This window comes from Salmo salar, chromosome 16 (genome assembly GCF_965601325.2).
Source record: "Salmo salar chromosome 16, fSalSal1, whole genome shotgun sequence".
Taxonomy (NCBI): Eukaryota; Metazoa; Chordata; class Actinopteri; order Salmoniformes; family Salmonidae; genus Salmo; species Salmo salar.
This window is the reverse complement of record NC_138306.1, coordinates 61,077,077-61,221,255: the sequence shown is the minus strand read 5'-3', so window position 1 is coordinate 61,221,255 and position 144,179 is coordinate 61,077,077. Positions and strand designations below refer to the sequence as shown.

The window sequence follows — 144,179 nt, the reverse complement described above, 5'->3', positions numbered from 1 at the left end:
TAACCCATCTACATGGCTGGTTGGAACTAACCCATCTACATGGCTGGTTGGAACTAATCCTAACCCATCTACATGGCTGGTTGGTACTAACCCATCTACATGGCTGGTTGGTACTAACCCATCTACATGGCTGGTTGGTACTAACCCTAACCCATCTACATGGCTGGTTGGTACTAACCCATCTACATGGCTGGTTGGAACTAGCCCATCTACATGGCTGGTTGGAACTAACCCATCTACATGGCTGGTTGGTACTAACCCATCTACATGGCTGGTTGGTACTAACCCATCTACATGGCTGGTTGGTACTAACCCTAACCCATCTACATGGCTGGTTGTAACTAACCCTAACCCATCTACATGGCTGGTTGTAACTACCCCTAACCCATCTACATGGCTGGTTGGAACTAACCCATCTACATGGCTGGTTGGAACTAACCCTAACCCATCTACATGGCTGGTTGGAACTAACCCATCTACATGGCTGGTTGGTACTAACCCATCTACATGGCTGGTTGGTACTAACCCATCTACATGGCTGGTTGGCTAACTAACCCATCTACATGGCTGGTTGGTACTAACCCTAACCCATCTACATGGCTGGTTGGTACTAACCCATCTACATGGCTGGTTGGTACTAACCCATCTACATGGCTGGTTGGTACTAACCCATCTACATGGCTGGTTGGTACTAACCCTAACCCATCTACATGGCTGGTTGGTACTAACCCATCTACATGGCTGGTTGGAACTAGCCCATCTACATGGCTGGTTGGAACTAACCCATCTACATGGCTGGTTGGTACTCACCCATCTACATGGCTGGTTGGTACTAACCCATCTACATGGCTGGTTGGTACTAACCCTAACCCATCTACATGGCTGGTTGGAACTAACCCTAACCCATCTACATGGCTGGTTGTAACTACCCCTAACCCATCTACATGGCTGGTTGGAACTAACCCATCTACATGGCTGGTTGGAACTAACCCTAACCCATCTACATGGCTGGTTGGAACTAACCCATCTACATGGCTGGTTGGAACTAACCCTAACCCATCTACATGGCTGGTTGGAACTAATCCTAACCCATCTACATGGCTGGTTGGAACTAACCCATCTACATGGCTGGTTGGAACTAACCCTAACCCATCTACATGGCTGGTTGGAACTAATCCTAACCCATCTACATGGCTGGTTGGAACTAACCCTAACCCATCTACATGGCTGGTTGGAACTAATCCTAACCCATCTACATGGCTGGTTGGAACTAACCCTAACCCATCTACATGGCTGGTTGGAACTAATCCTAACCCATCTACATGGCTGGTTGGTACTAACCCATCTACATGGCTGGTTGGTACTAACCCATCTACATGGCTGGTTGGTACTAACCCTAACCCATCTACATGGCTGGTTGGTACTAACCCATCTACATGGCTGGTTGGAACTAGCCCATCTACATGGCTGGTTGGAACTAACCCATCTACATGGCTGGTTGGTACTAACCCATCTACATGGCTGGTTGGTACTAACCCATCTACATGGCTGGTTGGTACTAACCCTAACCCATCTACATGGCTGGTTGGTACTAACCCATCTACATGGCTGGTTGGAACTACCCCTAACCCATCTACATGGCTGGTTGGAACTAACCCATCTACATGGCTGGTTGGTACTAACCCATCTACATGGCTGGTTGGTAACTAACCCATCTACATGGCTGGTTGGAACTAACCCTAACCCATCTACATGGCTGGTTGGAACTACCCTAACCCATCTACATGGCTGGTTGGAACTTAACCCATCTACATGGCTGGTTGTACTACCCTAACCCATCTACATGGCTGGTTGGAACTAACCCATCTACATGGCTGGTTGGAACTAACCCTAACCCATCTACATGGCTGGTTGGAACTAACCCATCTACATGGCTGGTTGGTACTAACCCATCTACATGGCTGGTTGGTACTAACCCATCTACATGGCTGGTTGGTACTAACCCTAACCCATCTACATGGCTGGTTGGTACTAACCCATCTACATGGCTGGTTGGAACTAACCCATCTACATGGCTGGTTGGAACTAATCCTAACCCATCTACATGGCTGGTTGGTACTTAACCCATCTACATGGCTGGTTGGAACTAACCTAACCCATCTACATGGCTGGTTGGATACTAACCCATCTACATGGCTGGTTGGAACTAACCCATCTACATGGCTGGTTGGACTAACCTAACCCATCTACATGGCTGGTTGGTACTAACCCTGGTTGGTACTAACCCTAACCCATCTACATGGCTGGTTGTAACTAACCCTAACCCATCTAAATGGCTGGTTGTAACTACCCCTAACCCATCTACATGGCTGGTTGGAACTAACCCATCTACATGGCTGGTTGGAACTAACCCTAACCCATCTACATGGCTGGTTGGTACTAACCCATCTACATGGCTGGTTGGTACTAACCCATCTACATGGCTGGTTGGAACTAACCCTAACCCATCTACATGGCTGGTTGGAACTAACCCATCTACATGGCTGGTTGGAACTAACCCATCTACATGGCTGGTTGGTACTAACCCATCTACATGGCTGGTTGGAACTAACCCATCTACATGGCTGGTTGGAACTAACCCATCTACATGGCTGGTTGGAAATAACCCATCTACATGGCAGGTTGGAACTAACCCATCTACATGGCTGGTTGGTACTAACCCATCTACATGGCTGGTTGGAACTAACCCATCTACATGGCTGGTTGGAACTAACCCTAACCCATCTACATGGCTGGTTGGTACTAACCCATCTACATGGCTGGTTGGAACTAATCCTAACCCATCTACATGGCTGGTTGGAACTAACCCTAACCCATCTACATGGCTGGTTGGAACTAACCCATCTACATGGCTGGTTGGAACTAACCCTAACCCATCTACATGGCTGGTTGGAACTAACCCATCTACATGGCTGGTTGGAACTAACCCTAACCCATCTACATGGCTGGTTGGAACTAATCCTAACCCATCTACATGGCTGGTTGGAACTAACCCTAACCCATCTACATGGCTGGTTGGTACTAACCCATCTACATGGCTGGTTGGAACTAATCCTAACCCATCTACATGGCTGGTTGGAACTAACCCTAACCCATCTACATGGCTGGTTGGAACTAACCCATCTACATGGCTGGTTGGAACTAACCCTAACCCATCTAAATGGCTGGTTGGAACTAACCCATCTACATGGCTGGTTGGAACTAACCCTAACCCATCTACATGGCTGGTTGGAACTAATCCTAACCCATCTACATGGCTGGTTGGAACTAACCCATCTACATGGCTGGTTGGAACTAACCCTAACCCATCTACATGGCTGGTTGGAACTAATCCTAACCCATCTACATGGCTGGTTGGAACTAACCCTAACCCATCTACATGGCTGGTTGGAAATAATCCTAACCCATCTACATGGCTGGTTGGAACTAACCCTAACCCATTTACATGGCTGGTTGGAACTAACCCATCTACATGGCTGGTTGGAACTAATCCTAACCCATCTACATGGCTGGTTGGTACTAACCCATCTACATGGCTGGTTGGTACTAACCCATCTACATGGCTGGTTGGTACTAACCCATCTACATGGCTGGTTGGTACTAACCCTAACCCATCTACATGGCTGGTTGGTACTAACCCATCTACATGGCTGGTTGGTAACTAGCCCATCTACATGGCTGGTTGGAACTAACCCATCTACATGGCTGGTTGGAACTAACCCTAACCCATCTACATGGCTGGTTGGTACTAACCCATCTACATGGCTGGTTGGAACTAATCCTAACCCATCTACATGGCTGGTTGGAACTAACCCTAACCCATCTACATGGCTGGTTGGAACTAACCCATCTACATGGCTGGTTGGAACTAACCCTAACCCATCTACATGGCTGGTTGGAACTAACCCATCTACATGGCTGGTTGGAACTAACCCTAACCCATCTACATGGCTGGTTGGAACTAATCCTAACCCATCTACATGGCTGGTTGGAACTAACCCATCTACATGGCTGGTTGGAACTAACCCTAACCCATCTACATGGCTGGTTGGAACTAATCCTAACCCATCTACATGGCTGGTTGGAACTAACCCTAACCCATCTACATGGCTGGTTGGAACTAATCCTAACCCATCTACATGGCTGGTTGGAACTAACCCTAACCCATTTACATGGCTGGTTGGAACTAACCCATCTACATGGCTGGTTGGAACTAATCCTAACCCATCTACATGGCTGGTTGGTACTAACCCATCTACATGGCTGGTTGGTACTAACCCATCTACATGGCTGGTTGGTACTAACCCATCTACATGGCTGGTTGGTACTAACCCTAACCCATCTACATGGCTGGTTGGTACTAACCCATCTACATGGCTGGTTGGAACTAGCCCATCTACATGGCTGGTTGGAACTAACCCATCTACATGGCTGGTTGGTACTAACCCATCTACATGGCTGGTTGGTACTAACCCATCTACATGGCTGGTTGGTACTAACCCTAACCCATCTACATGGCTGGTTGTAACTAACCCTAACCCATCTACATGGCTGGTTGTAACTACCCCTAACCCATCTACATGGCTGGTTGGAACTAACCCATCTACATGGCTGGTTGGAACTAACCCTAACCCATCTACATGGCTGGTTGGTACTAACCCATCTACATGGCTGGTTGGTACTAACCCATCTACATGGCAGGTTGGAACTAACCCTAACCCATCTACATGGCTGGTTGGAACTAACCCATCTACATGGCTGGTTGGAACTAACCCATCTACATGGCTGGTTGGTACTAACCCATCTACATGGCTGGTTGGTACTAACCCATCTACATGGCTGGTTGGTACTAACCCTAACCCATCTACATGGCTGGTTGGTACTAACCCATCTACATGGCTGGTTGGTACTAACCCATCTACATGGCTGGTTGGTACTAACCCTAACCCATCTACATGGCTGGTTGGTACTAACCCATCTACATGGCTGGTTGGAACTAGCCCATCTACATGGCTGGTTGGAACTAACCCATCTACATGGCTGGTTGGTACTCACCCATCTACATGGCTGGTTGGTACTAACCCATCTACATGGCTGGTTGGTACTAACCCTAACCCATCTACATGGCTGGTTGTAACTAACCCTAACCCATCTAAATGGCTGGTTGTAACTACCCCTAACCCATCTACATGGCTGGTTGGAACTAACCCATCTACATGGCTGGTTGGAACTAACCCTAACCCATCTACATGGCTGGTTGGTACTAACCCATCTACATGGCTGGTTGGTACTAACCCATCTACATGGCAGGTTTGAACTATCCCTAACCCATCTACATGGCTGGTTGGAACTAACCCATCTACATGGCTGGTTGGAACTAACCCATCTACATGGCTGGTTGGTACTAACCCTAACCCATCTACATGGCTGGTTGGAACTAACCCATCTACATGGCTGGTTGCAACTAACCCTAACCCATCTACATGGCTGGTTGGAACTAACCCATCTACATGGCTGGTTGGTACTAACCCATCTACATGGCTGGTTGGAACTAACCCATCTACATGGCTGGTTGGTACTAACCCATCTACATGGCTCGTTGGAACTAACCCATCTACATGGCTGGTTGGTACTAACCCATCTACATGGCTGGTTGGTACTAACCCATCTACATGGCTGGTTGGTACTAACCCATCTACATGGCTGGTTGGAACTAACCCATCTACATGGCTGGTTGGTACTAACCCTAACCCATCTACATGGCTGGTTGGGACTAACCCTAACCCATCTACATGGCTGGTTGTAACTAACCCTAACCCATCTACATGGCTGGTTGGTACTAACCCATCTAAATGGCTGGTTGGAACTAACCCATCTACATGGCTGGTTGGTACTAACCCATCTACATGGCTGGTTGGTACTAACCCATCTACATGGCTGATTGGAACTGACCCTAACCCATCTACATGGCTGGTTGGAACTAACCCATCTACATGGCTGGTTGGTACTAACCCATCTACATGGCTGGTTGGTACTAACCCATCTACATGGCTGGTTGGAACTAACCCTAACCCATCTACATGGCTGGTTGGAACTAATCCTAACCCATCTACATGGCTGGTTGGAACTAACCCTAACCCATCTACATGGCTGGTTGGAACTAACCCATCTACATGGCTGGTTGGAACTAACCCTAACCCATCTACATGGCTGGTTGGAACTAACCCATCTACATGGCTGGTTGGAACTAACCCTAACCCATCTACATGGCTGGTTGGAACTAATCCTAACCCATCTACATGGCTGGTTGGAACTAACCCATCTACATGGCTGGTTGGAACTAACCCTAACCCATCTACATGGCTGGTTGGAACTAATCCTAACCCATCTACATGGCTGGTTGGAACTAACCCTAACCCATCTACATGGCTGGTTGGAATAATCCTAACCCATCTACATGGCTGGTTGGAACTAACCCTAACCCATCTACATGGCTGGTTGGAACTAACCCATCTACATGGCTGGTTGGAACTAACCCTAACCCATCTACATGGCTGGTTGGTACTAACCCATCTACATGGCTGGTTGGTACTAACCCATCTACATGGCGGTTGTCTACATGGCTGGTTGGTACTAACCCTAACCCATCTACATGGCTGGTTGGTACTAACCCATCTACATGGCTGGTTGGAACTAGCCCATCTACATGGCTGGTTGGAACTAACCCATCTACATGGCTGGTTGGTACTCACCCATCTACATGGCTGGTTGGTACTAACCCATCTACATGGCTGGTTGGTACTAACCCTAACCCATCTACATGGCTGGTTGTAACTAACCCTAACCCATCTACATGGCTGGTTGTAACTACCCCTAACCCATCTACATGGCTGGTTGGAACTAACCCATCTACATGGCTGGTTGGAACTAACCCTAACCCATCTACATGGCTGGTTGGAACTAACCCTAACCCATCTACATGGCTGGTTGGAACTAACCCATCTACATGGCTGGTTGGAACTAACCCTAACCCATCTACATGGCTGGTTGGAACTAATCCTAACCCATCTACATGGCTGGTTGGAACTAACCCATCTACATGGCTGGTTGGAACTAACCCTAACCCATCTACATGGCTGGTTGGAACTAATCCTAACCCATCTACATGGCTGGTTGGAACTAACCCTAACCCATCTACATGGCTGGTTGGAACTAATCCTAACCCATCTACATGGCTGGTTGGAACTAACCCTAACCCATCTACATGGCTGGTTGGAACTAACCCATCTACATGGCTGGTTGGAACTAATCCTAACCCATCTACATGGCTGGTTGGTACTAACCCATCTACATGGCTGGTTGGTACTAACCCATCTACATGGCTGGTTGGTACTAACCCATCTACATGGCTGGTTGGTACTAACCCTAACCCATCTACATGGCTGGTTGGTACTAACCCATCTACATGGCTGGTTGGAACTAACCCATCTACATGGCTGGTTGGAACTAACCCATCTACATGGCTGGTTGGTACTAACCCATCTACATGGCTGGTTGGTACTAACCCATCTACATGGCTGGTTGGTACTAACCCTAACCCATCTACATGGCTGGTTGTAACTAACCCTAACCCATCTACATGGCTGGTTGGAACTAACCCATCTACATGGCTGGTTGGAACTAACCCTAACCCATCTACATGGCTTAACCCATCTACATGGCTGGTTGGTACTAACCCATCTAAATGGCTGGTTGGAACTAACCCATCTACATGGCTGGTTGGTACTAACCCATCTACATGGCTGGTTGGTACTAACCCATCTACATGGCTGATTGGAACTGACCCTAACCCATCTACATGGCTGGTTGGAACTAACCCATCTACATGGCTGGTTGGTACTAACCCATCTACATGGCTGGTTGGTACTAACCCATCTACATGGCTGGTTGGAACTAACCCTAACCCATCTACATGGCTGGTTGGAACTAATCCTAACCCATCTACATGGCTGGTTGGAACTAACCCTAACCCATCTACATGGCTGGTTGGAACTAACCCATCTACATGGCTGGTTGGAACTAACCCTAACCCATCTACATGGCTGGTTGGAACTAACCCATCTACATGGCTGGTTGGAACTAACCCTAACCCATCTACATGGCTGGTTGGAACTAATCCTAACCCATCTACATGGCTGGTTGGAACTAACCCATCTACATGGCTGGTTGGAACTAACCCTAACCCATCTACATGGCTGGTTGGAACTAATCCTAACCCATCTACATGGCTGGTTGGAACTAACCCTAACCCATCTACATGGCTGGTTGGAACTAATCCTAACCCATCTACATGGCTGGTTGGAACTAACCCTAACCCATTTACATGGCTGGTTGGAACTAACCCATCTACATGGCTGGTTGGAACTAATCCTAACCCATCTACATGGCTGGTTGGTACTAACCCATCTACATGGCTGGTTGGTACTAACCCATCTACATGGCTGGTTGGTACTAACCCATCTACATGGCTGGTTGGTACTAACCCTAACCCATCTACATGGCTGGTTGGTACTAACCCATCTACATGGCTGGTTGGAACTAGCCCATCTACATGGCTGGTTGGAACTAACCCATCTACATGGCTGGTTGGTACTAACCCATCTACATGGCTGGTTGGTACTAACCCATCTACATGGCTGGTTGGTACTAACCCTAACCCATCTACATGGCTGGTTGTAACTAACCCTAACCCATCTACATGGCTGGTTGTAACTACCCCTAACCCATCTACATGGCTGGTTGGAACTAACCCATCTACATGGCTGGTTGGAACTAACCCTAACCCATCTACATGGCTGGTTGGTACTAACCCATCTACATGGCTGGTTGGTACTAACCCATCTACATGGCTGGTTGGAACTAATCCTAACCCATCTACATGGCTGGTTGGAACTAACCCTAACCCATCTACATGGCTGGTTGGAACTAACCCATCTACATGGCTGGTTGGAACTAACCCTAACCCATCTACATGGCTGGTTGGTACTAACCCATCTACATGGCTGGTTGGAACTAATCCTAACCCATCTACATGGCTGGTTGGAACTAACCCTAACCCATCTACATGGCTGGTTGGAACTAACCCATCTACATGGCTGGTTGGAACTAACCCTAACCCATCTACATGGCTGGTTGGAACTAACCCATCTACATGGCTGGTTGGAACTAACCCTAACCCATCTACATGGCTGGTTGGAACTAATCCTAACCCATCTACATGGCTGGTTGGAACTAACCCATCTACATGGCTGGTTGGAACTAATCCTAACCCATCTACATGGCTGGTTGGAACTAATCCTAACCCATCTACATGGCTGGTTGGAACTAATCCTAACCCATCTACATGGCTGGTTGGAACTAACCCTAACCCATTTACATGGCTGGTTGGAACTAACCCATCTACATGGCTGGTTGGAACTAATCCTAACCCATCTACATGGCTGGTTGGTACTAACCCATCTACATGGCTGGTTGGTACTAACCCATCTACATGGCTGGTTGGTACTAACCCATCTACATGGCTGGTTGGTACTAACCCTAACCCATCTACATGGCTGGTTGGTACTAACCCATCTACATGGCTGGTTGGAACTAGCCCATCTACATGGCTGGTTGGAACTAACCCATCTACATGGCTGGTTGGTACTAACCCATCTACATGGCTGGTTGGTACTAACCCATCTACATGGCTGGTTGGTACTAACCCTAACCCATCTACATGGCTGGTTGTAACTAACCCTAACCCATCTACATGGCTGGTTGTAACTACCTCTAACCCATCTACATGGCTGGTTGGAACTAACCCATCTACATGGCTGGTTGGAACTAACCCTAACCCATCTACATGGCTGGTTGGTACTAACCCATCTACATGGCTGGTTGGTACTAACCCATCTACATGGCAGGTTGGAACTAACCCTAACCCATCTACATGGCTGGTTGGAACTAACCCATCTACATGGCTGGTTGGAACTAACCCATCTACATGGCTGGTTGGTACTAACCCATCTACATGGCTGGTTGGTACTAACCCATCTACATGGCTGGTTGGTACTAACCCTAACCCATCTACATGGCTGGTTGGTACTAACCCATCTACATGGCTGGTTGGTACTAACCCATCTACATGGCTGGTTGGTACTAACCCTAACCCATCTACATGGCTGGTTGGTACTAACCCATCTACATGGCTGGTTGGAACTAGCCCATCTACATGGCTGGTTGGAACTAACCCATCTACATGGCTGGTTGGTACTCACCCATCTACATGGCTGGTTGGTACTAACCCATCTACATGGCTGGTTGGTACTAACCCTAACCCATCTACATGGCTGGTTGTAACTAACCCTAACCCATCTAAATGGCTGGTTGTAACTACCCCTAACCCATCTACATGGCTGGTTGGAACTAACCCATCTACATGGCTGGTTGGAACTAACCCTAACCCATCTACATGGCTGGTTGGTACTAACCCATCTACATGGCTGGTTGGTACTAACCCATCTACATGGCAGGTTTGAACTATCCCTAACCCATCTACATGGCTGGTTGGAACTAACCCATCTACATGGCTGGTTGGAACTAACCCATCTACATGGCTGGTTGGTACTAACCCTAACCCATCTACATGGCTGGTTGGAACTAACCCATCTACATGGCTGGTTGCAACTAACCCTAACCCATCTAAATGGCTGGTTGGAACTAACCCATCTACATGGCTGGTTGGTACTAACCCATCTACATGGCTGGTTGGAACTAACCCATCTACATGGCTGGTTGGTACTAACCCATCTACATGGCTCGTTGGAACTAACCCATCTACATGGCTGGTTGGTACTAACCCATCTACATGGCTGGTTGGTACTAACCCATCTACATGGCTGGTTGGTACTAACCCATCTACATGGCTGGTTGGAACTAACCCATCTACATGGCTGGTTGGTACTAACCCTAACCCATCTACATGGCTGGTTGGGACTAACCCTAACCCATCTACATGGCTGGTTGTAACTAACCCTAACCCATCTACATGGCTGGTTGGTACTAACCCATCTAAATGGCTGGTTGGAACTAACCCATCTACATGGCTGGTTGGTACTAACCCATCTACATGGCTGGTTGGTACTAACCCATCTACATGGCTGATTGGAACTGACCCTAACCCATCTACATGGCTGGTTGGAACTAACCCATCTACATGGCTGGTTGGTACTAACCCATCTACATGGCTGGTTGGTACTAACCCATCTACATGGCTGGTTGGAACTAACCCTAACCCATCTACATGGCTGGTTGGAACTAACCCATCTACATGGCTGGTTGGAACTAACCCTAACCCATCTACATGGCTGGTTGGTACTAACCCTAACCCATCTACATGGCTGGTTGGAACTAACCCTAACCCATCTACATGGCTGGTTGGAACTAACCCATCTACATGGCTGGTTGGAACTAACCCTAACCCATCTACATGGCTGGTTGGAACTAATCCTAACCCATCTACATGGCTGGTTGGAACTAACCCTAACCCATCTACATGGCTGGTTGGTACTAACCCATCTACATGGCTGGTTGGAACTAATCCTAACCCATCTACATGGCTGGTTGGAACTAACCCTAACCCATCTACATGGCTGGTTGGAACTAACCCATCTACATGGCTGGTTGGAACTAACCCTAACCCATCTACATGGCTGGTTGGAACTAACCCATCTACATGGCTGGTTGGAACTAACCCTAACCCATCTACATGGCTGGTTGGAACTAATCCTAACCCATCTACATGGCTGGTTGGAACTAACCCATCTACATGGCTGGTTGGAACTAATCCTAACCCATCTACATGGCTGGTTGGAACTAATCCTAACCCATCTACATGGCTGGTTGGAACTAACCCTAACCCATCTACATGGCTGGTTGGAACTAACCCTAACCCATCTACATGGCTGGTTGGAACTAATCCTAACCCATCTACATGGCTGGTTGGAACTAACCCATCTACATGGCTGGTTGGAACTAACCCATCTACATGGCTGGTTGGAACTAATCCTAACCCATCTACATGGATGGTTGGTACTAACAAATCTACATGGCTGGTTGGTACTAACCCATCTACATGGCTGGTTGGTACTAACCCATCTACATGGCTGGTTGGTACTAACCCTAACCCATCTACATGGCTGGTTGGTACTAACCCATCTACATGGCTGGTTGGAACTAGCCCATCTACATGGCTGGTTGGAACTAACCCATCTACATGGCTGGTTGGTACTAACCCATCTACATGGCTGGTTGGTACTAACCCATCTACATGGCTGGTTGGTACTAACCCTAACCCATCTACATGGCTGGTTGTAACTAACCCTAACCCATCTACATGGCTGGTTGTAACTACCCCTAACCCATCTACATGGCTGGTTGGAACTAACCCATCTACATGGCTGGTTGGAACTAACCCTAACCCATCTACATGGCTGGTTGGTACTAACCCATCTACATGGCTGGTTGGTACTAACCCATCTACATGGCAGGTTGGAACTAACCCTAACCCATCTACATGGCTGGTTGGAACTAACCCATCTACATGGCTGGTTGGAACTAACCCATCTACATGGCTGGTTGGTACTAACCCATCTACATGGCTGGTTGGTACTAACCCATCTACATGGCTGGTTGGTACTAACCCATCTACATGGCTGGTTGGTACTAACCCTAACCCATCTACATGGCTGGTTGGTACTAACCCATCTACATGGCTGGTTGGTACTAACCCATCTACATGGCTGGTTGGTACTAACCCTAACCCATCTACATGGCTGGTTGGTACTAACCCATCTACATGGCTGGTTGGAACTAGCCCATCTACATGGCTGGTTGGAACTAACCCTTCTACATGGCTAGTTGGTACTCACCCATCTACATGGCTGGTTGGTACTAACCCATCTACATGGCTGGTTGGTACTAACCCTAACCCATCTACATGGCTGGTTGTAACTAACCCTAACCCATCTAAATGGCTGGTTGTAACTACCCCTAACCCATCTACATGGCTGGTTGGAACTAACCCATCTACATGGCTGGTTGGAACTAACCCTAACCCATCTACATGGCTGGTTGGTACTAACCCATCTACATGGCTGGTTGGTACTAACCCATCTACATGGCAGGTTTGAACTATCCCTAACCCATCTACATGGCTGGTTGGAACTAACCCATCTACATGGCTGGTTGGAACTAACCCATCTACATGGCTGGTTGGTACTAACCCTAACCCATCTACATGGCTGGTTGGAACTAACCCATCTACATGGCTGGTTGCAACTAACCCTAACCCATCTACATGGCTGGTTGGAACTAACCCATCTACATGGCTGGTTGGTACTAACCCATCTACATGGCTGGTTGGAACTAACCCATCTACATGGCTGGTTGGTACTAACCCATCTACATGGCTCGTTGGAACTAACCCATCTACATGGCTGGTTGGTACTAACCCATCTACATGGCTGGTTGGTACTAACCCATCTACATGGCTGGTTGGTACTAACCCATCTACATGGCTGGTTGGAACTAACCCATCTACATGGCTGGTTGGTACTAACCCTAACCCATCTACATGGCTGGTTGGGACTAACCCTAACCCATCTACATGGCTGGTTGGTACTAACCCTAACCCATCTACATGGCTGGTTGGTACTAACCCATCTACATGGCTGGTTGGTACTAACCCATCTACATGGCTGGTTGGTACTAACCCTAACCCATCTACTTGGCTGGTTGGTACTAACCCATCTACATGGCTGGTTGGAACTAGCCCATCTACATGGCTGGTTGGAACTAACCCTTCTACATGGCTGGTTGGTACTCACCCATCTACATGGCTGGTTGGTACTAACCCATCTACATGGCTGGTTGGTACTAACCCTAACCCATCTACATGGCTGGTTGTAACTAACCCTAACCCATCTAAATGGCTGGTTGTAACTACCCCTAACCCATCTACATGGCTGGTTGGAACTAACCCATCTACATGGCTGGTTGGAACTAACCCTAACCCATCTACATGGCTGGTTGGTACTAACCCATCTACATGGCTGGTTGGTACTAACCCATCTACATGGCAGGTTTGAACTATCCCTAACCCATCTACATGGCTGGTTGGAACTAACCCATCTACATGGCTGGTTGGAACTAACCCATCTACATGGCTGGTTGGTACTAACCCTAACCCATCTACATGGCTGGTTGGAACTAACCCATCTACATGGCTGGTTGCAACTAACCCTAACCCATCTACATGGCTGGTTGGAACTAACCCATCTACATGGCTGGTTGGTACTAACCCATCTACATGGCTGGTTGGAACTAACCCATCTACATGGCTGGTTGGTACTAACCCATCTACATGGCTCGTTGGAACTAACCCATCTACATGGCTGGTTGGTACTAACCCATCTACATGGCTGGTTGGTACTAACCCATCTACATGGCTGGTTGGTACTAACCCATCTACATGGCTGGTTGGAACTAACCCATCTACATGGCTGGTTGGTACTAACCCTAACCCATCTACATGGCTGGTTTGGACTAACCCTAACCCATCTACATGGCTGGTTGTAACTAACCCTAACCCATCTACATGGCTGGTTGGTACTAACCCATCTAAATGGCTGGTTGGAACTAACCCATCTACATGGCTGGTTGGTACTAACCCATCTACATGGCTGGTTGGTACTAACCCATCTACATGGCTGGTTGTAACTAACCCTAACCCATCTAAATGGCTGGTTGTAACTACCCCTAACCCATCTACATGGCTGGTTGGAACTAACCCATCTACATGGCTGGTTGGAACTAACCCTAACCCATCTACATGGCTGGTTGGTACTAACCCATCTACATGGCTGGTTGGTACTAACCCATCTACATGGCAGGTTTGAACTATCCCTAACCCATCTACATGGCTGGTTGGAACTAACCCATCTACATGGCTGGTTGGAACTAACCCATCTACATGGCTGGTTGGTACTAACCCTAACCCATCTACATGGCTGGTTGGAACTAACCCATCTACATGGCTGGTTGCAACTAACCCTAACCCATCTACATGGCTGGTTGGAACTAACCCATCTACATGGCTGGTTGGTACTAACCCATCTACATGGCTGGTTGGAACTAACCCATCTACATGGCTGGTTGGTACTAACCCATCTACATGGCTCGTTGGAACTAACCCATCTACATGGCTGGTTGGTACTAACCCATCTACATGGCTGGTTGGTACTAACCCATCTACATGGCTGGTTGGTACTAACCCATCTACATGGCTGGTTGGAACTAACCCATCTACATGGCTGGTTGGTACTAACCCTAACCCATCTACATGGCTGGTTGGGACTAACCCTAACCCATCTACATGGCTGGTTGTAACTAACCCTAACCCATCTACATGGCTGGTTGGTACTAACCCATCTAAATGGCTGGTTGGAACTAACCCATCTACATGGCTGGTTGGTACTAACCCATCTACATGGCTGGTTGGTACTAACCCATCTACATGGCTGATTGGAACTGACCCTAACCCATCTACATGGCTGGTTGGAACTAACCCATCTACATGGCTGGTTGGTACTAACCCATCTACATGGCTGGTTGGTACTAACCCATCTACATGGCTGGTTGGAACTAACCCTAACCCATCTACATGGCTGGTTGGAACTAACCCATCTACATGGCTGGTTAGAACTAACCCTAACCCATCTACATGGCTGGTTGGTACTAACCCTAACCCATCTACATGGCTGGTTGGAACTAACCCTAACCCATCTACATGGCTGGTTGGAACTAACCCATCTACATGGCTGGTTGGAACTAACCCATCTACATGGCTGGTTGGTACTAACCCATCTACATGGCTGGTTGGAACTAACCCTAACCCATCTACATGGCTGGTTGGAACTAACCCATCTACATGGCTGGTTGGAACTAACCCATCTACATGGCTGGTTGGAACTAACCCATCTACATGGCTGGTTGGAATTAACCCTAACCCATCTACATGGCTGGTTGGAACTCACCCATCTACATGGCTGGTTGGAACTAACCCATCTACATGGCTGGTTGGTACTAACCCATCTACATGGCTGGTTGGAACTAACCCATCTACATGGCTGGTTGGAACTAACCCTAACCCATCTACATGGCTGGTTGGAACTAACCCTAACCCATCTACATGGCTGGTTGGTACTAACCCATCTACATGGCTGGTTGGTACTAACCCATCTACATGGCTGGTTGGTACTAACCCATCTACATGGCTGGTTGGTACTAACCCATCTACATGGCTGGTTGTAACTAACCCATCTACATGGCTGGTTGGAACTAACCCATCTACATGGCTGGTTGGTACTAACCCTAACCCATCTACATGGCTGGTTGGGACTAACCCTACCCCATCTACATGGCTGGTTGTAACTAACCCTAACCCATCTACATGGCTGGTTGGAACTAACCCATCTACATGGCTGGTTGGTACTAACCCTAACCCATCTACATGGCTGGTTGGTACTAACCCATCTACATGGCTGGTTGGAACTGACCCTAACCCATCTACATGGCTGGTTGGAACTAACCCATCTACATGGCTGGTTGGAACTAACCCATCTACATGGCTGGTTGGAACTAACCCATCTACATGGCTGGTTGGAACTAACCCATCTACATGGCTGGTTGGAACTAACCCATCTACATGGCTGGTTGGTACTAACCCATCTACATGGCTGGTTGGTACTAACCCATCTACATGGCTGGTTGGATCTAACCCATCTACATGGCTGGTTGGAACTAACCCATCTACATGGCTGGTTGAAACTCGTCGAGAGAAGATGAAGAAAACAGTACCATTGTAGTCTGGATGTCAACCTCAGCATGTTGGAGGGAAACCAATTTTATTCAGATGAATTCATTACATTAGATTATTGATTTATGATTGATATAATTGTCAACTATTATTTACAAAAACATCTTAAATTCAGTGAACATATACTTATATATAACACTAAACTATTATTTATTGCAATTACTGTATATCAAGTGTTTAATTTCTACATTAAATTGACATTATTAAAAAAAAGATTTGTCTGAAAGAGTTAACGGCATACAGGCTTTATAGCGTCAGGGGGGATGGAGTGAGGCTGGGGCAGGTTTTATAGAGGCAGGGAGGATGGGGTGAGGATGGGGTGAGGCTGGAGCAGGCTTTAAAGAGTCAGGGAGGATGGGGTGAGGCTGGAGCAGGCTTTATAGAGTCAGGGAGGATGGGGTGGGGCTGGGGCAGGCTTTATAGAGTCAGGGAGGATGGGATGAGGCTGGGGCAGGCTTTAAAGATTCAGGGAGGATGGGGTGAGGCTGGAGCAGGCTTTATAGAGTCAGGGAGGATGGGGTGAGGCTGGAGCAGGCTTTATAGAGTCAGGGGGGATGGGGTGAGGATGGGGCAGGCTTTATAGAGTCAGGGAGGATGGGGTGAGGCTGGAGCAGGCTTTATAGAGTCAGGGGGATGGGGTGAGGATTGGGCAGGCTTTATAGAGTCAGGGAGGATGGGGTGAGGCTGGAGCAGGCTTTATAAAGTCAGGGAGGATGGGGTGAGGCTGGAGCAGGCTTTATAGAGTCAGGGAGGATGGGGTGAGGCTGGAGCAAGCTTTTTTGAGTCAGGGAGGATGGGGTGAGGCTGGAGCAGGTTTACATCCCAACAATTTCCTCTGAATCTGACATTAAAAAAGATTGTGTTGTGAATGTTGCTCCAGGTATTCCCTGTGGGTTTGACATAGAAGCATGTAGTTGCTTTATAAACAGCCTGTCAAAAAGCAGTCAGACAGAATTCCAAGGCTGGTTCACTATTTTCAAGAGAGGCAGAACCATCCATAAACCTTCCAGAATACCTCTCCCCTCCCCTCCCCTCCCCTCCCCTCCCCTCCCCTCCCCTCTCCTTCCTTCCACCTCCCCTCGCCTCAGAGAGAGGAGAGGAGATACGAGGTCCGGAGTACGGATTATTCTTCCAGGAAACCTCCCCTCCCCTCGCCTCAGACGTACTCTGGAGGTTTCCTGGAGGAATGATCCGTACTCCGGACCTCATATCTCTTCGGCGATTGTGCCTGGGGTGCTCCGTAATAGTCTGCCTGGGGTCCCCTGGAATGGTCTGCCTGGAGGCCCCTGGAATGGTCTGCCTGGTGTGCTCCGTAATAGTCTTCCTGGGGTCCTCTGGAATGGTCTGCTTGGGGGGCTCCGTAATAGTCTCCCTGGGGTCCCCTGGAATGGTCTGCCAGAGGCCCCAGACAGGATGCAAACAGGAGTAATCCAGCCACCAGCAGGAGGAACCCCCCCACCCAGCCGCAGAACAGGGCATCACCAAACTCCCAACGCGGCACCACCTCTGGCACCGACTCATCAAAGTAACGCATTACCGTCAAGTGGGCGACGTAGGAAACAGGGACCAGAGATAGCACCCCAGCTACCATCCCCAGCACCCCTCCTGCCACCTTCATGATCCTCTTGGCCCTGCAGCCCTCCATCCCCTGGCTGAAGCTGTTGACCAGGTAAAGACCAGGGATAGTCAGCAGCAGGCCCAGCAGGCCCACAGCCAGGGAGATACACATGAAGACACGGGCCACCTTGATGTCCTGAGGCAGGCCCAGCAGGCTGTCGTAGGGTCGACACTCCATCCCCCCCATGTCCTGGACCACACAGGTCTCCCAGAGACCCAGCTCATAGCTCTCTGTGAGCAAGAGGTCTGTGGACAGGGTCAGCCACTGTGGCATCAGGGTGGTGGCCAGAGCACACAGCCAGGCTGCCATGTACACTACCATCCCCAGCAGCTCCAGAGTGGAGGCACACAGGTCCATGGTTCACCCGCCCCTCTCTGGCCTCGCTCCGTTGACCCTCAAGAGCTCTTCTCTGGCTGCTGGAGAGGTTCTGGAGAGGTCTGGCAGCTCCTGATGTCCAGTAGGAACAGAGAGGCTTCTTACAGCACCTGCTAATTACTGCTGACTACTGTTCTGTTCACAGGCAGGCGGAGAGCTCCTTCACTAACAGTCCCACTCCACAGAAACACACATCATCTGGCTGGAGGCTGGGAGGAAAGGGGCTCTCTGGCACATGGCCCTCCTCTTCCCTCCCCTACCTCCTGCTGAGGCTGCTGGTCTGCCAATGGACCAGGGGAGGGAGGGTACATGGCCAGCCTCCCTGAGAATCCTGCCCTGCCCGTCTCCCAGCCCTCCCAGCCACATGGGATGGTATTAAAGAGAGACAGGAAGTTATTAAAATGCAGATTGTTGACAATTCACGACAGAGAGCCAAGTCTGGGCTCAGCCCTCCTGGTTATTGTGCACCTATCCCAAATGGCACCCTATTCCCTATTTATTGCAGTACTTTAGGAAATTATGCCTTTCTTATGCACTTCTCAGTAGTTGGTATTCAGACTTCCCTCATGAAAGTAACAGGGAGAATAGTGTACAATAGTAGGCTATACCCTCGTCTATATTCTGCACTAACCATGGAACTGTGTGATGACACAGCCAAGTATGCAACATGGGTCGGCTTCAAACTGTTATGGCATGGAATGATAATGTAGGCTAATAATAATAATGATAATGTAGGCTATACCAACTGAAGGGAACGAACATTGAATTGGCAGTTGAATGTGTTGTCATTAGACCAACTGACGGTCGATACTGATAGTGACTAATATTTAACATGACAGAAATAGGAAACAGAGAAAGCCGGAGTAGCCTATAATTAAGACATTCGAGAGTGCCCATTCTGCAAGTTAAAAGGTCGTACAATTTAAATTCTGCATAATGGCGAAGAATTTCATCAACTTTACTGTGAGAAAGTTGGTATGTTGATATGCTTCAGTTTGCTGCCATATAACTGGTTTCACGTTTGTCTCCAGCGATTAGAAGGTAAAATAGATCTTAAACAAATGTAATTTATAATTCCCTCATCCAAACGGATTACTCATTTACCTGCTCTTATCAATAGTTCTTATCAAGTTGTAAATTACAGTGCATGGAGAATGGTGTTATTTATATAAACAAAATAAGTAGATTATTTTTCGACTTGGAACCGGCAGGTTCACTAGACCTTATTCAATCAAATTTCAATCAAATGTATTTATAAAGCCCTTTTAACATCAGCCGATCAAAGTGCTGTACTGAAACCCAGCCTAAAACCCCAAACAGCAAGCAACGCAGATGTAGAAGCACGGTGGCTAGGAAAAACTCCCTAGAAAGGCCAAAACCTAGGAAGAAACCTAGAGAGGAACCAGGCTCTGAGGTGTGGCCAGTCCTCTTCTGGCTGTGCCGGGTGGAGATTATAACAGAACATGGCCAAGATGTTCAAATGTTCATAGATGACCAGCAGGGTCAAATAATAATAATCACAGTGGTTGTAGAGGGTGCAACAGGTCAGCACCTCAGGAGTAAATATCAGTTGGCCTTTCATAGCCGATCATTCAGAGTATCTCTACCGCTCCTGCTGTCTCTAGAGAGTTGAAAACAGCAGGTCTGGGACAGGTAGCACGTCCAATGAACAGGTCAGTGTTCCATAGCCGCAGGCAGAACAGTTAAAACTGGAGCAGCAGCACGACCAGGTGAACTGGGGACAGCAAGGAGTCATCAGGCCAGGTAGTCCTAAAATCTATGCAGGCCACTGTAGTCCTGAGGCATGGTCGATGCCTAAAATCTATGCAGCCTACTCAGTCACTTTTTATAGTGGGCCGTATACAGTGATCCTCACTGAGTTCCCTGAACCCGGATCTCTCTTTTGACAAACATATCAAGACTATTTGAAGGACAGATTTTCTCCATCTTCGTAACATTGCATGGATATGCCCAACCTAGATCGGGGCACAGACACAGTCTCAATGGGGATAGCTGAGCTGACTACACTGACCGTGCTAGTGGCAGACTCCACTAAGCTGGCAGGCTGGCTAACAGTCTGCTGCCTGGCCTGCACCTTATTTCATTGTGGAGCTAGGGGAGTTAGAGCCCTGTCTATGTTCGTAGATAAGATGAGAGCACCCCTCCAGCTAGGATAGAGTCCGTCACTTCTCAACAGGCCAGGCTTGGTCCTGTTTGTGGGTGAGTCCCAGAAAGAGGGCCAATTATCTACAAATTATATATTTTGGGAGGGGCAGAAAACAGTTTTCAACCAGCGATTTAAAAAAAACTACATTTTTTTATTATACCAGGTAAGTTGACTGAGAACACATTCTCATTTACAGCAACGACCTGGGGAATAGTTACAGGGGAAAGGAGAGGGGATGAATGAGCCAATTGGAAGCTGGGGATGATTAGGTGACCGTGATGGTATGAGGGCCAGATTGGGAATTTAGCCAGGACACCGGGGTTAACACCCTGACTCTTACGATAAGTACCATGGGATCTTTAATGACCTCAGAGAGTCAGGACACTCGTTTAACGTCCCATCCAAAAGACGGCACCCTACACAGGGTGGCATCCCCAATCACTGTCTGGAGTATTGGGATATTTAAAAGAAATTTATACCTGAGGAAAGAGTGCCTCCTACTGGCACTCCAACAGCACTTCCAGGAGCACCTGGTCTCCCATCTAGGGACCAACCAGGACCAACCCTGCTTAGCTTCAGAAGCAACCCAGCAGCGGGATGCAGGGTGGTATTCTGCTGGCTGTAAGACTCTGCTGTAGACCTTATCACTCCCCCTAACTGAGAGGGGGCCAGAGACAATTAGTCGATGCCGACATCTTTATAGCTGATTTATACGCTGAAGCTATGTTGCGCTTGGTGACCTTTGACTGTTTCATCCTAACATCGTTGGTGCTGATGAGGATAACAATATCCCTATACTCTCTACACTCGCAAGTTTTAGCCAGCACCATCTTCAGATTTGCCTTTACGTCGCTAGCCCTGCCCCCTGGTAAACCAGAGAAGGCTCAGCCTCTGAAACACAGCAGCACATAAACAAGTCCACAAGTTGTGACCGGAAGTCACATTGTAAAGGTGGAGTAATTAAGTCAAGGTCAAAATATGGTGTATCTGTAGCCACACCTGCAACACACATTTATTTGATCTCCACCCAAAACGAATAGCGGGTGAATGGCACACTATGCTTAAGTCCATGGTCAGAATAAGCATTGAGAGAAAAGCTCATAAAAAGGGAATTACGTTAATTTATGCGAGCTTAACTCGGGTCGGAATCGGGCCCATAGGGAACAGTAGTGTAAAGTAAAATCCCTTCTAGTACTACTGCAGTCGTATCTGTAGTTGACTTTACTATTTAGATTTTTGACAACTTTACTTCACTACATTCCTAAAGAAAGTAATGTACTTTTTTACTCCATACATTTTCCCTTACACCCAAAAGTACTCGTTACATTTTTAATTCTTAGCAGGACAGGAAAATGGTCCCAATTCACTTACATGAGAGAACATCCCTGGTCATCCCTACTGCTTCTGATCTGGAGGACTCACTAAACAGAGAACATCCCTGGTCATCCCTGCTGCCTCTGATCTGGAGGACTCACTAAACAGAGAACATCCCTGGTCATCCCTACTGCCTCTGATCTGGAGGACTCACTAAACAGAGAACATCCCTGGTCATCCCTACTGCCTCTGATCGGGAGGACTCACTAAACAGAGAACATCCCTGGTCGTCCCTACTGCCTCTGATCGGGAGGACTCACTAAACAGAGAACATCCCTGGTCATCCCTGCTGCCTCTGATCTGGAGGACTCACTAAACAGAGAACATCCCTGGTCGTCCCTACTGCCTCTGATCTGGAGGACTCACTAAACAGAGAACATCCCTGGTCGTCCCTACTGCCTCTGATCTGGAGGACTCACTAAACAGAGAACATCCCTGGTCATCCCTACTGCCTCTGATCTGGAGGACTCACTAAACAGAGAACATCCCTGGTCATCCCTACTGCTTCTGATCTGGCTCACAAATCATTTTTGTTGTAAATGACTGTGTTGGAGTGCAGATAAATGAAAAATACAAGAAAATCGTGCCGTTTGCTTTGTTTAGTATAAAAATATTTATACTTTTACTTTTTAGTATATTTTAGCAATTACATTTACTTTTGATACTTTAGTATATTTAAAAACAAATACTTTTAGACTTTTACTCAAGCAGTTTTTTAATGGGTTACTTTCACTTCTACTTAGGTTATTGACATTTTGACTTCAAAGAGGTCCAGCCAACCTTTTCAAAATGTGCAGGGTCGACTACAGTATCCCTCTCTGTGGAACCGCTCCTCTTCTTCGTCAGAGGGTCAGAATGTGTAAGGTAGACCTGTGTTGAGGATCAATGTGGCGGATATGTTGTTACCAACCCTTACCACCAGTGGGCAGCCCGTCAGTAAGTCTAGGATCCAGTTGCAGAGGGAGTTGTTTAGTCCCAGGGTCCTTAGCTTAGTGATGAGCTTTGAGGGCACTATGGTGTTGAACCTTTAGCTGTAGTCAATAAACAGCATTCTCACATTGGTGTTCCTTTTGTCCAGGTGGGAAAGGGCAGTGTGGAGTGCAATAGAGATTGCATCATCTGTGGATCTGTTGATGCAGTATGCAAATTGGAGTGGGTCTAGGGTTTCTGGGATGGTGGTGTTGATGTGAGCCATAACCAGCCTTTCAAAGCTCTTCATGGCTATGGACGTGAGTGCTACGGGTCGGTAGTCATTTAGACAGGTTACCTTTGTGTTCTTGGGCACAGGGACTATGGTGGTCTGCTTGAAAAATTTTGGTATTACAGACTCAGACAGGGAGAGGTTGAAAATGTCTGTGAACACACTTGCTAGTTGGTCAGCGCATGCTCGGAGTATATGTCCTGGTAATCCGTCTGGCCCAGCGGCCTTGTGAATGTTGACCTGTTTAGAGGTCTTACTCACATCGGCTGCGGAGAGTGTGATCACACAGTCATCCGGAACAGTTGGTGCTCTCATGCCTGTTTCAGTGTTACTTGTCTCGAAGCGAGCATAGAAATTATTTAGCTCATCTGGTAGGCAAGTGTCACTGGGCAGCTCTCAGCTGTGCTTCCCTTTGTTGTCTGTAATAGTTTGCAAGCCCTGAGTCGGAGCCAGTGTAGTACGATTCGATCTTAGTCCTGTATTGATGCTTTGCCTGTTTCTCAAACATTAACTCCACGTTTTCTCCCAAACACAATACACATACTAGTAAGCCCAATGAAACTAGTATTAGGCCCACTGCCATACTCTACCAGGCAACACACTTGTTTAATGACGTCACCGGACAACCAGTCACTGATATGCATGTAAGGCACTATACCAAACACGTATAAGAATGTGCCGTGAATACCAACCATAGCGCATTCCAATAAGCATTAACCCATGATAATGCAACAAAATACTATTACAAAAATGTCTAAGAACCAACCTTATGATTCCAGGTGACTCACGCCACAAAGCGAGGATCATACCTTTCAGATCCCGGATGAGCCCCCACTTGTCACGAACCGGCTCGAAGTCCATAACAAAAAAGGAGACAATGTGGAGATAAGGAATAACAAAAATATATTTATTAACTGAAGTAACCTAAATACAATTAACAATGCTGTGTAGTCAGTAATCAGTAGTGTAAGTGAGTGGTTGCCTGCATAGATCAAATGAAATCTCATGTTATTGGTCACATACACATGGTTAGCAGATGTTAATACGAGTGTAGCGAAATGCTTGTGCTTCTAGTTCCGACCGTGCAGTAAAATCTAACAAGTAATCTAACAATTTCACAACAACTACTTTATACACACAAGTGTAAAGGAATGAATAAGAATATGAACATATAAATATATGGATGAGCGATGGCCGAACGGCATAGGCAAGATGCAGTAGATGGTATAGAGTACAGTATATACATATTAGAGGAGTAATATAGGGTATGTAAACATTATATAAAGTGGCATTGTTTAAAGTGACTAGTGATACATTTATTACATCAAATTTTTAATTATTAAGTGGCTAGAGATTTGAGTCAGTATGTTGGCAGCAGGCGCTCAATGTTAGTGATGGCTGTTTAACAGTCTGATGGCCTTGAGATAGAAGCTGTTTTTCAGCTTTGATGCACCTGTACTGACCTCACCTTCTGGATGATAGCGGCGTGAACAGGCAGTGGCTCGGGTGGTTACTGTCCTTGATTATCTTTTTGGCCTTCCTGTGACATCGGGTGGTGTAAGTGTCCTGGAGGGCAGGTAGTTTTCCCCGGTGATGCATTGTGCAGACCTCACTACACTCTGGAGAGCCTTACGGTTGTGGGTGGAGCAGTTGCCGTACCAGGCGGTGATACAGCCCGACAGGATGCTCTCGATTGTGCATCTGTAAAAGTTTGTGAGTGTTTTCGGTGACAAGCCAAATTTCTTCAGCCTCATGAGGTTTAAGAGGCGCTGTTGCGCCTTCTTCACCACACTGTCTGTGTGGGTGGACCATTTCAGTTTGTCTGTGATGTGTATGCCGAGGAACTTAAAACTTTCCACCTTCTCCACTACTGTCCCTTCGATGTGGATAGGGGGGTGCTCCCTCTAATGTTTCCTGAAGTCCACGATAATCTCTTTTGTTTTGTTGATGTTGAGTGTGAGGTTATTTTCCTGACACCACATTCTGAGGGCCCTCACCTCCTCCTTGTAGGCCGTCTCGTCGTTGTTGGTAATCAAGCCTACCACTGTAGTGTCGTCTGCAAACTTGATGATTGAGTTGGAGGCGTGCATGGCCACACAGTCATGGGTGAACAGGGAGTACAGGAGATGGCTGAGAACACACCCTTGTGGGCCCCAGTGTTGAGGATCAGCGGGGTGGGGATGTTGTTTCCTACCTTCACCACCTGGGGGTGGTCTGTCAGAAAGTCCAGGACCCAGTTGCACAGGGCGGGGTCGAGACCCAGGGTCTCGAGCGTAATGATGAGTTTGGAGGGTACTATGGTGTTAAATGCTGAGCTGTAATCGATGAACAGCATTCTTACATAGGTATTCCTCTTGTCCAGATGGGTTAGGGCAGTGTGCAGTGTGATTGCGATTGCGTCGTTTGTGGACCTATTGGGGCGGTAAGTAAATTGGAGTGGGTCTAGGGTGTCAGGTAGGGTGGAGGTAATATGGTCCTTGACTAGTCTCTCAAAGCACTTCATTATGACGGAAGTGAGTGCTACGGGGCGATAGTCGTTTAGCTCAGTTACCTTTGCTTTCTTGGGAACAGGAACAATGGTGGCCCTCTTGAAGCATGTGGGAACAACAGACTGGGATAGGGATTGATTGAATATGTCCGTAACCACACAAGCCAGCTGGTCCGCGCATGCTCTGAGGATGCGGCTAGGGATGCCGTCTGGGCCGGCAGCCTTGCGAGGGTTAACACGTTTAAATGTTTTACTCACGTTGGCTGCAGTGAAGGAGAGCCCACAGGTTTTTGGTAGCGAGCCGTGTCAGTGGCACTGTATTGTCCTCAAAGCGAGCAAAGAAGTTGTTTAGTTTGTTTGGGAGCAAGACGTCGGTGTCTGTGACAGGGCTAGTTTTCATTTTGTAATCCGTGATTGACTGTAGACCCTGCCACATACGTCTGGTGTCTGAGCCGTTGAATTGCGACTCTACTTTGTCTCTATACTGACGCTTAGCTTGTTTGATTGCCTTGCGGAGGGAGTAGCTACACTGTTTGTATTCGGTCATGTTTCCGGTCGCCTTGCCATGATTAAAAGCAGTGGTTCGCACTTTCAGTTTCGTGCCAATGCTGCCATCAATCCACGGTTTCTGGTTGGGGAAGGTTTTAATAGTCACCGTGGGCACAACATCACCGATGCACTTGCTAATAAACTCGCTCACCAAGTCAGCGTATACATCAATGTTGTTGTTCGACGCCATCCGGGAACATATCCCTGTCCACGTGATCGAAGCAATCTTGAAGCGTGGAATCAGATTGGCCGGACCAGCGTTGAACAGATGTGATAATGAGGGGTGTTGAAAGGTGCCAAAGCAAACAAACAAAACGGCCACAAAAATGCCACAACCAAAATCCAACAGTGTGTCTGCATGGAGAGAGTCTCCTCAATTAATGGGGAAATATGTATTTATTTCAGGACACACCAGAACCCAGGTGTGTCCCATTTCGCTGACGATCCTCCCGGCTCCGCCCACCAACATCCTATTAAGGGAAAAAAAGAGCACAGAGAAAGAATTCGGCAGACAGAGTGGGAGGGTCGTCACAGAGTGGGAGGGTCGTCACAGAGTGGGAGGGTCGTCACAGAGTGGGAGGGTCGTCACAGAGTGGGAGGGTCGTCACACTATCTCAAGGCCATCACACTGTTAAATAGCCATCACACTGTTAAATAGCCATCACACTGTTAAATAGCCATCACACTGTTAAATAGCCATCACACTGTTAAATAGCCATCACTCTGTTAAATAGCCATCACTTCCCGGCTACTCAACCTTGCACCTTAGAGGCTGCAGCCCTTTTATTAAATGTTTTATTTCACCTTTATTTAACCAGGTATTTATATATATAACCCTTTATTTAACCAGGTATTTATATATTATATATATAACCCTTTATTTAACCAGGTATTTATATATTATATATATAACCCTTTATTTAACTAGGTATTTATATATTATATATATAACCCTTTATTTAACCAGGTATTTATATATATAACCCTTTATTTAACCAGGTAGGCCAGTTGAGAACAAGTTCTCATTTACAACTGCGACCTTGCCAAGAATAAGCAAAGCAGAGCGACAAAAACAACAACAGAGTTACACATGGAATAAACAAACATACAGTCAATAACACAATAGAACATCTGTATACAGTGTGTGCAAAAGAAGTAAGGAGGTAAGGCAATAAATAGGCCATAGTGGCAAAATAATTATCATTTAGCAATTAACACTGGAGTCATAGATGTGCAGATGAGGATGTGCAAGTAGAAATACTGGTGTGCAAAAGAGCAGAAAAACTTTAAACAAATATGGGGATGAGGAAGGAAGTTGGTTGGTTGGATGGGCTATTTACAGATTGGCTGTGTACAGCTGCAGCGATCGGTAAGCTGCTCTGACAGCTGACGCTTAAAGTTAGTGAGGGAGATATAAGTCTCCAACAGCAGACAACTGGAAGGAAAGGCGGCCAAAGGAGGTGTTGGCTTTGGGGATGACCAGTGAAATATACCTGCTTGAGCGTGTGCTACGGGTGGGTGTTGCTATGGTGACCAGTGAGCTGAGATAAGGCGGCGCTTTACCTAGCAAAGACTTATAAATGACCTGGAGCCAGTGGGTTTGGCAACGAATATGTAGCGAGGACCAGCCAACGAGAGCATACAGGTCGCAATGGTGGGTAGTATATGGGGCTTTGGTGACAAAACGGATGGCACTGTGATAGACTGCATCCAATTTGCTGAGTAGAGTGTTGGAGGCTAAATTGTAAATGACATCGCCGAAGCCAAGGATAGGCAGGATGGTCATTTTTACGAGGGTATGTTTGGCAGCATGAGTGAAGGAGGCTTTGTTGTGAAATAGGAAGCCGATTCTAGATTTAATTGTGGATTGGAGATGCTTAATATGAGTCTGGAAGGAGAGTTTACAGTCTAGCCAGAAACCTAGGTATTTATAGTTGTCCACATATTCTAAGTCAGAACCGTCCAGAGTAGTGATGCTAGGCTGGCGGGTGGGAGCAGCGATTGGTTGAAGAGCATGCATTTAGTTTTACTAGCGTTTAACAGCAGTTGGAGGCCACGGAAGGATGGAGGCCACGGTGTTGTATGGCATTGAAGCTTGTTTGGAGGTTTATTAACACAGTGTCCAAAGAAGGGCCAGGTGTATACAGAATGGTGTCGTCTGCGTAGAGGTGCATCAGAGAATCATCAGCAGCAAGAGCGACATCATTGATAAATACAGAAAAAAGAGTTGGCCAAAGAATTGAACCCTTTGGCACCCCCATAGAGACTGCCAGAGGATCCGGACAACAGGCCCTCCGATTTGACACACTGAACTCTATCTCAGAAGTAGTTAGGCGAGGCAGTCATTAGAGAAACCAAGGCTGTTGAGTCTGCCGATAAGAATACGGTGATTGACAGAGTCGAAAGCCTTGGCCAGGTCGATGAAGACGGCTGCACAGTACTGTCTTTTATCGATGGTGATTATGATATCGTTTAGGACCTTGAGCGTGGCTGAGGTGCACCCGTGACCAGCTCGGAAAGCAGATCGCATAGCGGAGAAGGTACGGTGGGATTCGAAATGGTCAGTGATCTGTTTATTCACTTGGCTTTTGAAGACTTTAGAAAGGCAGGGCAGGATGGATACAGGTCTGTAACAGTTTTGATCTAGAGTGTCACCCCCTTTGAAGAGGGGGATGATTGCGGCCGCTTTCCAATCTTTAGGAATCTCAGACGATATAAAAGAGAGGTCGAACAGACTAGTAATAGGGGTTGCGACAATGGCGGCAGGTAATTTCAGGAAGAGAGGGTACAGATTGTCTAGCCCAGCTGATTTTTAGGGATCCAGATTTTGCAGCTCTTTCAGGACATCAGCTGTCTGGATTTGGGTGAAGGAGAAGCGGGGGGGCTTGGACCAGTTGCTGCGGGGGGTGCAGAGCTGTTGGCCGGGGTTTGGGAAGTCAGGTGAATAGCGTGGCCAGCCGTAGAGAAATGCTTATTGAAATTCTCGATTATTGTGGATTTATCGGTGGTGACAGTGTTTCCTAGCCTCAGTGCAGTGGGCAGCTGAGAGGAGGTGCTCTTATTCTCCATGGAGTTTAGTGTCCCAAACTTTTTGGAATTAGTGCTGCAGGATGCACATTTCTATTTGAAAAAGCTTGTCTTTGCTTTCCTAACTGACTGTGTATATTGGTTCCTGACTTCCCTGAAAAGTAGCATATCGCGGGGACTATTCGAAGCTAGTGCAGTACACCACAGGATGTTTTTGTGCTGGTCAAGGGCAGTCAAGTCTGGAGTGAACCAAGGGCTATATCTGTTCTTAGTTCTACATTTTTTGAAAGGGGCATGCTTATTTAAGATGGTGAGGAAGGCACTTTTGAAGAACAACCAGGCATCCTCGACTGACGGGTTGAGGTCAATATCCTTCCAGGATACACGGGCCAGGTCGATTAGAAAGGCCAGCTCGCAGAAGTGTTTTAGGGAGCGTTTGACAGTGATGAGGGGTGGTCGTTTGACCGCGGACCCATAACGGACGCAGGCAATGAGGCAGTGGTCGCTGAGATCCTGGTTGAAGACAGCAGAGGTGTATTGAGGGGGCAAGTTGGTCAGGATAATATCTATGAGGGTGCCCATGGTTACGGATTTGGGGTTGTACCTGGTAGGTTCCTTGATAATTTGTGTAATATTGAGGGAATCTAGCTTAGATTGGAGGACGGCCGGGGTGTTAAGCATGTCCCAGTTTAGGTCACCTAACAGTATGAACTCTGATGATAGATTGGGGGCAATTAATTCACATATGGTGTCCAGGGCACAGCTGGGAGCTGAGGGGGTTCTATAACAAGCGGCAACAGTGAGAGACTTATTTCTGGAGATATGGATTTTAAAAGTAGTAGCTCGAACTGTTTGGGCATAGACCTGGATAGTAGGACAGAACTCTGCAGGCTATCTCTACAGTAGATTGCAACTCCACCCCCTTTGGCAGTTCTATCTTGACGGATAATGTTGTAATTGGGGATGGACATTTCTGAATTTTTGGTGCCCTTCCTAAGCCAGGATTCGGACACGGCTAGGACATCAGGGTTGGCGGAGTGTGCTAAAGCAGTAAATAAAACAAACTTAGGGAGGAGGCTTCTAATGTTAACATGCATGAACCCAAGGCTTTTCCGGTTACAGAAGTTAACAAATGAGAGTGCCTGGGGACACACAGGTCCTGGGTTAACCTCTACAACACCAGAGGAACAGAGGAGGAGTAGGATAAGGGTACGGCTAAAGGCTATAAGAACTGGTCGTCTATATACATAGATATTGTCGTGTCTTTGGCATCATTAAAGTGAAGACTGTTATTTTATCAAATAATTTCTTTGTTATTATTATGTGATTAAACTAATCATGTAAATGTAATTAACTAGAAAGTCGGGGCACCAAGGAAAATCATCAGATTACAAAGTTATAATTTTCCTGCTATGACTTTTCTGATATTTTAATATCTGATCAATTAGTCTTCTAATTAACGAATCATTCTTTACCTCACGTTAGTCTCATTCCAAACATCGTAAATTGTTGCTTATCTGCACGAACCCAGCCTTCACTATGAATCATCCATACATCAATTGTCTTAATAATTTATTTATTTACTAACTAACTAAATAATCACAGAAGCGCATAAACAAACAACAATATATATGGTTACAAGGAAATGATAGGGGAGGTTCCCTAGTGGGCTAAACCGATATGACAGCTTGGTGGACAAAGGGAAGTGGGTGTGGACTGAGAAGGGCGCGAAAGACAAAAGACACTACACAGTTGATAATTATAATAATTGAAATGCTAATCCTTTGCACATGAACGCTCACTCATTCGGGAATAATTGCAATCAATATATGTTGGAATTGTCCGTCTTTCTGTTGGAAAGTTCATCTGAACTTCTCTTTGCGTCCCTGGAGTCTTTCAGGGTTAGAATGGACACTTCAGAGTCCCATTCAGAAATGTTCTTATAGAATAGATGTTTCGGCGGTTGTCGGTCTTCGCATTCAGTCGACATAAACTCTAGCTGCAGACTAGTAATTAGTATCGAAGATTTGCTCTTATTCGGTCAGTATCGATAGTCTCAGAGTTGAACCATTTCCACCAGTGTAGCCAATGCTCCACGTGGTTTGGTTAGGAATTCAACAACTGAGGAATGCATGGTCTCTACTCAAACCTTAGCCCTCTCGGTAATCGAGGTACGCATGGTCTCTACTCAAACCTTAGCCCTCTCGGTAATCGAGGTACGCTGGTCTGAAGTGGGCTTCTCCAGGTGGGGGTTTTATTCGGAACAGCAGAAAAGGCTGTCGCATGACGCCAGATCGATGTCTGTGCTCATGGGGGCGGGCCAATGATTTAGAGAAACTTTAAAGGGAATTGGATTCTCTTTCATTAAACAGTTTAAAATCATATTACATAATTTCACAAATAGTTTAATCTTTACTCATTCATTTTATACAATAATTAGATGCAAAACTCATAACGGAGACTCTTGTATAAACAGTTATGGTAATGTGGCTGTATTGTCTCTCATGAGGTCACAAACATTAGACAAAATGGACCGGTCATAGCTGGATTATCCATCGACCGTTTACACATTCTCCAAAACATGGATATTGTTCAGTTCTCAAGTTCTGTGAGGTAGAAGAAGTTCCTTTGTTCTACTGTGAACCCTCTCTCTATACTGCATGGCTGGGGGGGGGGAAGAGTCTCCTCCAGGATTTTATGACCTGAGATAACAGAGCCTGGGTGTAGGGGGAAGAGAGAGGTGGTGAGAGAGAGAGAGAGTTGGTACTTGCTATATCCAAAGAGGGCCACGTCATGACAACATAGACATGGAATCACTGCTCACTTTAACAATGAAACACTAGTCACTAATGTTTACATACTGTTTTACTAATTTCATATGTATATACTGTATTCTTATGTATTTTAGTCAATGCCACTCCGACATTGCCCGTCATAATATTTATATATTACTTAACTCCATTCTTTTACTTTTAGATTTGTGTGTATTGTTGTGAATTATTAGATATTATTGCACTGTTGGAGTAAGGAACACATGCATCTCATTTCACCCGCAATAATATCAGCAAAATATGTGTATATGATCCCAAAAAATGTATTTGATTAGGTATGTATGTGATGAAGCCAGATCCTAATATATTAAGCTGAACGTGATGAAAACAGATCCTAATATCATAACCTGAATGTTATTGTCACGCCCTGACCTGAGAGAGACGGTTTATTTCTCTATGTTGCTAAGGTCAGGGTGTGGGGGGTGGGCATTCTATGTTTCATATTTCTATGTTTTGGCCAGCTATGGTTTCCAATCAGAGGCAGCTGCCATTCATATTCTCTGATTGGGAACCATACTTAGGCAGCCCTTTTTCCCTCCTTGAGTTGTGGGATCTTGTTTTTGTGCAGCTGCCTTTGAGCAGCCCCAGAGCGTCACGTTTCTGTTTATCCTGTTTATTGTTTTGTTCGGTTTCACTTCTAAATAAAGGATGTGGAATTACTGGCACGCTGCGCCTCGGCTTATTTATGACAGGGAGTTCGAGGACAGTGATTGTGACAGTTATGAAGAAAGATCCTAGTATCTTAACCTGAATGTGATGAAGACAGATCCTAGATATACACTAGTTTGACTGTGGTGATGATGGCTTTTCTCCTTCTCTGTTGGTTCTAATGATGAGGATATAGGCAGGTTCCCATTGACCCAGGTTTATTATGATGAGGATATAGGCAGGTTCCCATTGACCCAGGTTTATTATGATGAGGATATAGGAAAGTTTCCATTGACCCAGGTTTATTATGATGAGGATATAGGAAAGTTTCCATTGACCCAGGTTTATTAGCATAAGGATATTGTCACATAAACTCCCTCTCCGGCCTCTAGGTCATCAGGCTGCTGATTATCCCGCACACCTGTCGCCATCGTCAAACGCACCAGCACCTCATGAATCTCACCAGGACTCCATCACCTCCTTGATTATCTCCCCTATATCTATCTCTCATCTTGGTTCTTTCCTCAGGTGTTATTGACTCCGTTTTTTGTCGGTGCGTTGTTTGCGTTTCGTGTTTATTTATTAAAACACTCCTTCCCTGTACTTGCTTCCCGACTCTCAGCGCACTCGTTACAGATATAGGCATGTTTCCATTGACCCAGGTTTATTATGATGAGGATATAGGCAGGTTTCCATTGACCCAGGTTTATTCGACAAAAGCAATGTTGCAAAATTAGTTTGGAAACTGCAGATATAAAAAACATCTAAAGATCGACCACATTTGATCCCTTCAACAGGAGTACATTTTTATTTTGTGTAACTTTATTATTGCGACAAATGATGGCAACAGTGTTTTTCGAATAAATGATGATTGCTGAATAGTTTTGAAGGTACATGGGGCACATGATGTCAACACAACTTTTAACCTCTCCATGTCTCAAGCTGACCACCATCATTCCTGTTCCCAATAACTCTGAGGTTACCTGCTACAATGACTACAGCCCTGTAGCACTAACATCTGTAATCATGAAGTGCTTTGAGAGGCTGGTTATGGCTCACATTAACTCCTCCATCCCAGCCACACTAGACCCACTCCAGTTTGCATACCGCCCCAACAGATTCATAGACGACGCAATCTCAATTGTACTCCACACTGCCCTCACCCACCTAGAGAAGAGGAATACCTACGTGAGAATGCTGTTAATTGACTACAGCTCAGCATTCAACACCATTGTCACCTCCAAGCTTGTCACCAAACTTAGGACCCTGGGACTGAACACCTCACTCTGCAACTGAATTTTGGACTTCCTAACGGGCCGCCCCCAGGTGGTGAGGGTAGGCAACAACACATCCGCCACGCTGACCCTCAACACAAGGGATCCTCAGCGGTGTGTGTTTAGTCCCCTTCTGTACTCCCACGACTGCGTGGCCATGCACGACTCCAACACCATCATCAAGTTTTCTGACAACACAACAGTGGTAGGCCTGATCACCAACGATGCTGAGACAGCCTACAGGGAGGAGGTCAGTGACCTGTGTGTGACCTGGCAGCGTGGTGCCATAGCAACAACCTCTCCCTCAACGTCAGTATGACCAAGGAGCTGATCGTGGACTACAGGAAACGTGCTGTAGTGGAGCGGGTCGAGAGCTTCAAGTTCCTTGGTGTTTAAATCACGAGCATAGTTGTGAAGAAGGAACAACAGTGCCTCTTTCCCCTCAGGAGGTTGAAATGTTTGGCATTTGCCCTCAAATCCTCTAAAAGTTCTACAGCTGTACCATTATAGCATCTTGACTGGCTGCATCACTGCCTGGTATGGCAATAGCACCACCCTTGATTGCATGGCACTACAGAGGGTGGTGCAGACAGCCCAGTACATCACTGGGGCCGAGCTCCCTGCCATCCAGGACCTCTATATCAGGTTGTGTGAAAAGAAGGCCCGGAAAGTCGTTAAAGACTCCAACCACCGAAAGCCATAGACTGCTAAATAGCTAACAAAACGGCTACACGGACTATCTGAGTTGACCCTTGTATTTTACAGATTTTTGCACACTCACAGGGCCCTAACACACTCACACACACTGTCACTCCAACACCCACACACACACTGTCACTACAACACCCACACTCACATACAAGCTGCTGCTACTGTGTTTATCTTAAATCCTGTTGCCTAGTCCCCTTCCCCCTATATATACAGTTAAAGTCGGAAGTTTACATACACCTTAGCCAAATACATTTTAACTCAGTTTTTCACAATTCCTGACATTTAATCTAAGTAAAAATGCCCTGTCTTAGGTCAGTTAGGATCACCACTTTATTTTAAGAATGTGAAATGTCAGAATAATAGTAGAGAATGATTTATTTCAGCTTGTATTTCTTTCGTCACATTCCCACTGGGTAAAAAGTTTACATACACTCAATTAGTATTTGGTAGCATTGCCTTTAAACTGTTTAACCTGGGTCAAACGTTTTAGGTAGCCTTCCACAAGCTTCCCACAATACATTTTCTATAGGATTGAGGTCAGGGCTTTGTGATGGCCAATCCAATACCTTGACTTTGTTGTCCTTAAGCCATTTTTCCACAACTTTGGAAGTATGCTTGGGGTCATTGTCCATTTGGAAGATCCATAATTTTCCTGCCTCATGATGCCATCTATTTTGTGAAGTGCACCAGTCCCTCCTGCAGCAAAGCACCCCCTCAACATGATGCTGCCACCCCCGTGCTTCACGGTTGGGATGGTGTTCTTCCTTGCTGAGCGACCTTTCAGGTTATGTCAATATAGGACTTGTTTTACTGTGGACATAAATACTTTTGTACCTGTTTCCTCCAATATCTTCACAAGGTCCTTTGCTGTTGTTCTGGGATTGATTTGCACTTTTCGCACCAAAGTATGTTCATCTCTAAGAGACAGAACGCGTCTCCTTCCTGAGCGGTATGACGGCTGTGTGGTCCTATGGTGTTTATACTTGTGTACTATTGTTTGTACAGATGAACGTGGTACCTTCAGGCGTTTGGAAATTTCTCCCAAGGATGAACCAGACTTGTGGAGGTCTACAATTGTTTGAGGTCTTGGCTGATTTCTTTTGATATTCCCATGATGTCAAGCAAAGAGGCACTGAGTTTGAAGGTAGGCCTTGAAATACATCCACAGGTACACCGCCAATTGACTCAAATTATGTCAATTAGCCTATCAGAAGCTTCTAAAGCCATGACATAATTTTCTGGAATTTTCCAAGCTGTTTAAAGGCACAATCAACTTAGTGTATGTAAACTTTTGACCCACTGGAATTGTGATACAGTGAATTATAAGTGAAATAATCTGTCTGTAAACAATTGTTAGAAAAATTACTTGTGTCATGCATAAAGTAGATGTCCTAATCGAGTTGCCAAAACTATAGTTTGTTAACAAGACATTTGTGGAGTGGTTGAAAAATTTGTTTTAATGACTCCAACCTGAGTGTATGTAAACTTCCAACATCAACTGTATCTACCTCTATCAGTCCAGTATCCCTGCACATTGGAAATATGGTATTGGAACTGACCCTGTATATAGCTTACTTACTTTATGTTCTTCTTATTTTTATTGGTTGTGTTTTTGTTCTACCTTGTTATTTTTAGTATTACATTGATATCGATTACTGCATTATTGGGGTTAGAGCTTGCAGGAAAGGCATTTCACTGTACTTGTGCACGTGACATAAAAAAAACTTGAAACTAAAGCTCCACTCCACATTTAATTCTAAACGCCTACTGCTGGCTAAATCCATTTTCCAACTATAAAAATAATGTTTCTTTGTAGGACAAGGATTGTCCTGAATTGCTTCGTCTTGCTTTTCTGGTTGGCTGGCAAGTTTCACCATCCATTTATTACAGATATACAGGAGTGTAAGTTTCACCATGGCGATACACTGGCACATATGAATTATTAGAATATGGCATATATTAGTCAACTATTGCATTCTATCCATGCAGGCTTTCACGGGCTACCTGAGACATGAAAAGATAGGTGGGAGGGCATACAGGCTGTCACCAATTTATTAATGCGCAATTTGCCTAAACGGTAATGGAAACAATTCAACCACTTCTGTTTTATGTGAAGTCATTACGTCCAGCTGTTTTAATCGACACAAGATGGAAACTCACCATAGCAGGCAACTCTCACATCTATTTTCTGTGTCGACACAGAATAGTTAAATGGAAACTCACCATAGCAGGCAACTCTCACATCTATTTTCTATGCAAACGTTCTAAATCTCAACAAAAAAAATAGTTTATGAAAACATAGCTATTAAGGTGAAATGGTAGCACAGGCCAGGGGGGGGGCTTCAGTATAAGGGACTATGTAGTGTAAGGGACTATGTAGTGTAAGGGACTATGTAGTGTAAGGGACTCTGTTGGAATGAAGCCATTTACTTTAACTTACAAAGTATTGCATCAAAAACTGGGGATTTCTCCTGAGACTAGCCCTCTCCTATCAAATGACATCAAACACAAGATTCTCTTGATTGTCAACACAGAACATTGGTTCACTAACTACAGCAATGTATATAAAATCTGATCTGTTTGGAGATTGACAACGCATTGCCGTAACATTGTCCTAAATACTAAAGCTTTAACCCTCTATAGAGCGTCTTCCACCAGGGAACATCAAGAGACAGACTGAATCCACAGCAGACTAACTGATGGGAAGGAATGGTCTACATTGGAACAATAAAAAAACTCTTCATTTAAACTTCATATATTCTTAAGGAAATATAATGCAAATACTGTGAAATAAAATGTCATATTTCAATTGTGTACAAGCAGACTCTAACATGTACACTTTATATCTTAAATAACATTTACATATATGATTAATTTGCAATTATTAACTGACAAATATTATAATAATCAGAATTACATAGGTAATATTACAAATTCTATCAAATATGGAAGCTTTAAAAAAGAAACATTGAAGCAGACTGGTCTGGGCAGCAGAGAGAGGTCTGGGCAGTAGAGAGAAGTCTGGGCAGCAGAGAGAGGTCTGGGCAGCAGAGAGAGGTCTGGGCAGCAGACTGGTCTGGGCAGCAGAGAGAAGTCTGGGCAGCAGAGAGAGGTCTGGGCAGTAGAGAGAAGTCTGGGCAGCAGAGAGAGGTCTGGGCAGTAGAGAGAGGTCTGGGCAGCAGAGAGAGGTCTGGGCAGCAGAGAGAGGTCTGGGCAGTAGAGAGAGGTCTGGGCAGCAGAGAGAGGTCTGGGCAGCAGAGAGAAGTCTGGGCAGTAGAGAGAGGTCTGGGCAGCAGAGAGAGGTCTGGGCAGCAGAGAGAGGTCTGGGCAGCAGAGAGAGGTCTGGGCAGCAGAGAGAGGTCTGGGCAGCAGAGAGAAGTCTGGGCAGCAGAGAGAGGTCTGGGCAGCAGAGAGAAGTCTGGGCAGCAGAGAGAGGTCTGGGCAGCAGAGAGAGGTCTGGGCAGCAGAGAGAGGTCTGGGGTCAGGGGTCAAGGTTAAAGCAGCTCTCTACAGAGCAGTCTCTTTCAGGTCATTGAGATTTGGAATGCGTGAGCGTGAGGGCCGTCCGAACCCATGTCCGTTCTGGCCCCCCTTGCCCTCCCTCCCTCCATGTTGCTCGGAGTAAGGGTTTCCCTCAGCTCTGCCCAGGGCCGAGGTGTGCCAGCTGGTCTCCATCTGACCAGGGAGGGGGTAGGCGGCCTGCCTGCTCTTCAGCTGGGGGGTGCTGGAGCCTGCGTGGCTCCGATTGGGACCCTCACTGAAACCCGCTTTAGTCGAGGTGGAGTTGGGCTGGAAGCGCATATCAGATGGAGCCGTTTGATTGGAGGTGGTGGAGGAGGAGGAGAGGTGAAGGAGCTTCCGTAGAGACTTGAGAGGCTGGCTCTGAGGGGTAAGAATACGCAATATAACAAACATATCTGTAGAATATATGATACAGTGTAGTTATTTGTCTGTCATGTTTTAGCAACAGATGTTGCCTCAGTATAGTTGTGAAATGCTACGGTTAGCTGGAGCTCTTGAAATAACTGTTCTGACTAAATACAGTTGAAGTCGGAAGTTTACATACACCTCAGCCAAATACATTTAAACTCAGTTTTTCACAATTCCTGACATTTAATCCAAGTAAAAAATCCCTGTTTTAGGTCAGTTAGGATCACCACTTTATTTTAAGAATGTGAAATGTCAGAATAAAAGTAGAGAGAATGATTTATTTCAGCTTTTATTTCTTTAATCACATTCCCAGTGGGTCAGAAGTTTACATACACTCAATTAGTATTTGGTAGCATTGCCTTTAAACTGTTTAACTTGGGTCAAACGTTTCAGGTAGCCTTCCACAAGCTTCCCCCAATAAGTTGGGTGAATTTTGTCACATTCCTCCTGACAGAGCTGGTGTAACTGAGTCAGGTTTGTAGGCCTCCTTGCTCGCACACACTTTTTCAGTTCTGCCCACAAATTTTCTATAGGATTGAGGTCATGGCTTTGTGACGGCCACTCAAATACCTTGATTTTGTTGTCCTTACGCCATTTTGCCACAACTTTGGAAGCATGCTTGGGGTCATTGTCCATTTGGAAGACCCATTTGCGACCAAGCTTTAACTTCCTGACTGATGTCTTGAGATGTTGCTTCCATATATCCACATAATTTTCCTGCCTCATGATGTCATCTATTTTGTGAAGTGCACCAGTCCCTCCTGCAGCGAAGCATCCCCACAACATGATGCTGCCACCCCCGTGCTTCACGGTTGGGATGGTGTTCTTCGGCTTGCAAGCCTCCCCCTTCTTCCTCCAAACACAACGATGGTCATCATGGCCAAACAGTTCTATTTTTGTTTCATCAGACCAGAGGACATTTCTCCAAAAAGTACGATCTTTGTCCCCGTGTGCAGTTGCAAACCATAGTCTGGCTTTTTTTATGGCGGTTTTGGAGCAGTGGCTTCTTCCTTGCTGAGCGGCCTTTCAGGTTATGTCAATATAGGACTCGTTTTACTGTGGATATAGATACTTTGGTACCTGTTTCCTCCAGCATCTTAACAAGATCCTTTGCTGTTGTTCTGGGATTGATTTGCACTTTTCGCACCAAAGTACGTTAATCTCTAGGAGACAGAACGCGTTTCCTTCCTGAGCGGTATGACGGCTGTGTGGTCACATGGTGTTTATACTTGCGTACTACTGTTTGTACAGATGAACGTGGTACCTTCAGGCATTTGGAAATTGCTCCCAAGGGTGAACCAGACTTGTGGAGGTCTACAATTGTTTTTCTGAGGTCTTGGCTGATTTCTTTTGATTTTCTCATGATGTCAAGCAAAGAGGCACTGAGTTTGAAGGTAGGCCTTGAAATACATCCACAGGTACACCTCCAATTGACCCAAATTATGTCAATTAGCCTATCAGAAGGTTCTAAAGCCATGACATCATTTTCTGGAATTTTCCAAGCTGGTTAAAGGCACAGTCAACTTAGTGTATGTAAACTTCTGACCTACTGGAATTGTGATACAGTGAATTATAAGTGAAATAATCTGTCTGTAAACAATTGTTGGAAAAATTACTTGTGTCATGCACAAAGTAGATGTCCTAACCGAGTTGCCAAAACTATAGTTTGTTAACAAGAAATTTGTGGAGTGGTTGAAAAACAAGTTTTAATGACTCCAACCTGAGTGTATGTAAACTTCCAACTTCAACTGTAGATGGCTGTTTCCAGAAACACCCACCTACACACCTAACCCTACCCAGAAACCCAAAACCCACCTAACCCTACCCAGAAACCCAAAACCCACCTAACCCTACCCAGAAACCCAAAACCCACCTAACCCTAACCAGAAACCCAACACCCACCTAACCCTACCCAGAAACCCAAAACCCAGCTAACCCTAACCAGAAACCCAAAACCCACAAACCCACCTAACCCTACCCAGAAACCCAGCTACACACCTAACCCTACCCAGAAACCCACCTAACCCTACCCAGAAACCCAGCTAACCCTAACCAGAAACCCAACACCCACCTACACACCTAACCAGAAACCCAACACCCACCCACTGCCCTTTAAGGCTGTAAATCCTCCAATATTCACCATGCCAGACTCCTAGCATTCAGACTTTATTTCAACATTTAATGATCTAGAAAAAGATCCATGAGGCAGTTGACATTGCACAGGATAGGGGATAGGGGATAGTGTGGGTTGTGGGTTTAGGGGATAGGGTGGGCTGTGGGTTTAGGGGATAGGGTGGGCTGCGGGGATAGGGGATAGGGTGGGCTGCGGGGATAGGGGATAGGGTGGGCTGCGGGGATAGGGGATAGGGTGGGCTGCGGGGATAAGGGATAGGGTGGGTTTAGGGGATAGGTTGGGCTGCGGGGATAGGGGATAGGGTGGGCTGTGGGTTTAGGGGATAGGGTGGGCTGCGGGGATAGGGTGGGCTGCGGGGATAGGGGATAGGGTGGGCTGCGGGGATAGGGTGGGCTGCGGGGATAAGGGATAGGGTGGGTTTAGGGGATAGGGTGGGCTGCGGGGATAGGGTGGGCTGTGGGTTTAGGGGATAGGGTGGGCTGCGGGGATAGGGTGGGCTGCGGGGATAGGGGATAGGGTGGGCTGCGGGGATAGGGGATAGGGTGGGCTGCGGGGATAGGGGATAGGGTGGGCTGCGGGGATAAGGGATAGGGTGGGTTTAGGGGATAGGGTGGGCTGCGGGGATAGGGGATAGGGTGGGCTGTGGGTTTAGGGGATAGGGTGGGCTGCGGGGATAGGGGATAGGGTGGGCTGCGGGGATAGGGGATAGGGTGGGCTGCGGGGATAGGGGATAGGGTGGGCTGTGGGTTTAGGGGATAGGGTGGGCTGCGGGGATAAGGGATAGGGTGGGCTGTGGGTTTAGGGGATAGGGTGGGCTGCGGGGATAGGGGATAGGGTGGGCTGCGGGGATAGGGGATAGGGTGGGCTGTGGGTTTAGGGGATAGGGTGGGCTGCGGGGATAAGGGATAGGGTGGGCTGCGGGGATAAGGGATAGGGTGGGTTGCGGGGATAGGGGATACGGTGGGTTGCGGGGATAGGGGATAGGGTGGGCTGTGGGTTTAGGGGATAGGGTGGGCTGCAGGGATAGGGGATAGGGTGGGCTGCGAGGATAGGGGATAGGGTGGGCTGCGGGGATAGGGGATAGGGTGGGCTGCGGGGATAGGGTGGGCTGCGGGGATAGGGTGGGCTGTGGGTTTAGGGGATAGGGGATAGGGTGGGCTGCGGGTTTAGGAGATAGGTGGGTTGTGGGGATAGGGGATAGGGTGGGCTGTGGGGATAGGGTGGGCTGCGGGGATAGGGTGGGCTGCAGGGATAGGGTGGGTTTAGGGGATAGGGTGGGTTTAGGGGATAGGGTGGGCTGCGGGGATAGGGTGGGTTTAGGGGATAGGGTGGGTTTAGGGGATAGGGTGGGTTGCGGGGATAGGGGATAGGGTGGGCAGCGGGGATAGGGGATAGGGTGGGCAGCGGGGATAGGGGATAGGGTGGGCTGCGGGGATAGGGGATAGGGTGGGCTGCGGGGATAGGGTGGGTTGCGAGGATAGGGGATAAGTTGGGCTGCGGGGATAGGGGATAGGGTGGGCTGCGGGGATAGGGGATAGGGGAAAGGGTGGGTTGCGGGGATAGGGTGGGCTGCGGGGATAGGGGATAGGGTGGGCTGCGGGGATAGGGTATAGGGGATAGGGTGGGCTGCGGGGATAGGGTGGGCTGCGGGGATAGGGGATAGGGTGGGCTGCGGGGATAGGGGATAGGGTGGGTTGCGGGGATAGGGGATAGGGTGGGCTGCGGGGATAGGGTATAGGGGATAGGGTGGGCTGCGGGGATAGGGTGGGCTGCGGGTTTAGGGGATATGGTGTGAGCTGCGGGGATAGGGGATAGGGTTGGCTGTGGGGATTGGGGATAGGGTGGGCTGCGGGGATAGGGGATAGGGTGGGCTGCGGGGATAGGGTTGGCTGTGGGGATAGGGGATAGGGTGGGCTGCGGGGATAGGGTGGGCTGCGGGGATAGGGGATAGGGTGGGCTGCGGGTTTAGGTGTCAGGGTTTTCCAGAGACGGAAGAAGACACATCCCACTCGCTGTTTGTTTCTGGTTAATTTACAATCAATGAACTAAGCAGACCAAACCCAGCTGCTATCGCATTGGTGTCTATGGGACAGCCACACAGTTAAGTAGACCAAAACTGATGGCTTGAGTGAACTATCTTAATTTATCCACCATATTTGGCTTTACCTGACAGTGTGCATCAGACATTTTTTCTGATGGCCAGTTTCTGTCCCGTGATTGGTCTCTGTCTCTCTCCCGTGATTGGTCCCGCTCCTGGTTCCGGTGGCGGCTGCTCTGATGACCCGATGACCGGGCGGACTTCTGGGCGACCATGTGATCCGCCCCGTCACCTGGGACCTATCCCCATACAGAGGTCAGACGTTAGACTTCACCACCCAGAACCCCAGAACCTGCCCCTGCAACCCCAGAACATTCCCCGCAACCCCAGAACATTCCCCCTGCAACCCATGACCATTCCCCCCGCAACCCCTGACCATTCCCCCTGCAACCCCAAACCATTCTCCCCGCAACCCCAAACATTCCCCCTGCAACCCCAGAACATTCCCCCTGCAACCCCAAACCATTCCCCCTGCAACCCCAAACCATTCCCCCTGCAACCCCAGAACATTCCCCCTGCAACCCCAGAACATTCCCCCTGCAACCCCAGAACATTCCTCCTGCAACCCCTGAACATTCCCCCTGCAACCCCAAACCATTCCCCCTGCAACCCCTGAACATTCCCCCTGCAACCCCTGAACATTCCCCCTGCAACCCCTGAACATTCCCCCTGCAACCCCTGAACATTCCCCACGCAACCCCAAACCATTCCCCCTGCAACCCCAAACCATTCCCCCTGCAACCCCAGAACATTCCTCCTGCAACCCCTGAACATTCCCCCTGCAACCCCTGAACATTCCTCCTGCAACCCCAGAACATTCCCCCTGCAACCCCTGAACATTCCCCACGTAACCCCAAACCATTCCCCCGGCAACCCCAGAACATTCCCCCGGCAACCCCTGAACATTCCCCCGGCAACCCCTGAACATTCCCCCCTGCAATCCCAGACCAGAGGAGAGGGGGAGACAGCTACTGTCTGTCTAGATCCTACTGGTGATCCATATCATATTGACAAGAAAACTTTGAGAGGAGGGATCTAGTGGGCATTACGGTATCAGAGGAGCATTGTCACCTTTACTGAGAAGATATGATGAGTTTGACATATTCATCAAATCTATTGTATCATGCAGACCATATTCAACCTTCCATAAAGGCCTGACTCCTGCCGGCCCCACAGCTCCCTGGGCTCTGTCTGCAGGAATAGACCTCTGTCTTCCATTCCTGTGTATGTCTGTGTCTCCCTTGATAATGGGATGGATCCATTGTGTCTGCTCCTGGTGATTCATTTTAAATAGTTACCATTATGCTACAAGGTGTGGGTTGGACTGTCATAGCCCCTAAATAGTTACCGGGGGTGGGTTAGGGTTAGCAGGGAGGATAATATAGGGAACAGCAGGGGGGATATTCTGGGGTACAGCAGGGAGGATATTCTGGGGTACAGCAGGGGGGATATTCTGGGGTAGAGCAGGGGGGATACTCTGGGGTACAGCAGGGGGGATTTTCTGGGGTACAGCAGGGGGATATTCTGGGGTACAGCAGGGGGGATATTCTGGGGTACAGCAGGGGGGATATTCTGGGGTACAGCAGAGGGGAGATTCTGGGGTACAGCAGGGGGGATTTTCTGGGGTACAGCAGGGGGATATTCTGGGGTACAGCAGGGGGGATATTCTGGGGTACAGCAGAGGGGAGATTCTGGGGTACAGCAGGGGGGATTTTCTGGGGTACAGCAGGGGGATATTCTGGGGTACAGCAGGGGGGATATTCTGGGGTACAGCAGGGGGGATTTCTGGGGTACAGCAGGGGGGATATTCTGGGGTACAGCAGGGAGGATATTCTGGGGTACAGCAGGGGGGATAATATAGGGAACAGCAGGGGAGATATTCTGGGGTACAGCAGGGAGGATATTCTGGGGTACAGCAGGGGGGATATTCTGGGGTAGAGCAGGGGAGATATTCTGGGGTACAGCAGAGGGGAGATTCTGGGGTACAGCAGGGGGGATTTTCTGGGGTACAGCAGGGAGGATAATATGGGGTAAAGCAGGGGGGATTATCTGGGGTACAGCAGGGGAGATATTCTGGGGTACAGCAGGGAGGATAATCTGGGGTACAGCAGAGGGATATTTTGGGGTACAGAAGGGAAGATATTCTGGGGTACAGCAGGGAGGATATTCTGGGGTACAGCAGGGGGGAATTCTGGGGTACAGCAATGGGGGATATTCTGGGGTACAGCAGGGGAGATATTCTGGGGTACAGCAAGGGGGATATTCTGGGGTACAGCAGGGGATATTCTGGGGTACAGCAGGGGGATATTCTGGGGGACAGCAGGGGGGGTATTCTGGGATAGAGCAGGGGGGATATTCTGGGGTACAGCAGGGGAGATATTCTGGGGTACAGCAGGGGGGATATTCTGGGGTAGAGCAGGGGGATATTCTGGGGTAGAGCAGGGGGGATATTCTGGGGTACAGCAGGGGGGATATTCTGGGGTACAGCAGGGAGGATATTCTGGGGTACAGCAGGGGGATATTCTGGGGTACAACAGGGGGGATATTCTGGGGTACAGCAGGGGGGATAATTTGGGGTACAGCAGGGGAGATATTCTGGGGTACAGCAGGGGGGATATTCTGGGGTACAGCAGGGAGGATATTCTGGGGTACTGCAGGGGGATATTCTGGGGTACAGCAGGGGGGATAATATAGGGAACAGCAGGGGGGATATTCTGGGGTATAGCAGGGAGGATATTCTGGGGTACAGCAGAGGGGATATTCTGGGGTACAGCAGGGGAGAATATTCTGGGGTACAGCAGAGGGGATATTCTGGGGTACAGCAGGGGAGATATTCTGGGGTACAGCAGGGGAGATATTCTGGGGTACAGCAGAGGGGATATTCTGGGGTACAGCAGAGGGGATATTCTGGGGTACAGCAGGGGAGATATTCTGGGGTACAGCAGAGGGGATATTCTGGGGTACAGCAGGGGGATATTCTGGGGTACAGCTGGGGAGATATTCTGGGGTAGAGCAGGGGGATATTCTGGGGTACAGCAGAGGGGAGATTCTGGGGTACAGCAGGGGGGATTTTCTGGGGTACAGCAGGGGGATATTCTGGGGTACAGCAGGGGAGATATTCTGGGGTACAGCAGGGGAGATATTCTGGGGTACAGCTGGGGAGATATTCTGGGGTACAGCTGGGGAGATATTCTGGGGTAGAGCAGGGGGATATTCTGGGGTACAGCAGGGGGATATTCTGGGGTACAGCAGGGGGGATATTATGCACCAATATTTTCAGTTCTTAACCATGCAAGACTATCCCGCCGCCCCCTCACCCTCCCCTCCCTCACCCCGACCTCCCTCACCCTCCCCACCCTCACCCTGACCTCCCTCACCCTCCACTCCCTCACCCCGATCTCCCTCACCCCGACCTCCCTCACCCTCCCCTCCCTCACCCCGACCTCCCTCACCCTCCCCTCCCTCACCCCTACCTCCCTCACCCTCCCCTCCCTCACCCCGACCTCCCTCACCCCGACCTCCCTCACCCTCCCCCTTCCCTCCCTCACCCCGACCTCCCTCACCCTCCCCTCCCTCACCCCGACCTCCCTCACCCCGACCTCTCCGCATGCTGTCAGCTGCCTGCCTGTACAGCTGGAGTCACAGGTGACAACAGAATCAGAATCCCGTACACCCACAGAATGAGGACAGGTGAACTACCCAACAGCAGATCCATGAAGGGACTGAAACAACCTTATCTGAAGGGCCCTGTCTGGTCAGAATGTCCTGGTCTGGATAGAAACATTTAGATAGAGAGGATTCAATCCATATTATAAATCAGCTTTACAGTGAATTGTGTTGGTTCCATTTTGTTTGAACTCTCCAAATAGGGCTCTCATGATGTCATCATGACCAAAGTAGCATGTGTCTAGCAATGTGATTAAAGTACACTATAAGAGTACACTAGGTCTACATACTAACCTCCTGATGACATCCTGGTTGAGCGTTTGATGGATCTGGTTGGTTCTAGTTTCATAATGATCATAATGATTAGAGACCAGACAAGAGGAGATGAATTAGAGTTGATTCATGTTAATGTCAGCATGCGGTGATGACAGTGGTTCCATGGGGTTAGACTAGTACTGTAGAGAGGAAATACACCATGGGAGAAGAGACAACAGGTAGCACCATCACTGAGGAGCTGTGCTTTATGTTATTCTTTGAGTTACAGAGGGGGAAAAGACATTTCTTCATGAGGGGAGTCCATCTGTCTGGCAGCGCCGTCTGCAATATAAGAACCACATGACTGCAGGGAAAGAATGGCAACAACAACAACATATACTGTATGAGGTGTCTTTGTCATGGTAACACACAAGATATGTAAGGAAGCAGGGGCCAAAGAAGGAAACACTGAGATATATAGACAGACTTAAGCATTATGTAGAGATACTGCACATACGTAAAGACACATACAGTACCAGTCAAAAGTTTGGACACAACTACTCATTCAAGGGTTTTTCTTTATTTTTAAAATTTTCTTCATTGTAAAATAATAGTGAAGACATCAAAACTATGAAATAACACATATGGAATCATGTAGTAACCAAAAAAGTGTTAAATAAATCAAAATATATTTTAGATTTTAGATTCTTCAAAGTAGCCAACCTTTGCCTTGATGACAGCTTTGCAAACTCTTGGCATTCTCTTCACCTGGAATGCTTTTCCAACAGTCTTCAAGAAGTTCCCACATATGCTGAGAACTTGTTGGCTTCTTTTCCTTCACTCTGTGGTCCAACTCATCCCAAAGCATCTCAATTGGGTTGAGGTTGAGTGATTGTGGAGGCCAGGTCATCTGATGCAGCACTCCATTACTCTCCTTATTGGTCAAATAGCCCTTACACAGCCTGGTGGTGTGTTGGGTCATTGTCCTGTTGAAAAACAAATGATAGTCCCACTAAGTGCAAACCAGATGGGATGGCGTATCGCTGCAGAATGCTGTGGTAGCCATGCTGGTTAAGTGTGTTTTGAATTCTAAATACATCACAGACAGTGTCACCAGCAAAGCACCCCCACACCTCCTCCTCCTGTCTTTTAAGCATCAGCTATCTGAGCAGCTAACTGATCGCTGCAGCTGTACACAGCCCATCTGTGAATAGCCCATCCAATCTACCTACCTCATCCCCATATTGTTTTTATTTACTTTTTTGCTCTTTTGCACACCAGTATTTCTACTTGCACATCTATCACTCCAGTGTTCATTTGCTAAATTGCAGTTACTTTTCCACTATGGCCTATTTATTGCCTTACCTCCTCACGCCATTTGCACACACTGTATATACTTTTTTCCTATTGTGTTATTGACTGTATGTTTGTTTACTCCATGTGTAACTCTGTGTTGTTGTTTGTGTCGCACTGCTTTGCTTTATCTTGGCCAGGTCGCAGTTGTAAACGAGAACTTGTTCTCAACTGGCCTACCTGGTTAAATAAAGACAAAATAAAATACAAATAAATAAAAATTCTTCACGGTGGGAACCACACATGTGGAGATCATCACTTCATCTACTCCGCGTCTCACAAAGACACGGCGGTTGGGACCAAAAATCTCAAATTTGGACTCATCAGACCAAAGGACAGATTTCCACCGGTCTAATGTCCATTGCTGGTGTTTCTTGACCCAAGCAAGTCTCTTCTTCTTATAGGTGTCCTTTAGTAGTGGTTTCTTTGCAGCAATTCGACCATGAAGGCCTGATTCTCTTCTGAACAGTTAATGTTGAGATGTGTCTGTTAACTTATCCTCTGCAGCAGAGGGAACTCTGGGTCTTCCTTTCCTGTGGCGGTCCTCATAAGAGCCAGTTTCATCATAGCAATTGATGGTTTTTGCGACTGCATTTGAAGAAACGTTCAAAGTTCTTGAAATTTTCCGGATTGACTGACCTTTATGTCTTAAAGTAATGATGGACTGTCATTTATCTTTGCTTATTTGAGCTGTTCTTGCCATAATATGGACTTGGTCTTTTACCAAATAGGGCTATCTTCTGTATACACCCTTACCTTGTCACAACACAACTGATTGGCTCAAACACATTAAGAAGTAAAGAAATTCCAGGGCACACCTGTTAATTGAAATGCATTCAGGTGACTACCTGATGAAGCTGGTTGAGAGAATGCCAAGAGTGCGCAAAGCTGTCATCAAGGCAAAGGGTGGCTACTTTGAAGAATCTCAAATATATTTAACACTTTTTTGGTTACTACATGATTCCATATGTGTGATTTCATCGTTTTGATGTCTTCACTATTATTTTACGATATAGAAAATAGTAAAAATAAAGAAACCCTGGAATGAGTAGGTGCGTCCAAACTTTTGATTGGTACTGTACATATGTATGACATATTAAGTACTACATTGACAACATACTAGACTGTTAACTGCAGAGGGTATGGCAGACCATAACATTACAGAAGAGAACAACACCCACCGTTTGGGACTTGTTCTTCTTCTTCTTTATTGCTCTGAAGAAGCCCTGCTTCTCCTTTTCTTTGGTCGGCTCTGATTGGTTCATCACCACCATCTCTGGGCGCATCCTATTGATGGAGAGAACACAATACAGCTGGAAGGACAGAAGGACTCTAATGAAGGAACAGTCCAAGCTGCATTGTAACTGGATGGAAAGCAGGAGCTGTATTGTAACTGGATGGACAGGAGGATTCTAATGAAGGAACAGTCCAAGCTGCATTGTAACTGGATGGAAAGCAGGAGCTGTATTGTAACTGGATGGACAGGAGGATTCTAATGAAGGAACAGTCCAAGCTGCATTGTAACTGGATGGAAAGCAGGAGCTGTCTTGTAACTGGATGGACAGGAGGATTCTAATGAAGGAACAGTAGGTGCCCTTCTTCGTGAGGCATTGGAAAACCTCCCTGATCTTGTGGTTGAATCTGTGTTTGAAATTCACTGCTCGACTGAGGGGCCTTACAGATAATTGTATATGTGGGGTACAGTGATGTGGTAATCATAAACAAAATCATGTTAAACACTATTATTGCACACAGAGTGAATCCATGCACCGTATTATGTGACTTGGTAAGCAAATGGTTACTCCTGAATGTATTTAGTCTTGCCATAACAAAGGGGTGGAATACAAGACATTTCAGCTTTTAATTTTGAATTAATTAGTAAAAAAATTGAAAAACATAAATCCACTTTGACATTATTGGGTATTCTGTGTAGGTCAGTGACAAAATTTCAAAATGTAATCCATTTTAAATTCAGTCTGTAACACAACAAAATGTAAAAAAAAGTCAAGTGGTGTGAATATTTTCTGGAGGCTCTGTAATCCCCTCGGGGATAAGCTTTACCCCCATTACACGGGGCGGAAGGAAGATTTAGAAATGTTATAACAAATTTCATGCAATTCTACCCATTTAGCATTTTTTTTTTAATACATTTCATACAATTCTACTCATTTTGCCATGAGACGGAAAGAAGATATAGCAATTTGTTAACTCATTTTATGCAATTCTACTCATTTTGCCATGGGACTGAGAGAAGAATTACCAATTTTATGAAATCAAATCAAATGTTATTGGTCCATACACATGGTTAGCAGGTGTTAATGCGAGTGTAGCGAAATGCTTGTCCTTCTAGTTCCGACAGTGCAATAATATCTAAGAAGTAATCTAACATTTCCCCAACAACTACCTAATACACACAAATCTAAAGGCGTGAATGAGAATATGTACATATAAATATATAGATGAGCGATGGCCGAGCGGAATAGGCAAGGTGCAGTAGATGGTATAAAAATACAGTATATACATGTGATATGAGTAATGTAAGACATGTAAACATTATTAAAGTGGCATTATTTAAAGTGGCATTGTTTAAAGTGACTAGTGATCTGAGTTAGTGATTGCTGTTTAGCAGTCTGATGGCCTTGAGATTAGAAGCTGTTTTTCAGTCTCTCGGTCCCAGCTTTAATGCACCTGTACTGACCTCGCCTTCTGGATGATAGCGGGGTGAACAGGCAGTGGCTTGGGTGGTTGTTGTCCTTGATGATCTTTTTGGCCTTCCTGTGACATAGGGTGCTGTAGGTGTCAGGAAGGGCAGGTAGTTTGCCCCCGGTGATGCGTTGTGCAGACCTCACTACCCTCTGGAGAGCCTTGCGGTTATGGGCGGTGCAGTTGCCGTACCAGGCTGTGATACAGCCAGACAGGATGCTCTCAATTGTGCATCTGTAAAAGTTTGTCAGGGTTGTAGGTGACAAGCCAAATTTCTTCAGCCTCCTGAGGTTGAAGAGGCGCTGTTGCGCCTTTTTCACCACACTGTCTGTGTGGGTGGACCATTTCAGTTTGTCTGTGATGTGTGCGCCCAGGAACATAAAACGTTCCACCTTCTCCACTACTGTCCCTTCAATGTGGATAGGGCGGTGCTCCCTCTGCTGTTTCCTGAAGTCCACGATCATCTCTTTTGTTTTGTTGACATTGAGTGCGAGGTTATTTTCCTGACACCACACTCCGAGGGCCCTCACCTCCTCCCTGTAGGCCGTCTCGTCGTTGTTGGTAATCAAGCCTACCACTGTAGTGTCGTCTGCAAACTTGATGATTGAGTTGGAGGCGTGCATGGCCACGCAGTCATGGGTGAACAGGGAGTACAGGAGATGGCTGAGAACGCACCCTTGTGGGCCCCAGTGTTGAGGATCAGCGGGGTGGAGATGTTGTTTCCTACCCTCACCACCTGGGGGCGGCCCGTCAGGAAGTCCAGGACCCAGTTGCACAGGGCGGGGTCGAGACCCAGGGTCTCGAGCGTAATGATGAGTTTGGAGGGTACTATGGTGTTAAATGCTGAGCTGTAATCGATGAACAGCATTCTTACATAGGTATTCCTCTTGTCCAGATGGGTTAGGGCAGTGTGCAGTGTGATTGCGATTGCGTCGTCTGTGGACCTATTGGGTCGGTAAGCAAATTGGAGTGGGTCTAGGGTGTCAGGTAGGGTGGAGGTAATATGGTCTTTGACTAGTCTCTCAAAGCACTTAATGATGACGGAAGTGAGTGCTACAGGGCGGTTGTCATTTAGCTCAGCTACCTTAGCTTTCTTGGGAACAGGAACAATGGTGGCCCTCTTGAAGCATGTGGGGATAGCAGACTGGGATAGGGATTGATTGAATATGTCTATAAACACACCAACCAGCTGGTCTGCGTATGCTCTGAGGACGCGGCTAGGGATGCCGTCTGGGCCTGCAGCCTTGCGAGGGTTAACACGTTTAAATGTTTTACTCACGTTGGCTGCAGTGAAGGAGAGCCCGCAGGTTTTGGTAGCGGGCCGTGTTAGTGGCACTGTATTGTCCTCAAAGCGAGCAAAAAAGTTGTTTAGTCTGTCTGGGAGCACGGCATCGTGATCCGCGATGGGGCTGGTTTTTCTTTTGTAATCCGTGATTGACTGTAGACCCTGCCACATACGTCTGGTGTCTGAGCCGTTGAATTGCGACTCTACTTTGTCTCTATACTGACGCTTAGCTTGTTTGATTGCCTTGCGGAGGGAATAGCTACACTGTTTATATTCGGTCATGTTTCCGGTCACTTTGCTCTGATTAAAAGCAGTGGTTCGCGCGTTCAGTTTTGCGCGAATGCTGCCATCAATCCACGGTTTCTGGTTGGGGAATGTTTTAATAGACTCTGTTGGTACGACATCACCGATGCACTTGTTAACCTGTTAGGGCTAGGGGGCAGTATTTGCACGGCCGGATAAAAAAACGTACCCGATTTAATCTGGTTACTACTCCTGCCCATTATCAAAAGTGACTGAAAGAGAGGATGTTTACCTTTGTCACAGGGGATGGGCCATTACCATTGTGACGTCGGCGCCCATGGGTACTCTCCCTTTTCGAAACGTTTTGAAAGACAATGCAACCGTCCCAATGGAATATTATTGAAGCCCTGGTTGAAAAAGCCCCTAAAGATTTATGTTATACAACGTTTGACATGTTTGAACGAACTTAAATATATATTTTTTGCTCATTCCTGACGACAAGTCAGACGCACAAGGTACATTTTCACTAGCCTTCGGAGCGCGCTAACACTATTGGGACATAAATTATTAACTTTTTTGAACAAAACTACATTTGTTATGGACCTGGGATTCCTAGAAGTGCCTTCTGATAAAGATAATCAAAGGTAAGGGATTATTTACAATAGTATTTTTGATGGTTGATCGTTCCAAGATGGCTCCAACATTGATAGCCTAGACTTTTTTTCTGGGCATACCACGTCGTTTATTGCAAAGTGTGATTTCCCAGTAAAGTTATTTTTAAATCTGGCAAAGAGATGGCATTCAAAACATGTTAATTTATAAGTCCTTGAATGACAATATTACATTTTAACAATGTTTTCGAATAGTAATTTTGTAAATTGTAGCGCTGATCATCGGAAGCATTTGAGGGAAAAGTTTTTTCTGAACGTCATGCGCCGATGTAAAATGCTGTTTTTATATATAAATATGAACTTTATCGAACAAAAAATGCATGTGTTGTGTAACATGATGTCATCTGATGAAGGTTGTCAAAGGTTAGTGCTGCATTTAGCTGTGTTTTGGGTATTTGTGATGCATGCTAGTTGCTTTGAAAATGGCTGTGTGATTATTTCTGGCTGGGTACTCTGCTGACATAATCTAATGTTTTGCTTTTGCTGTAAAGCCTTTTTGAATTCGGACAACGTGGTTCGATTCAGGAGAGGTGTATCTATAAAACGGTGTAAAATAGTCATATGTTTGAGAAATTGAAGTTATAGCATTTATGAGGTTTTGCATTTAGCGCGACGCGATTCCACTGGCTGTTGATTAGGGTGGGACGCAAGCGTCCCACTGGCCCAGACAGGTTAATAAACTCGCACACCGAGTCAGCGTATTCGTCAATGTTGTTGTTGTTAGTAGCAATACGGAACATATCCCAGTCCACGTGATCGAAGCAATCTTGAAGCGTGGAATCCGATTGGTCGGACTAGCGTTGAACAGACCTGAGGGCGGGCGTTTCCTGTTTTAGTTTCTGTCTATAGGCTGGGAGCAACAAAATGGAGTCCTGGTCAGCTTTTCCAAAGGGAGGGCAGGGGAGGGCCTTATACTCATTTTGCAATGGGGCGGGAGAGAAGATGTAGCAATTTTATAACTAATTACATACAATTCTACTCATTTTGCCATCCGGTAAAGAGAAGATTTAGCAATTTTGTAACAAATTTCATGCAATTCTATCCACTTTGCCATGGGGCAGAGAGAAGATTTAGCAAATGTATAACACATTTCATGTAATTTACTCATTTTGCCATGGAGAGGAGAGAAGATTTGGCAATTTTATAAATAATTACATGCAATTTTACTCATTTTGCAATGGAATGGAGAGAATATTTAGCAATTATTTTACTAATTTCAAACAATTCTATTCATTTTACAACAGAGCAGAGAGAAGATTTAGCAATTTTATAAATAATTTCATGCAATTCTACTAATTTTGCCAACCGGTGAAGAGAAGACTGAAATTTTAGAGCAAATTTCATGTGATTCTACTCATTTTGCAATGAGGTCGAGAAAAGATTCTACTCATTTTGACATGGGGTCGAGAGAAGATTTAGAATATATTTTTTTTTTACAAATTTCATGCAATTCTAGTAGTTTTGCCATGGACGGAGAGAAGATTTAGCAAATGTATAACTCATTTCATGCAATTCTTCCCATTTTGCCATGGGCGGAGAGAAGATTTAGCAATTGTATAACACATTTCATGCACTTCTACTCATTTTACAACAGGATGGAGAGAAGACGTAACAATTTCATAACAAATTTCATGTAATTCTACTCATTTTGCCATGGGGCAAAGAGAAGATGTAGCAATTTTATAACTAATTACATACATTCTACACATTTTGCCATCCGGTGAAGAGAAGATTGAGTAAATGTGTAATTTCATGCAATTCTACTTATATTGTCATGGGAAGGAGAGAAGATTTAGTAATTTTATAAATAATTACATGCAATTTTACAATGGAATGGAGAGAATATTGAGCTTTTTTTTTTTTTTACTAATTTCATACAATTCTATTCATTTTACAATGGGATGGAGAGAAGATTTAGCTATTTAAAATATATATATATATATATGGAATTCTACTCATTTTGCCATGGGGCTGAGAGAAGATTTTTTACTTTTTTAACTAATTTCATGCAATTCTACAAATTTTGCCATCCGGTGAAGAGAAGACTTTTACATTTTATTTAAATTTCATGTGATTCTACTCATTTTGCAATGAGGCAGAGAGAAGATTTCGCAAATGTATAACTCATTTCATGCAATTCTACTCATTTTGCCATGTGCCGAGAGAAGATTTAGCAATTTTATAACACATTTCCTGCAATTCTACACATTTTGCCATAGGGTGGAGAGAAATATTTGCTATTTTTAATATGATATCTGAGTGAGATTGACTAACAAAATCAATAGGGGCCCCGCGGACAGTCATTTGAAGTTTAGATAGCTGGCCGCTAGACTAACTTACCAATCTAAAAAATGCTAACTAACTTTCAGTTTAGTGACTTTCAGTGACAGACATAAGAGAAAAACTGCTGATGCACAGCCAAATTTCAAAATTGCACCTTGTCCACTATTCTAACTCGTAACAGTAAGATGAGCCCCCACCCAAAACAAGACGTCTGCTAGTTGCCCAACCCTAATATAGGGAAAAGGGTGTCATTTGCAATGAAGTGCCTCACCAGGGGTCAAAGGCTGGCTGGCGTTTGGGATGGTTGGTCAAGGTGCTTCCGTCCACTGCCCCCCCTCCTGTCCCCCTGCTGCCCTGACCTCCGTTATCTGGCCGCGGGGACGGCACTGTGAAGCAACAACATAACAACATAGTAAACACCACAAAACATTAGAGACACATAAGGAAGAAAACACTACAGGTTATAGATACATAGTAGAGGACTTCATCGGTCCAAAAAGATGGACCCGTTGCGAAATGGACCTAGGGCTTTCCCACTCTAACCCAATATGCATAAATTGATTTTCAAAATATAGAGACATGTTCCAAACGGAGCCAAGGATAACAATACCCATTCCGTATAGACCTGGTCGGATCCAGATCCGATCCGAGTGAGGGAAGCAGCAGAAAAGTAATTTTTAAAGCTACTTTATTAACAGGAGCTGATAAAAAGCTAGAGGCGGGCGGGAGAGGGAGAGTAGGGGAAGAGTAGGAAGAGTAGGGAGAGTAGGGAGAGGGAGAGTAGGGGAAGAGTAGGGAGAGTAGGGGGAAAGAGCAGACGGGGAGGGGCCGTACTGTGAGCGAGTGACACAGGGTGCAGGGAGGGAGAGACTGCAACCAACCAACAAACAGACTCGCACTATAGTAGACTAATAACATATAGATCAAATCAAATCAGATTTGTCACATTTGCCGAATACAACAGGTGTAGACCTTACCGTGAAATGCTTACTTACAAGCCCTTAACCAACAATGCAGTTCAAGAAATAGAGTTAACCGGTTGGGGCTTGGGGGCAGTATTTGCACGGCCGGATAAAAAACATACCCGATTTAAACTGGTTACTACTCTTGCCCAGAAATGAGAATATGCATATCATTTGTAGATTTGGATAGAAAACACTCTAAAGTTTCTAAAACTGTTTGAATGGTGTCTGTGAGTATAACAGAACTCATATGGCAGGCCAAAACCTGAGAAGATTCCATACAGGAAGTGCCCTGTCTGACAATTTATTGTCCTTCTTTAGCCTCTCTATCAAAAATACAGCATCTGTGCTGTAACGTGACATTTTCTAAGGCTTCCATTGGCTCTCAGAAGGCGCCAGAAAGTGTAATGAGATGTCTGCAGTCTCTGGGCTAAGTAGAGCAGCTCTGTTTGATACTGGCCTGCCTGGGGACAGTGACACTGGAGATGCGCGTTCATGTGAATTCCTCATTTTGTTCTTTCAGTCTTTGAATGAATACAACGTCGCCCGGTTGGAATATTATCGCTATTTTACGAGAAAAATAGCATAAAAATTTATTTTAAACAGCGTTTGACATGCTTCGAAGTACGGTAATGGAATATTTACACATTTTTATCACGAAATGCGCTCGCGCGTCACCCTTCGGATTGTGACCTGAACGCACGAACAAAACGGAGCTATTTCAATATAACTATGGATTATTTCGAACCAAAACAACATTTGTTGTTGAAGTAGAAGTCCTGGGAGTGCATTCTGACGAAGAACAGCAAAGGTAATCCAATTTTTCTCATAGTAAATCTGAGTTTGGTGAGGGCCAAACTTGGTGGGTGTCAAATTAGCTAGCCGTGATGGCCGGGCTATCTACTCAGAATATTGCAAAATGTGCTTTCGCCGAAAAGCTATTTTAAAATCTGACACCGCGATTGCATAAAGGAGTTCTGTATCTATAATTCTTAAAATAATTGTTATGTATTTTGTGAACGTTTTATGCTGAGTGATTAGGTAAATTCACCGGAAGTTTGCGGTGTGTATGCTAGTTGCTAGTTCTGAACATCACATGCTAATGTAAAAAGCTGTTTTTTGATATAAATATGAACTTGATTGAACAAAACATGCACATCTCTTCAGTAGGTCCTATGATTAAGTGTAGTCTGGCCCAGGGGTGTGAAGGTGAACGGAAAGGCTGGAGCAACGAACCGCCCTTGCTGTCTCTGCCTGGCCGGTTTCCCCTCTTTCCACTGGGATTCTCTGCCTCTACCCCTATTACGGGGGCTGAGTCACTGGCTTACTGGTGTTCTTCCATGCCGTCCCTGGGAGGGGTGCGTCACTTGAGTGGGTTGAGTCACTGACGTGGTCTTCCTGTCTGGGTTGGTGCCCCCCCCCTTGGGCTGTGCCGTGGCGGAGATCTTTGTGGGCTATACTCGGCCTTGTCCCGGGATGGTATGTTGGTGGTTGGAGATATCCCTCCAGTGGTGTGGAGGCTGTGCTTTGGCAAAGTGGGTGGGGTTATATCCTACCTGTTTGGCCCTGTCCGGGGGTTTCATCGGATGGGGCCACAGTGTCTCCTGACCCCTCCTGTCTCAGCCTCCAGTATTTATGCTGCAGTAGTGTATGTGTCGAGGGGCTAGGGTCAGTCTGTCACATCTGGAGTATTTCTCTTGTCTTTTCCGGTGTCCTGTGTGAATTTAAATATGGTCTCTCTAATTCTCTCTTTCTCTTTCTTTCTTTCTTTCTTTCTTTCTTTCTTTCTTTCTTTCTTTCTTTCTTTCTTTCTTTCTTTCTTTCTTTCTTTCTTTCTTTCTTTCTTTCTCTCTCTCGGTGACCTGAGCCCTAGGACCATGCTTCAGGACTACCTGGCTTGATGATTCCTTGCTGTCCCCAGTTCACCTGGCCGTGCTGCTGCTCCAGTTCCAACTGTTCTGCCTGCAGCTATGGAACCAAGACCTGTTCACCGGACGTGCTACCTGTCCCAGACCTGTTGTCCCAGACCTGCTGGAACCTTGACCTATTCACCGGACGTGCTACCTGTCCCAGACCTGCTGTTTTCAACTCTCTAGAGACAGCAGGAGCGGTAGAGATACTCTCAAAGATCGGCTATGAAAAAGCCAACTGACACTTACTCTTGTGTTACTGACTTGTTGCTCCCTCGACAACTACTATGATTATTATTATTTGACCCTGCTGGTCATCTATGAACATTTGAACATCTAGGCCATGTGCTGTTATAATCTCCACCCGGCACAGCCAGAAGAGGACTGGCCACCCCTCATAGCCTGGTTCCTCTCTAGGTTTCTTCCTAGGTTTTGGACTTTCTAGGGAGTTTTTCCTAGCCACCGTGCTTCTACACCTGCATTGCTTGCTGTTTGGGGTTTTAGGCTGGGTTTCTGTACAGCACTTTGAGATATCAGCTGATGTAAGAAGGGCTATATAAATACATTTGATTTGATTTGATGTATTGTATAACATAATGTCCTAGCAGTGTCATCTGATGAAGATCATCAAAGGTTAGTGCTGCATTTAGCTGTGTTTTTGGTTTTTGTGACATATATGCTTGCTTGAAAAATAGCTGTGTGGTTATTTCTGGCTATGTACTCTCCAAACATAATCTAATGTTTTGCTTTCGCTGTAAAGCCTTTTTTTGAAATCGGACAATGTGGTTAGATTAACGAGAGTCTTGTCTTTCAAATGGTGTAAAATAGTCCTATGTTTGAGAATTTTGAATTATGACATTTTGTGGTTTTAAATTTGGCGCTCTGATGTGTCACTGGCTGTTGAATAGTGCGGGACGATTTCGTCCCACCTACCCTAGAGAGGTTAAGAAAATATTTACTAAATAAACTAAAGTAAAAAATAAAATAAAAAGTAACAAGAAAATTACATAAAAATAACGAGGCTATATACAAGGGCTACCGGTACCGAGTCAATGTGTGGGGCTACAGGTTAGTCGAGGTAATTTGTACATGTACGTAGAGGTAAAGTGACTACGCATAGACAATAAATAGCGAGTAGCAGCAGTGTAAAAACAAAGGGGGGCGGGGTGTCAATGTAAATGGTCCGCGTGGCCATTTGATTAATTGTTCAGCAGTAATATGGCTTGGGGATAGAAGCTGTTAAGGAGCTTTTTGGACCTAGACTTGACACTCCGGTACCGCTTGCCGTACGGTAGCAGACATAACAGTCTATGACTTGGGTGATTGGAGTCTTTAACAATTTTTTGGGCCTCCTCTGACACGGCCTAGTATATAGGTCCTGGATGGCAGTAAGCTTGGCCACAGTGATGTACTGGGTCATACGCACTATCCTCTGTGCTGATAACACAACCCACTGTTGTGTCGTCAGCAAACTTAATGATGGTAAGTTTGGCCTTCCCTGTGGCTCAGTCGGTAGAGCATGGTGTTTGCAACGCCAGCATGGTGTGTGCAATGCCAGGGTTGTGTGTTCGATTCCCACAGGGGGCCAGTACAAAAAAAATGCATGAAATTAAATGTATGAAAATGTATGAATTCACTACTGTAAGTCGCTCTGGATAAGAGTGTCTGCTAAATGTAAATGTAATGGTGTTGGAGTCGTTCTTGGCCACACAGTCATGGGTGAACAAGGAGTACAAGAGGGGACTAAGCATGCACCCCTGATCGGCCCCAGTGTTGAGGATCAGCGTGGAAGATGTGTTATTGCCTACCCTTATCACCTGGGGGAGGTCTGTCATGAAGTCCAGGATCCAGTTGCAGAGGGAGGTGTTTAGTCCCAGGGTCCTTAGCTTAGTGATGAGCTTTGTGGGCACTATGGTGTTGAACGCTGAGCTGTAGTCAATGAACAGCATTCTCACATAGGTGTTCCTTTTATCCAGGTGGGAAAGAGCAGTGTGGAGTGCGATTGCGTCATCTGTGGATCTGTTGGGGCAGTATACGAATTGGAGTGGGTCTAGGGTTTCTGGCATGATGGTGTTGATGTGAGCCATGACCAGTCTTTCAAAGCACTTCAAGGCTACCAACATGAGTGCTACGGGGCGGTAATCATTTAAGCAGGTTACCTTCGCTTTCTTGGGCACAGGGACTATGGTGGTCCATTTGAAACATGTAGGTATTACAGACTCGGTCAGGGAGAGCTTGAAAATGCAGTGGTGCAAATTGCTTAAGTAAAAATATACTGCTCAAAAAAATAAAGGGAACACTTATACAACACAATGTAACTCCAAGTCAATCACACTTCTGTGAAATCAAACTGTCCACTTAGGAAGCAACACTGATTGACAATACATTTCACATGCTGTTGTGCAAATGGAATGGACAACAGGTGGAAATTCGAGGCAATTAGCAAGACACCCCCAATAAAGGAGTGGTTCTGCAGGTGGTAACCACAGACCACTTCTCAGTTCCTATGCTTCCTGGCTGATGTTTTGGTCACTTTTGAATGCTGGCGGTGCTTTCACTCTAGTGGTAGCATGAGACGGAGTCTACAACCCACACAAGTGGCTCAGGTAGTGCAGCTCATCCAGGATGGCACATCAATGCGAGCTGTGGCAAGAAGGTTTCCTGTGTCTGTCAGCGTAGTGTCCAGAGCATGGAGGCGCTACCAGGAGCCAGGCCAGTACATCAGGAGACGTGGAGGAGGCCGTAGGAGGGCAACAACTCAGCAGCAGGACCGCTACCTCCGCCTTTGTGCAAGGAGGAGCACTGCCAGAGCCCTGCAAAATGACCTCCAGCAGGCCACAAATGTGCATGTGTCTGCTCAAACGGTCAGAAACAGACTCCATGAGGGTGGTATGAGGGCCCGACGTCCACACCCTAACCCTAACCCTAACCCAACACTGTGCAGGACGTTTGGCATTTGCCAGAGAACACAAAGATTGGCAAATTCGCCACTGGCGCCCTGTGCTCTTCACAGATGAAAGCAGGTTCACATTGAGCACATGTGACAGACGTGACAGAGTCTGGAGACGCCGTGGAGAACGTTCTGCTGCCTGCAACATCCTCCAGCATGACCGGTTTGGCGGTGGGTTAGTCATGGTGTGGGGTGGCATTTCTTTGGGGGGCTGCACAGCCCTCCATGTGCTCGCCAGAGGTAGCCTGACTGCCATTAGGTACCGAGATGAGATCCTCAGACCCCTTGTGAGACCATATGCTGGTGCGGTTGGCCCTGGGTTCCTCCTAATGCAAGACAATGCTAGACCTCATGTGGCTGGAGTGTGTCAGCAGTTCCTGCAAGAGGAAGGCATTGATGCTATGGACTGGCCCGCCCGTTCCCCAGACCTGAATCCAATTGAGCACATCTGGGACATCATGTCTCGCTCCATCCACCAACGCCACGTTGCACCACAGACTGTCCAGGAGTTGGCGGATGCTTTAGTCCAGGTCTGGGAGGAGATCCCTCAGGAGACCATCCGCCACCTCATCAGGAGCATGCCCAGGCATTGTAGGGAGGTCATACAGGCACGTGGAGGCCACACACACTACTGAGCCTCATTTTGACTTGTTTTAAGGACATTACATCAAAGTTGGATCAGCCTGTAGTGTAGTTTTCCACTTTAATTTTGAGTATGACTCCAAATCCAGACCTCCATGGGTTGATAAATTGGATTTCCATGGATTATTTTTGTGTGATTTTGTTGTCAGCACATTCAACTATGTAAAGATAAAAGTATTTAATAAGATTATTTCATTCATTCAGATCTAGGATGTGTTATTTTAGTGTTCCCTTTATTTTTTTGAGCAGTGTACTTGAAAGTACTACTTAAGTAGTTTTTGGGGGTATCTGTACTTTACTATCTATATTTTTCACAAATTTTACTTTTACTTCACTACATTCCTAAAGAAAATATTGTACTTTTTACTCCATACAATTTCCCTGACAACCCAAAGTACTCGTTACATTTTGAATGCTTAGCAGAACAAGAAAATTGAGAAATTCACGCACCTATCAAGAGAACACGTGGTCATCCCTACTGCCAATGTTCTGGTGGACTCACTAAACACAAATGCATCTTTTGTAAATAATGTCTGAGTGTTGGAGTGTGCACGTGGCTATCTGTACATTTTAAAAACAAGAAAATGGTGCTTCTGCTTTGCTTAACATAAAAAATTGTAAATGATTTACACTTTTACTTTTGATACTTCAGTATATTTAAAACAAAATACTTTTAGACTTTTACTCAAGTAGTATTTTACTGGGTGACTTTAACTTCATTTTCTACTCAAGTATGACAATATGGTACTTTTTCCACCACTGTGAAAATGTCAGTGAAGACATGCCAGTTGGTCCGCGCATGCCTTGAGTATATGTCCTGGTAATCCGTCTGGCCCCGTGGCTTTGTGAATGTTGACCTGTTTAAAGGTCGTCGCTCACATCAGTTACGGAGAGCGTGATCACACAGTTGTCTGGAACAGCTGGTGCTCTCATGTATACTTCAGTGTTGCTGGCCTCAAAGCGAGCATAAACGGCACTTAGCTCATCTGGTAGGCTCGCGTCACTGGGCAGCTTGCGGCTGGGTTTCCCTTTGTAGTCCGCAATAGTTTGCAAGCCTTGCCACATCCGACGAGCATCAGAGCCAGTGAAGTAGGATTCAATCTTAGTCCTGTATTGACGCATTGCCTGTTTGATGGTTCGTCTGAGGGCATAGCGGGATTTCTTATAAACGTCCGGATTAGTGTCCCGCTACCTTGAAAGCGGCAGCTCTAGCCTTTAGCTCGGTGCGGATGTTGCCTGTAATCCATGGCTTCTGGTTGGGATATGTACGTACAGTCACTGTGGGGACAACGTTGTTGATGCACTTACTGATGAAGCCGGCAACTGAGGTGGTGTGCTCCTCAATAGCATGAATCCCGGAAAATATTCCAGTTTGTTCTAGCAAAACAGTCCTATAGCCTAGCATCCACGTCATCTGACCACTTCCATATTGAGCGAGTCACTGGTACTTCCTGCTTTCGTTTTAAGTCACACGTACCTTTATAGAAGCTGTAGCCCTGTGTATGTGCTAATAGAGATAAGTCACATGTACCTCTATAGAAGCTGCCAACCCTCCTGGGCATGGACTCACTGTAGATGATGCGGTTTTCTTTAGAAGAGACTCCGTCCTCTGGGTGCTGCTCATGGAACATCCCCACCTGGACAAGGTTAGGGATAGGACAGAGAAAGGAGGACAGAGTCAGACAGACAGACACAGAGTAGGCTTGACAGACTGACCGGAAAAGTATAACCTCTAATTAGTATCATGTTGATAAATCTAAATCTGGTATCATGATGGTAACATTATCCTAGAAACGTGTTGATAACATTCTCCCAGGCAGAGACGTGGTACAGTATCTACTATGATCTTTTATTTATTTAATTTTATTTAACTAGGCAAGTCAGTTAACAACACATTTTTACTTACAATGACCGCCTACCCGGGCCAAACCCTAACCAGGACGACGCTGAGCCTGGAATCGAACCAGGGTCTGTAGTGAAGCCTCTAGCACTGAGATGCAGTGCCTTAGACCGCTGCTCCACTCGGGAGCCCCGCCATCTAATTAGAGGTACAGTATCTACCATGATTTGATAAGTGGTACAGTATCTACCCTGATCTAATAAGAGGTACAGTATCTACCATGTTCTAATTAGAGGTACAGTATTGTCATGACTCTCCTGTAAAGATCTGAAGGATCAGGTTACAGTGGGTCCGCTCTATAGTGCCCTCTCTCTCCCACAGAGGGGGAAAGGGGTGAAGTTGGCCATTTTATGACGGTCATAAATACCTTGTAGAAACTCTGCCTTTTGGCTCTGCAGGAATGAGGGGAAAGAAACCTCTTTGTTACAAGGAGATTCCTCCCGCCAAAACGGTAACATCAAAAGGTTGAATAATGAAACAATATTTCTGTAATCCAAACAGTTGGAATTGTCCGTGGGTACCGAAAGAACAATTATGTCAGATCAGTTGTTGTTTTGTGATCTCATTAAGAACGGTATAACCACATAACTGTATCTCAATATGTATATTTCCCAGTTATCAGATTGTAACGACGTGCGCTGAGAGTCGAGAAGCAAGTTCAGGGAGGGAGTGCTTTAATAAATGAATGGAACATAACACAAAACAAGAAACTCGAACAGCACACAGACATGAAACAGAAACATAAACAATGACACCTGGGGAAGGAACCAAAGAGTGACATATATTGGGAAGGTAATCAGGGAAGTGATGGAGTTCAGGTGAGTCTGACGACATGCGCATAGCGATGGTGACAGGTGTGCGCCATTATGAACAGCCTGGTGACCTAGATGCCGGAGAGGGAGCAAATGTGACACAGATTTACATCTAAATGTTGTGGAACTTATATGATTAAATATGAAACTATTTGCGAGAAGATGAAATGTGATGTTAGCCTTCTAAATGAGAATTGTTTTTCATATAAAAGTTTTAACCAGTCAGTGACCACATCCACGTGAGCACAGACATTATGTTGTCATGGAATGCCCCTTTTGCCAGAGTTTATAAAAGGACTCGCTAACAAAATTTACATTAGACCAAAGAACGTGAGAAAGCAGTCCACACGCTGAAATGGTTGCCATTTCAATGGAGACCAGTTATGTGAAGCGCCAGCTGAATATTTTACAAATGGTGAAGAAATGTAAATCTCTAGAGACCTGTACATTGCCGGGTTGCTACGGGCGTGTAAAATGGTTCTAGCTCTACAATAGACCAGCGTGACCGACAGCGTGAGCTGAAAGGTACGAAATGGTTAGAAACTCTGAAACTCTCTATCGAAGAAAAGAAGACTACACAGGAACATTCAGTCTGCAGCAGTCTGCAGTAAACTCAACCGAAGACTAGAAGACAAAGAACAATTTACTCTCACCACTATAGATACCTCTATTCTAATGGACAGAACCCGCTGAACATTGGGGGTTAGACCTCTGGAGGATCCGTTCTCACAGACACTCCGAAACCTACTACAACTACAAAGGACATGGTGACCTCTAGTGGACAACCAGAGGCTTTATGTCGAATTACTCCCCGTAGATGGATCGAGTGTTTTCAAGAGAGAGACAGCAAAGACATACACATGTAAATATGTACATTGCAGAGTTCATGTGCAAAGTATTCACATTTCCATGAGCATAGTTATCAGCTATCTGTACGACTTTGTCTCTCCCTTTCCCTCTCTTTTGAATCTGCCATTTTGTGTAACAAAATCTAATAAGAGGTACATTATCTATGAAGATCTAATAAGAGATGCAGTATCTACCATGATCTAATTAGAGGTACAGTATCTACCATGATCTAATTAGAGGTACAGTATCTACCATGATCTAATTAGAGGAACAGTATTTACCGTGATCTAATTAGAGGTACATTATTTACCATGATCTAATTAGAGGTACAGTATCTACCATGATCTAATTAGAGGTACATTATCTACCATGATCTAATTAGAGGTATCTACCATGATCTAATTAGAGGTACAGTATCTACCATGATCTAATTAGAGGTACATTATCTACCATGATCTAATTAGAGGTATCTACCATGATCTAATTAGAGGTACAGTATCTACCATGATCTAATTAGAGGTATCTACCATGATCTAATTAGAGGTACATTATCTACCGTGATCTAATTAGAGGTACAGTATCTACCATGATCTAATTAGAGGTACAGTATCTACCATGATCTAATTAGAGGTACAGTATCTACCATGATCTAATTAGAGGTATCTACCATGATCTAATTAGAGGTACATTATCTACCGTGATCTAATTAGAGGAACAGTATTTACCATGATCTAATTAGAGGAACAGTATTTACCGTGATCTAATTAGAGGTACAGTATCTACCATGATCTAATTAGAGGTATCCACCATGATCTAATTAGAGGTACAGTATCTACCATGATCTAATTAGAGGTACAGTATCTACCATGATCTAGTTAGAGGTACATTACACCATGATCTAATTAGAGGTGCAGTATCTACCATGATATAAGAAGAGGTACATAATCTACCATGATATAGAGTTACAGAATCTACAATTATCTAATTAAAGATACAGTATCTACCACAATCTAATGAAAGTTATCTACCATGATCAAATTAGAGGTACAGCATCTACCATGTTCTAATTAGGGGTACAGTATCTACCATGTTCTAATTAGGGGTACAGTATCTACCATGATCTAATTAGAGGTATCTACAATGATCTAAATAGAGGTATAGTATCTACCATGATCTACCATATTTTTTGAGGTATCTACCACGGGACCGGCGAGCTCACAGAACATGACCGCTGAGTGCTGAGGAGCGTAGGGTGTAAAAATCATCTGTCCTCGGCTGCAACACTCACTACCAACTTCCAAACTGTCAGCACAAGAACTGTTCGTCGGGAGCTTAATGAAATGGTTTTCCATGGCTGAGCAGCCGCACACATGCCTAAGATCACCATGTGCAATGCCAAGTGTCGGCTGGAGTGGTGTAAAGCTCGTCCCCATTGGACTCTGAAGCCGTGGAAACGCGTTCTCTGGAATGATGAATCACGCTTCATCTGGCAGTCCGACGGACTAATCTGGGTTTGGCGGATGATAGGAGAATGCTACCTGCCCCAACGTATAGTGCCAATGGTAAAGTTTGGTGGAGGAGGAACAATGGTCTGGGGCTGTTTTTCATGGTTCGGGCTAGGGCCCCTAGTTCCAGTGAAGGGTATTTTTAATGCTACAGCGTACAATGACTTTCTAGACGATGACAATGCCCCCATGCAGAAAGCGAGGTCCATACAGAAAGGGTTTGTCAAGATCGGTTTGGAAGAACTTGACTGGCCTGCATAGAGCCCTGACCTCATCCCTAACAAACACTATTGGGATGCGAGGCAGGCCTAATCGCCCAATGTCAGAGCCCAACCTCACAACGCCTCTCCCCCGGTTTGACCTAGATAGTTTGTGTGTATGCATTGATGTGTAGGCTACATGTGCTTTTTTAAAGAATGTATGTAGTTCTGTCCTTGAGCTGTTCTTGTCTATTGAAGTTCTGTATTATGTAATTCTGTATTATGTTTCATGTTTTGTGTGTACCACAGGAAGAGTAGCTGCTGCTTTTGCAACAGCTAATGGGGATACTAAAAAAAATACCAAAAACCCCTGTGGCTGAATGGAAGCAAGTCCCTGCAGCAATGTTCCAACACCTAGTGGAAAGCCTTCCCAGAAGAGTGGAGGCTGTTATAGCAGCAATGTTCCAACATCTAGTGGAAAGCCTTCCCAGAAGAGTGGAGGCTGTTATAGCAGCAATGTTCCAACACCTAGTGGAATGCCTTCCCAGAAGAGTGGAGGCTGTTATAGCAGCAATGTTCCAACATCTAGTGGAAAGCCTTCCCAGAAGAGTGGAGGCTGTTATAGCAGCAATGTTCCAACACCTAGTGGAAAGCCTTCCCAGATGAGTGGAGGCTGTTATAGCAGCAAAGGGGGGACCAACCCCATATTAATGCCCGTGATTTTGGAACGAGATGTTCGACGAGCAGATGTCCACATACTTTTGGTCATGTAGTGTATCTACCATGATCTCTCGCAGAGCAATGGACCTTAGAAAGACATCTAGCTGCAACACTGAATTTCCAGAGGGCTATGGCCAAATATTGAATTATTCAGAGCAAAGCAAAGCCAACAGAGAAAATGAAGCAGCATCAGAAGCACAGACAGACAGACAGACAGACAGACAGACAGACAGACAGACAGACAGACAGACAGACAGACAGACAGACAGACAGAGCCCCCTAGGCACAACTACGACAACATAACCAAAATAAATGGGCCTCCTGCAGCTGTCACACGATGGGTATGTACACAGTCAATGGTAGGCTTCGAGGGGACTCCTATGGTAGGTACACCTATAGCTCATCTCTTGGCAGTAATACTGTAAACTACTTTATCACCAACCTCAACCCAGAGTCAATGCATGCACAGTCAGCCCACTGACACCCCTATCAGATCACAGCAAAATCAGTCTACTTAGAACAGAGCAATACTCAATCATGACGCATCAAAGCCAAAGGAACTGAATAATATTAAGAAATGCTATAGTTGGAGTGAAAGTAGTGTGGAAAAATAGCAAAAAACAATTAGGCAACAACAAATTCAATCCCTAATAGTGAATGTGTAAACTTGGCAGTAGAAAACCGAAACAGTAGATTTTACGTCTCAGCTTCTCCACGCGCGTGACTAAACTATAGGCCTTCACCTGGGCCATCTGCTCTTATTCGCTCCCCTTTCACAATAGAAGCCTGAAACAACTTCTAAAGTCAGAGCCGTCCAGAGTAGTGATGCTGGACGGGCGAGCAGGTGCGGGCAGCAATCGGTTGAAGAACATGCATTTAGTTTTACTTGCGTTTAAGAGCAGTTGGAGGCCACGGAAGGAGAGTTGTATGGCATTGAAGCTCGTCTGGAGGTTAGTTAACTCAGTGTCCAAAGAGGTGCCAGAAGTATACAGAATGGTGTCATCTGCGTAGAGGTGGATCAAAGAATCACCAGCAGCAAGAGCGACATCATTGATGTATACAGAGAAGAGAGTCGACCCGAGAATTGAACCCTGTGGCACCCCCATAGAGACTACCAGAGGTCCGGACAACAGGCCCTCTGATTTGACACACTGAACTCTATCAGAGAAGTAGTTGGTGAACCAGGCGAGGCAATCATTTGAGAAACCAAGGCTGTTGAGTCTGCCAATAAGAATGTGGTGATTGACAGAGTCGAAAGCCTTGGCCAGGTGGATGAATACGGCTGCACAGTAATGTCTCTTATTGATGGCGGTTATGATGTGCCATCACAGCAGCAAGATTTGTGACGTGTTGCCACAAGGGCAACCAGTGAAGAACAAACACCATTGTAAATACAATATACCGTATTTATGTTTATATATTTTCCCTTTTGCACTTTAACTATTTGCACATAATATTATATTTGTAAAGTCTTTATTCTTTTGGAACTTTTGTGAGTGTAATGTTTACCATTAATTGGTATTGTTAACTTAACTTTTGATAATTATCTATTTCACTTGCTTTGGCAATGTAAACATATGTTTCCCATGCCAATAAAGCCCCTTAACAAAGAACGAGAGAGAGGCCTTTAATTGAATTGAGAGAGAGAGAGAGCGAGAGAGAGACAGGGAGAGAGAGAGACAGAGAGAGAGAGACAGAGAGAGAGAGAGAGAGAGACAGAGCGAGAGACAGAGCGAGAGAGAGAGAGAGAGAGAGATAGAGCGAGAGACAGAGCGAGAGCGAGACAGCGAGAGCGAGCGAGAGAGAGACAGAGACAGAGAGACAGAGAGAGAGACAGAGACAGAGAGACAGAGAGAGAGAGAGAGAGAGAGAGAAATGTTGATGGGAGTAGGATCTAACATTTCGGACCTCAGTGGTTTTCTGTCTCTGAGTGTGAAATGAGTTGGTGTTGTCCCTCGTTGAGTCCCTAATAGGTGGCCTGGTGTGGGGGGTCGCCTCACTGGGTGCCGGACCCTCACTGCTCTGTAGCTGATGGAGAGACAGAGAGACATACAGAGAGCAGGAAGCATGGATGAGTCTTAACACAGAGATAGAGCAGCAGACACACTGGAGAATAGGTTATACATTATAGTTGTGACTATATTAGGTTTTCAGCCAGCAATGCATGTAAAAGTGAGTTTTTCCCCTAGTCATTTCCAGTCAATCTCCATATTACGTAACAAAATTAGGCACAACGATTGAGAACTAAATTCCCTAAATGGTCAGCAGATGGCGCCGTATCCACTCGCTAGTTTTCTTGCTGGAAGGACGCATTCTCCTGTATGGATTCTCTAAGAAGACATTTAAGAAATTCTACAAAGTTGTCAACACTGACACGTGAATGACCGAGATAGACTACATATCAGAAGTGCCTTCCATTTGAATATCCGAGAAAGGTGTTGTTGATATTTTCTCTGCTATCTTTTACAGCAAAGAATGAAGGTAAAGCTAACTAAATTAACTAAATTACATGGGGGCTAACAGGCTAATAATATTTAATTTTGTTGAAGGAGAAACAGAAAAAGTAGACCGAATTAGGATTACAGATCACAGTCTTATTCAAAGTGAGAAATGCAGCATGTCCTCATTTCTGATCTATCTGTTCTATGTACCGAGCTGTGACGCAAAACTGAAACCTAGACACTCTCTCCTCTGCTAGCAACAGTACCTAAGCCATATTCAATATTGAATTCAAGCCATATAGCCTAAATTATTGAAATGGTATCTGTTTCGTTAGTTGCTAGCCAGGCTCCCGGGTTCACGTCTTGTCTGAGCAGCCCACTTATGGCACAAGTATGCTAGCTGGCTAGCTAAGTCGTTGTACCTTGACATTTATTGACCCTCAACACACTTCTTTTGTTCAATTATCTCAGCCATAGTCACAATTAAATTCAAGGCAGATGAACTATCTAACAGGCATGGGCTCTCCACCGTACGTAGCTAGCTAGTTAGCTAATCAAAACAATGCTCTTAAATGACATATAATAGCATAATGCCGTGACAGTTTCATCAAACGTTAGTAGAATGTTATAGCGATGTCTGTGCTTACCATGATCGTCAGTATTAGCTACTCTTTGGCCATATCTCCAATATTATTTGTAGTCTCATCACAAAATCATACACAAGTGTCCAGGCAATGTTGTTCTGCACTAAGATGGCTGTTCACTGATGTTGCAGCATCTTAGCCTGATTTATCCTGACTTTCTGGAAATTGTGTAATCAGAGCCGGTTCCAGGCATAAGTGACATAAGCGGTGGCTTAGGGCCCCTGGTCACTTGGGGGCCCGAACCAAAACATGTAAAAGAAAAAGAGGAACTCAGTGGGCTCAACTTACTATTGAAAGTAAGAATAGTAGATGTTATGTCTGTCACTGACAGTCACTCAATTAGCCATGACAGCTAACAATTGTTAGATTGCTAGTTAGTCTAGCCAGCTATCTAATCTTGTCGCAATCATGAACAAAAACCAACTGGGCACGCAGGGCATGTTCCCTGACCTCCAGGGGCCCTGACCTCCAGGGGGCCCGGTGAATAATCTGTCGATCTACCCTAATTGCTCCTGTACGTCGCTCTGAATAAGACTGTCTGCTGAATGGGCTCTCGAGTGGCGCAGCATTTCAGATGTCATGACTCTCTCTCCTTGGTGAGGATCAAAGGTGCCAGATCAGCTTTGGCACATTTCTGAAGATAGCCAGAGACCTCACTCCCACAGAAGAGGGAATGGGGGGGCTGTGCCGGTGTTGACACCTTAACACTGGGTCGTAAATTTAAGCAGGAGGAAACTTTCCCTCTCTGCCTTTCAGTATCCACCAAAGGAATGTTTTGTCTAGAGAGAGTGTGGCCCGCTTGAAAACTCTAACGTCAAAAGATTGGACATTGAAACATTATTTCTAACATAAAGAATGTGGGAAATGGTCGGTGGGGATTTAAAGAATAATACACATTCCAGTTGTCAGGTTTGCATCTAAATATGTATAACATATATGATTAAGTATGACAATACTTTTGTGAGATAATGGCTTTTCATATAAACCTGTGCCCAGTCAGTAACCACGCCCACGTGAGCACAGACATTGTGTCAGCGTGATGGGACGTCCCCTTGGCCAGAGTGCTTTAAAGGACTTGCTAACAAAATTTACATCAGACCAAAACATGTCGGGTTCCTGCTGGCGTGTAAAGTGGTCGGGAGCTGAACCCTGAATAATCAACCATTGAGACCAGACAGGGTGGAGCGGTGGCTACACAGCTGAAAATGGTGAGACCAAGCAGACGGACGGTGTAAGCCGGATGTCACAAATGGTTAAAACTGCAAGACCAAAAAGACGTGAGAATGTGGTTCACATGTTGAAATGGTTTAAACTCTACAGACCAGCTGACGTACAACGCGAGCTGAATGTTACGAAATGGTTAGAAGCTCTGAAACTCCCAACACGAGTGAAGAAGATAAAGACTAGACCAGAACATTCACAGTCTGCAGCTGTGCATGTAAAGTAGTCTAGAACTTTGACTAAAGCCACAAGGGTGAGGAACAGATCCCTCTTACCACCGTGTGGTACACCTGAAGTATCTATTCTAACGAACACTCCAAGACCAAAAGCTCTACTACAAAGGACATTGTGACTACTTCTGGTGGACAAACCAGAGTCTTACATCCCTCGATAAATTCACCATAGGACCCATCGAGTTCAACAGAGAGACAGCAAAGACATCTACGTGCAAATATATACACTGCATTTCTTATCCGAATGAGCGGTCGTAAATGTGCAAAGTATTCATATTCCCGTGAGTGTAGCTTCCAAATGTATGTACAATAAGTTGACTCTTTGTCTCTCCTTCTCCTTACCTACCCCTTCCTTTACATTATGTAACCAAAACGGTCATGCTTTTGTTAGTCCACTAGGGACCTGTTTTCATTGTATTATGTTAGTAATCAATCACCTATACCGTGTGTGTGTTCTGTGTGATGATTTTGTTAGTTAGTAAATAAATAATTCAGCCAATTTGTGTATCTTCTGATTCATCAATTAGGTTAGGGTTCTTGTAGATATCCAAGGAGTATGTGACGTTCAGAATGAGACTGATATGAGGTAATAATAATTAATAAGTGACTTATCGAGATATATATCTATATATCTTAGAGTTTAAATTGGGAGATAGTAACTCGTTAAACCATTTTCCCGTGGTGCCCCAAATTCCTAATGAGTTAATTGTTACATGATTAATTTAATCTAATAACAATTAAACATAGTAGGTAATTATTAGATGAATAACAGTCATCGGATTGATGATAGTCATGTTACGACACAGTGCAAGAGGTGTCACTACAGTCCCTGGTTCGAATGGGAGTCCCATAGGGCAGCGCACAATTGGCCCAGTGTCGTCCGTGTGTTGCTGGGGTAGGCCGTCATTGCAAATAAGAATTTGTTCTTAACTGACTTGCCTAGTTAAATAAAGGATAAATAAAAAATGTAAAAAATTATGCAATGTCAAATGTAGGTGGGGGGCCCCCCAACCAAAGGGCCCCCAAAATTCTAGAGCCGCCCGTTTGTAATTCATAAACAACTTCGCTATTGAAATGCATGCAGCAGGTGATGAGACCAGTTCCAGAAAGTATTACTATATCAAAACCTAAAAAACATATTGTAATACAGTCATCAGTACAATTCATATAAACCCACTGGACCTCCTTAGCACAGACACACAAGAATATGAAACAAAGATTATTGACTTTATTTTAAATTATGATGTAATGGTGGATGAAAAACACATTGTTAAATGTGATAGCTGCAAGCTGTCTGTTTACATCCCTCTCAGTCCAACCACCAGACTGCTATAGTAGATGGAGAGAGTTTACAAGACAAAAGGGTGGGGGACTAGCTGGAGGTTCAGATCTCCTGGAGTGGTACCCTCCTGTAGCTTATCAACCAGCTAGTTATTAGAATCAGGATCTTGTGTCAAGTCTGTTGATTCCATCTTCTTCTGGTCATCGTCATTGTGGTACTCCAGCCTTCTGGGTCCTGACTGGTGTCACACTTTTCCCCCCAGCCGCAACTAACACACCTGATTAAACTAATTGCATTCCGAGAACTAGAGTTGCCCATCTCCAAGATCACCTGGAAAACATAAATACTTTCACAATTATTTTGTTTGCAAACTGTAGCAACAAAGAAAAAAAACAAGAAATGCTCTCATATCTACCCTACATGCTTGTGTTTGGCAAAGAAAGCAAACAGGTACGCGTAACAAACATGAATTGAAGTATAATGTGTTCACAGAGTTGGATCTAGTCTACATACAGTAGCCAGGGAGAGGTGAGGTGGGGAATGGGATTAGTCTAGATAGAATAGTGTTTCTTAATTCTGGTCCTGGGATTCAATGGGGTGTACATGATTGTTTTTGTCTAGAACTACACACAGCCAATTCAAATGATCCATGATTGTTTTTGTCTAGGACTACACACAGCCAATTCAAATGATCCACTTATTTACATTTTAGTTATTTAGCAGAAGCTCTTATCCAGAGCGACTTCCAATTAGTTCATTCATCTTATTTGTATTTATTATGGATCCCCATTAGCTGCTGCCAAGCTACTCTTCCTGGGGTCCAGCAACATAAGACAGTTATACACACTTTAAAAGTGCAAGAGGTAGGGTTTCAGATGGACAGGGATTCTGATGTCCTAGCTTCAGGGAGAAGCTGGTTCCACCATTGGGGTACCAGGGCAGAGAGAGCTTGGACTGGGTTGAGCGGGAGCTGCCCTCCTGTAGGGGTTGGACGGCCAAGAGACCAGAGATGGCAGAACGGAGTGCTCGGGTTGGGGTGTAGGGGCAGGTCCTCTTGCTGCTCCATAGGCAAGCACCATGGTCTTGTAGTGGATGTGAGTTTTGACTGGAAGCCAGTGGAGTGTCTGGAGGAGGGGGGTAACTTGGGAAGGTTGAAAACCAGGCGGGCTGCAGCGGTCTGGATAAGTTGCAGGGGTTTGATGGGACAAGCGGGGAGTGCAGCCAACAGAGAGTTGTCAGAAGGAGAAAAGTAGTCAATTGTTATCCGCATAGCAATGACAGGCGAAACCATGTGAGGATATGATGGAGCCAAGTGACTTAATGTATAGTGAGAATTCATCGCCAAGTGGGTAACCCACCTCTACCATCCGTCCTATTGGCCAATGTGCAATCATTGGAGAATAAAATGGATGAGCTCCGTTCAAGACTATCCTACCAACGGGACATTAAAAACTGTAATATCTTATGTTTCACCGAGTCGTGGCTGAACGACGACATGTATAATATACAGTTGGCAGGTTTTTCCGTGTATCGGCAAGACAGAACAGCTGCATACGTTAAGACAAGGGGTGGCGGTCTGTGTCTATTTGTCAATAACAGCTGGTGCGCAAAATCAAAAATTAAGGAAGTCTCTAGGTTTTGCATGATAAGCTGTAGACCACACTATTTACCAATAGTTTTCATCTATATTTTTTCATAACTATCTATTTACCACCACAAACCGATGCCGGCACTAAGACCGCACTCAATGAGCTGTATACGGCCATAAGCAAACAGGAAAACGCTCATCCAGAGGCAGCGCTCCTAGTGGCCGGGGACTTTAATGCAGGGAAACTTAAATCCGTTTTACCTCATTTCTACCAGCATGTTAAATGTGCAACCAGAGGGAAAAAAAACTTAGACCACCTTTACTCCACACACAGAGACGTGTACAAAGCTCTCCCTCACCCTCCATTTGGAAAATCTGACCATAATTCTATCCTCATGATTCCCGCTTACAAACAAAAACTAATGCAGGAAGCACCAGTAATTTGGTCAATAAAGCAGTGGTCAGATGACGGAGATGCTAAGCTACAGGACTGTTTTGCTGCACAGACCGGAATACGTTCTGGGATTCTTCCGATGGCATTGAGGAGTACACCACATCAGTCACTGGCTTCAGCAATAACTGCATCGTTGTTGTCCTCACAGTAACCGTACGTACATACCCCAACCAGAAGCCATGGACTACAGACAACATCCGCACTGAGCTAAAGGCTAGAGCTGCCGCTTTCAAGGAGTGGGACTCTAACCCGGACGCTTATAAGAAATCCCACTATGCCCTCCGACCAACCATCAAACAGGCAAAGCACCAATAAAGGACTAAGATCGAATCGTACAACACCGGCTCCGACGCTCATTGGATGTGGCAGGGCTTGCAAACCATTACAGACTACAAAGGGAAGCACAGCCGCGGGCTGCCCAGTGACACAAGCCCAGTGACACGAGCCTGGTTAGTATGTCACTAGATTGATATACTACTCAGGCTTTTATAAAGCTAGCCAGCTTCAGTTAGCTTCACATTCCAGGTCAGGCTTCATCCTTACTACTACAGTGGATATTGCTTGTCTGCCTGCCACTAACTCTAGCAGGCTTTTAACTGCGTGTGCATGTTGCACATGGCTAGTCGAATGCCAAACTTTTCATTGAGACAATGCTGAAACATCAATCCATGTGCAAGTCAGTGCTACCTTTTAAGTTGTAACAAAATCAAAAGATATTTAGCAAATTCAGCAGGCTATGCTGTGAAATAGGCTTTTAAAAGTGCTGTCTTTGGTGTGCTTAACAATGCACTAGCAGCTTTTTCCCCACTACTATTGCCCCTTCCATCCATGGAACAGCTTGTTGCGTTGTCGCATTTTGGCAATCATGGGTACACTAGCAATGGCTGCCAGTCTTGACTTGAATGGGAACCGCCATCTATGTTTATGGTTGGTTGCGGCTGTCAGTTTGCCTTTTGCAAATGTTTAAATACAATCACGCAAAAAACGTATCGTTTAGAAAGCAAATGCTGTCCTTGCTAAATGTGTAATGTGATAGGTATTTTAATATTTTTAAAAAGCACACACAAAAAAACCATTTCATTAATAGAATGTTGAATCGGTAGTCACCTTCCTCAAATGTGACCGGCCGGCTCGATTCGGTCTTATGTAGCAACATTTTAAGTTGTGTTTTTTTACATTGGATAAAAGTAGAGGGTATAAAATACAATAGAGTTGAGGAACAATGGGAAAGTAACTCTGCTTTGAAAGTTGCTAAACTTGTAACCCTACTTTTGAGAAAATGGCCCTCGAATGGTTTGTTACAAGTACTGGAAAGCTCTTCGTCTACACCCATTCAGCATCATTCACACCCTCTTAAGCCTTTGCCCCACCCATCTCTTTAAGGATTCATATGCATGACATCAGCAGCCTGGTGGTCTAAAATAGCATAACTGGTGTATTATAACACCAATAAACCCATCCGTTTAAAAATTATTTTAGTATATGTCCATCCAGCAAACCAGGCAACTAAAAGCAACTTTCTAAACTATTTTTTTGGTCTGTTTCTAGCTTGTTAACGTAAAGTTAGCTGGCTAGTCAGTTCAAATAATAACCACATATGGCTGACATCTTAACTTTAGCTAATTTGTATTAATTATTACAGGAAAATAAACTCACAACAAGATCATTATTTACAAGTTATTGGCAAGCTAATTACAGAAAACATCTTACAGTTGTGAGTAAGGCGAAATAAAAGCAGGGCATTCTACCGAAGAATGTTAGATCTTGGACACAAACTTGGTCTCGGAGGCCTAACGTTATATCCTAATTTGATTTCGGGGCAGGTCATATTGTTCTTCACATTACAGTCTCTGGTAAACACACACTATATCAAATTTACATTTACATTTTAGTCATTTAGCAGACGCTCTTATCCAGAGCCACTTACAGTAGTGAATGCATACATTTCATACATTCCCCCCCCGTACTGGTCCCCCGTGGGAATCGAACCCACAACCCTGGCGTTGCAAACACATTGCAAACACCATGCTCTACCAACTGAGCCACAGTTTATTTGTCATATGCACAGGATACAGAAGGTATAAACAGTACAGTGATATGGTACCTTGCATAGTGGAGTCTTTTCTTTAGAAATGTAGCTAGCTAACTAGCTAAACAATGAACCATAATCTCAACTCATGTTACTACCCTGCATGAATCTGCAGGTAGCTAATCAACTAGATTCAATGTTAGCTACCTAGCTAACATTAGGCTATAACTAGCAATGCAAATGGGTCTGAGATATGAATAATATTACTACAAAGATCATGCACGTAACGTTAGCTAGCGAGCCAGCCAGCTAACGTTAGCTAGTTAGCTAACAGTACGCTTACATTTTCAATGAAGACAACTTTCTGACTAAATTAAAAACACATAATATTTGAAAATGTAGCTAGTTAGACTCTCTTACCCGTATACATGGATGGATGCTTCTCTCTCTCTGTCACAGATGCCATGGTTGCCCTTAGTTTGAAGATGTCATCCGGAGACAAGTGTTTTATACAACAGCCTTCTGTGTGTTCTCTTTTCGAAAGTGAGGAGCAATTATTTTGCAGTTATTCGTGATATCTTTAAAAAAAGCCACGTTAGAAAGGATTACCTACACATACTGAGCAGCCCATGTTATAGACAGAAGGTGCTACATGGCAGACCAATCTGAACTCATCTCTCAGCATGTCCAGCCCATCCATTATATTAGCCAATCAATGGTAGCGGGAAGGTTCATGCCTTTTTCCATGGCTAAACCAACTAGGCTCTAAATGTAACAATTTTGTTAACATTTACAGATGGCATACAAGTGTGTTACTAAGGCACATGAAAGTGCAGTGTTCCAGAAGGCATTTATGCAAAAAAAAAAAGAAAAAATTGAGAAAAAAAAAAAATGTTTACGTTCAAATGCCTCTCCTGTGAAGTAGTGACATGCAACATACGCCTAGTTTCCTGAAACAAGTCACAAATAAAGGAGATGAGGACTTCGTGAGAGGGAGGGTATCTGATTTCATTGGTCCTCAACTCATGTCTCAGACACTTCATTCAGGATAAATGGAGTTAGTCCTTAGTTAGCCTACCCCGGAGCAGGTTCGTTCTGAAGGATTCATTGCCATAGAAAAGGTGGGACACTTTCATGGTACCTAAATTGAACCTTGCCTGGAAACCCAACGTTGAATTGCATTTAAAGTTTCCTCTCATGACATCTACAAGCCAGAATTTTGAATACAATTATATTTTAACATACTTTGTGAGACAATATATCCATAAGAAAGTATAATTCCATCAACTTTTCAAAGCGGTGGTAGTGCGTTCAGATTTCTATCACCTGAAGCATGCCACAAGATAAAAACACATCCTGATTCAAAACTCTAATTTCTGCCCGCGGTAGAACTGAATGCAATTCAACATCGGGTTTCCAGGAAAGTTGAACCCAGAGTTGACCAAAGTTACCTTGCTAACTCTTGAAACCTGATTTGTAGTATAGGGCTCAGGACGAAGCCCTCTCTGTTGCGGTCTCCTCTGTCCCACCGCTACAGCACTATACTCCCAGTTCACTCCCAACAAGCTGATCACCGTGTATGTGAATGCATGCATCTAGCCACACACACACACATAACTGTAAATCAACCATACACTAACACAATCTGCAAACAATTAACAAACCAATCAGTAATTAGCAAGGGGTGAAGCGGGTCACCTCCTCCAGAACCTTCTCAAAGCGGGCTCGTACCTGGGGGTTTCGCATTGGAAGGAGATGTACTAATTATTACACACACCCACGTAAATAGATAAAGGCAGGTTTCCAGTAGAACCTCATATTACAATATTGAGAAAAGAGTAAATACAAAAAAAAACATGATATTCTGTACTTACTTTGATTGGAGTTGTACTGTATTGTCAAATGTGTTGGCGGATTAAAGCTGGATATCCTTGATCTAGAAAATGTGGTAAAAATAAGCAATATCAGATCAAGACTGAAACAAAAAACACTTTGTAAATTATAGACATTTAATCATAGGACTGGATGGTTTCAAATACTAACGTTAATTAGCTAGCTAGCTAGCTAGTTGTTCTACTCATCAAGACCTTTTCAAAAAGGAAGTAAACTCGGCTGTTTACACCTAGCATTAGACAACTAGGTAGGAATCGTAGCTAAGACTTGAATGTCTCTCTGGTTGATAACGTTAACTAGCTAGGTCAAAGCAATGTATAGCCAGATAATAGTATTTCTGGCTTAGTCATAAATAGCTAGCTAGCTAAATAACTGGCTAGGTAGCTAACGTTATAACATTTAGGACATTCAGTACCAGTCAAAAGTTTGGACACATCTACTCATTCAAAGGTTTTTCTTTATTTTTACTATTTTCTACATTGTAGAATAATAGTGAAGACATCAACACTATGAAATAACACATATGGAATCATGTATTAACCAAAGAAGTGTTAAACAAATCTAAATATATTTTATATTTCAGATTCTTCAAAGTAGCCACACTTTGCGTAGATGACAGCTTTGCACAATTTTTTTATACAGAAGATACAGAAAAGCGTGCAAAGCTGTCATCAAGGCAAATGGTGGCTACTTTGAAGAACCTAAAATATAAAATATATTTTGATTTGTTTAACACTTTTTGGTTATTACATGATTCCATATGTGTTAATTCATAGTTTTGATGTCTTCACTATTAGGTAGAAAACAGTAAAAATAAAGAAAAACCCTTGAACCAGTAGTTGTGTCCAAACTTTTGACTGGTACTGTAAATGTGTTATATTCCTAACCAATTGTGTTCCTTTTGAGTTGTTTGTAACTTATTTTTTAACTTATTTTGTACATAATGTTGCTGCTACCGTCTCTTATGACCGAAAATAACTTCTGGGCTTCAGAACTGCGATTACTCACCACGGACTGGCAGATCCCTTTTTTTCCTTTAATGAGTCCGACGAGCCCAACGTGAATGATATACTGCTCTCCTGGGTACAGGCCCAGATCCCCGTCATTTGCGTGAAGAGAAGGCGGAGAAAAAGGGGCCAGAGGTCTTCCGAGAATTCATAGGCGACTGAATAAACCTTAACTTCCTTCCATTCTGCTAGCAAACGTGCAATCTTTGGATAATAAAACGATGACCTACGCAGATTATTAAACTACCAACGGTACATTCAAAACTGTAATATCTTATGCTTCACGGAGTCATCGGCTGAACGACGACATTATCAACATAGCTGGCTGGTAATACGCTGCACCGGCAGGACAGAACAGCGGCGTCTGGAAAGACAAGGTGTGGCGTACGATGTATTTTGTAAATAACAGCTGGTGCACGATATCTAAGATTTTGCTCGCCTGAAGTACAGTATCTCATGATAAGCTGTAGACCACACTATCTACCCAGAGAGTTTTCATCTGTAGTTTTTGTAGCTGTTTACATACCACCACAGACTGATGCTGGCACTAAGACCGCATTGAATGAGCAGTATTCTGTCATAAGCAAACAGGAAAACGCTCACCCAGAGGCGGCGCTCCAAGTAGCCGGAAACTTTAACGCAGGGAAACTTAAATCCGTTTGACCAAATTTCTATCAGCATATTAAATGTGCAATCAGAGGGAAAAAAAACTCTGGACCACCTTTATCTCAAACACAGAGACGCATACAAAGCTCTACCTCGCCCTCCATTTGGCAAATCTGACCATAATTCTATCCTCCTGATTTCTGCTTACAAACCAAAATTAAAGCAGGAAGCACCAGTGACTCGATCAATAAAAAAAGTGGTCAGATGTTAACCTACAGGATGGTTTTGCTAGCACAGACTGGAATACGTTCTGGGATTTCTCCGATGGCATAGAGGAGTACACCACATCAGTCATTGGGTTCATCAATAAGTGCATCGATGACATCCATCAATAAGTGCATCGATGACATCGTCCCCACAGTGACCGTACGTACATACCCCAACCAGAAGCCATGGATTACAGGTAAAATCTGCACTGAGCTAAAGGCTAGAGCTGCCGCTTTCAAGGAGTGGGACTCTAACCGGGAAGCTTATAAGAAATCCCGCTATGCCCTACGACAAACCATCAAACAGGCAAAGCATCAATACAGGACGAAGATCGAATCGTACTACACCTGTTCTGAAGCTCGTCGGATCTGGCAGGGCTTGCAAACCATTACAGACTACAAAAGGGAAGCACAGCCTAGAGCTGCCCAGTGACACGAGCCTACCAGAAGAGCTAAACTATTTCTATGCTCGATTCGAGGCAAATAACACTGAAACATGCATGAGAACACCAGCTGTTCCGGAAGACTGTGTTATCACGCTCTCCGCAGCCAATATGACCTTTAAACAGGTCAACATTCACAAGGCCGCAGGGCCAGACGGATAACCAGGACGTGTACTGTGAGCATGCGCTGACCAACTGGCAAGTGTGTTCACTGACATTTTCAACCTGTCCCTGACTGAGTCTGTAATACCAACATGTTTCAAGCAGACCACCATAGTCCCTGTACCCAAGAACACTAAGGTAACCTGCCTAAATGACTACCGACCCGTAGCACTCACATCTGTAGCCATGAAGTGCTTTTATAGGCTGGTAATGGCTCACATCAACACCATTAACCCTAGACCCACTCCAATTTGCATACCGCCCCAACAGATTCACAGATGATGCAATCTCTATTGCACTCAACACTGCCCTTTCCCACTTGGACAAAAGGAACACCTATGTGAGAATGCTATTGATTGACTACAGCTCAGTGTTCAAACACCATAGTGCCCTCAAAACTCATCATTAAGCTAAGCACCCTGGGACTAAACACCTCCCTCTGCAACTGGATAATGGACTTCCTGACAGGCCGCCCCCAGGTGGTAAGGGTAAGGAACAACACATCTGTCTCGCTGATACTCAACACGGGGGCCCCTCAGGGGAGCGTGCTCAGTCCCCTCCTGTACTCCCTGTTCACTCATGACTGCATGGCCAGGCACGACTCAAACACCATCATCAAGTTCGTTAATGAAACAACAGTGGTTGGCATGATCACCGACAACGATGAGACAGCCTATAAGGAGGTCAGTGGTGGTGGTGTGGTGCCAAGACAACAACCTCTCCCTCAACGTGATGAAGAGGATGGAGATGATTGTGGACTACAGGAAAAAGAGGACTGAGCACGCCCCCATTCTCATTGATGGGGCTGTAGTGGAATAGGTTGAGAGCTTGAAGTTCTTTGATGTCCACATCACCAACAAACTATCATGGTCCAAACACACTAAGACAGTCGTCAAGAGGGCACAACAAAACCTATTCCCCCTCAGGAGACTGAAAAGATTTGGCATGGGTCCTCAGATCCTCAAAAGGTTCTACAGCTGCAACATCGAGAGCATCCTGACAGGTTGCATCACTGCCTGGTATGGCAACTGCTCAGCCTCCGACCGCAAGTCACTACAGAGGGTAGTGCGTATGGCCCAGTACATCACTGGGGCCAAGCTTCCTGCCATCCAGGACCTCTATATTTGGCGGTGTCAGAGGAAGGCCATAAAAATTATCAAAGACTCCAGCCACCCTAGTCATAGACTGTTCTCTCTGCTATCACACAGCAAGCGGTACCGGAGCGCCAAGTCGAGGTCCAAAAGGCTTCTTAACAGCTTCTACCCCCAAGCCATAAGACTCCTGAACAGCTAATCAAAGGGCTACCTATACCCCTCTTTTACATTGCTGTTCTCTGTTTATAATATATGTATAGTCACTTTAACTCTACCTACATGTACATATTACCTCAAATACCTCGACAAACCGGTGCCCCCGCACATTGACTCTGTACCAGTACCCCATGTACATAGCCTTGTTATTTTACTGCTGCTGTTTAATTATTTGTTACTTTTATTTCCTATTTATCTATTTTTACTTAATAACACTTATTTTTATTTTTTCTTAACTTCTTAAAGCATCACTGATTAAGGGCTTGTAAGTAAACATTTCACTGTAAGGTCTACACTTGTATTCGGCGCATGTGACAAATACAATTAGATTTTATTTGGTGATTCGGAAACATAATGTTAACTTTCTCTGCTATGCAGATGACACACAGCTGTACATTCCGATGAAACATGGTGAAGCCCCAAAATTGCCTATCCTGGAAGCCAGTGTTTCAGACATAATGAAGTGGATGGTGGCAAATACTTTTAAAAGAGATGCTAGTTCTAGGTCCCAAGAAACAAAGAGATCTGCTGTTGGATCTGACAATTAACCTTGATGGTTGTACAGTCGTCTCAAATATAACTGAAGGAACTCGGCGTTACTCAATCATGGACACTTTTATTGACAGTTGTGGCTGCTTTGAGTGATGTATTGTTGTCTCTACCTTCTTGCCCTTTGTGCTGTTGTCTGTGCCCAATAATGTTTGTACCCTGTTTTGTGCTGCTACCATGTTGTGTTTCTACCATGTGTTGTCATGTTGTATTACTACCATGCTGTGTTGTCATGTGTTGCTGCCATGCTATGTTGTTGTCTTAGGTCTCTCTTTATGTAGTGTTGTGTCTCTCTTGTCGTGATGTGTGTTTTGTCCTATATTTTTATTTAATTTATTTATATTTTTAAGCCCAGCCCCAATCCACACAGGAGGCCTTTTGCCATTTGGTAGGCCGTCATTGTAAATAACAATTTGTTCTTAACTGATTTGCCTAGTTAAATAAAGGTTAAATAAAAATAAAAAATACTCTGAAAATACTCTTTTGACGAACATATCAATAATATTTCAATGCTAGTGCAATGCTCTACTTTCCGGCTACCCGGATAAAGCACTAAATAAACTTCAGTTAGTGCTAAACACGATTGCTAGAATCTTGACTAGAACCAAAACATTTTATCATATTACTCCAGTGCTAGCCTCTCTACACTGGCTTCTTGTTAAGTCTAGGGCTGATTTCAAGGTTTTACAGCTAACCTACAAAGCATAACATGGGCTTGCTCCTACCTATCTCTCCGATTTGGTCCTGCTGTACATACAGTTGAAGTCGGAAGTTTACATACATCTTAGCCAAATAAATGTATACTCAGTTTTTCACAATTTATGACATTTAATCCTAGTAAAAATGCCATGTCTTAGGTCAGTTAGGATCACCACTGTATTTTAAGAATGTGAAATGTCAGAATAATGTTAGAGAGAATTATTTATTTCAGCTTTTATTTCTTTTATCACATTCCCAGTGGGTCAGAAGTTTACATACACTCAATTAGTATTTGGTAGCATTGCCTTTAAATTGTTTAACCTGTTATGGCTAGGGGGCAGTATTTTCACGGCTGGATAAAAAACGTACCCGATTTAATCTGGTTACTACTCCTGCCCAGTAACTAGAATATGCATATAATTATTGGCTTTGGATAGAAAACACTCCAATGTTTCTAAAACTGTTTGAATGGTGTCTGTGAGTATAACAGAACTCAAATGGCAGGTCAAAACCTGAGAGATTCCTTTACAGGAAGTGGCCTGTCTGACCATTTCTTGAACTTCTTTGCCATCTCTATCTTTTACAAAGGATCTCTGCTCTAACGTGACACTTCCCACGTCTTCCATGGGCGCTCAGAGCCCGGGAAAAACCTGAATGTCGTCATCCCAGCCCCAGGCTGAAACACATTATCGCCTTTCTCAAGTGGCCGATCAAAGGACTGTGGGCTTAGGCGCGTGCCCTGGCCGCCCCCGTCTTTGTTATTTTTCCTCTGTTTGCCGAAAAGGAGATTCCCGGTCGGAATATTATCGCTTTTTTACGAGATAAATTGCAAAAAAAATTGATTTTAAACAGCGGTTGACATGCTTCGAAGTACGGTATTGGAATATTTAGAATTTTTTTGTCACGAATTGCGCCATGCGCACGACCCTGATTTACCATTTCGGATAGTGTCTGGGACGCACGAACAAAACGCCGCTATTCGGATATAACGATGGATTATTTTGGACCAAACCAACATTTGTTATTGAAGTAGCAGTCCTGGGAGTGCATTCTGACGAAGACAACAAAAGGTAATCAAACTTTTATAATAGTAAATCTGATTTTGGTGAGTGCTAAACTTGCCGGGTGTCTAAATAGCTAGCCCGTGATGGCTGGGCTATGTACTTAGAATATTGCAAAATGTGCTTTCACCAAAAAGCTATTTTAAAATCGGACATATCGAGTGCATAGAGGAGTTCTGTATCTATAATTCTTAAAATAATTGTTATGCTTTTTGTGAACGTTTATCGTGAGTAATTTAGTCAATTGTTAGTAAATTCCCCGGAAGTTTGCGGGGGGTATGCTAGTTCTGAACGTCACATGCTAATGTAAAAAGCTGTTTTTTGATATAAATATGAACTTGATTGAACAAAACATGCATGTATTGTATAACATAATGTCCTAGGTGTGTCATCTGATGAAGATCATCAAAGGTTAGTGCTGCATTTAGCTGTCTTCTGGGTTTTTGTGACATTATATGCTAGCTTGAAAAATGGGTGTCTGATTATTTCTGGCTGGGTACTCTGCTGACATAATCTAATGTTTTGCTTTCGCTGTAAAGCCTTTTTGAAATCGGACAGTGTGGTTAGATAAAGGAGAGCCTTGTCTTTAAAATGCTGTGAAATAGTCATATGTTTGAAAAATTGAAGTTTTTGTATTTTTGAGGAATTTGTAATTCGCGCCACGCCTATCATTGGATATTGGAGCAGGTGTTCCGCTAGCGGAACGTCTAGATGTAAGAGGTTAACTTGGGTCAAGCGTTTCAGGTAGACTTCCACAAGCTTCCCACAATAAGTTGGGTGAATTTTGGCCCATTCCTCCTGACAGAGCTGGTGTAACTGAGTCAGGTTTGTAGGCCTCCTTGCTCGCACACACTTTTTCAGTTCTGCCCACAAATTTCCTATAGGAGGATTGAGGTCAGGGATATTTGACGGCCACTCCAATACTTTGACTTTGTTGTCCTTAAGCCATTTTGCCACAACGTTGGTAGTATGCTTGGGGTCATTGTCCATTTGGAAGACCCATTTGCGACCAAGCTTTAACTTCCTGACTGATTTCTTCAGATGTTGCTTCAATATATCCACGTAATATTCCTACCTCATGATGCCATCTATTTTGTGAAGTACACCAGTCCCTCCTGCATCAAAGTACCCCACAACATGATGCTGCCGCCCCCGTACTTCACGGTTGGGATGGTTTTCTTCGGCTTGCAAGCCTCCCCCTTTTCCCACCAAACATAACGATGGTCATTATGGCCAAACAGTTCTATTTTTGATTCATCAGACCAGAGGACATTTCGCCAAAAAGTACGATCTTTGTCCCCATGTGCAGTTGCAAACCGCAGTCTGGCTTTTTCATGGCGGTTTTGGAGCAGTGGCTTCTTCCTTGCTGAGCGACCTTTCAGGTTATGTCGATATAGGACTCGTTTTACTGTGGATACAGATACTTTTGTAACCGTTTCCTCCAGAATCTTCACAAGGTCCTTTGCTGTTGTTCTGGGATTGATTTGCACTTTTCGCACCAAAGTACGTTAATCTCTAGGAGACAGAATGCGTTTCCTTCCTGAGCGGTATGACGGCTGCGTGGTCCCATGGTGTTTAAACGATGTCAAGCAAAGAGGCACTGTGTTTGAAGGTAGGCCTTGAAATACGTCCGCAGGTACACCTCCAATTGAAACAAATTATGTCAATTAGCCTATCAGAAGCTTCTAAAGCCATTACTGGAATTTTCCAAGGCACAATCAACTTAGTGTATGTAAACTTCTGACCTACTGGAACTGTGATGCTAGCTTGAAAAATGGGTGTCTGATTATTTCTGGCTGGGCACTCTCCTGACATAATCTAATGTTTTGCTTTCGTTGTAAAGCCTTTTTGAAATCGGACAGTGTGGTTAGATTAAGGAGAGTCTTGTCTTTAAATAGCTGTAAAATAGTCATATGTTTGAGAAATTGAAGTAATAGTATTTCAAACGATTCAAAAATCGCGCCACTGAATTCAGGTGGCTGTTACGTAGGTGGGACGAATTCGTCCCGCCTTGCCCATAGAGGTTAAGTATGCTCCCTCTAATTCTGTCTTTCTCTCTCTCCCGTCCCGGAGGACCTGAGCCCTAGGACCATGCCTCAAGACTACCTGGCCTGATGACTCCTGGCTGTCCCCAGTCCACCTGGTCATGCTGCTGCTCCAGTTTCAACTGTTCTGCCTGCAGATGTGGAACCCTGACCTGTTCACTGGATGTGCTACCTTGTCCCAGACCTGCTGTTTCGACTCTCTCTCTCTACTGCACCTGCTGTCTCGACCTCTGAATGCTCGGCTTTTAAAAGCCAACTGGCATTTACTCCTGAGGTACTGACCTGTTGCACCAGTTTTTCCTAGCCACCGTGCTTCACATCTGCATTGCTTGCTGTTTGGGGTTTTAGGCTGGTTTTCTGTATAGCACTTTGTGACATCTGCTGATGTAAAAAGTGCTTTATAAATAAATCTGATTCATTGACTTACAAAAGTAAACATTCAATAGCGAACATACTATCAATATGCTGGCTACTGTTGATACACTTTGGCGTCTCTTTTGGAATGCAGTTCTCTTAAAGGGGCAGTGTACTATTTTTAGATGTAAAAACAAAAATGAATGCAATTAATACAATGGAAACAGCTTCATAATAACCAAAGGTGGCAGGAGGTGGTTAGAGCTTTGGGCCAGTAACCGAAAGGTTACTTGTTTGAATCCATGAGCCGACAAGGTGAAAAATATGTCGATGTGACCTTGAGCAAGGCACTTAACCCTGATTGCTCCAGCGTTGCCGTTAATAACGGCAGACCCTGGCTGTGACCCCACTCTTCAAGGGTGTCTGAGGGAGAGTTGGGATATGAAAAAAAAACACATTTTCAATTCACAGATGCGTATTAATACAACCTTGTACATGTGTGAAACAGGCAATAAGCATCCACCAAATTAATTGTATTTATTTATTATAAATATATCCTGTTAATATCTGAATATAGAGAGGAAGCATGGTAACCTATAGGCCCTGCAGAGAGGAAGCATGGTAACCTATAGGAAGCATGGTAACCTATAGGCCCTGCAGAGAGGAAGCATGGTAACCTATAGGAAGCATGGTAACCTATAGGCCCTGTAGAGAGGAAGCATGGTAACCTATAGGAAGCATGGTAACCTATAGGCCCTGTAGAGAGGAAGCATGGTAACCTATAGGCCCTGTAGAGAGGAAGCATGGTAACCTATAGGCCCTGTAGAGAGGAAGCATGGTAACCTATAGGCCCTGTAGAGAGGAAGCATGGTAACCTATAGGCCCTGCAGAGAGGAAGCATGGTAACCTATAGGAAGCATGGTAACCTATAGGCCCTGTAGAGAGGAAGCATGGTAACCTATAGGAAGCATGGTAACCTATAGGCCCTGTAGAGAGGAAGCATGGTAACCTATAGGTCCTGTAGAGAGGAAGCATGGTAACCTATAGGCCCTGTAGAGAGGAAGCATGTTAACCTATAGGAAGCATGGTAACCTATAGGCCCTGTAGAGAGGAAGCATGGTAACCTATAGGCCCTGTAGAGAGGAAGCATGGTAACCTATAGGTCCTGTAGAGAGGAAGCATGGTAACCTATAGGCCCTGTAGAGAGGAAGCATGGTAACCTATAGGAAGCATGGTAACCTATAGGTCCTGTAGAGAGGAAGCATGGTAACCTATAGGAAGCATGGTAACCTATAGGAAGCGTGGTAACGTATAGGCCCTGTAGAGAGGAAGCATGGTAACCTATAGGAAGCATGGTAACCTATAGGAAGCATGGTAACCTATAGGCCCTGTAGAGAGGAAGCATGGTAACCTATAGGCCCTGTAGAGAGGAAGCATGGTAACCTATAGGCCCTGTAGAGAGGAAGCATGGTAACCTATAGGAAGCATGGTAACCTATAGGCCCTGTAGAGAGGAAGCATGGTAACCTATAGGCCCTGTAGAGAGGAAGCATGGTAACCTATAGGAAGCATGGTTACCTATAGGCCCTGTAGAGAGGAAGCATGGTAACCTATAGGCCCTGCAAGACCCCGCATTAAAAACTACACCATGTCCAGGCCAGTAGAAATTCTGTTTGGGCCATTTTCTGGGACCCTGTCATAGCCTACAAATAGGACCCAGAGTTTTACCTGACCTGGTCATGAGATGAGGAAAAACTCCAGGCCCCAGAAAAGACAAGTACAAATTTTGCCAGACCACTTTTGAACCTGTGCTTCTACCTCTGCTTTAAAATATTATAACTTCTAAATGTCTCAAGAGAATAGTGTGATTGGCTTACCCCATCATAACTCCATTGTTTATAACAGGAACATAAACCATGTATAGATTCAAAATATGTTCAAAAGCTGCCAACTATCTTGTTCATTTTCCATCTGGCTTATGTATTATGCTAGGTCAAATGTAAGGTTAAGGAGAGGTTTCGAGGACACAGATTAAACCCTAGTCCTTTTCCATTGATCTTGCTTTTAGTCCAGGACTAGGCTCAATCTGTGTCCGGGAAAACCTCCCCATCATTTTTCAATGAGTGGAATGGGATGAAGTCTTACGTGAAAAAACACATTTACATTACCAAGTACATTAATGGGGTGAACCTACTCTAAGAGTATGTATTAGGCTGTTTGAGAGAAGGTTTGCATCCTAACCAACCCATCCAATGTGAGGACATCTGTTGTTGAAGTCCAGTAGATCAGTAAATCCACAGGACTCTAGCAGAAGTCAAGCTGAATATTTCTTTAGAATCATAAGAAACAAGGTTCTGAAGTGTCTGTCATAAATCTAGGAGATATAAAAAAAACGGTATTTTTTTGAACACATATTTAAGGTCTTTATTCTTCCATTCCTTTTTTTAAACCAGTCGGTCGGTTACCTTCAGGTCATAGAGCAAAACAGGAAACGGCGTCGTGTTCGTGAGAGTCTCCCCTTTCCATATAGTGGTCAATAGTTTGTAGGGCAAACCGTTCGGACGCTAGAGACGTTTTCGTGAAAAGACCGATTTTCGGGATGTCTCGTGGTCTGACAAACACTGCTCTAACTCTGCCACCTTTCACCGCAGATGCGGAACTGCGACATCGGCGGATGCGATGGATTGAAACGCATCCAATGCTAAACAGATATCTCTTACTTAAACTGACAGATTTTTCTAGGGATTTTTTTGCGATGTAACTTAGATTGACCCACCGGTACGTGAAATGACTCTAGGGGGTTGTGCTGAAAAGCCTTGTCAGTGCATAGGTCAAATGAGCTTTTGAATTTCCTGTCTTTTTCGGCTTCAGACAAAAGCTGATATTTCACTTAAATGTACAATATCAGCTTAGACAACACTGCAACAGGAACACCAACAAGCCACAGTGCTATGTAGGGGTCTGGTAGTGTGTTTGGGTGTTTGGTATTGGACTGACCCTGGTGATGTCATCCTCCTTGCTGGACCCCCCAGTGTGTTGTGGCAGGGTAAGGGTTAGGTGACTGTTGTAGTTAGTGTTGGGTGTAGCTAGGTGTTGAGTACTGGACTGACCCTGGTAATGTCCTCTGTAGAAGATCCTCCAGAGTGCCTGGGCAGGGTGCGGTGCTGCAGCTGGGGAGAGAGGAGCTGGAGGCTGGAGGCTCTGGTGGACATCCCCTGTCCCACCGCCAGCCCCCCCTCACTGCCCCCCCCGTGGGTCCTCTGACGCTCCCGCCGCACGTACATGGAGTGGCGGTGAGGTCTATGCTGGGAGGAGAAGGGGGATGTGTAGCCCAGGCCGTAGGGGAAGGCCTCATGAGGGGCGGACAGGGAGTGACCATGGCTTCCACCTCCTCCTCCTCCTCCCGGGTCTCCTCCCTCTGGGGACTTGGCCTCCTCAGAGCTCTTGTGTCGTGAGGAGGTGCGTCGGGAGGAGGAATCTAGCGTATTGCTCTCTCTCTCCGAGCGCCGGCCTGCAGGGCTGTGACGATGATGACCGGTCGCCGGGCTGCCAGGAGCATTGAGGTCCAGACAGGAAGTAGGGAAGTAGCGTGATGGAAGTTCGTCACCATGGAAACGTGGGTCGCTAAGGTTCCCTACTGACTTGGCGTCGTTGAGGGCCCCGTGGCTCTTAGACAGGTTTATATAGGAGCCTCCTGCTAACCCTAACCCTCCTGTAGACTTAGAGGACCCATGCTCCCCCATGTAGCTGTGGCGGTCTCGGTCTCTGGCTCTGTGTTTGTCTCCAGACATCAGGGTGCTGGTCTTTCCCTCTACGAAGCTATGGCGGTTCTGCTGAGAGCGGCTGTTGGACTTGAGGTACTTGGCTCCCGGCCCATCTGAGGCCTTGGCTCCGGAGGTGAAGTCAAAGTCTTTGTTCTTGGTCTCTTTGGGGCTGAGGAGGTGGGGCAGGTTGTTGTTGGCTAGGTCCTTGGAGCAGGAGGCTGAGCGATTCAGGAGCTGGGGGGGTGTGGCATAGGTCTTGGGGCGGAGGGTGGGGCTCAGGCTGTTGCCATTCAGGAAGCTGTCGTTGCTAGGGTGATTGCTAGGTTGGAGGTCTTCATGACGGGGCAGGCTGGAACAGTCTCTACTAGCTGAGCGGTGGTGGTCTGAACCCTTAACACCATGACTCCTGACCAGGAGAGAAAGAGAGAGAGGGCTTTCATATTCATATTTGTTTCCTTCTATTCAGCTAGATATGACAAATCATTGAATATGTTCCCAACATAGTGAGAACAGCAGAGTAGTAAATGTTCCCAACATATTGAGAACGGCAGAGTAGTAAATGTTCCCAACATATTGAGAACGGCAGAGTAGTAAATGTTCCCAACATAGTGAGAACAGCAGAGTAGTAAATGTTCCCAACATATTGAGAACAGCAGAGTAGTAAATGTTCCCAACATATTGAGAATGGCAGAGTAGTAAATGTTCCCAACATAGTGAGAACGGCAGAGTAGTAAATGTTCCCAACATATTGAGAACGGCAGAGTAGTAAATGTTCCCAACATAGTGAGAACGGCAGAGTAGTAAATGTTCCCAACATAGTGAGAACAGCAGAGTAGTAAATGTTCCCAACATAGTGAGAACAGCAGAGTAGTAAATGTTCCCAACATAGTGAGAACAGCAGAGTAGTAAATGTTCCCAACATAGTGAGAACAGCAGAGTAGTAAATGTTCCCAACATAGTGAGAACGGCAGAGTAGTAAATGTTCCCAACATAGTGAGAACAGCAGAGTAGTTTACACTATACTGTTCCTGTTCCTCCCTGCCTGGTGTAATACTGTTGGCTACCTGGTGGGGGCGCTGTTGTCCGTGTGATGAGGCTTCCTCTTAGAGGAGCGGACTGGTGTGGGTGTAGGAGGTCCAGGTCGCTCCACTGGTCGCGGTGTCTGGAAGGCATGGTGGTCCAAACTCTGCTCCGTTAGAAACCGCTCTGTAGGACTCAACAACAGCAGGTTCTGCGCACACACACACCCACACACACAGTGTCAACATGTCTTCAACAAGCTCCACTCCCAGTCCTCACTAGTATGCAGTGAGTCATCATGATAATCATCAACATCAGACTGGAATAGACCAGCTTCACACTCTATATTAATATTCAGGGAAATGAAAATCTCCAACTTCATTGGTTTTAATTGAGCTGGCTATGTGAGTCACTAAGGAGAGATGTTTTGCCCAAAAAGCTCCTTGGAAATAGTGGTGTTTTTCTCCCTGTCCACCTGATGAAATGAAAGGATCTCCAGTCTCAGAGGAGAGGTTAGGCCCTACAGAGAAGAGAGAAGCTCTGACAACACCACTGTGGCTGAGGAGCAGTTAGGAGTGACCTGTGATGTCACTAAATATATCCACACTCATTTGGATAGTGAAGCTAAATGTTTTAATTTGGCTCTATACTCCAGCACTTTGTCTATGAGATCAAATGTTTTATAAAACTTAATTTGCTGATAGCTGATTAGTAAGACATTGTTTGTTTAAGTTGTCAGGGGTATGCAGTAGTCAGCAGTAGGATGCAGTAGTCAGCGGTAGGATGCAGTAGTCAGCGGTAGGATGCAGTAGTCAGGGGTTGGTAGGATGCAGTAGTCAGGGGTTGGTAGGATGCAGTAGTCAGGGGTAGGATGCAGTAGTCAGGGTTGGATGCAGTAGTTAGGGGTTGGTAGGATGCAGTAGTCAGAAGTAGGATGCAGTAGTCAGCAGTAGGATGCAGTAGTCAGTGGTTGGTAGCATGCAGTAGTCAGTGGTTGGTAGGATGCAGTAGTTAGGGTTGGTAGGATGCAGTAGTTAGTGGTAGTATGCAGTAGTCAGCGGTAGGATGCAGTAGTCAGGGGTAGGATGCAGTAGTTAGCGGTAGGATGCAGTAGTCAGTGGTTGGTAGGATGGAGTAGTTAGTGGTAGGATGGAGTAGTTAGTGGTAGGATGCAGTAGTCAGGGGTTGGTAGGATGCAGTAGTCAGGGGTTGGTAGGATGCAGTAGTTAGTGGTAGGATGCAGTAGTCAGTGGTTGGTAGGATGCAGTAGTCAGGGGTAGTATGCAGTAGTCAGGGGTAGGATGCAGTAGTTAGCGGTAGGATACAGTAGTCAGCGGTAGGATGCAGTAGTCAGGGGTAGGATGCAGTAGTCAGGGGTAGGATGCAGTAGTTAGGGGTAGGATGCAGTAGTCAGTGGTTGGTAGGATGCAGTAGTTAGTGGTAGTATGCAGTAGTTAGTGGTAGGATGCAGTAGTTAGTGGTAGGATGCAGTAGTTAGTGGTAGGATGCAGTAGTCAGTGGTTGGTAGGATGGAGTAGTTAGTGGTAGGATGGAGTAGTTAGTGGTAGGATGCAGTAGTCAGGGGTTGGTAGGATGCAGTAGTCAGGGGTAGGATGCAGTAGTTAGTGGTAGGATGCAGTAGTCAGTGGTTGGTAGGATGCAGTAGTCAGGGGTAGTATGCAGTAGTCAGGGGTAGGATGCAGTAGTTAGCGGTAGGATACAGTAGTCAGCAGTAGGATGCAGTAGTCAGGGGTAGGATGCAGTAGTCAGGGGTAGGATGCAGTAGTTAGGGGTAGGATGCAGTAGTTAGGGGTAGGATGCAGTAGTCTACGGTAGGATGCAGTAGTTAGCGGTTGGTAGGATGCAGTAGTCAGCGGTTGGTAGGATGCAGTAGTTAGCGGTTGGTAGGATGCAGTAGTCAGCAGTTGGTAGGATGCAGTAGTTAGCAGTAGGATGCAGTAGTCAGGGGTAGGATGCAGTAGTCAGCAGTTGGTAGGATGCAGTAGTTAGCAGTAGGATGCAGTAGTCAGGGGTAGGATGCAGTAGTCAGTGGTTGGTAGGATGCAGTAGTCAGGGATAAGATAGTGTGCTGAATGTTCTCAGTAAGTCATCGCCTACAAGAACAGCAGCAACATCACAGTCTGTTTACAGCTACAGATCACAGTCTGTTTACAGCTACAGATCACTGTCTGTTTACAGCTACAGTTCAGTCTGTTTACAGCTACAGATCACAGTCTGTTTACACTACAGATCACAGTCTGTTTACAGCTACAGATCAGTCTGTTTACAGCTACAGATCACAGTCTGTTTACACTACAGATCACAGTCTGTTTACACTACAGATCAGTCTGTTTACAGCTACAGTTCAGTCTGTTTACAGCGACAGTTCAGTCTGTTTACAGCTACAGTCTGTTTACAGCTACAGTTCACAGTCTGTTTACAACTACAGTTCACAGTCTGTTTACACTACAGATCAGTCTGTTTACACTACAGTTCAGTCTGTTTACAGCTACAGTCTGTTTACAGCTACAGATCACAGTCTGTTTACAGCTACAGTCTGTTTACAGCTACAGATCAGTCTGTTTACAGCTACAGATCAGTCTGTTTACAGCTACAGATCAGTCTGTTTACAGCTACAGATCAGTCTGTTTACAGCTACAGATCAGTCTGTTTACAGCTACAGATCACAGTCTGTTTACAGCTACAGTTCACAGTCTGTTTACAGCTACAGTTCACAGTCTGTTTACAGCTACAGTCTGTTTACAGCTACAGATCAGTCTGTTTACAGCTACAGATCAGTCTGTTTACAGCTACAGATCAGTCTGTTTACAGCTACAGATCAGTCTGTTTACAGCTACAGATCAGTCTGTTTACAGCTACAGATCACAGTCTGTTTACAGCTACAGTTCACAGTCTGTTTACAGCTACAGATCAGTCTGTTTACAGCTACAGTTCAGTCTGTTTACAGCTACAGATCACAGTCTGGTTATATTACATATACATTACACTACAGATACATTACACTACAGATACAATACGGATACTTTACATTACATTATAGACACATTACAGGTATATTACAGATACATTACATTACAGATACAATACATTACATATACAATACATTTTAGGTATATTACAGATGCATTAGAATACAATTACATTGCAAATACCTTACATTACATATACCTTACATTATATATACAATACATTATATGTATATTACAGATACATTACAGGTATATTACAGACACATTACAATACATATACATTACAGTTACATTACAGGTATATTACAGGTATATTATATTACATATACATTACAGTTACATTACAGGTATATTACAGATACATTACATTACATATACAATACATTACAGGTATATTACATATACAATACATTACATGTATATTACATATGCAATACATTACAGGTATATTACAGATACATTACACTACAGCTACAATACAGATACATTACATTACAAACACATTACAGTTATACTACAGATACATTGCATTATATACCAGATACATTACATTACAATTACATTACAGTTACATTACATATGCAATACATTACAGGTATATTACAGATACATTACACTACAGCTACAATACAGATACATTACATTAAACACACATTACAGTTATACTACAGATACATTGCATTATATACCAGATACATTACATTACAATTACATTACAGTTACATTACATATACAATACATTACAGATACCTTACATTACATATCTTACATTACAGATACATTACATATACCTTACATTACATATACATTACAGATACATTACATATACCTTACATTACATATCTTACATTACAGATACATTACATATACAATACATTACAGATACCTTACATTACATATCTTACATTACAGATACATTACATATACCTTACATTACATATACATTACAGATACCTTACATATACCTTACATTACATATCTTACATTACAGTTACATTACATATACAATACATTACAGATACCTTACATTACATATCTTACATTACAGATACATTACAGATACCTTACATTACATATCTTACATTACAGATACATTACATATACAATACATTACAGATACCTTACATTACAGATACATTACATATACAATACATTACAGATACCTTACATTACATATCTTACATTACAGATACATTACATATACCTTACATTACATATACATTACAGATACATTACAGATACATTACATTACAGATACATTACAGATACATTACATTACATATACATTACATATACATTACATTACATATACATTACATATCTTACATTACAGATACATTACATATACCTTACATTACATATACATTACAGATACATTCAAGACATTACATTACAGATACACTACATTACATATACATTACATATCTTACATTACAGATACATTACATATACCTTACATTACATATACATTACAGATACATTCAAGACATTACATTACAGATACACTACATTACATATACATTACATATCTTACATTACAGATACATTACATATACCTTACATTACATATACATTACAGATACATTAGATATACATTACAGATACACTACATTACATATACATTACAGATACATTAGATATACATTATATTACATTACATTACATATACCTTACATTACATATACATTACAGATACATTAGATATACATTACAGATACACTACATTACATATACATTACAGATACATTAGATATACATTACAGATACATTAGATATACATTACAGATACACTACATTACATATACATTACAGATACATTCAAGACATTACATTACAGATACACTACATTACATATACATTAGATATACATTATATTACATTACATTATAGATACATTGCATTACATCACAGATACATTACATTACAGATACATAGCAGATGCATGATATTACAGATGCATTACATAACAAATACATTATATATACACATTATATTACATTAGATATACATTACTTCACATTAAATATACCTAAAAAAAAATTGTTATCTAGTCTTGGCACCGATAGAGAGGGCAGCCGTGCTTCTAGCCCCTACGCAACTTTGCAGTATTTTGTTTGTGTTATTTCTTACATTATTAGGCCATAAAATGTTTTGATTATTACATACAGCAGGGAAGAACTTTTGGATATCACAGCAGCGATAACTCACCAGCATTACGACCAGGAATATGACCTTCCCGAATTGGATCTTTTGTTCGTACCCCCCAGGGCAATTTAACTGATTCCAGAGGTTGACACAAAACATCACCAGTGGAGAAAAGGTACTCAGAGTGGACTTCTAGTCTGACTCAGGAGGCGCGCACACCACCCACCGCTTCCGAGTATATTACTCACTAATGTTCAGTCTCTGGATGACAAGGTTGACAAGATCAGGGAAAGGATTTCTTTCCAGAGAGACACCAGGGATTGTAACATATTCTGTTTCACGGAAACATGGCTCTCTCGGGATATACCGTCAATCGGTCCAGCCATCTGGATTCTCAGAATTTTTTATTTCACCTTGATTTTACCAGGTAGGCCAGTTGAGAACAAGTTCTCATTTACAACTGCGACCTGGCCAAGATAAAGCAAAGCAGTGCGACACAAACAACACAGAGTTACACATGGAGTAAACAAACATACAGTCAATAACACAATAGAATAATCTATATACAGTGTGTGCAAATGTAGTAAGATTAGGGAGGTAGGGCAATAAATAGGCCATAGTGGAAAAATAATTACAATTTAGCAATTAAACACTGGAGAGATAGATGTGCAGAAGATGAATGTGCAAGTAGAGATACTGGAGGGCAAAGGAGAAAAAAAATAACAGTATGGGGATGAGGTAGTAGGGTGGGCTGTTTACAGATGGGCTGTGTACAGGTGCAATGATCGGTAAGCTGCTCTGACAGCTGATGCTTAGTTAGTGAGAGAGGTATAAGACTCTGCTGTGCTTTATCTTGGCCAGGTCGCAGCTGTAAATGAGAACTTGCTCTCAACCGGCCCACCTGGTCAAATAAAGGTGATTTTTTTTTTTTTTATATCAAAATTCGATCCAGTCATTTTTGATAAACACTATCTGCCTTCCAAATGACAATTATTATAATTCAAACATTAATTTAATGGAAAATAGATGTTTCTGGACAATGCACCATGCTGCCTTGTTGACAAAATGAGCAGCACAGATTACGGTTTGATTTGAGAAGGGTGCTTCTCACTCCCTGCATTCACCTGATGGCGTGATGGGCCCTTGCCTCAGCATCATCGAATCTGCCCATTATTTATTTATTTATTTATTTCACCTTAATTTAACCAGGTAGGCTAGTTGAGAACAAGTTCTCATTTACAACTGTGACCTGGCCAAGACAAAGCAAAGCAGTGCGACACAAACAACAACACAGAGTTACACATGGAATAAACAAGCGTACAGTCAATGACACAATAGAAAAAAAAAGAAAGTCTATATACAGTGTGTGCAAATGGCATGAGGAGGTAAGGCAATAAATAGGCCATAGTAGCGAAGTAATTACAATTTAGCAAATTAACACTGGAGTGATAGATGAGCAGATGGTGATGTGCAAGTAAAAATACTGGTGTGCAAAAGAGCATAAAAGTAAATAAAAACAATATGGGGATGAGGTAGGTAGATTGGGTGGGCTATTTACAGATGGGCTGTGTACAGCTGCAGCGATCGGTTAGCTGCTCAGATAGCTGATGCTTAAAGTTAGTGAGGGAAATATAAGTCTCCAGCTTCAGCGATTTTTGCAATTCGTTCCAGTCAATGGCAGCAGAGAACTGGAAGGAAAGGCAGCCATATAGGTGTTGGCTTTGGGAATGACCAGTGAGATATACCTGCTGGAGCGCGTGCTACGGGTGGGTGCTGCTATGGTGACCAGTGAGCTGAGATAAGAAGGAGCTTTACTTAGCAAAGACTTATAGATGACCTGGAGCCAGTGGGTCTGGCGACGAATATGTAGTGAGGGCCAGCCGACGAGAGCATACAGGTCGCAGTGGTGGGTGGTATAAGGGGCTTTGGTGACAAAACGGATGGCACTGTGATAGACTGCATCCAGTTTGCTGAGTAGAGTATTGGATGCTATTTTGTAAATGACATCGCCGAAGTCGAGGATCGGTAGGATAGTCAGTGTTACGAGGGTATGTTTGGCAGCATGAGTGAAGTGGGCTTTGTTGCAAAATAGGAAGCTGATTCTAGATTTAATATTGGATTGGAGATGTTTAATATGAGTCTGGAAGGAGAGTTTACAGTCTAGCCAGACACCTAGGTATTTGTAGTTGTCCACATATTCTAAGTCAGAATCGTCCAGAGTAGTGATGCTAGTCGGGCGGGCAGCAATCGGTTGAAAAGCATGCATTTGGTTTTACTAGCATTTAAGAGCCGTTGGAGGCCACGGAAGGAGTGTTGTTTGGCATTGAAGCACGTTTGGAGGTTAATTCAGTGTCCAAAGAAGGGCCAGATGTATACAGAATGGTGTCGTCTGTGTAGGGGTGGATCAGAGAATCACCCGCAGCAAGAGCGACATCATTGACATATACAGAGAAGAGAGTCGGCCCGAGATTTGAACCCTGTGGCACCCCCATAGAGACTGCCAGAGGTCCGGACAACAGGCCCTCCGATTTGACACACTGAACTCTGTCTAAGAAGTAGTTGGTGAACCAGGCGAGGCAGTCATTTGAGAAACCAAGGCTGTCGAGTCTGCCGATAAGAATACGGTGATTGACAGAGTCGAAAGCCTTGGCCAGGTCAATGACTACGGCTGCACAGTACTGTCTTTTATCGATGGCGGTTATGATATAGTTTAGGACCTTGAGCGTGGCTGAGGTGCACCCGTGACCAGCTCAAAAACCGGATTGCACAGCGGAGAAGGTACGGTGGGATTCGAAATGGTCAGTGATCTGTTTGTTAACTTGGCTTTCGAAGACTTTAGAAAGGCAGGGCAGGATGGATATAGGTCTATAACAGTTTGGGTCTAGAGTGTCTCCCCCTTTGAAGAGGGGGATGACCGCGGCAGCTTTCCAATCTTTAGGGATCTCAGACGATACGAAAGAGAGGTTGAACAGACTGGTAATAGGGGTTGCAACAATGGCGGCGGATCATTTTAGAAAGAGAGGGTCCAGATTGTCTAGCCCAGCTGATTTGTACGGGTCCAGGTTTTGCAGCTCTTACAGAACATCTGCTATCTGGATTTGGGTGAAGGAGAAGCGGGAGGGGCTCGGGCAAGTAGCTGTGGGGGGGGCGGAGCTGTTGGCCGGGGTTGGGGTAGCCAGGAGGAAAGCATGGACAGCCGTAGAGAAATGCTTATTGAAATTCTCGATTATTGTGGATTTATCGGTGGTGATAGTGTTACCTAACCTCAGTGCAGTGGGCAGCTGTGAGGAGGTGCTCTTTTTCTCCATGGACTTCACAGTGTCCCAAAACTTTTTGGAGTTAGAGCTACAGGCTGCAAATTTCTGTTTGAAAAAGCTGGTCTTTGCTTTCCTGAGTGACTGTGTGTACAGATACATTACAGATACCTGACATTACAGATACATGACATTACAGATACATTAGAATACAGATACCTGACATTACAGATACCTGACATTACAGATACATTAGAATACAGATACCTGACATTACAGATACCTGACATTACAGATACCTGACATTACAGATACCTGACATTACAGATACCTGACATTACAGATACATTAGAATACAGATACCTGACATTACAGATACCTGACATTACAGATACCTGACATTACAGATAACTGACATTACAGATACATGACATTACAGATACATGACATTACAGATACCTGACATTACAGATAGATTACATTACAGATACATTAGAATACAGATACCTGACATTACAGATACCTGACATAACAGATACATTAGAATACAGATACCTGACATTACAGATACATGACATTACAGATACCTGACATTACAGATACCTGACATTACAGATACATAACATTACAGATACCTGACATTACAGATACCTGACATTACAGATACATAACATTACAGATACCTGACATTACAGATACCTGACATTACAGATACGTAACATTACAGATACCTGACATTACAGATACCTGACATTACAGATACCTGACATTACAGATACCTGACATTACAGATACATTAGAATACAGATACCTGACATTACAGATACATTACAATACAGATACCTGACATTACAGATACCTGACATTACAGATACATTAGAATACAGATACCCGACATTACAGATACATTAGAATACAGATACATGACATTACAGATACCTGACATTACAGATACATGACATTACAGATACGTAACATTACAGATACCTGACATTACAGATACCTGACATTACAGATACCTGACATTACAGATACATGACATTAGAATACAGATACATGACATTACAGATACCTGACATTACAGATACCTGACATTACAGATACCTGACATTACAGATACCTGACATTACAGATACATTAGAATACAGATACCTGACATTACAGATACCTGACATTACAGATACCTGACATTACAGATACATTAGAATACAGATACCTGACATTACAGATCCATTAGAATACAGATACATGACATTACAGATACCTGACATTACAGATACATTACAATACAGATACCTGACATTACAGATACATGACATTACAGATACCTGACATTACAGATACCTGACATTACAGATCCATTAGAATACAGATACATGACATTACAGATACCTGACATTACAGATACCTGACATTACAGATACATTAGAATACAGATACATGACATTACAGATACCTGACATTACAGATACCCGACATTACAGATACATTAGAATACAGATACATGACATTACAGATACCTGACATTACAGATACATGACATTACAGATACGTAACATTACAGATACCTGACATTACAGATACCTGACATTACAGATACCTGACATTACAGATACATGACATTAGAATACAGATACCTGACATTACAGATACCTGACATTACAGATACCTGACATTACAGATACCTGACATTACAGATACCTGACATTACAGATACATTAGAATACAGATACCTGACATTACAGATACCTGACATTACAGATACATTAGAATACAGATACATGACATTACAGATACCTGACATTACAGATCCATTAGAATACAGATACATGACATTACAGATACCTGACATTACAGATACATTACAATACAGATACCTGACATTACAGATACATGACATTACAGATACCTGACATTACAGATACCTGACATTACAGATCCATTAGAATACAGATACGTGACATTACAGATACCTGACATTACAGATACCTGACATTACAGATACATAACATCACATTACAGATACATTAGAATACAGATACCTGACATCACATTACAGATACATTAGAATACAGATACCTGACATTACAGATACCTGACATTACAGATACCTGACATTACAGATACATGACATTATAGATACATGACATTACAGATCCATTAGAGGCATGTGTTTTAATGGAATGGAGAGTCATACCCTACTTTTCTGTGTGAATCAGCATAACCCTAAACCTAACCCCAGTAGCATCCCTGACCTTTAACTCCTGACCTCTGACCTTACCTTCATGAGGTCCAGCAGGGCTCCACTGATGAACCCCAGGTACTTCCTCTCCAGGGTGGTGGGGTGGTTCACAGCTGGGAACTGAAACGCACACAACAAATAGCATGGTTTGCATGTCATGCCTCTACCACCAGCAGCAGCAGCCAGTCAGCCAGTCAGTCAGTCAGCCAGCCCGTCAACCAGCGAGTCAGTCAGCCCGTCAACCAGCCAGTCAGTCAGCCAGCCAGCCGGCCCGTCAACCAGCCAGTCAGCCAGCCAGTCAGTCAGCCAGCCAGTCAGTCAGCCAGCCAGCCAGTCAGCCAGCCAGTCAACCAGTCAGTCAACCAGCCCGTCAGCCAGCCAGCCAGTCAGCCAGCCAGTCAACCAGCCAGTCAGTCAGTCAGCCAGCCAGCGAGTCATCCAGCCAGTCAGCCAGTCAGTCAACCAGCCCGTCAGTCAGCCAGTCAGTCAGTCACCTAGTCAACCAGCGAGTCAGTGAGTCAACCAGACAGTCAGTCAGCCAGTCAGCCGGCCCGTCAACCAGCCAGTCAGTCAGCCAGTCAGCCGGCCCGTCAACCAGCCAGTCAGTCAGCCAGTCAGTCAGTCACCTAGTCAACCAGCGAGTCAGTGAGTCAACCAGCCAGCCAGCCAGCCAGCCCGTCAACCAGCCAGTCAGCCAGTCAGTCAGCCAGCCAGCCAGTCAGCCAGCCAGCCCGTCAACCAGCCAGTCAGCCAGCCAGCCAGCCCGTCAACCAGCCAGTCAGCCAGCCAGCCAGCCAGTCAGTCAGCCAGCCAGCCTGTCAACCAGCCAGTCAGCCAGCCCGTCAACCAGCCAGTCAGTCACCTAGTCAACCAGCCAGTCAGTCAACCAGCCAGTCAGTCACCTAGTCAACCAGCCAGTCAGTCAGTCAGTCAGCCAGCCAGCCCGTCAACCAGCCGGTCAGTCAGTCAGCCAGCCAGCCCGTCAACCAGCCAGTCAGTCAACCAGCCAGTCAGTCAACCAGCCAGTCAGTAAACCAGCCAGCCAGCCAGCCCGTCAACCAGCCAGTCAGTCAGTCAGTCAGCCAGCCAGCCCGTCAACCAGCCAGTCAGCCAGCCAGCCAGCCAGTCAGCCAGCCAGCCAGCCCGTCAACCAGCCAGTCAGCCAGCCCATCAACCAGCCAGTCAGTCAGCCAGCCAGCCAGCCAGTCGGTCAGTCAGTCAGTCAGCCAGCCAGCCCGTCAACCAGCCAGTCAGCCAGCCCGTCAACCAGCCAGTCAGTCACCTAGTCAACCAGCCAGTCAGTCAACCAGCCAGTCAGTCACCTAGTCAACCAGCCAGTCAGTCAGTCAGCCAGCCAGCCCGTCAACCAGCCAGTCAGTCAGTCAGCCAGCCAGCCCGTCAACCAGCCAGTCAGTCAACCAGCCAGTCAGTCAACCAGCCAGTCAGTCAACCAGCCAGCCCGTCAACCAGCCAGTCAGTCAGTCAGCCAGCCAGCCCGTCAACCAGCCAGTCAGTCAACCAGCCAGTCAGTCAACCAGCCAGTCAGTCAACCAGCCAGCCAGCCAGCCAGTCAACCAGTCAGTAACGTCAGCCAGTCGGTAACACCAGCCAGAAACACCAGTCAGTAACACAAGCCAGTCAGCCAGCCAGCCAGCAAGTCAGTAATGATCTGAACCTCTCCTCACAGCAGAATGGAGATAAATTATGTGTCACTGTGATCCAATCAGTCATGCCACAGCTAGCAAGAGAGAGAGGGAGAAGACGGAAAAAGAGATGGAGAGAGAGAATACTGAAATAAGACCAGAGATAGAGAGAGAGAGAATACTGAAATAAGACCAGAGATAGATAGATGGAGAGAGAATACTGAAATAAGACCAGAGAGATAGAGAGATGGAGAGAGAATACTGAAATAAGACCAGAGAGATAGAGAGATAGAGAGAGAGAGAGAGAGAGAGAGAGAATACTGAAATAAGACCAGAGATAGAGAGAGAGAGAGAGAGAGAGAGAGAGAGAGAGAGAGAGAGAATACTGAAATAAGACCAGAGATAGAGAGATGGAGAGAATACTGAAATAAGACCAGAGATAGAGAGAGAGAGAGAGAGAGAGAGAGAGAGAGAATACTGAAATAAGACCAGAGATAGAGAGAGAGAGAGAGAATACTGAAATAATACCAGAGATAGAGATGGAGAGAGAGAATACTGAAATAAGACCAGAGATAGAGAGATAGAGAGAGAGAGAGAATACTGAAATAAGACCAGAGATAGAGAGATAGAGAGAGAGAATACTGAAATAAGACCAGAGATAGAGAGATAGAGAGAGAGAGAGAATACTGAAATAAGACCAGAGATAGAGAGATAGAGAGAGAGAGAATACTGAAATAAGACCAGAGATAGAGAGATAGAGAGAGAGAGAATACTGAAATAAGACCAGAGATAGAGAAATGGAAAGTTGGAGAGAATACTGAAATAAGACCAGAGATAGAGAGATAGAGAGAGAGAGAGAATACTGAAATAAGACCAGAGATAGAGAGATAGAGAGAGAGAGAATACTGAAATAAGACCAGAGATAGAGAGATAGAGAGAGAGAGAGAATACTGAAATAAGACCAGAGATAGAGATGGAGAGAACAGGAAGAAGAGCAGCGTAAGAGAGCGTGTGAGGGGGAGTGAGGGGAAGAGAGGTGGACAGATAGAGAGAGTACTGAGAGCAGAAACAGTTTCCAGCCTGTCCTACCCGTAGCCCGTGGAATCGAGGGTTATTGTAGAAGAGTTTCATCTGTTCAGTAGGCAGTGGTCCCAGGACTTTCTGGATGGTGAAGAGCTGATCTATCTCACTCTCTCCTGGGAACAACGGCTGGCCATCACTCAGCTCCCCCAGAATGCAGCCTACTGACCACATGTCTACTGCCTTACCATACGGAGCCCTGGGGGAAGAGGGGAGACGGGGGAGAGAGAGGGGAGAGGGGAGACGGGGGAGAGAGAGGGGAGACGGGGGGAGAGAGAGGGGAGAGGGGAGACGGGGGAGAGAGAGGGGAGACGGGGGAGAGAGAGGGGGAGACGGGGGAGAGAGAGGGGGGAGACGGGGGAGAGAGAGGGGAGAGAGGGGGAGAGAGAGGGGAGACGGGGGAGAGAGAGGGGAGAGAGGGGAGAGAGAGGGGAGACGGGGGAGAGAGAGGGGAGAGAGAGGGGAGACGGGGGAGAGAGAGAGGGGAGACGGGGGAGAGAGAGGGGAGACGGGGGAGAGAGAGGGGGAGAGAGAGGGGAGACAGGGGAGAGAGAGGGGAGAGAGGGGAGAGAGAGGGGGAGAGAGGGGGGAGACGGGGGAGAGAGAGGGGAGAGAGAGAGGGAGACGGGGGAGAGGGGAGACGGGGGAGAGAGAGGGGAGACGGGGGAGAGAGAGAGGGGAGACGGGGGAGAGAGAGGGGAGACGGGGGAGAGAGAAGGGAGAGAGAGGGGAGACGGGGGAGAGAGAGGGGAGACGGGGGAGAGAGAGAGGGGAGACGGGGAAGAGAGAGGGGAGACGGGGGAGAGAGAGGGGAGAGGGGGGGAGAGAGGGGGAGAGAGAGGGGAGAGAGGGGAGAGAGAGGGGAGAGAGAGGGGAGACGGGGGGAGAGAGAGGGGAGACGGGGGAGAGAGAGGGGAGACGGGGGAGAGAGAGAGGGGAGACGGGGGAGAGAGAGGGGAGACAGGGGAGAGAGAGGGGGAGAGGGGGGGAGAGAGGGGAGAGAGAGGGGAGACGGGGGAGAGAGAGGGGAGAGAGGGGAGAGAGAGGGGAGAGAGAGGGGAGACGGGGGAGAGAGAGGGGAGAGAGGGGAGACGGGGGAGAGAGAGGGGAGAGAGAGGGGAGACGGAGGAGAGAGAGGGGAGACGGGGGAGAGAGAGGGGAGAGGGGGGAGAGCGAGGGGAGAGAGAGGGGAGAGGGGGGAGAGAGAGGGGAGAGGGGGGGAGAGAGAGGGGAGACGGGGAGAGAGAGGGGAGAGAGGGGAGAGAGAGGGGAGAGAGAGGGGAGAGAGAGGGGAGACGGGGGAGAGAGAGGGGAGACGGGGGAGAGAGGGGAGACGGGGGAGAGAGAGGGGAGAGAGGGGAGAGGGAGGGGAGAGAGGGGAGACGGGGGAGAGAGAGGGGAGAGAGGGGAGACGGGGGAGAGAGAGGGGAGAGAGCGGGGAGACGAGAGGGGAGAGAGGGGAGAGAGCGGGGAGAGAGAGGGAGACGGGGGAGAGAGAGGGGGGAGAGGGGAGACGGGGAGAGAGAGGGGAGAGAGAGGGGAGACGGAGGAGAGAGAGGGGAGACGGGGGAGAGAGAGGGAGAGGGGGGAGAGAGAGGGGAGAGAGAGGGGAGAGCGGGGAGAGAGAGGGGAGAGGGGGGAGAGAGAGGGGAGAGGGGGGAGAGAGAGGGGAGACGGGGAGAGAGAGGGGAGAGAGGGGAGAGAGAGGGAGAGAGCGGGGAGAGAGAGGGGAGAGAGAGGGAGACGGGGGAGAGAGAGGGGAGACGGGGAGAGAGAGGGGAGAGAGCGGGGAGACGGGGAGAGAGGGGAGACGGTGGAGAGAGGAGACGGGGGAGAGAGAGGGGAGACGGGGAGAGAGAGGGGAGAGAGAGGGGAGAGAGGGGAGAGAGAGGGGAGACGGGGGAGAGAGAGGGGAGACGGGGGAGAGAGAGGGGAGAGAGAGGGGAGACGGGGGAGAGAGAGGGGAGAGAGAGGGGAGACGGGGGAGAGAGAGGGGAGACGAGGAGAGAGAGGGGAGAGAGAGGGGAGTCGAGGGGGAGAGAGAGAGGGGAGACGGGGGAGAGAGAGGGGAGACGGGGGAGAGAGAGGGGAGACGGGGGAGAGAGAGGGGAGACGGGGGAGAGAGAGGGTGGAGGTCATTATAATTGTATGGTTCATGTCTGCAGTATCATACCTGTACTGCACACCATTAACACATGTGTTGGTGCTTCATGTTTACAGTATCCAGGTAGAATGGGCTCAACCAGTACCACACACACACATACACACACACACACACACACACACACACACACACACACACACACACACACACACACACCAAACTCACCCCAGCAGGAGTTCTGGAGAGCGGTACCATCTAGTGGCCACGTACTCTGTGTAGTTGGCATCATTTCCCTCTGAGAGATTACGGGCGAAGCCTGACAAGAGAAGACAGACAGTGCAGTGAATAAAGAGAGAGAACAGGAAGTGACCTCAGAGACCAACTAACCAGGAACACAGCTAAAACAGTCAACTCATTTCAGTAGGATGATGGAACAGGAACAGGAACAGCCAGTCAGAGCCCCTCTCTCTTGCTCTCTGTATTAATTGAGTCAACAGAATGAGTCAACACTGAGCAGCTAAAGATAGACTGTAGATGTACTGCTCTACAGAGTCTATTGAGGTATCAGGGAGATTTATCATAGTGTCTGGTACGGTACCACCAGAACCAACTGGACTTTATCATAGTACGGTACCACCAGAACCAACCTGACTTTATCATAGTACGGTACCACCAACAGACGCTGTAACCTTCCAGAGAAGGTTACCACATGAAGACTAGTTGTTTCTATGGGAACTTAAATCAACATGTTAATGGCTAAGGACTGAAGAAATGAAAAAGACAGTTGATACAGGTAGAACAGTAGAGACTAAAGATTCTCTAACAGGTTGGTGCTGTTATTGGACTGAATGAAGATGACAGACAGACAGGTTGCTCTGCTTACCAAAGTCACATAGCTTGAGGACGTCATCAGAACTGATAAGAAGGTTCTCTTGGCTTTATATCTGAGGAGAGAGAGAGAGAGAGAGAGAGAGAGAGAGAGCGAGAGAGAGAGAGAGAGAGAGAGAGAGAGAGAGAGAGATAGAGAGAGAGACAGACAGACAGGAGGGAGAGACAGACAGGAGGGAGAGACAGAGACAGAGACAGACAGGAGGGAGAGAGACAGACAGGAGGGAGAGAAGCAGACAGGAGGGAGAGAGACAGACAGGAGGGAGAGACAGATACAGACAGGAAGGAAGAGACAGACAGGAGAGGAAGAGAGAGAGACAGACAGGAAGGAGAGACAGAGAGACAGACAGGAGGGAGAGACAGAGGCAGACAGGAAGGAGAGACAGACAGGAAGGAGAGACAGAGAGACAGACAGGAAGGAGAGACAGAGAGACAGACAGGAGGGAGAGAGACAGGAGGGAGAGATTGAGACAGACAGGAGACAGAGACAGACAGGAGACAGAGAGACAAAGGAGGGAGAGAGAGAGACAGACAGGAGGGAGAGACAGATAAGACAGAGAGAAAGAGACAGACAGGAGGGAGAAACAGACAGGAGGGAGAGACAGACAGAAAGGAGAGACAGAGAGACAGACAGGGGGGAGAGACAGAGAGGAGGAAGAGACAGAGACATACCGGAGACAGAGAGGACAGACAGGAGGGCGAGACAGACAGGAGGGGAGAGACAGACAGGAGGGAGAGACAGAGAGACAAACAGGAGGGAGAGACAGGAGAGAGAGACAGAGACAGACAGGAAAAAGAGACAGACAGGAGGGAGAGACAGAGAGAGAGAGAGACAGAGACAGACAGGAAAAAGAGACAGACAGGAGGGAGAGACAAACAGGAGTGAGACAGAGAGACAAGAGGGAGAGACAGACAGGAGAAAAAGACAGAGAGGAGGGAGAAACAGAGACAGACAGGAGGGAGACAGTCAGGAGGGAGAGACAGAGAGACAGACAGGAGGGTCAGACAGAGAGACAGACAGGAGGGACAGACAGAGAGGACAGACAGGAGGGACAGACAGAGAGACAGACAGGAGGGACAGACAGAGAGACAGACAGGAGGGACAGACAGAGAGACAGACAGGAGGGACAGACAGAGAGACAGACAGGAGCATGTCAGTTGGACTGCTGGCAGGGCGTGTCATTGCTTTAACACTAACAGCAACACTGCTGTCACTTTCACATGTCTGTCTCACTAAAAGGTCAGATGGGAACAGCATCATGTCTACTTGTACTTCAGAAACCCAGAGAATCATATCCACAACTAAGTCAGGTGATACTGAGGGGATATGGTTTGCCCTCCATAATATTGTCATCATGTTGTCTGATAGATGGCAAGCCATCTGGAGTGTTGCTGTGCTCCAAGTCACAAGCTCTCATCATCTGAGACACTGACACAGACTATTAGACTATCAAACCACAAACGATGTCATGGCAGGACGGAGGAGATGCTGGGACTTCATATTACCTGAAGAGCTGCACTAGGGCCTAATGGAAGGCTGAGGCTCCGGTATTTTACATTTACATTTTAGTCATTTAGCAGACGCTCTTATCCAGAGCGACTTACAGTAGTGAATGCATACATTTCATTAAAAAAAAATTCTCCCCCCCGTACTGGTCCCCCATGGGACATCGAACCCACAACCCTGGCGTTGCAAACACCATGCTCTACCAACTGAGCCACACGGGACACATGTGGCTCACATATTAAAGCTGTGTTAGTTGGTTCTGGTTCCTATAGCATCATGTCTCCTTACCCCGGTGCACTATGTCGTTCTTATGACACCAATGGATAGCTTTGATCAGCTGTGTAGATTGTAGTTCCTGACTTTATCAGACGGAACTCCGTTAGGAAGTTCCTCCAGCAGCTCCAGCATGTTCTGGAAGAGACCCAACAGAAGGGATCACAATCAATCTCCTGGACTATTTATTTGATCAACATCTGAACTATAATTTGAAGGCTTCAGAAGTATTATTATTCTGAGATATAATCAATATTCACTGCAGGAGTGAAGCTAGTCTTACCTTCTCTACATACTCAAACACCAGGTAGAGTTTCCCCCTCCTGCGGAAGGCTTCCTTCAGCTCCACGATATTCTCCTGCTTCAGCGTTCGGAGCATCTTCAGCTCCCGGAGTGTGGTCTCCTTAACCTCTTCATTCTCTGGGGAAAGGAGAGACAGACAGGATGAGAGGAGAAGAGACAGACAGGACGAGAGGAGAGGACAGACAGGATGAGAGGAGTGGAAATAGACAGGAAGAGAGGAGTGGACAGACAGGAAGAGTTCCCTGCAGACCTGGCATCTTTTCACTCCCTCCTCTCTACATTTTCTTCCTCTGTCTCTGCTGCTAAAGCCACTTTCTACCACTCTAAATTTCAAGCATCTGCCTCTAACCCTAGGAAGCTCTTTGCCACCTTCTCCTCCCTCCTGAATCCTTCCCCCCCCCTCCTCCCTCTCTGCGGATGACTTCGTCAACCATTTTGAAAAGAAGGTTGACGACATCCGATCCTCGTTTGCTAAGTCAAACAACACCGCTGGTCCTGCTCACATTGCCCTACCCTATGCTTTGACCTCTTTCTCCCCTCTCTCTCCAGATGAAATCTCGCGTCTTGTGACGGCCGGCTGCCCAACAACCTGCCCGCTTGACCCTATCCCCTCCTCTCTTCTCCAGACCATTTCCGGAGACCTTCTCCCTTACCTCACCTCGCTCATCAACTCATCCTTGACCGCTGGCTACGTCCCTTCCGTCCTCAAGAGAGCGAGAGTTGCACCCTTTCTCAAAAAACCTACACTCGATCCCTCCGATGTCAACAACTACAGACAACTACATCCCTTCTTTTTTTTCTCTCCAAAACTCTTGAACGTGCCGTCCTTGGCCAGCTCTTTTGCTATCTCTCTCAGAATGACCTTCTTGATCCAAATCAGTCAGGTTTCAAGACTGGTCATTCAACTGAGACTGCTCTTCTCTGTGTCACGGAGGCTCTCCGCACTGCTAAAGCTAACTCTCTCTCCTCTGCTCTCATCCTTCTAGACCTATCTGCGCCTTTGATACTGTGAACCATCAGATCCTCCTCTCCACCCTCTCCGAGTTGGGCAACTCCGGCGCGGCTCACTATTGGATTGCGTCCTACCTGACAGGTCGCTCCTACCAGGTGGCGTGGCGAGAATCTGTCTCCGCACCACGTGCTCTCACCACTGGTGTCCCCCAAGCTCAGTTCTAGGCCCTCTCCTATTCTCGCTATACACCAAGTCACTTGGCTCTGTCATATCCTCACATGGTCTCTCCTATCATTGCTACGCAGACGACACACAATTCATCTTCTCCTTTCCCCCTTCTGATAACCAGGTGGCGAATCGCATCTCTGCATGTCTGGCAGACATATCAGTGTGGATGACAGATCACCACCTCAAGCTGAACCTCGGCAAGACGGAGCTGCTCTTCCTCCCGGGGAAGGACTGCCCATTCCATGATCTCGCCATCACGGTTGACAACTCCATTGTGTCCTCCTCCCAGAGTGCTAAGAGCCTTGGCGTGACCCTGGACAACACCCTGTCGTTCTCCGCTAACATCAAGGCGGTGACCCAATCCTGTAGGTTCATGCTCTACAACATTCGCAGAGTACGACCCTGCCTCACACAGGAAGCGGCGCAGGTCCTAATCCAGGCACTTGTCATCTCCCGTCTGGATTACTGCAACTCGCTGTTGGCTGGGCTCCCTGCCTGTGCCATTAAACCCCTACAACCCATCCAGAACGCCGCAGCCCGTCTGGTGTTCAACCTTCCCAAGTTCTCTCACGTCACCCCGCTCCTCCGCTCTCTCCACTGGCTTCCAGTTGAAGCTCGCATCCGCTACAAGACCATGGTGCTTGCCTACGGAGCTGTGAGGGGAACGGCACCTCCGTACCTTCAGGCTCTGATCAGTCCGTACACCCAAACAAGGGCACTGCGTTCATCCACCTCTGGCCTGCTGGCCCCCCCGCTCAGCCCAGTCAAAACTGTTCGCTGCTCTGGCACCCCAATGGTGGAACAAGCTCCCTCACGACGCCAGGACAGCGGAGTCAATCACCACCTTCCGGAGACACCTGAAACCCCACCTCTTTAAGGAATACCTGGGATAGGATAAAGTAATCCTTCTACCCCCCCCCAACCCCTTCTAACCCCCCCCCCCCCAAAAAAAAAGAGGAGAGGAGAGGACAGACAGGATGAGAGGAGACAGACAGGATGAGAGGACAGACAGGAATAGAGGACAGACAGGAAGAGAGGAGAGACAGGATGAGAGGAGAGAACAGACAGGATGTGAAGCCAGACAGGAGAACCATGAGAGGAAAGACAGACAGGATGAGAGGACAGACAGGAGAACCCACAAAGGGATAGAGAGACAGGAAAGGAGAGAGACAGGATGAGAAGACATGCAGGAGAGAAGAGAGACAGGATAAGAAGACATACAGGAGAAAAGATACAGACAGGATGAGAAGATAGACAGGAGAGAAGAGACAGACAGGATGAGAAGATAGACAGGAGAGAAGAGACAGACAGGATGAGAAGATAGACAGGAGAGAAGAGACAGACAGGATGAGAAGATAGACAGGAGAGAAGAGACAGACAGGATGAGAAGATAGACAGGAGAGAAGAGACAGGATGAGAAGACAGACAGGAGAGAAGAGACAAACAGGATGAGAAGACAGACAGGAGAACCCATGAGACTAGATGCATACAGGAGAGAGAGAGAGAGAGAGAGAGAGAGAGAGAGAGAGAGAGAGAGAGAGAGAGAGAGAGAGAGAGAGAGAGACAGAGAGACAGACAGACAGACAGACAGACAGACAGACAGACAGACAGACAGACACCCATAACAGAAGATGGGTTTGGCTGGATCAAATGAGCATTCTTTATCACAGGACTTAATATTAATTATTTCCTGATTAAACACAGGCCTCTTACCTTCACTGTCCTTGAACTTCTTAATGGCCACAATCTCATTGGTCTCCTGCAGTGAAGAGAGAGGAGAGTCTGATAAGGTGCCAGCCCTGCTGCTCAGAAGACTGTCTGCACACGCTCACTAGAGCCTGTCTTGTCTGCACACGCTCAGTAGAGCCCGTCTTGTCTGCACACGCTCAGTAGAGCCTGTCCTTTCTAGATGAACAGTAGAGACATTAATAATGAAAGACAGTGATCATATTTATCTGGTTTCCTGTTGTAACATCTCAATTCTCCAACACTACAACACAAACACCCTGCAGTGATTAGAAGGCTGACCAACCAGTAGAATCTTAAATCCCTGTTAATGAACAGTTCTCCTTTGCCAACATAATCCATCCACCTGACAGGTGTGGCATATCAAGAAGCTGAATAAACAGCACAATCATTACACAGGTGCACCTTGTGCTGAGGACAATAAAAGGCTGCTCTAAAATGTGCAGATGTCTCAAGTTTTGAGGGAGCGTATAATTGGCATGCTGACTGCAGGAATGTCCAACAGACCTGTTGCTAGAGAATTGAATGTTAATTTCTCTACCATAAGCCACCTCCAACGTTTTTTTTTTAGAATTTGGCAGTACTTCCAACAGACCTCACAACCACAGACCAAGTGTATGGCGTCGTGTGGGCGAACGGTTTGCTGATGTCAACGTTGTGAACAAAGTGCCCCAGGGTGGAGGTGGGGTTATGGTATGGGCCCCATGGTGGAGGTGGGGTTATGGTATGGGCCCCATGGTGGCGGTGGGGTTATGGTATGGGCCCCATGGTGGCGGTGGGGTTATGGTATGGGCCCCATGGTGGAGGTGGGGTTATGGTATGGGCCCCATGGTGGCGGTGAGGTTATGGTATGGGCCCCATGGTGGAGGTGGGGTTATGGTATGGGCCCCATGGTGGAGGTGGGGTTATGGTATGGGCCCCATGGTGGAGGTGGGGTTATGGTATGGGCCCCATGGTGGAGGTGGGGTTATGGTATGGGCCCCATGGTGGCGGTGGGGTTATGGTATGGGCCCCATGGTGGAGGTGGGGTTATGGTATGGGCCCCATGGTGGAGGTGGGGTTATGGTATGGGCCCCATGGTGGCGGTGAGGTTATGGTATGGGCCCCATGGTGGAGGTGGGGTTATGGTATGGGCCCCATGGTGGAGGTGGGGTTATGGTATGGGCCCCATGGTGGAGGTGGGGTTATGGTATGGGCCCCATGGTGGAGGTGGGGTTATGGTATGGGCCCCATGGTGGAGGTGGGGTTATGGTATGGGCCCCATGGTGGAGGTGGGGTTATGGTATGGGCCCCATGGTGGCGGTGGGGTTATGGTATGTATGGACCCCATGGTGGAGGTGGGGTTATGGTATGTATGGACCCCATGGTGGAGGTGGGGTTATGGTATGGGCAGGCATAAGCTATGGACAACGCAAAAAATAATATTTTTATGGATGGCAATTTTAATGCACAAAAATACAGTGACAAGGTCCTGAGGCCCATTTTTTATGTATCTGCGACCAACAAATGCATATCTGTATTCCCAGTCATGTGAAATACATATTTTTTTAAAGTGTGTCTAATGTGTATTTTATAATACAGGGCCTAGGTCTCAATATGTCTTCCTATATATATATATATACTACATTACCAACAGTATGTGGACACCTGCTCGTCGAACATCTCATTCCCAAATCATGGGCATTAAACTGGAGTTGGTCCCCCCTAAAATGCCGGTATAAAAGGGTCGGGAGACAGACGCAGGAATGCGTAATAGTTGTTTTTATTATACCCAAATACCGGCGTGCCGTGTCAAGGCACGGGGACAAAGACCAAACAAACACTACACAAAACACGGGGTTGAAACCCAAACTAGATAAATAACACAAGCGCACAATGATTATCACACGGGACCAGACCCGTAATCATCTGCACAATGATTATCACACGGGACCAGACCCGTAATCATCTGCACAATGATTATCACACGGGACCAGACCCGTAATCATCTGCACAATGATTAACACACGGGACCAGACCCGTAATCATCTGCACAATGATTAACACACGGGACCAGACCCGTAATCATCTGCACAATTATCATCACACGGGACCAGACCCGTAATCATCTGCACAATGATTATCACACGGGACCAGACCCGTAATCATCTGCCTAATCCACGGCACCAGACCCGTAATCATCTGCCTAATCCACAAGGGCACGAAAGCAAAAACACACAGCACCAACGGACATATTAACAATAATCAACAGGACACTGGTAAACCAAGGACACACTTATACAATTAACAAATCAGTGGGAATAGGGGACAGGTGTGCATAATGAAAGTTCCGGAGTGATCCATGACACCCCCTTTGCTTCTATAACAGCCTCCACTCATCTACTAGATGTTGGAACATTCCAGCGGGGACTTGCTTCCATTCAGCCACAAAACCATTAGTGAGGTTGGGCACTGATGTTGGGTGATTAGACCTGGCTTGCAGTCGCCGTTCCAATTCATCCCAAAGGTGTTCGACGGGGTCAAGGCTCTGTGCAGACCAGTCAAGTTCTCCCACACCGATCTCAAAAAATCATTTCTCTACAGACCTCGCTTTGTGCACGGGGGCAGTATCATGCTGAAACAGGAAAGGGCCTTCCCCTAACCTTTGCTACAAAGTTGGAAGCACGGAATCGTCTAGAATGTCATTGTACGCTGCAGCATTAAGATTTCCCTTTACCGGAACTAAGGGGCCAGAACCATGAAAAACAGCCCCAGACCATTATTCCTCCTCCACCAAACTTTACAGTTAGCACTATGCATTGGGGCAGTTAGCGTTCTCCTGGTATCCGCCAAACCCAGATTCGTCCTTTGGACTGCCAGATGGTGAAGCGTGATTCATCACTCCAGAGAATGCGTTTCCACTGCTCCAGAGTCCAATTGCGGCGAGCTTTACACCACTCCAGCCAACGCTTGGCGTTACGCATGGTGATCTTAGGCTTGCGTGCTGCTGCTCAGCCATGGAATCCCATTTCATGAAGCTCCCGACTAACTGTTCTTGTTCTGATGTTGCTTCCAGAGGCAGTTTGGAACTCGGTAGTGAGTGTTGCAACCGAGGACGCGCTTCAGCACTCAGCAGTCTTGTTCTGTGAGCTTGTGTAGCCTACCACTTCTGGTCTGAGCCGTTGTTGCTCCTAGACATTTTAACTTCACAATAACAGCACTAAAAGTTAACCTAGGCAGCTCTAGCAGGGCAGAAATTTGACAAACGGACTTTTTGGAAAGGTGGCATCCTATGACGGATTCACGTTGGAAGTGACTGAGTAAGGCCATTCTACTGCCAATGTTTGTCTATGGAGATTACATGGCTGTGTGTTCGATTTTATAGCAACGGGTGTGGCTGAAATAGCCAAATCCACTAATTTGAAGGAGTGTCCAAATACTTTTGTATATGTGACCCGTTTCAGGAAACAAGGCACATGTCGTGGGTCACTACTTCACAGGAGAGTTGTTATAACATTGTCACGTCCTGACCAGTAGAGGGTGTAGTTGGGTCAGGATGTGGCAGAAGGGAGTGTGTGTTTTATTGTTTCATTGATTTTGGCCGTGTGACTTCCAATCAGGCACAGCTGTAGAGGGTTGTGGTTGATTGGGAGTCACACATAAGTTGCCTACGTTTCCTTTGTGTGGGGTGGGTAATTGTTCTTGTCATTGTGGTAGTACCTGACAGGACTGTGTTGGCTGTCAGTTTGTTGTTTTTGTGAAATGCATAGTGTTCGTAAATTAAATATGACGAACCCTAACTCCGCCGCATTTTGGTCCACTTCTTCCTCAGACAGCCGTTACAAACATAAACTTATTTTTAATCAAAATTAGTTGTTTTTTTTGGCAGAAATGCATTCTGGAACATGTGAACTTTCATGGACCTTAATAACAAACTTGTAGACCATCTGTAAATACAAATAAAGACAGACAGGAAGAGAGGACAGACAGGAGAACCCACAAAGGGATAGAGAAACAGGAAAGGAGAGAGACAGGATGAGAAGACATGCGGGAGAGAAGAGAGACAGGAAGAGAAGAGAGACAGGATGAGAAGACTGACAGGAGAGAAGATACAGAGTAGAGGTCGGCCGATTCATCGGAATGGCCAATTAATTAGGGCCGATTTCACGTTTTCATAACAATCGGAAATCGGTATTCTTGGATGACGATTTGGACGATTTGTATTTATTTTTTATTTATTTTTTTAGACCTTTATTTAACTTGGCAAGTCAGTTAAGAATACATTCTTATTTTCAATGACGGCCTAGGAACGGTGGGTTAACTGCCTTGTTCAGGGGCAGAACGACAGATTTTTACCTTGTCAGCTCAGGGATTCAATCTTGCAACCTTACGGTTAACTAGTCCAACGCTCTAACCACCTGCTTTACATTGCACTCCACGAGGAGCCTGCCTGTTACGCGAATGCAGTAAGAAGCCAAGGTAAGTTGCTAGCTAGCATTAAACTTATCTTATAAAAAACAATCAATCAATCATAATCACTAGTTAACTACACATGGTTGATGATATTGCTAGTTTATCTAGCCTGTCCTGCATTGCATATAATCGCTTAGGTACAAGTTGCTCCAACCATAAACATCAATGCCTTTCTTAAAATCAATACACAAGTATATATTTTTAAACCTGCATATTTAGTTAATATTGCCTGCTAACATGAATTTCTTTTAACTAGGGAAAATGTGTCACTTCTCTTGCAAACAGAGTCAGGGTATATACAGCAGTTTGGGCCGCCTGGCTCGTTGCGAACTGTGAAGACTATTTCTTCCTATCAAAGACAGCCGACTTCGCCAAACGGGGGATGATTTAACAAAAGCACATTTGCGAAAAAAGCACAATCGTTGAATGACTGTAACTAACCATAAACATCAATGCCTTTCTTAAAATCAATAAACAGAAGTATATATTTTTAAACCTGCATATTTAGCTAAAAGAAATCCAGGTTAGCAGGCAATATTAACTAGGTGAAATTGTGTCATTTTGCGTTCATTGCACGCAGTCAGGGTATATGCAACAGTTTGGGCCGCCTGGCTCGTTGCGAACTAATTTGCCAGAATTTTACGTAATTATGACATAACACTGAAGGTTGTGCAATGTAACAGGAATAACGTTTTGTTTTCGAGATGATAGTTTCCGGATTCGACCATATTAATGACCTAAGGCTCGTGTTTCTGTGTTATTATGTTATAATTAAGTCTATGATTTGATAGAGCAGTCTGACTGAGCGATGGTAGGCAGCAGCAGGCTCGTAAGCATTCATTCAAAATAGCACTTTAGTGCATTTTGCCAGCAGCCCTTCGCAATGCATTGCGCTGTTTATGACTTCAAGCCTATCAACTCCCAAGATGAGGCTGGTGTAACCGCTGTGAAATGGCTAGCTAGTTAGCCGGGTGCGCGCTAATAGCGTTTCAAACGTCACTCGCTCTGAGACTTGGAGTAGTTGTTCCCCTTGCTCTGCATGGGTAACGCTGCTTCAAGAGTGGCTGTTGTCGATGTGTTCCTGGTTCGAGCCCAGGTAGGAGCGAGGAGAGGGACGGAAGCTATACTGTAGTACATCCAATAGTCAAAGGTATATGAAATACAAATCGTATAGAGAGAAATAGTCCTATAATTCCTATAATAACTACAACCTAAAACATCTTACCTGGGAATATTGAAGACTCATGTTAAAAGGAACCACCAGCTTTCATATGTTCTCATGTTCTGAGCAAGGCACTTAAACGTTAGCTTTTTTACATGGCACATATTGCACTTTTACTTTCTTCTCCAACACTTTGTTTTTGCATTATTTAAACCAAATTGAACATGTTTCATTATTTATTTGAGGCTAAATTGATTATATTGATGTATTATATTAAGTTAAAATAAGTGTTCATTCAGTATTGTTGTAATTGTCATTATTACAAATAAATAAATGAAAAACAATCGTCCGATTAATCGGTATCGGGTTTTTTGGTCCTCCAGTAAACGGTATCGGGATCGGCGTTGAAAAATCATAATCGGTCGACCTCTAATACAGAGAGGATGAGAAGACAGACAGGAGAGAAGACAGACAGGATGAGAAGACAGACAGGATGAGAAGACAGACAGGAGAGAAGACAGACAGGAGAGAAGACAGACAGGAGAGAAGAGAGACAGGATGAGAAGACAGACAGGATGAGAAGACAGACAGGATGAGAAGACAGACAGGAGAGCCATGAGAGGAGAGAGAGACAGGAGAGAAGAGACAGACAGGATGAGAGGACAGACAGGAGAACCCATCAGAGGAGAGAGACAGACATTGTTGTTAAATTGCGAGCCTAGTTGGTTAGAGAAAAGAAAGTCAGCATATAGCAGGGGGTGTAAAGCCATAACACATACGTTTTTCCAGCAGCAGACTATGATCGATAATGTTAAAAGCCACACTGAAGTCTAACAAAACAGCTCCCACAATCTTTTTATCATCAATGTATCTCAGCCAATCATCAGTCATATATATCCTAATGGCACACCCACCACCACCTGTACACTCTCGTCGGCTAGCCCTCGCTACATATTCGTCGCCAGACCCACTGGCTCCAGGTCATCTATAAAAGTCTATGCTAGGTAAAGATCCACCTTACCTCAGCTCCCTGGTCACGATAACAACACCCACCCGTAGCACACGCTACAGCAGATATATCTCACTGGTCATCCCCAAAGCCAACACCTCCTTTGGCCGCCTTTCCTTCCAGTTCTCTGCTGCCAATGACTGGAATGAATTGCAAAAATCTATGAAGTTCGAGACTTATATCCCCCCTCACTAACTCTAAGCATCAGCTACCTTAGCAGCTTACCGATCGCTGCAGCTGTACACAGCCCATCTGTAATAAGCCCATCCAATCTACCTACCTCATCACCATATTGTTTTTATTTAATTTTTTTGCACACCAGTATTTCTACTTGCACATCATCATCTGCACATCTATCACTGTACTGTTAATTTTCTAAATTGTAATTACTTCGCTACTATGGCCTATTTATTGCCTTACCTCCTCACGCCATTTGCACACACTGTATATAGACTTTTTCTATTGTGTTATTGACTGTATGTTTGTTTATTCCATGTGTAACTCTGTGTTGTTGTTTGTGTCGCACTGCTTTGCTTTATCTTGACCAGGTCGCAGTTGTAAATGAGAACTTGTTCTCAAGTAGCCTACCTGGTTAAATAAAGGTCAAATATATATATATTTTTAATTCAACCCACTACTAGCATAGCTACAGCTCAAAATAACACTAATCTACGAGGGGACCACAGAACTGTCCCATCCACAGTTCTCCTGCTCTCTCCCCCATCTCTCTCTCCCTCTAATAGGACTGTGTAGTCAGCGCCACAAGGTGACCTATTTAACTCTACATTAGAAGTTCTTTCTCCTGTCCCACTTTCTGTTTATTGGGTGTTAAAATTAGAGGATTTATAATCGGTCAGGCTGATATTTTTGGCCAATATTAGCCTACCGTCCTAGTCATCATCTCTGCTCAGGCTGTAACAGCCAGCAAGACATCTCTCTCTGTGCTCCCCAACCAGTCATCCTCTATAGGCTAATAGGTGCATTAGATACCTCTGTAATGCCCAGAAAGCTCAGATTCAAACTCCCATTCACCAGCTCTGCAAGTTATAATTTCAAAATACGTTTTTTTACACACCAAATATGCCGTTTTGCTGAGCAACTATGTTAATTTACTCACATTACGGCTGATATGTACTTCCACCCTGTGGATATATACCCTGTATATAGCCATATATATATCTATATATGTAGACTTCCACCCTGTGGATATATACCCTGGATATAGCCATATATATATCTATATATGTAGACTTCCACCCTGTGGATATATACCCTGGATATAGCCATATATATATCTATATATGTAGACTTCCACCCTGTGGATATATACCCTGGATATAGCCATATATATATCTATATATGTAGACTTCCAACCTGTGGATATATACCCTGGATATAGCCATATATATATCTATATATGTAGACTTCCACCCTGTGGATATATACCCTGGATATAGCCATATATATATATCTATATATGTAGACTTCCACCCTGTGGATATATACCCTGGATATAGCCATATATATATATATGTAGACTTCCAACCTGTGGTGTGGCAGTAATGAGTGGTACCCCTGCATATCAACACAGCACTGGTACTCCCTGTATATAGCCATGTTATTATCTGGTACTCCCTGTATATAGCCATGTTATTACCTGGTACCCCCTGTATATAGCTACACTATTACCTGGTATACCTGTATATAGCTACGCTATTACCTGGTACCCCTGTATATAGCCATGTTATTACCTGGTACTCCCTGTATATAGCCATGTTATTACCTGGTACCCCCTGTATATAGCCATGTTATTACCTGGTACTCCCTGTATATAGCCATGTTATTACCTGGTACTCCCTGTATATAGCCATGTTATTACCTGGTACTCCCTGTATATAGCCATGTTATTACCTGGTACTCCCTGTATATAGCCATGTTATTACCTGGTACTCCCTGTATATAGCCATGTTATTACCTGGTACTCCCTGTATATAGTCATGTTATTACCTGGTACTCCCTGTATATAACCATGTTATTACCTGGTACTCCCTGTATATAGCCATGTTATTACCTGGTACTCCCTGTATATAGCCATGTTATTACCTGGTACTCCCTGTATATAGCCATGTTATTACCTGGTACTCCCTGTATATAGTCATGTTGTTTTCTACTCCCTGTATATAGTCATGTTATTACCTGGTACTCCTTGTATATAGCCATGTTATTACCTGGTACTCCCTGTATATAGCCATGTTATTACCTGGTACTCCCTGTATATAGCCATGTTATTACCTGGTACTCCCTGTATATAGTCATGTTGTTTTCTACTCCCTGTATATAGTCATGTTATTACCTGGTACTCCCTGTATATAGCCATGTTATTACCTGGTACTCCCTGTATATAGCCATGTTATTACCTGGTACTCCCTGTATATAGCCATGTTATTACCTGGTACTCCCTGTATATAGCCATGTTATTACCTGGTACTCCCTGTATATAGTCATGTTGTTTTCTACTCCCTGTATATAGTCATGTTATTTTATATTCCTGTATATAGCCATGTTATTTTCACTCGTTATTTATATTTGTTATTCATCTTTAACTCTGCATTGTTGAAAGGACCCATAAGTAAGCATTTCACTGTCTGCCTACACCTGTTGGCCTTGTGTTTCAGGTTATTGTCCTGCTGAAAGGTGAATTCACCTCCCAGTGTCTGTTGGAAAGCAGACTGAACCAGGAAGAACTCCCCTTCCTTAACGATTACAAGCATACCCATTGGAGGGAGGCCCTAAAAATGGTCAAAGACTCCAGCCACCCTAGTCATAGACTGTTCTCTCTGCTACCACACGGCAAGCAGTACCGAATCGCCAAGTCTAGGTCCAAGAGGCTTCTAAACAGCTTCTACCCCCCAAGCCATAAAACTCCTGAACAGCTGATCAAATGGCTACCCAGACTATTTGCATTGCATTGCACCCCCCCCCCCCCCCCCCTTGCTACTCTCTGTTATTGTATATGCAGAGTCACTTTAATAACTCTACCCAGATGTACATTAATTACCTCAATACCTGTGCCCCCGCACATTGACTCTGTACCGGTACCCCCTGTATATAGCCTCCACATTGACTCTGTACCGGTACCCCCTGTATATAGCCTCCACATTGACTCTGTACCGTAACACCCTGTATATAGCCTCCACATTGACTCTGTACCGGTACCCCCTGTATATAGCCTCCACATTGACTCTGTACCGGTACACCCTGTATATAGCCTCCACATTGACTCTGTACCGGTACCCCCTGTATATAGCCTCCACATTGACTCTGTACCGGTACACCCTGTATATAGCCCCACTATTGTCCCGTGTGGCTCAGTTGGTAGAACATGGTGTTTGCAATGCCAGGGTTGTGGGTTCGATTCCCACGGGGGACCAGTACGGATAATTTTTTTTAATGAAATGTATGTATTCACTACTGTAAGTCGCTCTGGATAAGAGCATCTGCTAAATGACTAAAATGTCATGTAAATGTTATTGCTGCTCTTTAATTATTTGTTATTCTTATCTCTTACTTTTGGGGGGATTTTCTTAAAACTGCACTGTTGGTTAAGGGCTTGTAAGTAAGCATTTCACTGTGGAGGTCTACACCTGTTGTATTCAGCATTTCACTGTGAGGTCTACACCTGTTGTATTCAGCATTTCACTGTGAGGTCTACACCTGTTGTATTCAGCATTTCACTGTAAGGTCTACACCTGTTGTATTCGGCTGCATGTGACAAATACAATTAGATTTGATAACATGATGCAGCCACCACTGTGCTTGAAAATATGGAGAGCATTACTCAGTAATGTGTTGTGTTGGATTTGTCCCAAACATAACACTATGTATTCAGGACAGAAAGTGAATTGCTTTGCCACATTTTATGCAGTAATACTTTAGTGCCTTGTTGCAAACAGGATGCATGTTTTGGAATATATTTATTCTGTACTGGTTTCCTTCTTTTCACTCTGTCAATTAGGTTAGTGTTGTGGAGTAACTACAATGTTGTTGATCTAGCCTCAATTTTCTCCTATCACAGCCATAAAACACTAACTGTTTTAATGTCACCATTGGCCTCATGGTGAAATCCCTGAGCAGTTTCCTTCCTCTTCCTTCCTTACCCATCTACCAATAGCTGCCCTTCTCTGTGAGGCATTGGAAAACCTCCCTGGTCTTTGTGGTTGAATCTGTGTTTGAAATTCACTGCTCCACTGAGGTACCTTACAGATCATTGTATGTGTGGGGTACAGAGATGAGGTAGTCATTAAAAAAAATCCTGTTAAAAACGATTATTACACAGAGTTAGTCCCTGCAACTTATTATGTGACTTGTTTCAGGCTCCCGAGTGGCGCAGCGGTCTAAGACACTGCATCTCAGTGCAAGAGGTGTCACTACAGTCCCTGATTCAAATCTGGGGCTGTATCAAATACGGCCGTGACTGGGAGTCCCATAGGAAGGCGCACAATTGGCCCAGTGTCATCCAGGTTTGGCCAGGGTAGGCCATCATTGTAAATAAGAATTTGTTCTTAAATGACTTTGCTAGTTAAATACAGGTTACATTTAAAAAATATATTTATAAATAATACAATTAAAAATTAAATTAAAAAGCAAAGTTTTACTTTTAAATATATATTGACTCAAGACACTTCAGCTTTAAAACTTGTATTAATTTGTAAATATTTCTAAAACCATAATTCCACTTTGATATTATGGGGTATGTAGGCCAGTGACAAAAAAAAAGCTACATTTAATCAATTTTAAATTCAGGCTGTAACACAACAACATGTGTCAAGGGGTGTGAATACTTTCTGAAGGGGACTGTAATTAATGGACATTTCTGTAGGGGTTGATACATTTTTCATTGGGAAAATCAAGTCTGACATTTCAAAGTGGAAACTGCAAACTTCACAAGCCTTTTTAAAAACTCAAATACACAAAAATATAATACCATAAATACAGTACAAAATGTCCTGCAGGAAAGTTCTCCTGTAGCAGGGTGATCAAATGAAGGTCCAAAATCTGTATAGATTACAGGTAACATGTCTTACTGTACAGAAGGAAGCTGTCACTGTTTTCTAGCTTCACATTTACACATTACATTAGCTGAGATTACAGCAACTCAAATCACATTATTGACGAACCCGAACACAAATAATAGGATTACCAGATTATCCCTGCGAAGCTAACGAGATATCATATAGGCCTAAAACTAGACGACCACGGTAGTAAACCCCAGGAGAGATAGCAGACCAACGCACCTAGGGTTGGGCGAAATTACCATAATATCGTCTATGATTGACAGCCACTGTGGATAATGACGACATCGTGATGTGACAGACGATGGTTTAGCCTATTTGAACTTGGCTGGCTGGCGCAGTAAACGGAGTCAGGCAGCGCAGAGCAGGGCAGGGCAAGAGTGACATTCCTATTACATATTAGAGGAATATAGGCTAGACAGAGCAGAGAATTCCACCAAAGCTGCGCAAATTGTCCAGTCAGAAAATATTGTTTCTCTCGCTCTGTTGGATGCATGGGCGTTTTTTTTATTACGGACCCTCCTGAACTATAGTGTCTAGCTGTTTAAAAAAACACAGCTCCTTCATCTCCATTCAATTTGAATATGACAGAGCTAAGCTACGTTTTATAGTTTTATGCATGCATGCTTTCTCTCCCGATCAAACAATGAATGATTAGGTGTGTCCAAACTATTGACTGGTCCTGTATATTTATATAATGTGGTAAGGAATATAAAAACTGCAAAAGCAGAGTTCTTCCTCAGAGTGATCAATGATGCAAAAGGAAATGGCAAAGTGATTTTGGAAAATCTCAAACTAACAGGGAGAGGAGATGAAAAGTCCAAAAAACATCCTTAATTAAAGGTTAATAAGATTCTAATTCAAGACTCCAATTTCATATCCCCCACCTTTAACCATTTTGTTGTTGACTCTGTCAGGGAACTGGCTCAAAGATTTTCAACCAAGACCACAGTCCTCACTCCCATGGATAATAATAAACCAATTTTCAGAATGAAATCTCAGCATCAGCTTCATCAGGAACTCTACAACAAAACATGTATTTGGTCTAGACACTGTATTCCTGAAGAGACATAAATATTCTCTGATTGCCCCTATCGTACATGTAGTTAATATGTCCGTCAAATATGGGTTCTTCCCCAATGCTTGTAAGTCTGCTGCAGTGATACCTGTTTTAAAATCTGGTGACCCGACACTGGTGGAAAATGACCGGCCTATGAGCATTCTTCCAGTGGTATGAAAAGTAGCTGAAGGATGGACGGCTGATCTGATCACCTCATTCAGGGCAACTCCATACATCAAATGCAATTTGGATTCAGAACTAACCATTCTACTGAAACAGCCAATAGCTGTTTTCTGGAGTGCATTAAATCTAAACTGGACATAGGTGGTGAAAGTCAGTCTGTTTGGATCTGAAAAAGGCCTTTGATTCTGTGAACCATGAGGTCCTCCTATCCAAACTATCCTCCCTTAATGTGTCCACTGAAGCCATTAGTTGGATCTATTCCTATCTGACAAACAGAATTCAAAGGGTTTGTTTCAGGAACACCTAGTCGGACTCTCTTTACATTAACATTGAGGTCCCACAAGGGTCAATATTAGGCCCCATTCTGTTTACCATCTACAGTGCATTTGGAAAGTATTCAGAAATCTTGACTTTTTCCACATTTTGTTACTTTACAGTATTATTCTAAAATTGATCAAATATTTTTTTTCTCACATCAATCTACACACAATAACCCATACTGACAAATCAAATACACTTTTTTTTGTAAATTTGCAAATGTATTTAATTCATATAAAAATATCACATTTACATAAGTATTCAGACCCTTTACTCAGTACTTTGTTGAAGCACCTTTGGCAGTGATTACAGCCTTGAGTCTTCTTGGGTATGATGCTACAAGCTTGGCACACTTGTATTTGGGGAGTTTCTCCCATTCTTCTCTGCAGATCCTCTCGAGCGATAGGGAGCGTCGCTGCACAACTATTTTCAGGTCTCTCCAGAGATATTTGATTGGGTTCAAGTCCGGGCTCTGGCTGGACCACTCAAGGACATTCAGAGACTTGTCCAGAAGTCACTCCTGTGTTGTCTTGGCTGTGTGCTTAGGGTCGTTGTCCTGTTGGAAGGTGAACCTTCGCCCCAGTCTGAGGTCCTGAGCACTCTGGAGCAGGTTTTCATCAAGGTTCTCTCTGTACTTTGCTCTGTTCACCTTTGCCCTGACTAGAGTCCCTGTCCCTGCCGCTGAAAAACATCCCCACAGCATGATGCTGCCACCACCATGCTTCACTGTAGGGATGGTGCCAGGTTTCCTCTAGACGTGACGTTTGGCATTCAGGCCAAAGAGTTCAATCTTGGTTTCATCAGACCAGAGAATCTTGTTTCTCATGGTCTGAGAGTCTTTATGTGCCTCTTGGCAAACTCCAAGCGGGCTTTCATGTGCCTTTTCTAGCCCACATTTACAGTGGCCGCTGCTAACTCAATGGCTAGGAGGTATCACTTCTGTAGTGAATAAGAGTTCAAAGCTCACGCTGAGGTTGGCTTAGTTCTGTACTTGACATGTTAGTCCCTTTTAACGCAGAGGCTGCAGACCTCACGTACCCGGAACAGGAGGTTACATTTTCATCAAGGGCTTATATAGTGGAGGGGGAGAAGGGTGTGTTTCATAGTTTATAACCCACGTCTCTTCACAGGGGCGGGCCACTGATTGAGCAGGGCTCTAACCTTATGAAAACCCAATTCTCTCATTTGGAAGCTAAAATTACATTTAATCTTATCACAAATAGTTTAATATTCAAACATTTAATTTGCACAACAATTCCATGTGAATCTGATAACTACAGGGTGTATACTTTCCCAGGTACAGTTTGTCGTCCTGTCATCAGTCATAATGTCTCAGATGACAACCGAACTGACATCATATTCATTAGTACCAACGCATATTTTAAACTGGTTCTATTACCGAAATATGGTTCCTTTCCCCCCACTTGTTTGATGTTCCCAGACTCTCTACGTTTAACAAAGGCTATTCAAGAGTCCTTCAGTAGAGTCAGAGAGAGAGGGAAGGGAGAAAGGTATTTATGGGGGGGTCATAAACCTTACCCACAGGCCAACGTCATGACACATCTCCACAGAGGAACTCTGGAGCTCTGTCAGAGTGATCATCAGGTTATTGGTCACCTCCCTGACCAAGGCCCTTCTCCCCCGATTGCTCAGTTTGGCCGGGCGGCCAGCTCTAGGAAGAGTCTTGGTGGTTCCAAACTTCTTCCATTTAAGAATGACGAAGGCCACTGTGTTCTAGGGGACTTTCAATGCTGCAGAAATTTTTTGACACCCTTCCCCAGATCTGTGCCTCGATATAATCCTGTCTCGGAGCTCTACGGACAATTCCTTCGACCTCATGGCTTGGTTTTTGCTCTGACATGCACTGTCAACTGTGTGACCTTATATAGACAGGTGTGCCTTTCCAAACCAATTGAATTTACCACAGGTGGACTCCAATCAAGTTGTAGAAACATCTCAAGGATGATCAATGGAAACAGGATGCACCTGAGCTCAATTTCGAGTCTCATAGCAAAGGGTCTGAATACTTTCCAAAGACACTGTATATAAATGATCTCCCAGTTGCTTGCTAACGAGTTAACATGCAGATGTAGGCAGACAATACAGTCCTGTATGTACACTCAAAAAATAGACAAGTTGTTAACTGAAGCTCCGTTTCTAAATGGATGACTAATTCTTGCCTGCATTTAAATATCGACAAAACTGTTTGTATGTACTTCTCTAAGAAATTCATTGATTCTTCCCAACCAGCTGTTCTGGTTAATGGAGGAGAATCTGAACGCTGTGTCTAACTTCAGGTATCTTGGTGTCATTTTGGACTCCAACCAGCTGTTCTGGTTAATGGAGGAGAATCTGAACGCTGTGTCTAACTTCAGGTATCTCGGCGTCATTTTGGACTCCAACTTGACATTTAAGAAACATGTGAAGAAGGTGGTTAAACACGGTTAAGTTTGGATGATCCAACTTTAGGTTTATCAGACCTTTCCTTCCTCAGGAGGCCCTGCCTCCTGCATGCTATGATCTTCTCACATCTGAGATATTGTCTGACATGCTGGTAACAAGCAGGAGATACTGTTCTGAAACCAATTGAATCACTCTATAAACAAACACTTAAGATTTTTTGATAACAAACCAAACAGTTACCACCATTGTCACATCATTCACAAACATAATTTATTCAGTCTGGATAGCTTGCAGCAGTATGTAGATGCAAGCCTTGTCTTTAAGATCCTGCATGGTCTGGCCCCTCCAGCCCTAAACCGGCATGTCATGCTCAAGGAAAGCACCTCCAGAATAATAAGGGTAGTACCTAGAGGGGATTGAGTTGTCCCTCATCCACACAGTAAATGTAGTCAATCAGCCTTCTCTGTTAGAGCTACAATATACTGGAATGCAACGCCCACAGACTAGAGAAGATGCACTGATTATTGTACTTTGACATTTAAATTGAAAACATGGCTCAAATCTATCCAAACCTGTACACGCGTTATCTGTGGTTCCTCATTCGTAAGACGACAGTTGATGATAGTGTTTTTGTTTGAATGATACAGTTGAAGTCGGAAGTTTTCATACACTTAGGTTGGAATCATTAAAACTCATTGTTCAACCACTCCACAAATGTTTTGTTAACAAACTATAGTTTTGGCAAGTCGCTTAGGACATCTACTTTGTGCATGACACAAGTAATTTTTCCAACAATTGTTTACAGACAGATTATTTCACTTATAATTCAATGTATCACAATTCCAGTGGGTCAGAAGTTTACATACACTAAGTTGACTGTGCCTTTAACCAGCTTGGAAAATTCCAGAAAATGATGTCATGGCTTTAGAACCTTCTGATAGGCTAATTGACATAATTTGGGTCAATTGGAGGTGTACCTGTGGATGTATTTCAAGGCCTACCTTCAAACTCAGTGCCTCTTTGCTTGACATCATGGGAAAATCTAAAGAAATCAGCCAAGACCTCAGAAAAATAATTGTAGACCTCCACAAGTCTGGTTCATCCTTGGGAGCAATTTCCAAATGCCTGAAGCTACCACGTTCACCTGTACAAACAATAGTACGCAAGTATAAACACCATAGGACCACACAGCCGTCATACCGCTCAGGAAGGAGACACGTTCTGTCTCTTAGAGATGAACGTACTTGGTGCGAAAAGTGCAAATCAATCCCAGAACAACAGCAAAGGACCTTGTGAAGATGCTGGAGGAAACAGGTACAAAAGTATCTATATCCACAGCAAAACGAGTCCTATACCAACACAACCTGAAAGGCTGCTCAGCAAGGAAGAAGCCACTGCTCCAAAACCGCCACAACCTGAAAGGCTGCTCAGCAAGGAAGAGGCCACTGCTCCAAAACCGCCATAACCTGAAAGGCTGCTCAGCAAGGAAGAGGCCACTGCTCCAAAACCACCACAACCTGAAAGGCTGCTCAGCAAGGAAGAAGCCACTGCTCCAAAACCACCACAACCTGAAAGGCTGCTCAGGAAGGAAGAAGCCACTGCTCCAAAACCGCCACAACCTGAAAGGCTGCTCAGCAAGGAAGAGGCCACTGCTCCAAAACCACCACAACCTGAAATGCCGCTCAGGAAGGAAGAAGCCACTGCTCCAAAACCACCACAACCTGAAAGGTCGCTCAGCAAGGAAGAAGCCACTGCTCCAAAACCACCATAAAGCCAGACTGTGGTCACGGGGACAAAGATCGTACTTTTTGGAGAAATGTCCTCTGGTCTGATGAAACAAAAATAGAACTGTTTGGCCATAATGACCATTGATATGTTTGGAGGAAAAACGGGGAGGCTTGCAAGCCGAAGAACACCATCCCAACCGTGAAGCACATGGGTGGCAGCATCATGTTGTGGGGGTGCTTTGCTGCAGGAGGGACTGGTTCACTTCACAAAATAGATGGCATCATGAGGCAGGAAAATGATGTGGCTATATTGAAGCAACATCTCAAGACATCAGTCAGGAAGTTAAAGCTTGGTCGCAAATGGGTCTTCCACATGGACAATGACCCCAAGCATACTTCCAAAGTTGTGGCAAAATGGCTTAAGGACAACAAAGTCAAAAGTATTGGAGTGGCCATCACAAAGCCCTAATCTCAATCGTGAAGAAAATTTGTGGGCAGAACTGAAAAAGCGTGTGCGAGCAAGGAGGCTTACAAACCTTACTCGATTACACCAGATATGTCAGGAGGAATGGGCCAAAATTCACCCAACTTATTGTGGGAAGTTTGTGGAAGGCTACCTGAAAAGTTTAAACAATTTAACCTGTTATGGCTAGGGGGCAGTATTTTCACAGTCGGATAAAAAACGTACCCGATTTAATCTGATTATTACTCCTGCCCAGAAACTAGAATATGCATATAATTATTAGCTTTGGATAGAAAACACTCCAAAGTTTCTAAAACTGTTTGAAATGGTGTCTGTGAGTATAACAGAACTCATTTGGCAGGCCAAAACCTGAGAAGATTCCATGCAGGAAGTGCCCTGTCTGACAATTTCTTGCCCTTCTTGATTATCTCTATCCATTACAGAGGATCTCTGCTGTTACGTGACACTTCCTACGGCTCCCATGGGCTCTCAGAAGGCGGCAAAAAGCTGAATCGTGGCTTTGCAGGCTCTGGCTGAAAAAAAGTAGCACGTTTGGGTAGTGGCTGGTTACAGTACTGTGAGACTCAGGCGCGTGCCCGCGTCGACCCCATGCTTTGTTTTCTTTCGTCTGTTTACCTAAACGCAGATTCCCGGTCGGAATATTATCGCTTTTTTACGAGAAAAATGGCATAAAAATTTATTTTAAACAGCGGTTGACATGCTTCGAAGTACGGTAATGGAATATTTAGAAATCTTTTGTCACGAATTGCGCCATGCTCGTGACCCTTATTTACACTTCGGATAGTGTCTTGAACGCACGAACAAAACGCCGCTATTTGGATATAACGATGGATTATTTTGAACCAAACCAACATTTGTTATTGAAGTAGCAGTCCTGGGAGTGCATTCTGACGAAGAACACCAAAGGTAATCAAACTTTTCTAATAGTAAATCGGAGTTTGGTCAGGGCTAAACTTGGTCGGTGTCTAAATGGCTAGCCCTGTGATGGCTGGGCTATCTACTGAGAATATTGCAAAATGTGCTTTCACCGAAAAGCTATTTTAAAATCGGACATATCGAGTGCATAGAGGAGTTCTGTATCTATAATTCTTAAAATAATTGTTATGTTTTTTGTGAACGTTTATCGTGAGTAATTTAGTAAATTCACCGGATGTTTGCGGGGGGTATGCTAGTTCTGAACGTCACATGCTAATGTAAAAAAGCTGGTTTTTGATATAAATATGAACTTGATTGAACAAAACATGCATGCATTGTATAACATAATGTCCTAGGGTTGTCATCTGATGAAGATCATCAAAGGTTAGTGCTGCATTTAGCTGTGGTTTTGTTTTTTGTGACATTATATGCTAGCTTGAAAAATGGGTGTCTGATTATTTCTGGCTGGGTACTCTGCTGACATAATCTAATGTTTTGCTTTCGCTGTAAAGCCTTTTTGAAATCGCACAGTGTGGTTAGATTAACGAGAGTCTTGTCTTCAAAAATGCTGTAAAATAGTCATATGTTTGAAAAATTGAAGTTTTCGGATTTTAGAGGAGTTTGTATTTCGCGCCACGCCTATCATTGGATATTGGAGCAGGTGTTCCGCTAGCGGAACGTCCTGATGTAAGAGGTTAAAGGCAATGCTACCAAATACTAATTAAATCATTCTCTCTGCTATTATTCTGACATTTCACATTCTTAAAATATAGTGGTGATCCTAACTGACCTAAAACAGGGAATTTCTACTAGGATTAAATTAAAGGAATTGTGAAAAACTGAGTTTAAATGTATTTGGTTAAGGTGTATGTAAACTTCCGACTTCAACTGTATATTATTGGATGTAATGTATGTTGTATTGTTTTAGTGCGTATGTGTATTGTGGCTGTGTAAAGACCCTTACCTGACAAGGGACAATGGGTGCAAATGAACTTTTGGCTAAAACCGGCAGATTTAAAATGGATGTTGCATTATTGAAATATTGATGTTGATTAATCTGCATTGTCCCCTACGAATCAATTAAAAAAGTAGGGCTACACAGTCTGACCCCAACCCTGCTGTCTACTAGCTCATGTAGGACTACACAGTCTGACCCCAACCCTGCTGTCTACTAGCTCATGTAGGACTACACAGTCTGACCCCAACCCTGCTGTCTACTAACTCATGTAGGACTACACAGTCTGACCCCAACCCTGCTGTCTACTAACTCATGTAGGACTACACAGTCTGACCCCAACCCTGCTGTCTACTAGCTCATGTAGGACGACACAGTCTGACCCCAACCCTGCTGTCTACTAACTACTAGCTCATGTAGGACGACACAGTCTGACCCCAACCCTGCTGTCTACTAGCTCATGTAGGACTACACAGTCTGACCCCAACCCTGCTGTCTACTAACAACGAGCTCATGTAGGACTACAGTCTGACCCCAACCCTGCTGTCTACTAGCTCATGTAGGACTACACAGTCTGACCCCAACCCTGCTGTCTACTAACTCATGTAGGACTACACAGTCTGACCCCAACCCTGCTGTCTACTAGCTCATGTAGGACGACACAGTCTGACCCCAACCCTGCTGTCTACTAACTACTAGCTCATGTAGGACGACACAGTCTGACCCCAACCCTGCTGTCTACTAGCTCATGTAGGACTACACAGTCTGACCCCAACCCTGCTGTCTACTAACAACGAGCTCATGTAGGACTACAGTCTGACCCCAACCCTGCTGTCTACTAGCTCATGTAGGACTACACAGTCTGACCCCAACCCTGCTGTCTACTAACTCATGTAGGACTACACAGTCTGACCCCAACCCTGCTGTCTACTAGCTCATGTAGGACTACACAGTCTGACCCCAACCCTGCTGTTCCAATACCATCTTGCCGAAAACAATCAAACATCCTGTATTTTGGTATATTCTGATTGGTTCGGGTTAATTACCTACATCAGTGTTTAGAAGTGGTAATGAGGGGCCTCAGAAAAGGATAGCTGATGTCATTATATGAGGGGTCTTACCTTGTGTCTGCACTTCAGGACCACTCCATAGGCACCTGGTGGAGAGAGTAGTACTTTAAGACGTCATCAAGCACTCCTGACCCAGAAGACGTGGTTCAGTCTAGTCTGACCCAGAAGACGTGGTTCAGTCTAGTCTGACCCAGACGACGTGGTTCAGTCTAGTCTGACCCAGACGACGTGGTTCAGTCTAGTCTGACCCAGACGACGTGGTTCAGTCTAGTCTGACCCAGAAGACGTGGTTCAGACCAGAAGACGTGGTTCAGTCTAGTCTGACCCAGAAGACGTGGTTCAGTCTAGTCTGACCCAGAAGACGTGGTTCAGTCTAGTCTGACCCAGAAGACGTGGTTCAGTCTAGTCTGACCCAGAAGACGTGGTTCAGTCTAGTCTGACCCAGAAGACGTGGTTCAGTCTAGTCTGACCCAGAAGACGTGGTTCAGTCTAGTCTGACCCAGAAGACGTGGTTCAGTCTAGTCTGACCCAGAAGACGTGGTTCAGTCTAGTCTGACCCAGAAGACGTGGTTCAGTCTAGTCTGACCCAGAAGACGTGGTTCAGTCTAGTCTGACCCAGAAGACGTGGTTCAGTCTAGTCTGACCCAGACGACGTGGTTCAGACTAGAGATCTAGAACTGCTTATTAGGTTGACCATGCAAAGTGGTCAGACTGTGACAGCATATTGGACTGGTTCTAATAGCTCAGTGTAGAGATGCTAACAGTACACAGATGAACGAAGCCTGAGCTTCGCCTTGGCAGTGTTCAGATGAATCCATAAATATGAGCCCAGTCATTCCTTCCTGCCTACTGGCCCCTTTCAGCAGAGAGAGCTCATTCTGTGTCTGGCTCCTCTATAATGGAGAAGGAAGTCCCTCAGTGGCTAACTGCAGCCAATTTACACAGGTAGAAATGGAATGCACCAGCCAGACAGGCACAACCTGAACAAGAGAATATTTGCTCGCCCTCTGTTTGATAAAGAGAGAGAATGATGCAAAGCCAGCCTGGCACCATGTTGGGCTGCTGTCCAATCAGCCCTGATTAATCAACATGAACACAGCCAAACCTACATAATGCCAGCTGTAACCTATCTGAAATTGACCATTTATTTAGTTCTGCCAAAAGAGCGAGAGAGCAGCTAAGTCACAACACTCAACCTCTCGCTGGTGAAATAAAGCACGAAAACTCCATGTTATTGTTAAATAGTTTAATCGGAAAAACACTTAGAGTGCTTAGAGTTGTGCAGTGAAAAGGGGCTCGGTAGGGTCAGGGAGAGGGGATAGGGAGAGGGAGAGGGGATAGGGTTAGGGAGAGGGGATAGGGTTAAGGAGAGGGGATAGGGCTGGGTAGGGTCAGGGAGAGGGGATAGGGTACAGGGGCTACGGATGGGTAGAGGGGCAAGGGTCAGGGAGAGGGGATAGGGCTCGGTAGGGTCAGGGAGAGGGGATAGGGCCGGGGAGAGGGGATAGGGTTAGGGAGAGGGTTAGGTTAGAGGGGATAGGGCTGGAGAGAGGGTTAGGGAGAGGGGATAGGGTTAGGGAGAGGGGATTGGGCTGGGGAGAGGGGATAGGGCTGGGGAGAGGGGATAGGGCTGGCGAGAGGGGATAGGGCTGGGGAGAAGGGATAGGGCTGGGGAGAGGGGATAGGGCTGGGGAGAGGGGATAGGGCTGGGGAGAGGGGATAGGGCTGGGGAGAAGGGATAGGGCTGGGGCGAGGGTTAGGAAATAGGGGCTAGGGTTAGGGGCTAGGGTCAGGGCTGGGGCTGGGGAGAGGGGATGGGACAGGGTAGAGGGGATGGGAGAGGGGATAGGGCTGGGGAGAGGGTTAGGGAGAGGGGCTAGGGAGAGGGGCTAGGACTGGGGAGAGGGGCTAGGACTGGGGAGAGGGGCTAGGGTTAGGGAGAGGGGCTAGGGCTGGGGAGAGGGTTAGGGTAGAGGGGCTAGGGTTAGGGACTAGGGTCAGGGAGAGGGGATAGGACTGGGGAGAGGGTTAGGGTAGAGGGGCTAGAGTAGAGGGGCTAGGGTTAGGGGCTAGGGTTAGTGTAGAGGGGATAGGAATGGGTATGGGGGATAGGAAAGGGGAGAGGGGCTAGGGTTAGGGGCTAGGGTTAGGGGCTAGGGTTAGGGGCTAGGGTTAGGGTAGAGGGGATGGAGCTGGGTAGAGGGGATGGGGTTGGGTAGAGGGGATGGGGCTGGGTAAGGGACTGGGTAGAGGGCAAGGGACAGGGGAAGGGACTGGGTAGAGGCCAAGGGACAGGGGAAGGGACTGGGTAGAAGGGATGGGGCTGGGGAAGGGACTGGGTAGAAGGGATGGGACAGGGAAAGGGACTGGGTAGAAGGGATGGGACAGGGGAAGGGACTGGGTAGAAGGGATGGGACAGGGGAAGGGACTGGGTAGAAGGGATGGGACAGGGGAAGGGACTGGGTAGAAGGGATGGGACAGGGGAAGGGACTGGGTAGAAGGGATGGGACAGGGGAAGGGACTGGGTAGAAGGGATGGGACAGGGGAAGGGACTGGGTAGAGGGGATGGGACAGGGGAAGGGACTGGGTAGAGGGGAAGGGACAGGGAAAGGGACTGGGTAGAAGGGATGGGACAGGGGAAGGGACTGGGTAGAAGGGATGGGACAGGGAAAGGGACTGGGTAGAAGGGATGGGACAGGGGAAGGGACTGGGTAGAGGGGATGGGACAGGGGAAGGGACTGGGTAGAGGGGAAGGGACAGGGGATGGGACTGGGTAGAAGGGATGGGACAGGGGTAGGGACTGGGTAGAAGGGATGGGACTGGGTAGAGGGGAAGGGACAGGGAATGGGACTGGGTAGAAGGGATGGGACAGGGGAAGGGACTGGGTAGAAGGGATGGGACAGGGAAAGGGACTGGGTAGAAGGGATGGGACAGGGGAAGGGACTGGGTAGAAGGGATGGGACAGGGAAAGGGACTGGGTAGAAGGGATGGGACAAGGGATGGGACTGGGTAGAAGGGATGGGACAGGGGAAGGGACTGGGTAGAAGGGATGGGGCAGGGGAAGGGACTGGGTAGAAGGGATGGGACAGGGAAAGGGACTGGGTAGAAGGGATGGGACAGGGAAAGGGACTGGGTAGAAGGGATGGGACAGGGGAAGGGACTGGGTAGAAGGGATGGGGCAGGGGAAGGGACTGGGTAGAAGGGATGGGACAGGGAAAGGGACTGGGTAGAAGGGATGGGGCAGGGGAAGGGACTGGGTAGAAGGGATGGGGCAGGGGAAGGGACTGGGTAGAAGGGATGGGGCAGGGGAAGGGACTGGGTAGAAGGGATGGGGCAGGGGAAGGGACTGGGTAGAAGGGATGGGGCTGGGTAAGGGACTGGGTAGAGTGTCTGCCACTTTACAGCTACTCATTGAAACCGCAGGAAACCAACAACATGGGAGAGAAAGACATGTTACCATGGCTGGCTGGTACAATATCTAGTTCCAGTATTATGTAGCCTAGTCCAAAAATGTTCTGATTTCTATAGTGCTTCATGATCCATTACCCACAAGCAGGCGCGCCAGCACACACACACATACACACAGAATTGTTAGAAAGCCTCTGTAAGGTAGTAACATAGCTAGTGATCTTACCTTCACCTACGATCCCAAGGACTTCAAATTTATTCATCACATCACCAACGTCAGAGTTCTTCATGAAGTTAAAAGGCAGCTGGGGTGAGGTGAGGTCAGAGAGGTGTCCCAGCTAGAGGAGGGGGGTCTGGGCTGGGCTCCTGGCTCCTGGGAGGGGTTGATTACCAGTGGGCCTCAGGACGCGAAACATTCTCCTTTCAATGGTTCCCCCTCACCGGATCACCCTCGCTGGATCACCCCTCGCCGGAGCACCCTCGCTGGATCACCCCTCACCTGATCACCCCTCACCTGATCACCCTCACCTGATCACCCTCACCTGGACACAGAGGAAGTCACAACAATGAGCAGAGGAATCCAACATAATTAGGCTAACTTTTTAGGTATTGAAAACACCTGGCCAACTTTTATTTGAGTGAGCTATCCCTTTAAGTGCTGACTGTTCATGAACAACTCCTCTCCTCATCTCCCACATAGCTGTGGGTTCAGTATGCAAAACCCTGAGCTAAAATAAACCAGGCAGGCAGCATCCTAGTACAGACAACATGACTCTGCTGCTCTCTCTCTCTCTCCACTAACTGACAGGCTCAGATCAGAAGGCTACAGGTGATTATAGGTGGTGGCTGATCTCCTGAACAACTAAGCTCTGCAAACAGCTGAACACACAGACGATCCTTCCTCTTTAGTTTCAGCAGAATAATGTGAAGAGGAATGCAGTGAGCAGTGTAGAGGATCCTGCGTTCATTTCGTTTCCAACATCAGGATGAATCATGCGTGGTAATGGACAGTCAGTGGAATTCAACACCTTCAAAATCAGCTGGCGAATGATCGTCACCAGCACAGTGTTATTGAACACAGACTACAAGAGAAAAACAGAGATGCTCCTGAAAAAAAAAAACATCTGGATTATGTAAGAAAATTAGGGAACAATTGTTGCCAATGACAACAAGAAGACATATTATATTATACAATGGGTGGGTCTAATCCTGAATGCTGATTGGTTAAAAGCGCATTCCAGCCGGTGTCTATTCCACAAGTTACCGCCGGTTAAATCTATGATGTTAAAATGCCTTTTTACTCTGTTCCATCTGACTGTGCAATCCACTGTCTCATCAGCCCAGCCAGGCAATTTATAACCTTGATCTCCACTATAAAAAGCATCTAGACATTATCTCACATTTCCTTTAGACTAACATTTAGTTTCCAACAGCGGAGATTTTTATAAACCTTGCTGTTTGTCTCTCCGACATTTGCAATGTTGTTTCAATATTCAAATTTGATCTCCAGCTGTCCCATAGTAATGAACATGTCAGGACGAGACAGACAGACAGGCAGCGTTTCTCAGCCAGTCGAAATCATGAATCAGCTGGCATAATTTTAAATCAAATCAAATTGTATGTCACATGCGCCGAATACAACAGGTGTAGACCTTACAGTGTAATGCTGAATACAACAGGTATAGTAGACCTTACAGTGTAATGCTGAATACAACAGGTATAGTAGACCTCACAGTGAAATGCTGAATACAACAGGTGTAGTAGACCTCACAGTGTAATGCTGAATACAACAGGTGTAGTAGACCTCACAGTGAAATGCTGAATACAACAGTATATAGCCCCTCTACTGTATATAGCCCCGCTACTGTATATAGCCCCGCTACTGTATATGACCCCTCTACTGTATGTAGCCCCTCTACTGTATGTAGCCCCTCTACTGTATGTAGCCCCTCTACTGTATGTAGCCCCTCTACTGTATGTAGCCCCTCTACTGTATTTAGCCCCTCTACTGTATTTAGCCTCGCTACTGTATGTAGCCTCGCTACTGTATGTAGCCTCTCTACTGTATGTAGCCTCTCTACTGTATGTAGCCTCTACTGTATATAACCTCTCTACTGTATATAGCCCCTCTACTGTATATAGTCTTGTTACTGTTATTTTTCACTGTGTTTTTTACCGTTGTTTTTATTTATTTCGAAAAATGCAAAGAGTTTGCAAAGCTGTCATCAAGGCAAAGGGTGGCTCCTTTGAAGAATCTCAAATATATTTTGATTTGTTTAACACTTTTTTGGTTACTACATGATTCCATATGTGTTTTTTCATAGTTTTGATGTATTCACTATTATTCTACAATGTAGAAAATAGTATAAAAATAAAGAAAAACCCTGGAATGAGGAGGTGTGTCCAAACATTTGACTGATTGTATATATCCATGTGCACTAAGAAATGTCAATTGATAAAAAGGTCAAACGAAACGAAGTGCAGCTAGTTTGCAGTCTTTACAGCTTCAGCGTTTGAAGTGATTGTGTTAGCTGTGTTGTTGGCTAGCTAGCAAGCAAAGTAGGCTAGTCCTATACAGTAAGGGCCTATTAGTAATTAAACCATACAGTAGCCTACTCCTACACAGTAAGGGCCTATTAGTAATTAAACCATACAGTAGCCTACTCCTACACAGTAAGGGCCTATTAGTAATTAAACCATACAGTAGCCTACTCCTACACAGTAAGGGCCTATTAGTAATTAAACCATACAGTAGCCTACTCCTATACAGTAAGGGCCTATTAGTAATAAAACCATACAGTAGCCTACTCCTATACAATACAGGCCTATTAGTAATTAAACATGGAAACCATACAGTAGTCTACTCTCATACAGTACAGGCATATTAGTAATAAAACATGGAAACTATATAACAGCCTACTCCTACACAGTGCAGGCCTATTAGTAATAACACCTGAAAACTATATAACAGCCTACTCCTACACAGTACAGGCCTATTAGTAATTGGATTATAGGTTAATTGTATGAAGCTACATGTTAAATATCTACAGTTAGGCTAGACCTAGACAATATTTCAGCCATAACTCAAATCAATGTGGTCAAACGGTCCGTTAGAGCCTCTATGTGTGTGTGTGTGTGTGTGTGTGTGTGTGTGTGTGTGTGTGTGTGTGGGGGGGGGGGGGGGGGGGGGATGATGCAAGTAGGCTAGCAGGACCATGTTTTTTAACCCACACATATTACTGTGCTGTGTGTCGGGCAGCTAGAGAGCTCTCTATCATATCAATACTAGACAGCTAAACAACATGAGAAAACAAAGAACCAGAAAATCCAACAGGAGCACACTGCACTTAACGTTACACAGAAGTGAAATGTTGAACGTCTACATGGTTGACATTATGCCCTTGATCTAACGTTAGCTTGCTAGCCACACAGATCCAGCATCGATTAACCTAACTACGTGCTCTACAGAGAGGGATACTACGCACTAAATGCCTAAATAAAACGGCTGATTAAAAAAAAACACGTAATCTGAAACGTACTGTATATACCTACCTACTCAAAGTATTTCTAATGGACGACAAAAAGACGCTACTCACTCAGTGTTTGTAAATTGATGAAACTGGATCCACATCCAAGGTAGGAATGTTAATTGCAGCAACAGTAAGCAGCTCCTCCGCTTGACAACACCACCAAGTAACGCCGCCAAGCAACAGTTTTGAGTGACGTATCGGTATCCAATCAAAACGGATCAGGGTTCATTATACAAACGCCTTCCTGGTGTGGAACCAATGAAGGTGCAGAAAATACTGTGAGCGTTAAATGGGCGGGACATACTTGTGACAATGTCAGTTCACCAAAAAAAGTCGACAATAAAGTTAATTTGTACATAATTATCAACATTTTGATATAGACCTAATGGTAAACTGCATTAATAATTGAATTCGAAAATGTTTGTTGTTTTACCATAAGAGAGATCCTACTCGGTGGCATATATTTAGTTGATCAAAATCCAAAATCCAATTATCTATGGTTCTGCGTCAACACGGAGTCAGACAATAGAAACGATTTCCTTTTTTCATCTTCAATTAATTCATGCAGAGAATGTAATCCTAGAATCTGTAAAACTGTTGTAAAATTCCTCATCTTCTTATGCCTCCACCTGGCCTAAAGGTGACATCACAGGCAGACAAGCCAAAGAGTGTTCAATAAGTTTTCCATCCTCTCTGGACAAGCTACTACCATTACACACCTGGCCATAATGTCTACAGTCAATAACAGGAAGTACAGACTAAAACTGCAATAGACAAGCTACTACCATTACACACCTGGCCATAATGTCTACAGTCAATAACAGGAAGTACAGACTAAAACTGTGATAGACAAGCTACATGGTCTCATAAAAGGTTATCACTCATTTAGATGTGAAAAAATGTACTGTCATTGCAAACTGTAAGTACAGTGAGCGAAAAAAGTATTTGATCCCCTGTTGATTTTGTACGTTTGCCCACTGACAAAGAAATGATCAGTCTATAATTTTAATGGTAGGTTTATTTGAACAATGAGAGACAGAATAACAACAACAAAAAATCCAGAAAAACGCATGCCAAAAATGTTATAAATTGATTTGCATTTTAATGAGGGAAATAATTATTTGACCCCCTCTCAATCAGAAAGATTTCTGGCTCCCAGGTGTCTTTTATACAGGTAACGAGCTGAGATTAGGAGCACACTCTTAAAGGGAGTGCTCCTAATCTCAGTTTGTTACCTGTATAAAAGACACCTGTCCACAGAAGCAATCAACGGTATAGTCCCAACGGTTTGGAAAAATAATTTGAGCACTCTATAGAAAGATGAGACTCTCACGATGGTATTCTCTGATTTGCTCGTTTTGACCCCACAAGCATTACAGAGATGATTGTGGACTACAGGAAAAATAGGACCGAGCACGCCCCCATTCTCATCTACAGGGCTGCAGTGGAGCAGGTTGAAAGGTTCAAGTTTCTTAGTGTCCACATCACCAACAAACTAACATGGTCCAAGCACACCATGACAGTTGTGAAGAGGGCACAACAAAACCTATTCCCCCTCAGGAGACTGAAAAGATTTGGCATGGGTCCTCAGATCCTCAAAAGGTTCTACAGCTGCACCATCGAGAGCATTCCGA

At 45.3% G+C, this 144,179-nt stretch overlaps 3 protein-coding genes across 5 annotated transcripts; all 3 read right to left on the bottom strand.

Moving 5' to 3' along the window:
• Positions 1-18,115: 18,115 nt before the first annotated feature.
• LOC106574222 (claudin-24) lies at positions 18,116-19,331 on the bottom strand. The gene has a single exon (XM_014149895.3). The coding sequence runs from the start codon at positions 19,011-19,013 to the stop codon at positions 18,195-18,197; it is 819 nt and encodes a 272-aa protein (XP_014005370.2). The 5' UTR covers positions 19,014-19,331; the 3' UTR covers positions 18,116-18,194.
• A 17,814-nt stretch (positions 19,332-37,145) lies between these two features.
• Positions 37,146-109,845, bottom strand: LOC106573992 (cyclin-dependent kinase-like 5). 3 transcript variants are annotated; one of them, XM_045697535.2, is made up of 13 exons: positions 109,784-109,845; positions 109,126-109,216; positions 106,806-106,995; positions 104,113-104,193; positions 93,487-93,653; positions 91,769-92,828; positions 70,281-70,400; positions 63,918-64,023; positions 56,194-56,308; positions 49,919-50,024; positions 47,424-47,468; positions 43,532-43,702; positions 37,146-39,183 (listed from the first exon to the last, which is right to left on the bottom strand). In XM_045697535.2, the coding sequence occupies exons 3-13, from the start codon at positions 106,968-106,970 to the stop codon at positions 38,809-38,811; spliced, it is 2,511 nt and encodes an 836-aa protein (XP_045553491.2). In that variant the 5' UTR covers positions 106,971-106,995; positions 109,126-109,216; positions 109,784-109,845; the 3' UTR covers positions 37,146-38,808. The 3 variants fall into 3 exon arrangements, with proteins under 3 accessions (XP_045553491.2, XP_045553494.2, XP_045553495.2); XM_045697538.2 differs by lacking the exon at positions 70,281-70,400; XM_045697539.2 differs by lacking the exons at positions 37,146-39,183; positions 43,532-43,702 and having other exon boundaries at positions 47,047-47,726.
• A 1,735-nt stretch (positions 109,846-111,580) lies between these two features.
• Positions 111,581-142,726, bottom strand: LOC145861121 (cyclin-dependent kinase-like 5). The gene is made up of 6 exons (XM_082962810.1): positions 142,612-142,726; positions 139,242-139,557; positions 135,659-135,693; positions 114,765-114,810; positions 111,852-111,988; positions 111,581-111,706 (listed from the first exon to the last, which is right to left on the bottom strand). Exons 2-6 carry the CDS (start codon positions 139,303-139,305, stop codon positions 111,629-111,631), a joined length of 360 nt encoding a protein of 119 aa, XP_082818936.1. The 5' UTR covers positions 139,306-139,557; positions 142,612-142,726; the 3' UTR covers positions 111,581-111,628.
• Between the last annotated feature and the right edge of the window lie 1,453 nt (positions 142,727-144,179).

Excerpts from the sequence above, each read along its gene's own strand:
- LOC106574222 (XM_014149895.3), bottom strand. The coding sequence starts at position 19,013 with ATGGACCTGTGTGCCTCCACTCTGGAGCTGCTGGGGATGGTAGTGTAC.
- LOC106573992 (XM_045697535.2), bottom strand. The coding sequence starts at position 106,970 with ATGTGGTCAGTAGGCTGCATTCTGGGGGAGCTGAGTGATGGCCAGCCG. Across the intron at positions 47,469-49,918 it reads AGAAGAACAAGTCCCAAACG|AACCAACCAGATCCATCAAA; the intron begins GTGGGTGTTGTT and ends TTATGAAACTAG. Across the intron at positions 43,703-47,423 it reads AACCAGGATGTCATCAGGAG|GTCCCAGGTGACGGGGCGGA; the intron begins GTTAGTATGTAG and ends GTATGGGGATAG.
- LOC145861121 (XM_082962810.1), bottom strand. The coding sequence starts at position 139,305 with ATGAAGAACTCTGACGTTGGTGATGTGATGAATAAATTTGAAGTCCTT. Across the intron at positions 114,811-135,658 it reads TCCTGAAGTGCAGACACAAG|GAGACCAATGAGATTGTGGC; the intron begins GTAAGACCCCTC and ends TCTTCACTGCAG. Across the intron at positions 111,989-114,764 it reads GAAGTTCAAGGACAGTGAAG|AGAATGAAGAGGTTAAGGAG; the intron begins GTAAGAGGCCTG and ends TCCTTTCCCCAG.